At 46.1% G+C, this 137,442-nt stretch overlaps 1 protein-coding gene across 1 annotated transcript; it reads right to left on the bottom strand.

The window, feature by feature from the left end:
- Window positions 1-20,518: 20,518 nt before the first annotated feature.
- MYOM2 (myomesin 2) lies at window positions 20,519-120,307 on the bottom strand. The gene is made up of 37 exons (XM_033177663.1): window positions 120,110-120,307; window positions 114,789-114,907; window positions 113,327-113,482; window positions 108,426-108,564; window positions 108,132-108,289; window positions 106,686-106,778; window positions 96,823-96,911; window positions 96,692-96,742; window positions 93,894-94,058; window positions 92,822-92,983; window positions 89,555-89,696; window positions 86,982-87,181; window positions 86,314-86,364; window positions 80,674-80,801; window positions 76,768-76,951; window positions 74,443-74,617; window positions 72,854-72,975; window positions 70,183-70,370; window positions 67,648-67,774; window positions 65,675-65,853; window positions 63,969-64,083; window positions 60,596-60,752; window positions 60,397-60,503; window positions 58,168-58,212; window positions 57,465-57,601; window positions 50,297-50,441; window positions 50,126-50,185; window positions 47,795-47,862; window positions 42,460-42,573; window positions 42,184-42,271; window positions 41,613-41,651; window positions 36,490-36,595; window positions 25,482-25,645; window positions 25,191-25,227; window positions 23,972-23,994; window positions 22,823-22,878; window positions 20,519-21,314 (listed from the first exon to the last, which is right to left on the bottom strand). The coding sequence occupies exons 2-37, from the start codon at window positions 114,893-114,895 to the stop codon at window positions 20,997-20,999; spliced, it is 4,395 nt and encodes a 1,464-aa protein (XP_033033554.1). The 5' UTR covers window positions 114,896-114,907; window positions 120,110-120,307; the 3' UTR covers window positions 20,519-20,996.
- Window positions 120,308-137,442: the final 17,135 nt, after the last annotated feature.

The following is a 137,442-nucleotide window of genomic DNA, read 5'->3' on the forward strand; positions in this document are numbered from 1 at the left end:
GCCACCACGCTTGGCTAGTTTTTTGTATTTGTAGTAGAGACAGGGTTTCACCGTGTTAGCCAGGATGGTCTCGATCTCCTGACCTCGTGATCCGCCTGCCTCGGCCTCCCAAAGTGCTGGGATTACAGGCGTGAGCCACCGCGCCCAGCCGGCTTTTGGTTTTAAAACGATGATTATCTCGGAGTGCTGAGGCCAAGCAGGGAGTCCCTCATAGGCTGCAGTGTTAGATAACTCGAGTTCTAAAAACATTACTCCCACATTTAGGAGTATTTATAGACTATTGAGTTTCATAAGACACATAAATATAAATGTCATTAGGAAAGAACCCTGACGGGTGTGTTATCTCAGCTGTAACTGGGCAGGACACCTGCTGCGTGCGAGGATCCTTTCTGCCGGTTGCACAATTTCCAGCTAAAGTCGTCAGCCACACCCTTTCCTCTCTTGGTCACTGGCACCTGTTGGCACAAAACGTCCTACACTCAGTAGTTCTTCATTATCCCTCACAACCAGGACCATCACTGTTCTGGAGACAAAGCTCTATCACCCTTGCGTTCTGAGAAACAGACACAACGACAGCACTACCCAAAGGCTCATCTCTCACAACCACTAACATTTTCAAAAAGACAAACATCACCTTCAAAATCAAAAATATTGTTCTAAAGTATTTTTTCTAAGATAGGATCTTGCTATTTTGTTCAGGCAGAGCTTAAACTCCTGAGCTGGAGTGATCCTCCTGCCTCAGCCTCCCAAAGTGCCGGGATTACAGGTGTGAGCCACTGCACCTGGCCTAGGAAAGGACTTTTTGCAGCAGGTAAAGAAGTTGACAAAATTATGCTTAAGGAACTGAATTTAAAAGAAATCAGTATCTGCTCTTGGGGAAAACATTTCTGCCTATTAAAAATAGAATGAAGATGACAGTCCACCAGCAGGGTAAGTCACAATTTCCTAGAAATGTTTGAAGCAGAGTTCAGTCTGAGGATGTAAAACAAAGTACCCATTAAATCTGAAATTGATGAAGTTCGAAAATCTACAACTGGTGAGGTCCATGCCATTCAAAGACCCGGTTGGATAGCCATCAGGTTCCACATCACACCTGCCCCAACTTTCCTCGGTGAAGGTGGGCAAGATAGTTATTTAATCTCATAATCAACCCTGTGGAAGAGCTATTGCCTCAACCTCACAAATAAGTAAGCGAAGTCAGACTGCCAAAGAGCCACTGTCTCACCCTAAGGAAGTGAAGTCAGAGAGAAGCGAGATCATTTTACTTCAGGGCTCTGGCACTGATCACGACACTGCCATGAGTAAATAATCGGCTTAGATCATTTCCATTACTGAAACATATTGTGGTTGGAGCAAACAGGGATTGAATATTTTGTACTAAACTCTCAGTATTTAGAACTTAAATAAAATCAGCCGATTAGAGCAGCAATCAATGAACTTGCATTTATTTCACTCCACCAGCCAATGAGATGTTGATGATATGGAGACAGACAAAAATGTTTTAGGTGATTCTAGAAACAGTCCACTCTACCCAGAAACAAATAAATCCTGCCTACCAAACAGAACAATTGAGGATATTCTCTCTCCACAAGATCACTATATAACAATTTTCCTACCATCCTACTAAAAATGAGATATGAGATGTTCCAGTAACCATTGGAGACAGTAGGGAAGCTACTGGCCCTCTGATTTGGGAAAACAGCAGGTGAATGAATGAATGGTAGGTCAGGGAAACTTTCTGGATAGCATCTGCTTGTTTGCTGAATGAAGCCTTGGGCCAACCATGGAAAAATGAACCAAGTTCTAATGTTCACTTTGCCTCACAAAAGCCAGCCTTTTATTATGTGGGGATAACTGTATCCTTTGTGTAAATTTAAATGCATTTCCTAAATACCAAACCTGTGCCAACATTTCCCCTCTTCTAGTTACCCTTTCCCCTTTTCATGCAAACCATGTCACCGTTCACAGAGCTCATCAAAGTAAATGGCTGGTGGGTCTCCCCTGCCAGCCTGCCTCGAGGTTACCGCCCCCTGCATCCTTGCTTCTGAGGCTCTATTCCGTACCTCTGCTGTGACACCCCTCTTAGTATATTACCTCCTTGATTTTTCACATATCTGCCTCCCAACCAGAGAGAGGGGCTTTGTTATGAGGAATAAATGATAAAATGCCTCAAACAGCAACATGGTGGATAAGGTCAAATGAGACAAATAATTGACGCTATAAACACCTGTTCCAAAGTAGGACACCATGTAAGCCCGTGACTGGAGGAGGAAGAAGAAGAAAGGCTGCAGGTTGTTCCCTGGTTGGGGAGGGGTTGGTGGATTAACCACTCTCAGGAGGTCAGCAAAAGGAAGAGATCACTGGCCTCCCTTTCCCCCCAGCTTCCTGGGCCACTAGAAGGAAAAGGCAAGGGGAAAATAATGGTGAGGAAGTCCCAGCTTCAAGGGAGTTTTGCAAATGTCTGCTTCCTGAAATTTCTGGTGGGGACAATGAAGCTCTGGGCTCAGGAGAGCACTTTTCCCTGAGACTATGGGAGGGAGAGCTCAGAAAACTACATGTGGCTTATCCAGGAACTGGCACTGTCTGCATGCTGTGGGAGGAACTGAGAGCATGTAGTGAATTTCTTTGCAGTTTTGGCTAATTTTGACATAAGCACCTATGTTGGGGTCTGCGTGTTTCCTAAACAAAGGAATGAACACACAAGACAACACAAGACAAGACAAACATGGCGGCCGTCCCAACGACACGCTCCGCTTTATTTTATACAGTCCTTTGTGGAATGTTACCAAGTCACAAGACACATTGTTGTTTTTCTGACCTTTCCCTGACTTTCTGGATTTTCAAGGTGTTTACACATAAACAAGCCCCCAGGGTCTGCTGTTTGCAGCTGGCTTCTATCGGGAACGCCCTGCTTCGTTTGCAAGAGCAGGACTTATCCGGAACGTCTCGTTTGCGAGCACGTAGTCCTCTACACACCTATAGTATCTTCAAGCTGCTGTGCCTGTGTATAGGACAAACCAGACCTCACTCCACTCGCCATGTGTGCTGGACATTCTAATGCTTGTGTTCAGCTCGTGTTTAGCTCGTGTTTTACAGTTTAAGAATTTACTTTTCTCACCTGAAAGGATGTTTGTTTTTAACTCCTCGACCAAATAAGCCCTTGCAAATTGGGTCTCATCAGGTTTCGTGTTAAATAAGATAAAGTAACCTTTCAGAAAGACTGTTATAAACATGAGAGAGATAATTATAAGGTATCAATTGTGAAACTGATTAGGTTAATTGTTCCAGGCAGTATATGGTGTTGCACTGTGTTTTAATTAAACTCATAATCCTAAAATGTTCTGCCAGGTGGGATATGAAGTAACCAGAAGAAAAGATTCTGAAAGCTTTTTAAAATCAAGAACAAAAACACATAAAGTTTCTTGTCCCATAGACGCTTTTACGAATAGTGATGTTTCAGTGCATATAATAAATACCAAATTTATATGGAAAACATACACACACACATTAAATATTTAAAAGAAGAGACAATGATTCAACAAAGAGAGATCTTGCCATGGCCAGGTGATGGTGGATGGCTTTGTGACAGGGCTAGATCCTGAACAGGCAGGTGCAGAAACTCCTCAGAATGCCAAAATATACTGCATCTGCCCATGATTACAGCCAGTTCCCAGGGACAAGGCACTGCATAGCCTTAGAGGTCCTCAATGAGTGTAGGTACTCAGAAAATAACACTTTTTTAACCCCCTGTTCTCAAATAATGTGCAAACGTTTATTAAACTGAAATTGTAGAAACTTGACAAAAAAGTGACCTGTTCAATGGAACTATGAATTGTCATAATTGACATGGAAATAATACCATAACTTTGACAAAGCTCTTTCATGAATATTTTTCTTATTCTAGATACCAAATGCATTGAAGGGAATATAAATAAACTTGCTGAGACTTAGCCCAGATCTCTGCTACCCTGGTGGGATTTTTCTGTCTTTGATTAGATATGATAGTATTTGATGTATTCTTTCATCCCTTTGACCTTGCAAGTAATATTAGGCAACAACCACATCTTTGTCATGCATTGACAATTTTGCTCAAACGTTATTATGTATGTAAATAAGAGTCTAAATCCCTCCTTTCCTTGGAAAGTCCTCATTTTACTTAGATTACTCAAGCAACCATCAAGTTCCACCTCTTGGACATAGCAAACAATCTTGTCAAATTCTGGAGTGGCTAATTTTACCATCCTGCAGATGAGAAAATGAGAGTCATTGGCTCATACCTGACATTGCTGCCGTCTTTGAAACTCAAGATTTTCTGGTTCCAAGATCTCTGGACTTTGTTCTTGCCTTCACATTGGATGGCACCCAAACAACAAAAATATTAAAATATTGCAAAATGTTAATTTATACCACTCCTTAAGCTATTATTATAAGGCAGGTCTAGTGGTGATAAGTTTCCTTAGCTTTTGTTTATCTGAGAAAGTCTTTATCTATCTTTCATTTTTGAATGGCAGAATTGCTGAGCGTACTATTCTTGATCAGAAGGTATTTTTTTCTTTCATCACTTTGACTATATCGTCACACTAACTTCTAGCCTGCAAAGTTTCTCCTTATAGTCTTATGAGAGTTCTTTGTACACAGCAAGTCACTTTTTCCCACTACTTTGAAAATTCTCCCTATTAGCAATTTGATTATAATGTGTGTCAGTGTGGATCTCTTTGTATTCATCTGACTTGCTATTTGACTTCTCAGATTGAGGTTTCTATTTCTTTCTCCATGTCTCAGAAGTGTTCAGCCATTATTTTCATGAATCAGCTTCCTGGCCTGTTCTCTTCTCCTTCTTGAACTCCAGTAATGTGTCCATCCACTTGATGGTGTCCCACAGGTCCCTTAAGCTATCTCCACTCTTATTCCTTATTAATTTTTTCTCCTCAGATTGATTTCCAATGCACTGTCTTCAAGTTTGCTGATTCTCTCTTCTGATTGATATCGTTAGCTATTGAAGCCCTCTATCGAATATATTAGTTCAGTTGTATTTTTAGCTCTATGATTTCTATTTAGCACTTTTCAATATTTTCTCTTTGCTGAAATTCTCACTTTGTGCATGCATTGCCCTCCTGACCCCAGTGAGCATTTTTATCACTGTTATTTCAAATTCCCTATTGGGCAAATCACTTATCTCCATTTCATAAGGGTCAGTTTCTAAAAATGTATCTTGTTATTTTATTTGGAAAATATTTCCCTGTCTCTTTATTTTCCTCAACTCTCCATGTTGGTTTCTGTGCATTGGATAAGACAACTACCTCTCCCATTCTTGTCAGAATGGCCTTCTGTAGAAGATGGACCTCACCAATCAGCCTGATCAGAGATTCTAGGTGCCTTTCAAAACTTTGTGCTTGTCTAGCTGCTCTCTTTGCTCATAATGGCCCTTATGAGATTGGTGTGGGCAACATCTTGTCAGCCCTACAATAGTCAGGAAAGAAGCTGGTCCCTCAAGACACAGCTGGGAAAGCTGGAGTGGTAGATGTGTGCTCCAGTACTTTTGATCCTCAGGGAGAAGCTGAGAGCTGAAGTTTATCTCCCACTTATTCTGCATTAAGCCTAGGAGAGGATCTGTGGCAGATGGCTGCACACTCATTCAGACCACACACTCTAATCCTAGGTGGTGTAGCCACTGGACACGCTTGCACACCTGTTTAAAACTGACACATTTGTTCTCTGTGATCTAGGGAGACTTGTGAATTCCAGGTACCTTTTGCTTCCAAAGCTAGGCAATTTAGGAGGCAGTTCCTCAGGTGGGAGCTGTAAAAGTTGGGATAACCAATCTGTGGAAAAAAAAAAAAAAAGAAAAGAAAACTTCCAGGGAGAATCCGGATTTATTAGTAGAAGGAGCCAGGGAAGAAAATGTAAAAGTTCACCAATTCCTGTTCAGGCTCCTTCACACCCTCTTGTTTATCTGCCCTGTAGACTCTCAGATGCAGGCTAGTGAAAGCCTGACCCTCAGGTATGTGCAGAAAAGCCCCTCCCAGGAAGAAAATGGAAGCCGTGCATTTTAGTCTCTTCTCTGCACTCATTCTGGGGTGTGTTGTCACTGAAAAGTCCTCAAAATGCTCCCTTAAAACCATCTCTTTGCTCTCTGTGGTCTAGGAATGCTCAAAAACGCCCAGTCCCTTTTGCTTTTAGAGCTAGGTGACTTACAAAACAAAGCCTCCAGGAGAACCATAAAAGCTGGAGCACCATATCTGTAGTTGAAGCCTTTCACTCCTCAGGAGTAGTTGGGAGCTGGGGGTTCCTTTTTGATTATATTGCACAGGGCTTGGGGAGGGACGTGTGCCTGGATATGGCTCATCTTTTCCTACATGTTTTGATGCAGATGTTTTCTCAGTGACCCATGGTGTAGGAGTGTCTCAGCCAGTTTCTGAATTCTCTCAGAGGAAATGTTCCACATGTAGATGTTTATTTAGTGCACCCATGGGAGGAGGTAAAGCCAGAAGCCTCATTCTATAACTCTCCTGACACCCTTCCTCCTGCTGCATTTTTCCATCAGTGGAATTAGAGGCCTCTAAGCAGCATTTTTGTCTGTCTGTGTGGTTTGTTGTTGATGCTGTTGTTTGTTTTTGCATTCTTTCTGATAAGACAGGTGGTCCAACACCAGCAAGCATTTAGGCGATGCCTACAGTGTGCCAAGGACTGCACTAAACCCTCATATGCTTCTTTGGCAATAGTATCTCTTTAGTATAGAAAAAGACAAGATTCAGCTGATCTTTTTTTTTTTTTCCTGTTGGGCAAGAAAATATTTAAGGCTTTATCTTCAGCTTACTCTTATCTGGGAAGAGTGTTATCTTAAATCTTTCTTTTCCTGGTTAAAAAAAAAATAGTAGCCATGAAAAAGATTTCCATACCCCTTAGGTTTAATTTGTTCCCAGGTTAGTAATAGGTGTTCTGTTGAGAATCACCTTTACTAGAGTCTACCAAAAGAAACACTATTTATTATTTTCCTTCTATTTCTATGGTCAGTAAATCGGTGTTAAGAGTACCAGGTAAGGAAATATATTTTATTTGCATTAATTTTAAAAAGTTATCCAACCTCGATGAAATGTCTACAATAACCCATTCCTATGGCATGGAAGTGGTTTTGTGGTTAAAGGATATGAGGATATGTGGCCTAATTTTCAGTCCTCACACAAGTGACATGGAGTTGGCTTTGTGTTTGTGTAAAAGGGAGCTAATGGGAGACCGAGCAAGGTGAACCCCAGGCCTGCTCAAGGAAGCACACGCTTCCCCAGAGAGATGCCTGGACACGCAACTGATCCACTTCCAGTTTCTCAGAGTTGGAACGGGAGAACAGGTCCCATCTCATGGAGTCATGAACGCCAACCACAGAGGTGACTTAAGGCTTCCATGGCCAGCCTGTCAGTGGTGCAGCCCCTCCTGGGAGTCCCTCTGCTCTGCTGACCACTGGACATTACCTCCCACGAGCAAGGGAGGTCCTCTCTGGTTGGCCTACCCTTTCCTTCCATTTCTTCCCTTTCTTGCTCCTATTTTCATAAGGAGCAAGTTCAATCACACACCCAGGTAAACTTGTAGTAAGCATCAACCAAATACCCTGAATCTAAAATAAAAGTATAAATATATCTAAATATTTCAGTTCTCAAGTTTCCATTCACTTTTAGCAACTAGTGACTTGTTTCTTCTAACATACAGAATGTCTGATATTCCAATCAGGACAATGATTTAAAAGCAATGTTTATGGGATCCTATCATGTGACATGCCCCGAGTTAAGTATTTCACAAATGCAATCTCATATATTCCTCATGGAAATTGGAGGAAAAGGTGACATCAGCCCCAATGTACAGTAAGGAGCCTGAGGCCAACGAAAGGGGCCTGCAGCCCTGGTCACAAAGCCAACCAGATCAAAGCCAGCCTTGTCAACGTGAATATCCACATGCTTTCATTGAAAAGTTTTGTTTTCTCACAGATCCAACTTCCCTGACTTATATTATTGTTTTGTGCTGGGTACCTAAATCATATTTCTTCTTTGCCAAGGCAAGAGTGAATTTTCACTGAAAATAAAGACAAGCTGACTTGAGTGCAAATCTTGAATCAGGTTAAGGGAAATACCACCTATTATGGTCAAAACCTTAAATATATACAATTTTTACATTTCAGTTATACCTCAACAGAGCTGGAAAAATAAGATTACTACAACCTCAGCATCAATGTTTCTACCCAATTCCAGTGAAGAACACATGATCCTTTGGACAGATAAAAGGGGGGCTAACTTTCTCCCTAATAATGTTCATTTTTCTTCTGTATTTTCCCTTTATCTCAGTTGTCTTGTTTACTTTTACATAATTTTATAATAACAGGAGCTCTTCTTGAAATAAATATATATATGACAGATATGACAGCAACAACTTCTAGGAAGCAACTTGTTGATCAAATGACTATATATTTATAGAATTCTGTTCAGTTAATGCCATTTTGGTGCTTAATGTGTGTCACAGAAATATTTGAGGAAAGATGGCTGAATATCAAGGCATTTCTGTTTTCTAAAGCTCCACAGTAAATAATGAACTCACAAATTAAAGCCACGTAAGGGGAATATTTGAGTCTGAATTGAAGGCAAATGACATGTTGATTGAGAAGCACTTTCAACAAAAATCAACGAGAATAAGAGTGTTCAAGGGAGCAGAAAACTCAATGGATCCCTGGAGGACCACACCCTCCAGTTCCCTTGGAGATGGATCATTTAGCTCAAACTTCTTATTATCAATTACTGAGTAATATCACTGAGATACACTAAGATACAATTTCTGTCTGCTACATTAAGTATTAATGTCCCCACCCAAATCTCATGTCGAATTGTAATCCCTAATGTTGGAAGAGGGGCCTGGTGGGAAGTGACTGAATCACCAGGGTGGATTTTTCCTTGCTGTTCTTGTGATAATGAGTTCTCAGGGCAGCTGGTAGTTTAAAAGTGTGTAGCATCCTCCCCTGCCTTCACTCTCTTCCTCCTGCTCCAGCCATGTAGGACTTGCCTGCTTCCCCTTCGTCTTCCACCATGATTGTAAGTTTCCTGAGGTCTCCCCAGCCATGCTTCCTGTACAGCCTGAGGAACCATAAGCCAATTAAACCTCTTTTCTTTATCAATTACCCAGTTTGGGGCATTTTTTGAGAGCAGTGTGAGAAAGGACTAATACAACACCTTTCATCCACCAGGTCAGCACCATTATCCAGTAGATACTTGGGACCAGCTGATCTAATTCATTTGTGGGATTATCAATGGGCCTTTATTTTCTATCTTCACAAACTATAATAGGATTTAGCCAAGTATTATATGTAACATATATTTATATAATAAATATATTTTATATGATTAATAATATATATTTTTATAAATATATAAAATTATATTTATACAATTTTTAAAATAATAGATGCACTGATTAGAATATATATATACACAAGAGCACTTATTATTTCAAAAATTATGTAAAAGTAAACAAGAAAACAGATAAAGGGAAAACAGGATAGAAGAAAAATGAACAGTACTAGGGAGAAAGTTAGTGCCCCACATATCTAAGGGATCATGTGTTCTTCACATGAATTGGGTAGAAACATTAATGCTGAGGTTATAGTAACCAAATCTTATTTTTCCAGCTTTGTTGAAGTATAATTGTATAATTGAAAAATAAAAATCGTATATATTTAAGGTGAACAACTTTACATTTTATATGCATGTACTCCATGAGGTAATTACCATGCTCAAGCCAATTAACATATCCATCCCCTCACATGGTCACCATGTCCTGGTTTTTAGGGTGAATAATTACATTTTAAATGGCCATTTGTAAAGAAAGCAGTATCTGTGTTAGCATATTGATAGACCTCAATGGAATCCATGATTACAATTTTTGAAAAAAAACCATTTTCTTTATCAGATTAACTTGAGACAACATCATCTTAGAAAAGCTGCTAGATGGCTTGAACATAAAAATCAAAAGGAAGTATGTTCCAGGGAGAAAAAAAAAAAAAAAAGGAGATAGAAGTGAAACCTTAGGAAAATAGATTCAAAACATGGGGGAAAAGCACATGTTATGAAAAACATAAATCTTCCCCAGCCCAAAATGTGGGCAGGACATGAATGAGATAAGTGGGACAGGTAGAGATCGATTTGAATTCTAAGACTTTTCAGCTTCTTCGTGTTGTCCTCTAAATAGGGATCTTTTCAGGCAAGAAACCCAGTAAAGTTTGGCAGACAGCATTCCAAAGACACGTGGTTCTGTGGCAGTTACATGAGGAACCAAAAGTGAGCTGAGAGCCAGGTTCTCCTGGTCTGACTGACCCCTCCCAGGGGCTTTGATCCTGCCACCCTGAGGCACAGAGGATGCTCAGACAGGTCCCCAGAACCTCTCCTGAACTGAGTTGAGGGGAGCGGGGGATAACGTACAAAGTACAGAAAAGATACAGAATGGCAAAAAGAAGTGGGAAGATCACAGAGGTCTGTCTCCTCTGAGGTCTTCCATGCTGCTCCGTCTCATGTCCCCTTAGAAAACGCAGCTCTCCCTTCAGAAATGGCACAGCTTCAGGGAACAGACAACCCTTTGAATGACAGCATTATCAATGTAGAAGGGAAATCCTGAGAGGGAAATTACCTAACAAGTAGAATCCTGTAGTTCAATAACGTACACTTGATAGCTTAAAAAGTAAGCTCCATACAGAAACTGATGCTCATCTTTGGGGAGTGTCTTAGACACATACCAGGGTTAAAGAACACACATGCCAGACATTACTACTAGTAACCATGTCTGCAGCCTAGAAAACAGAATTAACTGGACTGCTGCAAGTACCACGTCACCCATGAAGGAATCTGGACATATGAATCAAGACGCCTCTGCCTGACCCTTCAAACAGCCATTACTTACTGAAAGACACATTCACACAGCCCTTTCCCATAAACATGCCCGATGCTTCCCTTTGAGGAAAACGGCAGACAAGGATAGTGTAGAAAAATTCCTCCTACAAACAGCTAGAAATGCTGTTACTTCAGTGGTTTGGTTTTTGTTTGCTTCTTTTGTAATTCTTGAAAGACCGTGAAGTCCTCAGTCACAGGAGAGAAGGTTGGGGCAGTAAGAGCTGAGAATGTCTGCTGGGCTATGTGGCCGACCGATATGTGCTAACAGATGAGCACAGGATCCTAGGGCCATAAAGGACAGGTCAGCATCACACGCCAATTAGAATGGGGCCAAAGTCCAGACCCTGGCAACCTCCACTGCTGGAGGGGATGTGGAGCAACAGGAGCTCTCACCCACTGCTGTGGGAACGCAAAATGGGGCAGCTGCTGTGGAAGACACTATGGCTTCTTACAAATCTAAAAAACTTATACCATACAATCTGGCAATCAATTGTAATGAGTTGCATAAACCTATACAAAATGATCACTTTTAAAATATATAATTGTCTCAAAATAAATAAAAATAACTAGTCCTATAACCTTTTATGAAAGCAAACCACAAAAGCTCTAGATCACATTACAAGTGATTTCCACCAAACTTTCAAGGAAGACATAATCCATGATCGATACCCAAACCAGAAATGGTAGAACTTTAATTACAGGAAAGATAAATGCAAACATTTCCAATAAAACATTTGCAAATACGTCGGCAACGTTTATTTATACATACGTCGTGAGCTCAATGGTTTAACAATAAAGTATTCATGAATATAATTTAATCATTAACCAGACTAAAAGAGAAAATAGGAAGATAAGTATTACAGTAGCTCTGATAAAATATTGAAGAAATTTAACAACTATTTGTCACTTTTAAATGAACACAAGCAACTCAGCCACTAGGAGCAGGAAGGAACTCAATTATCCTAACAAGTGGAACCACCAAAAGCTTACCAGGAGCCTCACTCTAGCCAAACGTCAGAAACATGCACCAGGTCTGCTTGCTGCAATGCTCTGTCCTCTCGGCTATTGCACTGGACGTTTAACCTGAGAATGTAACACGAAAAATAAAACTCATGAGAATTGTAAAGAAGGAAAGGAAATTGTTATTTACAGGCAAGATGGTCATCGACATAGAAAAGTAAAGCAGATCAAACGTCATTAGCCGTAATGACAGAGTAAAACAATGACAAGGACAACGCTATCCCAGAGTCATCAGCCGAGTGACATGCGTCTGCTGTGTTCAAGAAGGCAGAGACCTTTGTGTGCACACAGAGCGACACAGGAGCCACAGGAGAAACTTCACAGCCTTTCCAGAGAGCAATTTGGCAATCCCTGCTGAAGCTGGTGCATCATTTCTTCCAATCCCTGCTGAAGATGGTGCATCATTTCTTCCAATCCCTGCTGAAGCTGGTGCATCATTTCTTCCAATCCCTGCTGAAGCTGGTGCGTCATTTCTTCCAATCCCTGCTGAAGCTGGTGCATCATTTCTTCCAATCCCTGCTGAAGCTGGTGCGTCATTTCTTCCAATCCCTGCTGAAGCTGGTGCGTCATTTCTTCCACCCAGCAGTTATACGTTTACAAACTCTCATAAATATTCACAAAGACGTATTAATAAAGATGTCTACTGAATTCTACTTACGGTATCAAAATTAGAAACAACCTAATTATTTCTCAGTAGAAAAATATAGAACTACTTAGGCAGATAAATAAAAAGAGGGCTGGGCGTGGTGGCTCACGCCTGTAATCCCAGCACTTTGGGAGGCCGAGGTGGGCAGGTCACCTGAGGTCAGGCGTTCGAGACCAGCCTGGCCAACTTGGCAAAACCCCATCTGTACTAAAAATACAAAAATTAGCAGGGCGTGGTGGCAGGCGCCTGTAATTCCAGCTACTCCGGAGAATGAGGCAGGAGTACCACTTAAACCCAGGAGATGGAGGTTACAGTGAGCCAAAATCTCACCACTGCACTCCAGCCTGGGCAACAGGGCGAGAATCGGAAGGAAGGAAGGAAGGAAGGGAGGGAGGGAGGGAGGGAAAAAAAGAGGCAAGAGAATGTTATGTATCAACTTCAAACAAGACAGTGGTAAACTCTGGAGTGGAAAAGAGGGAAAGGATGGGCGTCCAGATTTAACGACCTCGAATATTTAAGTGTGTGCACATGTGCCTGTGTGTTTCCCTGTCACATATTTTTCTGAAGTGTTCTAAGTGTTTTAAATTTTTAATTATAAAGCTATAAAACTAACATAGATCAATGCATAGCAAACACAGAAGGGAGAGAAGGAGAAATGGAGGGAAGAAAAATAAAGAGAAGAGAGTACCCCAGCAAAAATTTCCAAAATTATCCTTTAAAATTTACAAAGTGGCACAGTTGTTCTTGATTTGGCTATATATACAGGGAGAATAAGCTCATCTGGGTTGATAAATTATAATATATGCAGTCATGTTTGCTTTAATATGTATCAGGGCTGATTCACAGGTTATTTTTAACTAGATATTTTCTCAAATGTCTCTAGTCCTGCCAGGTGGACTAATAAGAACAAATTTAGCAGAGGCTCTGACGTGATTTGCTTTGATTTGTTTACACTTTAGGTAATATTGGTGAAGCACCTGTTGTGGGCCAGGCAGGACTCTCAGAGGAAAGGTGCAGCTGTGAAGAACACAGGTGTGCTGCCCTCATGGCACCATGGCACCTAAATACTAAGGATTCCATGCGTTAATTGCCGCATGTTTGCAATAGTGCTGTAAGTTTACCGGAAAACAGAGTTAGTGAGCGTAAACATTTCTTCTATGACCTTGTTCACATTCACTCTTTTGCTCAGTAAATCTTTTGCTCATGGATAATCCTAAACAAAATTTACGTTGGTGCCAAACTAAGTTATCTCACATTTCACGGTAAAGGGCCCGAAGAAAGTAAGATTGTACCAGCATTGTGCAGATCAGTCAATAACGTGAACTCTTGCTGTGATAAATGCAGTGTCCACCCACTGGCAGACTGCTTGATTCCAACCCCTAGTGAGCAACTATTCTGTGCACTGCCGGCACTAAGAGGCAGCGGAGCCCAGGGCTGGGCGGTCTCAAACGTTCGGGGAATGAGCGATGGAATGAATGAATGGTGTCACTGCTTGGATAGAGGCAGGACGTATTTTCTCAAAACACTGTAAAGCAGGTAGCAATGGTGTAGACATGGAACATTTTTTAAAAGCTTGCTTATGGCCGGGCACAGTGACTAACACCCATAATCCCAGCACCTTGGGAGGTCGAGGCCAGCAGATAGCTTCAGCCCAGGAGAGACCAGCCTGGGCAACATGGTGAAACCCCATCTCTACTAAAAATACGAGAACTAGCCGGGCACAGTGGTGCACGCCTGTCATCCCAGCTACTCTGGAGGCTGAGGCATGAGGATCACTTGCACCTGAGAGGCAGAGGTTGCAGGGAGCCCAGACTGAGCCACGGCACTCCAACCTGGGCGACAGAGGGAGATTCTGTCTCAAAATAAATAAGTAAATATAAAAATAAAAGCCTCCTTGTACTCAGGTAGCCTAGTTGACAGATAAATAGAAGGACTTGGGGTTTTTTGTTTTAATCTTTAAAAGAAAAAACATAGAAATACATACCTGCAAGTTTTCCTCTATTTGGGCAAAAGAACTGAAGCCATACTGAAAACAGCCACTCTGTGACAGCAAATGGCAGCCTGGAGGTGGGGTTGGAAGGTACCCACTTCTGGAGCAGGCTCTGTTGATGCAGGCCCCACCCACCTGGTGGAGCTGACCACGCCCACCTGCTGAAGCATGTCCCTGGGTTCCTGTCCCTCTGGCAGGCTGCAGCCTGCCTGAGGCTACCACAACTAGCGTACAATCCCTTTCCAAGTCAAAGAGCAAGACGGTCGGTGCTGGACCCAGGCTCCCTTCTGTGCCACCAGGGAGCTTTGAGATCGCTGGTGCCAGAGCTCCAGAAGATTTAGTCTTATTTTGCTCCTAGGTCTACACCCTGCTGCTGTCCCCACTGTCCCGACATCCAGTCTGGCACTTCCTCAGCACCTGCCTGGGAGGCACTCTCTGCCTCATTAGCAAGCTCACCTGGGCTGGGTCCTGGGTGCTGCTCCCTTCTGTCTGGGCCTGATTTCTGCCGGTTGCAGGTGAGTCCTGCAATATCAGGATTTACCTGCTCAAATACCACCTGATTCTTAGTTTCTCACTGAGTGGGGGCTTGGAGACCCACCATTCTCATTAGTATGGTGATCTGTTTCTTTAAACGTTGTTAACGGTTTGACTAGCATATGGGAATGAAGAGGAAACAGACAAATGGTGAGGGCTGCTGTTACAGCCGTGTGTCTGAATTGATGGTGCCGCCTCTGCTATCACTGACCCAAGAGAAGATCTCTAATGGACTTGAGATTTCTGCAAGTTGACTTGGACAAGGAGCCATGAGTGGTCAGTGCAGAAGGCCAAGGGCAAGGGTGTGTTTATTCCCAGACACTCACCTGATGGGCACAGCTGCGTTCAGCCCTCAGCACAGCTAAAGGTTAGGAGCAGAGATTTTGAATTTGTTAGTAATCAAAATGAGAAAGACAGAAATTATAATGCCTTAAAATTTTAGATCTGAGAAGTAGCTTAGAAAACCTTTGAACTACATGATTCTACCTGAAAAACAAAGACCCAAGAACCTTTGGGAGAGGATTCTTGTGGGAAAGAGCAACATACAAGACGAAACCCAAGCCTGTGACCAAGGGGTGTGACCAGGGGGTATGACTGGAGAGTGTGACCAAGGGGTGTGACCGGGGGGTGTGACTGGGGAGTGTGACCAAGGGGTGTGACTGGGGGGTGTGACTGGAGAGTGTGACCAAGGGGTGTGACCGGGGGGTGTGACTGGGGAGTGTGACCAAGGGGTGTGACCAGGGGGTATGACTGGAGAGTGTGACCAAGGGGTGTGACCGGGGGTTGTGACTGGGGAGTGTGACCAAGGGGTGTGACTGGGAGGTGTGACTGGAGAGTGTGACCAAGGGGTGTAACCGGGGGGTGTGACTGATGAGTGTGACCAGGGGGTGTGACTGGGAGATGGGGGCCACAGCGGGGGAAAGCAAAGTCCCCTTGGGCACGTGAATGGAGCTCGGTTTGAGAACTGCTGACCCAACTTTTACAGAGAAGAAAACAGGCACAGAAAAAGAAAAGCAATTTGTCCAAGGGTGCGGTATTAGTCTGTTTTCGTACCGCTATGAGGACTGCCTGAGACTGGGTAATTTATAAAGAAAGAGGTTTAACTGCCTCACAGTTCAGCATGTCTTGGGAGGCCTCAGGAAAGTTACAATCATGGCAGAAGGTGAAGGGGAAGCAAGGTGCCTTCTTCACAAGGCGGCAGGAAGGAGAAGTGCCGAGTGAAGGGGGAAGAGCCCCTCGTAAAACCATCAGATCTCGTGAGAACTCACGCTCAGGAGTACAGCATGGGGGAAACCAACCCCGTGATTCAGTCACCTCCACCTGGTCCCTCCCTTGACACGTGGGGACTATGGGCATTCTGGGGTGAGAATTCAAGATGGGATTTGGGTGGGGACACAAAGCTGAACCCTATCAGGTACACAGCCCAGGCTCCAACAGAGCCAGGACCAAAGCTGGATTCTGTGTTCTTCCTGTTGCACTTCAAGTTCACTGTTTTTTGTCAGCAATATATTAAAAGAAGTGATGTTTGTGTTACTGGGAAGTAGACTCACATCTTAGTAACATAAAAGCAGATGTGAATGAATGTGAATGAGGAACCAGAGTGGACACAAGGAATTAAAGCAGCATGGGGGGCGGGGGGCTGGGTGTTTCTTTTGGTGTCATAAAGTTCAATCAGTTTGGGATTGTCTATTTTAATTTTCATTTTAATGTACCTTTCTAATATTCCCTTTTATTATTCCCTTCAATATACCTTTTAAATATGCCTGCTTTGTTTAAAAAAAATGGTCATGATCCCACAGGTAAAATGATGTCTAAGTAGAATATTCATCTATTTTTAAGCCAGTGAAAAATGAGACTATTATATGCAATCTTTCTTTCCATTCATTATTTAACTGCAGCTCAAAAAGGCAATTTAAAAAATAAAGACCACAAGTGTTGACCATGTTTAGCCTCTACAAAACAAAGGATGAGAGAAGTTTCTAATGGCTCCCAGCCACTGCTTTATCCCAAACATGAGAAAGTCTTTTTGAAAATTGAGAGGCAGAACCACCACGGAGAAAATGTTCAAGGGCAGATCAGGACACCGAGGTGAACGCAGTTCCCTGAAGACCCAGAAACTCCTGACTCAGGTCCTGCCTCGCCCTGTGAGAGCTTTGCAGCATCAAGTGCTTAATGCGAAGTATTTCAATGCTGTAATTTACTGCTTTGAAAAATGAGTGAGCCCGCTCCCTTTGACATGCCTCTTTGAAACATGGAATATTTAAAATTCATACCCAAACTTAATGTATAGATAGATCACACATTTTTATGACTTCACTGATATAACAAGAGCCTTGTAATATCTCAAAAGATATGTTTTATCCCTCCTAATGTGTATCATGTGCAGATTAAGAAGCTATATTATTGCCTTCAAAATGACCTGCTATTTCCTGGAAACTGTAATTTGCTGGACCTGTCCTTGTCACTAGGGTAAGTATAATGCCTTTAATAATCTTCCATTCACTAAGTGATGTGTTTGCATCAGAAAGACGGATCTGGCTTGGCGGTGGGGCAGGCGTTCCGTGTCTGTTCTCCCAGTGACATCTAGAGGCTTCACAGGGCCTGGAGCAGAGGGAAGCAGGTTGGAGGACTTTTCTCCAGGTTCACTGAATTTAGTCGTAAGAATGTTTTAAAGGCTGAGAATGACAGCATTTCAGGGCACGATTGCCTCACAGCATGACTCCCAAGGGGCGCAGAGAGAGAAACCGGGTGAGAGGCAGTGTCCACAGGAAGGGGTCTGGGCAAATCGTATGAAGACACAGAGAAGCCACTGAGAGCTCTCCCATAAAACGCCACCCTCAGTTTAGCTCGAAACTCCAAGCCACTGCAAGCTAGCCTTGGAAGGGCTTTGATACAGAGTTCCTTTCCTAACAAGGTGGACATCAAAGGTGATCTAAGCGAAGCAAATGTGTTTTTAAAACACCCTCACACCTGTTTTCCCAGCACTATGGGAGCCCTGGGCAGGTGGATCACCTGAGGTCAGGAGTTCGAGATCAGCCTGGCCAACATGGTGAAACCCTATCTCTACTAAAAATACAAAAAATTAGCCAGGTGTGGGGGCAGGCCCCTGTAATCCCAGCGACTTGGGAAGCTGAGGCAGAAGAATCTCTTGAACCCAGGAGGCAGAGGTTGCAGTGAGCCAAGATCAAACACTCCAGCCTGGGCGACAGAATGAGACTCTGTCAAAAAAGCAAAAAACAAAAAACAAAACAGCAACAACCACCACCAAAAAAAAAAAACCCACCCCAAGTGGCCCATGCTTTCAGCCCGAGAGTCTCAGAAGAAAGCACAGAGGCCCGTGTGATTGGCCAACGTCCAGCCCACCTGCCCCAGGCCACACTGTGCTTGAGAGTGAGCCGGAGCGGCCAGTAGGGGCATCTCAGCACCAGGGCTATCGGCTGCAAGCCGAGGGCTCCACACTGAGTCACCTCCTGTGTGCTGTAGTGCACGTGTGCCCCAATAGACAAAGGTAAACCTGGGTGTCGGTGATTTACTTTATGTGGGAATCACAAATGTCATCTATAGTTTTATCTAGACATTTGTGATGGAGATACATACTTCGACCAGTTGTGTTAATTTAATTATTGCCAGCAATGTATGCAGAAGTCAACTTTCTACTCCTAGGGGTACAAAACAATTTTGAAAGCAATGAAGAACAAGCCCAACTTTCCCACAGCCTCATTTTGAAAAGGATGTGAAGAGGAAGCCTAAGGACAGAACGGATATACCCCTCAACATCGATAAGACCACATACAAGTGGGACAGGAGGAGAGACCCAGACGCCACATAAAAACTTCCATGAAGATAAATGGTAAACAGTGACACAGGAGAGGGAGCCCCAAAACACACCCGCACACGTATGGTTGATGGTTTTTGACAAAGGTGCTGAGAGCACACAATGGAGAAAGGACAGTGTCCTCAATCAACGGTGTTGGGGAAACTGGATCTCCACAGGCACAGGGTGAAATTGGCCGTTATCAGACACCATATGCAAAAATCAACTCAAAATAGATGAAAGACTTCAACGTAAGACCTGAAACTGTGAAGTTCCTAAAAGAAAACAGGGGAAAGCTCCAGGATACTGGTCCAGGCAAAGATGATTTTAGATATGGCCCCAAAAGCACAGGCAACAAAAGCAAAAATAAACAAAAGAGATTGCGTCAAACGGAAAAACTTCTGCACAGCAAAGGAAACAACAGAACAAAGAGGCCGAGGCAGATGGATCACCTGAGGTCAGAAGTTCAAGACCAGCCTGGCTAATATGGTGAAATCCCATCTCTACTAAAAATACAAAATTTAGCCGACTGTGGTGGCAGGTGCCTGTAGTCCCAGCTACTCGGGAGACTGAGGCAGGAGAATCACTTGAACCTGGGAGGTGGAGGCTGCAGTGAGACAAGATCATGCCACTGTACTCCAACCCGTTCGACAGAGTAAGACTCTGTCTCAATAAAAAAAAAAAAAAAAGAAGGAAAAAGAAAAGAAAATATTTGCAAACCATTTATCTGACAAGGGACTATTATCCAAAAATGCATTAGGAACTCAAACACCTCAGTAACAATAAAAGAAATAACTCAATTAAATACTGGGGCAAAGGCTCTGAACAGACATATCTCAAAAGAAGATATCAGAATGGCCAATCTGAATAAAATGCTCAACATCACTAATCATCAGGGAAATGCAAATTAAAACCATAATGCGCTGTCACTCACACACACCTGTTCAGACGCTGTTGTTGAAGAGACGCCACGTGTTGGTGAGGGTGTGCAGAGGAGGAACCCCTTGTGCTTTGTTGGTGGGGATGTAAATTAATACAGCCATCCTGAAGAGCAGTGTGGAAATTCCTCAAAACACTACAAATAGAATTACCATACGACCCAGCAATCCCACTTCTGGCTACGTACCCAGAGGAAATGAAATGAGTGTGTGGGAGAGAACCTGCACCCCCGTGTTCATGGAGCGCTGTTCACGGTACCCCAGACAGAAAATCAACCTCAGTGTCTATCAAAGGATGATAATGAAATATGATAATTCATATTTCCCTTCCTAATTCATTAGCACACTAAAAAAGAACAGAGCCATCTATGCATTTTGTTTTCCCTGTGGTATAATCACTAGGTGACCTTTCTAAGCCTTGCACAAAACGCACACTTCTTAAGACTGGTGCTGTCTTGGGTGCCACTTGGGGCTGGCAGCCCAGCCCCACAGGTCGGAGGGGCTTTGGAGGTGTGATTCATCATGCCCTACCTCTGGAGTGTGAGTGCACTGTCTGCACCCCACCAGCCATGAAAGTGCATGATAACCCATAATTAAACAAGCCAGCAGGGTGAGCAGGTGCAGGTAGGTGTGATTTGGCACAGGAAAACCACAACAAGGTGATTTTTGAAGTTTTATTTGCCTAAAGCAAGAGAAAACAAGCTTAACCAGGTAACACACGCTTCAAAGGCTCCACAGCCAGGATTTCAGAACTGCTAGATCCCGCGGCCCCCAAAGAGCAGCACGGCGGCTTCTCGGTGGCTTCACACAGACCACCCCATGCTCCACACGTCCAGGTGCCGCGCCCATATGCCCACACCCGTGCAAATGCTGGTGTGTCATCTGCCAACCCACTCTCTGTCAGGTGCCTGCCGTCTACCCTCGTGTAAACACGTTGTTCAGTCTTGTGGAAAATATTAGCTTTCTCCCTTAGACGAGTATAATCATCACCAAACGCAAAAATCAAAAGCACAATGTGTGATCAACTACCGGCCCACACAGGACGCCACTCGGACACCGGCTGCTCCTCTGGAACAAGCACACAGCACTCCTGTCTCTGCCAAGCATATTTTCCCATCTCCAGGCCGGGAAAACGCCTTCACTGGCCTGGCGCCGAGGCAGATGCCGGGATGAGCTTGGGTTTGGCTTGCTGGGGTGGGGCCACGTCCGGGATCTTCTCCCCGTGTTTGTACACGCTCACTGTCACATCAATCTTCTCCCCACCATACTTGTTCTTCACGTTGATGCTGTACTTGCCCGAGTCCTCAGAGGTCACGCCTTTGATGGTCATGCTGACGTACTTGGCCTGCTCCACCTTCACCGAGAAGTGCTCGCTGAGCTCGATGTCCTGGTCATTCTTGAACCAAACCACTTCGGGGTCAGGGTTTCCAAACACCGTGCAGGTGAGATTCAAGGTCTTTGGAAGAAAGAGGTTGGTGGAGAAGGAAGAGTTAGGAAAAGGAAAGTCCTATCACTCCCTCAGACGGTGTGCTCCAGGTCACACTCAGTGACACCCCCTCAGACGGTGTGCTCCAGGTCACACTCAGTGACACCCCCTCAGACGGTGTGCTCCAGGTCACACTCAGTGACACCCCCTCAGACGGTGTGCTCCAGGTCACACTCAGTGACACCCCCTCAGACGGTGTGCTCCAGGTCACACTCGGTGACACCCCCTCAGACGGTGTGCTCCAGGTCACACTCGGTGACACCCCCTCAGACGGTGTGCTCCAGGTCACACTCAGTGACACCCCCTCAGACGGTGTGCTCCAGGTCACACTCAGTGACACGTATTGGTCCTTCAATCGTTTGTTTAGCAACAAGGCTTTATGTACCTAAGCACCACTCTAGACAGAGCAGCCAGAGGACATCAGGGAACAGGTTCACTATGTCACGGGGAGCTCATAAAAAAAACAGTGAGCACATGTCCTATTTATTCTCAGCTTTTATCCATAGCCTAAGTCAATTAACTAATTTGAAAGTAATTTAATTAAGCTCTATGTTTTATAGTAGATATATCCAGCCTGCTCCCAAATTCCTTTCTATTTAGACGTATGGGTCCCTCTTACCAGTTCCTCTGGCAGACCCCATGAATATATTGTCTTATAACTGGTAAATTGGAGGCAAAAAAAATGCATTATTGAAGCTTAGTTAAAATACGCTTTCAGCCTAGAATAAAGTGAAACGATTGCTAGTTTCTCCATTACATCCTAAGATGACATCTCAAGAGTTCTATAGGCTTTTCCTTTAACTGCTAAAGAAGAGGTCTATAAACTTTTGTCTTCTGGCCTAATAAAATTCTCTCAAGTATCTCTGTCCCTGTGACATTGAGTCAGACCCGCTGAAGCAACCAGAGAAGTATCAATTAGATATCAGTAATTCTCCTGACAGGCAACAAATTACACTGCAGTAAGTGGCTTCCACGATGTGTTCCACAGTGACCTTGAGAGTGGGAGCAGAGATTTGTTTCTTCCGTGTAGTAAAAGCTGTGTTCTTTCACACGGGAAGAGGGGCCTGCACCTTCATACAGGCAGGCAGGCCACGGCGGGTGTGGCCGCCTCGTCCTGCACTTGCTCCTCTGGGTGAATGGCCACAGGAGCAGGTGGCACCAGCCCCCGGCAGACCCTGAGGGCCTAGAAACACCCACAGCCACAGCACCTGCCTTGAGGTGCCCAAGTGGCACAACGTGTTCCTGTGACCACAGGTTTGTGGATTCAGAATGTTATGCGATTCCTTCCTTGGAGAATACAGGGGTTATCCCAGGCCGTCTAGGAGGGGCAGGAAAGTAGGGGTGACTATGGGTTCCCTGCAGGTTGAGTGAGGACACAGAAGCCCCTCGCTGGGTTCCCTCTGCTCTGCCCCAAAAGGAGGGGCTGCATGCACTGCACCGTGCTGAAGCCCCGCCCCGGCCGAGTTGAGAATCCTCACCTTCCCTTCCATGATGGTCACCACATCAGGCAAGCCGCCAATCAACCTGCCACGATCTGCGATGGGAAAGGAAAAGCACTTCAGTTAGGAAAACATATGTGGGACGTTCCCGCGGAGCAGGGGCCGTGTAAGCAGCAGCGGGTACCAGGGTGAACGTGGGGAGGCGTTTATGCTCAGGAGAGAGAGCACCAAAGAAAAAGATTTATACGTTGACAGTTGAGGGATAAACCAAAGCCAAGGGAAGGTAGGTGAGGAGATAATAGACTCTGTGAAGGCGCGGGGGGTGAAACACTCCAGAGGAAATGTGAGATAGGGGCCGGTCTTGAAGGGTGAACAATTCACCAAGGACTGAAAGCCTGGAGAGCCGCGTGTGTCCGAGTTGGGCAGAAAGTGAAGGGGCCCTGGCCACGCCTGGTGGCTCACACCTGTAATCCCAACATTTTGGGAGGCCGAGGTGGGCAGATCATCTGATGTCAGGAGTTAGAGACCAGCCTGGCCAACATGGTGATACCCTGTCTCTACTAAAACTACAAAACCTAGCCGGGCATGATGGCGGGTGCCTGTAATCCCAGCTACTCGGGAAGCTGAGGCAGGAGAATCGCTTGAACCCAGGAGGCAGAGGTTGCAGTGAGCCGAGATCATGCCACTGCACTCCAGCCTGGGTGACAGAGCAAGGCTCTGTCAAAAAAAAAAAGAAACAGAGAAGAGAAGAGAAAAAGGGACAGGGACAGGGAAGGGAGGGGAAGGGAGGGGAGGGGAGGGGAGGGGAGAGGAGGGGAGGGAAAGGAAGGGGAAGGGAGGGGAGGGAAGGGAAGGGAGGGGGGAGGGGAGGGGAGGGGAGGGAAGGGAAGGGAAAGAAAAGTGAAAGGACCCTGGGTGTCTGGGCTGCAGATTCTGCAAGGGAAGACAGAGGACAGGAGTGAAGGTGGGGGCCCACAGGGTAACGGGGCTAAGGCCAAAAGCAGTGCAGGGACCAGCAGTGCAGGACGTGGGGCTCCAGGACAGGGTGCAGTGTTGGTGGCATTGTTACATCAGGGTGGGGGGTTGCTGGTTATTATTTAATACACAAAGTTGGTACTCTAAAATATAGACCTTTTTGCCCCACCCAAAATAATTTACCATCCTGGTTACAATCTAACAGGTACTTACTTTTCTCTGCAAAAGCAGCAGCTCTAAAAGTTAAAGGGGACAGGGAGGAGAGAATGAAAAAAGAGTATGAGAAAGTGCTTCCAACAAAATGTACAGCTGAGAGACTCACTAGCGATGAGAGCAAAAGAAAGAAGGAAATACGTTGGCATTCTCTCAGAAGAACATGTTCAGATCACAGGATCCCAGCATGGGTATCATCGCTTTTCCTGATGGTTCCCACTGCCCATTTTGAGGTGGAAAATGCCCTATTATCCAGATGCTAAAACCCACAGAAAAGTTTAGCATTCCAGTTCACAGGTTGAAGAGATTTTTTTTTTCCACAAATTCACCAGATTGCACTGGAGACTTGAGATATTTTTGGAACTTGTCAGTTTCTGATCTATCTTGCTCATCCCTGTACCCAATCAACAAATGTTTATTAAATAAGCTAGCACAGGCCAAGGACTGTGGTCAGCTTTGGATGTGCGAAAACTCGATCGTGTATTTGAAAACCCCGAATTTTCCTTAAAAAGTTGCTCTGTGTGATGTGCAGACTGACGATAATTGACAGCAGCAGCATCACCATCTTGGACTAGCATCGCCATTTTAAGTTTTCCTTGATTAGAAACCGCCTAAGTCCAGCTCAAAAACATCAGCTTAAAGGCTAATGTCAGCAGGACCATAAACCACAAATGACACCTCCAACCAGAAACATACCAACCTTGGGATAACCAATCCTCCAATCAAAAACATTCCCACCCTTAGATAACCTCCCCTCCAACCAGAGGCATTCCAACCCCACAATGAAACTCTCCTTCACACAGAAACACTCCTAGCCTGAACCAGAACCTTTAAATACCCTTAGTCTGTAAGAGAAAGTGCTTCTGACCGAAATCTGCCAGAAGACCCACTCAGGTCTATTCTCCAAAATAAACCTGTCTTTGACTGTTAAGCTGCTTTGCGTGTCTCTTTCCTCTTTCTTCAACTCTTACAATAATGATTTTCGAAATTCATCCAGGGTTCCGATGACCCTGGACAGTCCGTTGATAAATGCATTTCTGGTTTAGGAGAATGCCTACCCCTCCACATACTGCATTGCTTAAATTGCCACTTCTGTCCCAGAAATGGCTCTTTCTTTGGGTCACCCAGGCTTCCATACAGATTCCCACATGCAGCCAAATTGACTGGGAGTCAACTGCCCCCAGGATGATATCACAGTAACCAAATACGCAAATCTTACTTGAGTTGCTGGAATTCTGCAAATGCTTCATCAAAAGCTGTAAGGAAATAGTTCTTATGTTAGTAACCATTTCAGTGTTCAGATTTTATTTATTCACTCAAATATTCTACCAGTGAATCTGTTCATGAAAACTGATATACTGGAAGAATGAATAAAGTGATTTTTTCATTTTCTCGAAATGAAAATCATAAATTCATATTGTCTCCTGTATTCATATCGTATTCCCTCCCTTCAGCATCTAAATGGATTTCTAAATAGAGATTGTTAAATGCTAAAGAAGAATTCTCTTACCTTGTCCGGACAGGTCAAGGGAGCGTTGATGGTTATCTTTGCCATCGAAAATCTCAAAAGTGTATTTTCCTTTATCCTTCTCTGTCGGCTCACATATCTGCAGCCAGGCCATCTCTTCACTCCCCCCGATTCTCATATGCTCACTGGATGAGATCTTAGCATCTCTTTAAAATAGCAACAGGAATGTATCCAAGTTAGGGTCTCCATGTCACATGCACAATGTCTATGGGGCCATGTCCTGCTGCTGTGACAGCCTTCTCTAACTTGCTGATGCCAATATCACAATAGATTATTCTGGCTGTTACGAATGTATTGACCACATCAGTAACTCAGATCTGAAAACCTTCAAACATTAAATGATACTTAATTTTCAAAGGTATATTATTATTTACTTGTCACAACATAATGGACTTAACATTATTCTCTACAGTATGGTAGTTCCTCAAAAAATTAAAGCTAGAACTATTATATGATCCACTAATTGCACTTCTCCGTAGATGCCCTGAAGAATTGAATGCAGGGTCTTGGAGAGAGATTGTCACACCCACATCCTTAGTAGCATCGTTCACGACAGCCCTGGTGGGGAAGCAGCCCAAGCGTGCATTGGTGATGAATGGATCAACAGACTGTGGACCATAAATACATGAGGGAAATCCCAATGCCTGCTGCAATGTGGATGAACCCTAAGGACATTTTGCTGAGTAAAATAAGCCTGTCACAAAGAGACAAACATGTACTCCTATGAAGGGCTTAGGTAGTCAGATTCACAGAGACAGGAAGTAGAACTGTGGGTACCAGGGGCTGGGGGAGAGGAACAGGGAGTGAGGGTTTAATGGGAACAGAGTTTCGGTTTGGGAGGATGAAAAGGTCCTGGGTGGTGGTGGTGGTGGCTACACAATGATGTGAATGTACTTAACACCACTGAACAGTACCCTTAAAGATGGTTAAAATGCTAACTTTTACATTATGTGTATTATGCCACAATTTTTTTAAGGTTATATAAAAACAAGGTGCTCATACCATTCCTGCCTTCTAAGATTCCCACATCTGCAACGTATAAGGCCAACCTGTTTACTGCAGACAAATGGGTATAAGTTATTTCCTAACATTACTTCAGTTTAGAGGGAGCCTGAGAGATTTGTGGAAGTCGTAGTCACAGGCACATGAAAACAGGACTGACTCCAGGGCCACACAAGAGCTGGAATGTGGACCTGTTTCTCTCAGGCACCAGCTCCAGAACAGCTGGAGCTCGGGGAAACGGGCTGTGTCAGTTGCACAGAGAGCCAGCTGTGGTGCTTGTGGCATCTTTCATTACCCTTGCCGGCAACCAAGAATGCCTTGAGTTCCATCAGGAAAAAGAATTCTCCAGCCCTCCTCACCATCATAGCCTTTTTCTCTGTTATTCTTTCCTTCAACAAATATATCTTAAGCCTATAATAAATGCACAGCTCAGGCCGGGTGCAGTGGCTCATGCCTATAGCCCCAGCACTTTGGGAGGCCAAGGTGGGAGGATCACATGAGCCCAGGAGTTCGAGACCACCCTGGACAACAAAGCAAGACTGTCTCTACAAAAATACAAAAATTAGCCGGGCATAGTGGCAAGCACCTATAGTCTCAGCTACTCAGGAGACTGAGGCAGGAGGACTGCCTGAGCCAGAGAAAGTCAAGGCTGCAGGGAGCTGTGATCACACCATCGCACTCCAGCCTGGCCAACAGAGTGAGACCCTGTCTCAAAAAGTATATATGTAAAAATAAATGCTTGGCTCTGTGTCCTGGTCTCTGGTGGTGGTGCTGGCAGTGTGTGTCAGAATCGAGTCTGTCCAGATATAAAGTGGGAGCTCCATGAGGGCACAGCGGGATCCTGGTGCACACTAAGCCAGAGAGGACGAAATGGCTGCTCCCAGGGATGGTTTTGTGAGATTGGCTTCAGCCTGAGACTTAGCGTCTCGGATCCTGGACAGAGAAGGGAGGATCTAACGCTGCCCATGTGGGGTTGTTTTAGGAATCCAAGAAGATATGATCAACATCTGTTGAAGCAACTCTGGAACATAATTGATACACATTTGTCTACAATAATCAGGTCGGCCTCCCCTGTTGCCGATGTGGGACGAGCTTGTGCTGCCTTAGAAGGCAGGGCAGTGTGAGCACTTTATTTATATCTAAACTTTTAAAAATGGTGTTAGAATGCACATAATGTAAAAGGGACCCCTTTAGCCCTTCACAATATGTTAATTATCTCCCTTCTCCCATGAGCTGACCCTCCCCGGAAAGAGGCAGGAGAATCGGATCGGGCAATCCTTCAGGACTCTCTCATTCCCACGCCTGGAATTCTGTACGTTGCTGACCCGGGAGCTTCACAAAGGCTGACCCCGCAACAGAGCCCCATGCTCTGCCCAGCTGCTCTCAGTCCACAGTCAGCACGGGCTGCGCGGGGAGCGGGAGAGGGAAGGAGAAGCGATAAGGCCAGGACCCCGGGACCCCAGGATCCCAGCACTCCGGAGCCAGAGAGGGCCAGGCCGATAGTGCCATGTTTGCAAGCTGCAGGCTGGCGTTCACATTCCAGGCGACACGGACTCGCCAGGTTTTCCATCCGTGGTGTGGCCCAGGGCAGGTGAGCATCAGTGGCCACACCAGCCGTCCTGTGAGCTCACAGCAGGTCGCTAGTACTAAAGTGATTGATGGGCCATTCCAGCACTCAGACCTACTTATCCCTGTGTACAAAAGGGAAATTAGACTTTACATGGTGATTCTCAGCTCTGCAGAAAAGAAAAACCTTGCAAGAACATATACCAAGCAGTGGATTAGCCAGTCAATCCCAAACCCTGGCGTGCGAGGAGGAGCAAGAAAGCCCATCTGTGCAGAGACCTGAAGGTAAAGAGACACTGGCACACTGTAGGGACATCACAGCTTGATTAAGAAAGACTTCTTTATCCCCCCCACCCCCCGCCCATATGCACTTACAGCTGAACACTTTACAGACCAATCAGCGGATTGGAAATTACAGATCAGTGGGGAACTGAGCCCGCTGTAATCGTTTACTGACTAAATGTACCCCATCCAAGGAAACGGTTCACCAAGGGTGTGGAACTCTTCTGGTCAGAGTCAGAAAACCTTGTTTTGCCAACACCGATGGGCCTTAGTTATCTTGTCACCTTCTCTTGTTGGAACTGATGAGGGTCAAAGTTCTAACAAATGCGCGCGCACACACACACACAACCAGGCACTGCCAACTTGGCTATATGTGCTTCCTGCACACACAAAGACTCATGGGGCAGGATTCCAGCCTGAGACTCCACACATCAATAAGGCCCTCAGTCCTGCTTGGCCCCACCCTGCTTCCCTGCCCTGCAAAGCCTGGATGCTGCTTGGGGACTTGTGATGAGCTCCCTGCTTGTGGATAAGGGGACGATTTTTGTCATGCCTGGTGTCTTGAATCCTGCACCAAACGCTGTGTTTGTGCTGACGCTGGTCAGTCTCACCGAGAGGACGCAACAATCGCTGCCGCCCTGTGTGAGCTCATCCCCCTGTGTGAGCTCAACCTCCCACACGCCACATGGGTGTTAGGGAGAAGACAACGTTTTCTTGATCTCCATTAACTCAAATATGTCTTCTTCAAAGAGCTAAATTACGCGCCAACACTGTTGCATCCTAGATGTATAGACGAAGATGTTCAAACCTCTGCTCTGTGTATGTGTATGTGTGTTTGTGTGTGTGTGAGAAAGAGAGAGAGACTAGAATTTCTTCCACGGGGTAAAACTGTAAACAGCCCCGAAATCTCACTGTTTAGACTCGGAGCCATGAAGAAAAGCTAGTGAAGTTTCCACCGTATCAGCCACGTTGTACACAGCTTTGTCCAACAGGTGAAATTCACTGGGCCGCTAAGTCACCTTGCAAATGCTTCATGAAGTGGTGGCATTTTAGCCTTTGCAGCGTTTATGTTCTGCTGGACTACGTCCCATCCCAATGGTGATCCGTTCTACTCACACAATTAGCAACTTGCTTATAGACAAAAGAAAGATAATTTTATTTTGATATAGGTGACAAGGGAAAAAGGTACACTTTCACACAAGCATTCATAAAATAGCTGTAAATGTGTCCAACCGGCCTCCTGACTTTGGTGTAACTGGACACACTGGCTTGGCATCAGTGAAGACAAGGGCCCCACTGCAAACAATTGCTTCACTGGCCTCACGTTGATGGCCCTAGGCCTTTGGAGTGACTTATCATTCAAGTTTCACTTTTAAAAAGTGACCCTCTACTTCAATGAGAGATTCTTTACAACAGCCACACAATTTGGGAAAGGAACACTTGAACCCAAATCTCAGCCAGTGACAAAGGGTAAAAACCACTGTAATGAAGGAATGGTGTCCACTGACCACCAGATCACACACTGGCCCACTTGGTGCCCTTCTCGGAACCCACATGCTCCTGGCCCCACCTCCTTCGTCACAGTTGCGGCCTCCGCTGCCACCCCGGGATCTGGGTAAACATGCACGCATGCGAGATGCCCTGAGCCAGGACCCCACAGCCTGCAGCTGGGACACTACCCTTCCCTGAGCTGCAGCTGCAGAAAGGTAGCCATGAGCCTGGGATCAGGAACCTGCTTAAACCCCAATCCCAGCCTCGAGCTGCCCATGTTGGTGTTCTGACCCTGGCTTCTCTTGCATCACACACACTTCTCTTGGACTGGGTTCTAAGTCTGTTCCCTCAATATGACTCAGACAAAGTCACTCACAGAACATGGACAGCCATTAGCAGAGGCTCCTGCTGCCCTGATGTCTGCAACCCTGGCTGCTCACCTTGAGGGCAAATGCTGGTTTCCAGATTCCTACTCCCAGCTTCAGGGTCTCACCCTAGACCCCACGCCCTCTCATTTGGCTTCCCCTGAATGAGCAACTTAAAAGAGGGCCAAACACGTCCTAGTGCTCAAAAATAGCTGTTCATTTCTTTGACTATCTGGTTGCTGAATTATAACTGTTGTCTTACCTAGACAATGACTTAGACATACAGGGATTTTAAAAGTATTATTATTGTTGTTTGAGACATAAATGAGCCAAATATGACAAAACCTCTTCTTCGTATTACTTGATTACAAAACATGACCAAATTCCTTCATTCCAAACTAAAGTGAAAATGGTTTGTATTAATACAAGACAGTGGAGGATAGAAGAAAGCACACGTTTCTGCTCCTTCGTGCAAAAGCAACCAGCAGTTCGGTCGCCTATGACGGGCTAGGTGGGAAGGAGACAAGTAAGGGGCATGGGGGCAGGTGAGCAGGGAGGAGGAGAGAAGGTCTGGGCTCCAGTTCTGTAGCTCAGACTCTTGCAACCACACTGCCTTTCACATTTCCCAAAATAGATGAGGAACATCAGCGTGAAAGCAAGGGGAACCCAAAAGAAAATACGAACAGTAACAAACGAACGTAACTATGTCGCAAATGAATTGCTTATCACCCAGAACACAAAGAAATACAGCAGCTTTGGAAAGCCATATTTTGATTTGATACTGCATGGCTAAAGATGAAAGGAATTAATTGCAGGAAACACTGAACTCTAGTTTGCACATTTCTTTCTCACAGAGATATGAGTTACTAATTCTGAAACTGCTTGATGTAAATACTAGGATTGGAAGGAAAAAAAAAAAAACAATAGATGAGAGCCAGGCTTCTCCCTGGGGAACCGAGTTATAGCTCAGGAAAGGGGCAAGGCTTGAATGAAACCTGTGGAGTTGGACTGGACTGGGATCCTATCAGATTCTAGTACACAGACGGTGAGATGCAGAAGTGGACACAGATGTACAAGTGTGTGCCTCCGCGTGCACCCACATGTCACCCAGTCCTGTCTCCAGAGCGTGTAAGACCTGCGGCTCCCTGAGACATTGACAGTCTCTGATGCCACCCTTGGTCCAGGAGCCAGGGCTTCTGGGATTGTAGAACTGGGGCAGAAAATACAAGACGAGTTGGGAATGTTTTACGGACCCAGAAAATAAGGCACTGCTGCTAAGAAGACACAGGCACGCACGCTGGAGCAAGCAGGTGACAACCGGAAGAAGCTCCCAAAGGCCAGAGCTGGAACAATTTGAGCAAAGTCACAGCTCACAACATAAAATCAGCATCCCTGAGTCCAAACGGATGCAGCCAAGCAGCTGAATGAGGAGGTACACAGAGGAGAGGCCAGCACCTCCCAGCAGAACAAACATAGGAGGAAGAGGGAACTAGAAAATTACCCTCTACCCAGCCCCTCAGAAATCAGTGCTGCAGGCCAGATTCACTGCTGAACCTCAAATCTCAGCACACAGGTCTGTAGAGGGACAAGAGACTTGCCAAGTCCTAAAGTATTTACTAATTACCAAGGGAAAAATAATAACGTTCCCAAGAAGAGACAGGGCAGACATTGCCTTAACCCAGTGATCAGATATCAGCATGGCTTTTGTTGTATTCCAGCTAAAACTGAGTCACCAACCCAATCATGGGAAACACCAGGTAAACCCAGACGGAGGGCATGCTTCAAAGTGACAGACAGACGGCTTCAAGGCACCCAGGCCAAGAGAGACAAGGAGAGCCTGAGGAACTGTCCTAGACAGGGGGAAACCAGGAGCCAGGACACCTGGTTGCAACATGGGACCTGAGATTCAACACGAGAACATGGAAAAGGGCATTCCTGGAAAAACAGGTGCAACCAGAACTGGTCTGTAGCGGAGTTAATAGCATTACATCATCATTCAGCTCCTGGTTTTGATGGTTATAAGGTGGCTAGACAAGACGTTAACCTCAGGGGAAGATGATGGAGGATATAAGGGAACTCCATACTTTCTTCCCAACTTGTTTATGAGTCTAAAATTATTTCACAGTGAATGATTTAGAAATATTATATATTTGTAACTGAATATTATATATAGTAAAATAAATGGTTGGAACTAACACAAGTGCAAAAATCTAAAAACTAAGTCTGAGATCAATAATGGCTGACAGACCAGGCGTGGTTGCTCACGCCTGTAATCCCAGCACTTTGGGAAGCTGAAGTGGGTGGATCACCTGAGGTCAGGAGTTTGAGACCAGCCTGGCCAACATGGTGAAACCCGGTCTCAAATAAAAATACAAAAATTAGCCAGGTGTGGTGTCACGTGCCTGTAATCCCAGCTATTCGGGAGGCTGAGGTGGGAGAATCACTTGAACCCAGGAGGCAGAGGTTGCAGTGAGCCGAGATCACACCACTGCACTCCAACCTGTGTGACAGAGAAAGACTCCGAATGAAAACAATAAAAACGAAAAAATAATAATAATAACGACTGACAGAGGCAGGTAGATGGAAGCACAAGAACAGAGCTGGAGCCTCAGAGGCAGTGCTTCCGTGGAGTCCACTGAAGGTTGTTATTGATGTTAGCCCTGAGGTTTCAACAGCACTGTGGTGTCGGAGCTGGAAAGGCAGACTTTCGCTCTTCTCAGTGCGGTCTGACATTCAAGTGAACTCCACCTAGATCTTGCTCCCCTTCTGAAGGGAAATGTAGATAAAATGGGAAAATTCCCAAAAGCTAGGAAATATTTGCTTCTAGGCTGGAGAAGACAGTATTGAGGAATGCTGACTTCCTTTGGGAAGAGCCTCACAAGACGGGACAGCCTGCGGGGACCTTAACATACCCAGCAGCCTTTTGCTACTGCTAAATAGTGAACATCAGTGTCTAATAGTGTCTAAATAGTGAACATCAGAACACATGCAGAGAACGGGAGATGCCCTGTGCTTTCTGAGAGGGGACTGGACACACCTGGAGCTCCCACCCCTGCAGCTGTCACAGGCCAGGACTGCAAGGCAGCCCACACGTAGGCTGAAGCCACGCCCAGGCCAGAGGGAAGGCCCCATCACCGGCCCAGCCCTTCCCACTGGAGACACGGCCAGCCACGGCCCCTCCCACCCTGTGGACATAAGGACGAAGATGTGCCAGGGAAGGTGTCTGGGGTGTCAGGCAGGCATCTCTCCTCCCAGTTAGTTCAATTTAGTCGAGATTTTAGGAGAGCATTTACAAAGTCAGGCTCTGTGTGTGAAATCTCCTGAATTGAATTAAAATACACATTTGGAGTTTGAAGCATGCTCTTATTTTTATGCCATAAAGACACTGTGGGGCATGCAAGGTGGCTCATGCCTGTAATTCCAGGGTTTTAAGAAGCCAAGGCAGGAGGATTACTTGAGTCCAGGAGTTAGAGACCAGCCTGGAAAATATAGCAAGACCCCGTCTCTACAAAAAATCTAAAAATTAGCCAGGCACGGTGGTGTGCACTTGTGGTCCCAGCTACTCAGGAGGCTGAGGCAGGAGAATCACTTGATCCCAGGAAGTCAAGGCTACCATGAGCTAGAATGGCACCACTGCACTCCAGCCTGGGTGACAGAGCAAGACTCTGTCTCAAAAACAGAGACAGAGAAAGAGAGACTGAAATTTCTTTAGTTTCTGAGATACTTTCAAGACTTCAGTGGTCAATATGTTAAGAATCTGAGATCTAGCCACGTCTAGATGATATATTAATCTCACTTTTGAGTAGGAGGACAAAATCTCTTTTCTGAAGAACATTTTTGCTGAATTCCTCTTTGCCTGCTTCTAACTCATGTTGAATAATTTCCAACCTTCCCTTAAAGTGACATCTTCTATAGCCTCTGATGTATTACTCAGCATTTTTAACTAAAGAACAATTGTCTTTGCTTATGTCTGCATTTCACAAAATTCTCATTGCACTCTATTGATTCCATGTCACCCATTAACACAAAATATTCCAGGACCCACAGCACCAGTCTTTGGCAGCTCCATTCCCTGGCTTCATAGGTTTTGTGAAGTGAATTATTTAGCTTTAAATGGCTAAAGTATATTTCAACAAATTTTCCAACAAATTTTCGTATTATTCTTTTTTTCCAGTTGCTATCTACTAAGAACGCATTTAGTCATCAAGCAGTGAATTACAATCATACATAACGGCTACCTAATATGGTTGCACGTTGTTTAACAGTCAAATAGTAAGAAGTTAAGGTCTTAAAGTTATAGTTTAGTTATAAAGGTGCTAAAGAAATGCCTGTTTTGTTGTATAATGAATTTGTTTGGGGAAGAGAAAACAGAAATAATGTTACTTTTACAAGTCTGTGGAATTTACAATAACACCTCCTTCCCTTTTTGTATCTAGGGATGCTTTCTACTGATCCAGGGTCACTGAAGAATCAGATGCGTGAGCTGTGCCCCGATCTGCCTGCCTGTCCAGGACCCATCTCCTCCAATGGGCTTGGAGCTTCTTGGGAGAGCACTGATTAGAACCAGACCAGCCAGCATTCTAATCCCTGCTCTTTCACTTAGTAGGCTGTGACTGACAAAATGACATGTTTCTCTCCCTGAACCCCAGTTTCCACATCTATAAAATGTGGGTGTAAATACCTAACTTACAGGGCATTTGTGAAGATTAGATAAAATAACGTGTGTTGAATGTGTAACACAAAGTACCTGCTTGCTAACACTAACACGACCTATATCTACACACACATTTCCTGTGTGTTCACACACATACACGGGGCATGTGTTTAATCCTGTGTGTGGACGTGTGTTTAATCTCTGTACCCCCCAGAGCCAGCACAGTGCATGGCCTGTACTATAAACCACACAAGGCTGAAGAGGGGGTTGGCCTCTCCCAGAAGATGAACATGTTTATGACGGATGACAGGACACACATTACAACTGTGTACAACTTACAGCAAGACAATACGCTGTAAATAACAAGGAAGCTCAAAGATGCTGATGATTAATTCTCCTTTTCCAGGGGAAGGTTTGATTCAGCTAGAGACATAGATTTACTCGTTGTCCTACAAAATAAATCCTGATAAACAATTATATCACAAAAACACACCAGAGTTCCAGTCCTGTAAGCTCCTGTTATCACAGTCCTTTTAAAAAAGACGCTGCCTTTAATACACTTTCCTAACAAATCCCTTAACATGGGATCTATAGGGACTTCATTTGAGTTTGAATACCAGACTAGTAAACTTAAAGACGTGCAAGATTCCAAGCACGGATATACTGACTCCATTGTAAGATGAAAGCATAGTATATCAAAATTGAAATAGGAAAAAAAGCTAAGAACATATATGCTTTCAACACTTCAGTTTACTTACAAATACAGTCACCTAAGCAAACCAGTGATACTAGGGGCGTTAATATTTGGGTGCTTTGACACCATCAAATAATTGGCCTGAATACGTTGTCCTTTGGAAAGCAAAGAGATCGATAAAAAGCCACCATCCCTGCTCTGTCTGTCCTTCCCACCCACCTGAAGTCCACTTTTATCTGCGGTGACGTCTAAGGGGTTGGTGACCCTGATGTGAGTCCTGTTTTCGGGGACTCCTCAATTCAGCCAGTGGTTTGCCTGGTTGTTTCAGATGTTGGCTTGTGCTTTGGCTGGGAAGAAACCAGATGCCCGGGGCAGGGCAGCAGGGACCTGCCCAGTGCTATGGATTGCATGAGAAGTCTCTGGTAGTTTTCTCAGTGACCCGTACCAACCCAGAGAAGCATGAAATACAGAAAACCTTGCTGGGTCTTCAGACTTGGTCTTGTTCTCTTCCTTTTTTAATTTTAATGATTGGGCTTGTTTTGGTCCTTTTACTTTTAATCAAATCTAGTGGGAATCCAACAGACTGGAAATTTGGAGTCTGGTTTCTACACATTATTTATTAGTTCTGCCTCAGCTCTCTGTTCGCTTCCAGAGAAAATGTGTTACTAGCAAAGCCACCTTTGGTGACTGAGACATTGGAGAAATTTGTCTGTAACACTGTCAGGAATTTCACCTCTGCCTCCTTCTTCCACGTCCTCCCCACTGCCGTGAGGGATCCTTTCCCTGAGCTAAAAGTTGTCATCATTGCTTAAAATTACAAAATTTTGAGAGGAAATGGCAGTGTCTTGATGTTCCCCAGGGAACGCCTGGTCCCAGCTGTGCGCCCTGGACAGCCCCGTCTACAGCACAGCTTCCATCAGCTGCTGTCACACTTACTTGTGCTGCCAGTTCACTTTCATTTCTTCTGTAAAATACTTCATGAAACACTGAAGTCGTATTCCTTCTGGGGTGCAGAGTATCTTCAGTGGAGAAGCAGATTTCCCTGCAGAAAATAAAACATCCTCAGATCTAAGAAAAGGAGTGCTTGCTGTATGATCACAGACGGCGTCACTGCGGCAAGCCCTCCTGTCCCCACCGGCAATCCTGTTCACACGTGTGTCTCTCATAAAGTTGGCCAGCCACAAATTCTTATACTTTATTCCTATGCTGTATCCATTCATTAAACAAGCTCTTACCATGCTAGAATTATCTGAAAGCTCTTTGTGGAACACTGTGAAAGACACAGAACTGTCTAACAGATTCAGCATCTGCCCCTCAGCAGCTTTGCTTAAGAAAAGGAGGCAAAGTAACAACAGCGCATGGCAAATGCTATGTCAGTTGACCCTACGCTGAAGTATTGTAGAAAATCCGCAAAAGGATTTAGCAGGACTCTTTCAGGTGGCAGTCCAGGAGATGGGAGCACCTGGGTTGGTTCTTCAAGACCAATGAAGCTTGGGTCAGAGGAAGGAAAGCAGAAGAAATCCCAGAGGCCACAAGAAAATGCAAGAAACGAGAACACACATAGTGTGCTTGGAATAAAAATGTAGACTAATTCAATTAAGGTAGGTGATCTATAGGTCAGATGTCAGCAAGGAGAAGATAAGGAAGTAGCATTGATGAACGCAGAAGCTCTGAACTGGGTAGAGATTGTTATCAGATATTCAACCTTTGGAAATTTACATTCACATACAGTTACCTAGAAAACTAGATTTACATAATTAGCACAAATAATGGAAAATAAGATGGTCACCAACTGTTGCGGAGGATATTGTAGCAAACAGCGATTTTAAATAGTATTGTTTCATTTCAGTAAGCAACTTGAAATTTATATTATATTAAAATTATTCTTAGTCTTCTACGTAGTTACTGTGCTTCTAGGAGTTCAAAGAACACATTCCTAAATATTGAAAGAACCTTTTCTTGCCCAAAGATGTGCATTGTACAATTATTTGAAGTAACGAAAACTCATTAATTTCTCAATAGAAAAGAGCTTAAACCATGATATTGTGATTCATGAAACAATAAGTAATTATTTTCAATAGTTAATGTGAATGTCACATCTATATAAAACAAATTATTATAAAATATGTGGAGAAAAAACAAAAAATGAACGCTGTTTCTGACTCCAACTATGCAAAGAAATAAAACCAAAATAAAAACGCTTGTGATAGCGAAGCTCTTTGTTTTCCTTTTATCCTTAAATGCACATGAGGAAAGAAAGCACATCAACCAAAACTAAATAAATAAAGACCCCTTCCGTGACAGAGTTGGGAAAGAATGAAGAGATCGTGCGAGAAGCTCTCTGCAGCTGCGTCACCGCGTCTCGCCAGAGCGCTACCTGCCTGCAGCTGCGTCACCACGTCACGCCAGGGCACTGCCTGCCTGAGGCTGCGTCACCGCGTCACGCCAGGGCACTGCCTGCCTGAGGCTGCGTCACCGCGTCTCACCATAGTACTGCCCCCTGCTGCTACGTCACCGCGTCCCACCATAGTACTGCCCGCCTGCGGCTGCGTCACAGCGTCACACCACGGTACTGCCGCCTGCGGCTGCATCACCGCGTCATGCTGAGGTACTGCCGCCTGCGGCTGCGTCACGGCGTCACGCCGACGTACTGCCTGCCTGCGGCTGCCTCACGGCGTCACACAACAGTACTGCCGCTTGCGGCTGCGTCACCACTTCACGCCGAGGTACTGCTTGCCTTCCGCTGCCTCACAGCGTCACACCACAGTACTGCCGCCTGCGGCTGCGTCACCACGTCATGCCGAGGTACTGCCTGCCTGGACCTCCACACCTCCCTAAACCCCGCTAGTCCACTGCAAGGGAGGAAAGCACCCAGGAACCCAAGGGACAACAGGGGAGGAAATGGCCGACTTTGAGCCCATCCCCAGAGCTTCCGGAGGTGGAGGGAGGGGCATGAGGTCTAGGGAACTGTGCGGGGCTAAGAAAGCCAAGAAGTGCCCAGGGAATGGAGTGAGCCCAGGACTCGGAGGGTCCCTGCATCTGGGCCGGCTGCAGACAAGAGGCTTACTGAAAATCTGTAAGAAGCAGAGATCCCTGACCACCATCTCCCCTCCCCAGTCAGGTGGGACTCTGTTTCCTCTACCAGGAGACAGCAGTTCACCCTTCAAGGAATCACAACTTGAAAAACAGCTTGGGAACTGGGTGAAGTTAACAGACTGCAGAGCCATATTCCCCCACCCGACCCCCTTCTCTCCCCTCAAATTGGCTGACACTGACTCATGAAACCAACACCACCCTAACTAGGCGGAACACGGGAGGGACAGAGCAGCCTGAGAGCAAACCACAGAGACCAGAAGCAGCTCCCCCAGCCTCCATCAGCCTCTCCGAGTGCTCCCCCATCCTCCCACAGTGTTCCTCCAGCCTCTATCAGCCTCTTCCAGTGCTCCCCCAGACTTTTTTAGCCTCCCGCAGTGCTCCCCCAGCCTCCATCAGCCTCTCCCAGTGCTTCCCTAGCCTCTATTAGCCTCCCCCAGGGCTCCCCCAGTCTCCATCAGCCTCTCCCAGTGCTTCTCCAGCCTCTATCAGCCTCCCCCAGTGCTTCCCCAGCCTCTATCAGCCTCCCCCAGTGCTCCCTCAGCCTCCATCAGCCTCTCCCAGTGCTTCCCCAGCCTCTATCAGCCTCCCCCAGTGCTCTCCCAGCCTCCCAGGGCTCCCGTGTATGAGTCTGTATGCATCGGTGTGTGAGAGTCCACATAAGTGTGTGCCCATATGCGTATGTGTGTGTGTGTATGAGTGTGCGGGCATTAGTGTCTGAGAGTTCACGTGTGAGTGCATGTATAAGTGTGTGTGTGTCGGGTGTGGGTATACTGGTTGTGTGTGTGTGTATGAGTATGAGTGGGAAATCGTGTGTGTGAGACTGCTGAGTGTGGGGATGTGTGTGGGTGTGAGTGTGTTGACAACGTGGCTTCCACTTCTTTCATTCTGATATGTCAGGGAGAGACTACGGCCCACGGTGTCCGGTTTCCCATGAGAATAAAGGTTCCCTAGCGATGTGGGAAGTTCTGGGCCTGTCCCCTCTGTCCCTATCCAACTCCCAACATAATGTGTATGTCCTCTCAGTGGCTGCATCTCTGCCTCGAGGTGACGAGCACACAGTGAGGACTCTGCCTTTTACATTTGCCTTATACACACTCACTCTTCAAGACCTTCTGGTCAGTTCTGTTATCCGTGAGTGACCCTTGGGCACATAATGAGATATTTTAACACAAAATAATTTCATGAGTATAAGAGTAAAGCCACATTTTTACTACCCAAAACAATCTAAAGATTGAATGCAATTCTTATCAAAATTTCAATGTTGTTTTTCACAGAAATAGAAAAATAATCCTTGGCCAGGCACAGTGGTTCAAGCATGTAATTGAGTCTGCAGCAGACAGATCACACGGTCAGGAAATGGAGACCATCCTGGCCAGTGTGGTGAAACCCCGTCTCTACTAAAAATACAAAAAAATTAGCTGGGCATGGTGGTGCGTGCCTGTAGTCCCAGCTACTCTGGAGGCTGAGATAGGAAAATTGCTTGAACCTGGGAGATGGAGGTTGTAGTGAGCTGAGATTGACCCACTGCACTACAGCCTGGCAACAGGGAAGGACTCCATCTCAAAAAAAAAAAAAAAGGAAAAATAATCCTAAAAGTCATATGCAATCAGGAAAGCCTCTAATAGTCTAAGCAATCTTGAGGACAAAGAACAAAGCTGGAGGCATCGCACTCCTTGATTTCAAAATATATTATATAGTTACAGAAACCAAAACAGCATGGTACTGACATGAGAACAGACAGATCAGCCAATGGAACAGCATAAAGAGCCCAGAAATAAAACTAAACATTGATGGTCAATTGGTTTTCAACAAAGATGCCAAGAAGATACAATAGGGAAAGACAGTCTCTTTAATAAATGGTGCTGGGAACACTGAATATCCACATACAGAAGAGTGAAATTGGTGCTTTAACTTACGCCACAAGGGAAAATCCACTCAAATTGGATAAAAGACTTAAACGTAAGACCTGAAACTGCGAAGCCGCTGGAAGGAAGCTTGGGGAAGATGCTTCACCCCATTGATCTGGGCAGTGATCGCTTGGATAGGACGCCAAAAATACAGGCAACAAAAGCAAAAGTAAATAAATGTGACTGCACAAAACTAAAAAAGCTTCTGCGCAGCAAAGGAAACAATTGACAGAATGAAGAAAGAACCCATGGACTGGGAGAAAAAATATATTCAAGCTATGCATTAGCTAAGGGTCAAATACTTAAAATCCATAAGGAACTGCACAGGAAGAAAACAAATAACCCGTTAAAAATGGGCAAAGGATCTGAACAGCTATTTCTCAAAAGAAGACAGAAAAATGGCCAACAGATACATGAAAAATACTGAACATCTCTAATCATCAGGGAAATGCAAATTAAAACTGCAGTGAGATATCATCTCACACCTGTTAGAATGGCTATTATCAAAAAGACAAAAGATAAAATACTGGCGAGGAGAGAAGGCTACGCTTGTGCACGGTTGGTGGCATGTAAATTAATACAGCCATTATGGAAAACAGTGTGGAGCTTCCTCCAAAAACAGGCTGAACTGACATGTGATCCAGCAGTCCCACCTCTGGGCATTTATTTGTAAAGATAACATAATGATGTAACGTGTACGACGCAAAGTGAGAGTTTTGAAAATTCATTACGGCTATTCAACACGTGTACAAAGCCGCTCACAGCAATTGTGTAAAAAGCAATCATGCCAGTTAACCTAAGGCAGGATAGAAGAAGTGGCTAATCAGGAAGCCCAGACAGTTTCTTAAAGTAAAATTCAAACTCCAGACAAAACTGTGAGAAGTCCTTGAAGAAGCCTCATGGGCAGCAGATCACCACCCTGCCCTTCAATCCAGGGCCTCACACAGAACACCCACCGCAGCTCCATCGTGCCCTTTTGCAGCAGTGACTGCCCATCTCAGGAAATAGTGATTTCAGCACCCCAAATGACTTGAAAATTAAAAGGCATTTACTTACCACAGACTCTACTCATTGCCAAAATCATGTCATCGTACACTGAAAATGAGAAGGGATACGCACCATTACGACATGTAATTTTAACAGAAAGCCGCATTTTCAATGTTTAATTAAATCGATACAGGAAATTGTGATATTCAGTTGAAAAATGCATCATTAAAATGGCAATCTTTATCCATAAAAGGCTTATGTGTGCAATAAATCCTTCTAACCTCTTCACTTTTAAACAAGGATCCAGAACATTTTACTTAAATCCAACTCTACATTTAACTGAATCACTGCCTCTGTGTTTCTATCATTTTAACTGCATTAGTAATGGGTTACTTGGCTTCTGATGATGGACCAAAATGACATTTCATATAAACCCAAAGTAATATCATACATTATTCTAAAACACTGAAAAAACTCTGAAGGCAACCAAAGAACAAATATATTTTCTTGTACAGTGTTACCGCTAAAGAAACAAGGTGTGCTATAGCTGAGGCTAGAGATAGACCTGCCTTCAGAACACATCGCATCCTGTTGGTGAAAGGAATTTTTTGTTCGCAGAACAAAGAAGGTTTTCTTTTACCTTTGCCAGCTATTTCAAGGATGGACGCATCTTGGCCTCTGTCATCTTTCAAGGTTGCCTTGTATTCACCATGGTCCTTCTTTGACAACTACAAATAAAACACATTCTATATTTATGTAAAATCAATACAGCAATAGAAAGTGTAATAAACTCTAATACATTTTCTTTGCAAACCACTGAAATTCAGGATGCAAATTAGAGGAATACAGAATTTCGAGTTATTTGAAAGTGCCGTTTTTGCTTTGCTTTCGTCTTGTATTACTCAATGCCTGATACCTTTGGGATGAGCAGCTGACAGGTTCCCCTCTCCAGGTCAGGCAATGTCTCCGTTTCATACAGAACGTCATCCTTGAGCCATTTGAAAACGGTTTCTTTCTTGGTGTTTGCAACCTATGAAATAGAAATCTTCAGTTTAGTATGTAAATCATTCCGACTCATGAGAAAAAGTCTATTAGAATTTTAAATCACAGAGTCCCCTCAAAAAACCTTAATTTTTACTATAGACGGTCTCAGACGAAGGCTTATGGAAAAGCTGTCGCTCCTAATAACGTCAAACACATTTCTAAATTCCAGCTTCTAAAGTTATTAAGTCCTCACAGTTGCTCACAGAAGGACAAATGATTCTCGTCATTCTAGTCCATGAAATTAGAGGGCATAAAGATCTTCTGGTCTATATGAAATGTCATTAACAAAGACAAGTCTTAAGCAGTATATATAGGGATTTCTAAATAATATAGAATATTCTGAGGGTCCATAAAGCTGCTTGGCAGCTGCTCTTTTAGCAGCATCACATTTCAGGTACAGGGACACAAAGGAAATGAAACCTTAACATAAAAAATGCCCACTAGAGGTGAGGACCTTCCCTTAACTGAAATTCCTCACAATTCAATCACTGGCTAGAAACTAAGCTTTGCGGACTCCGAAGATAAGTGAGCATTCCAATTCACATGCTCTGGCATTCGTCTGAGGGACAAGGAGGAGTTCGTATTCAGCATGGCAGGCTATACGAATCCCATTGGACTATGCGAGTCTGACAGTTCTACATTCACATCCATGTGGGTTCAAGAAGAGTGAGGGACGAGGAAGAATTCGGATTCAGCATGGCAAAATATACGAATCCCATCAGATTATATGAGTCTGACAATTGTACGTTCACATCCATGTGGATTCAAGAAGAGTGATGTTGATGGCAAATGATTCAACAGTGTGATCAGCTCTGCTGGGGTAACAGTACAACACAGAATTTCCACATGTGCTATGGGAGATGGCATCGTTCTTGACGGCACTGGGACTGAATCTCTGTGAAGCAGGGGTTTCGTCTGTTTCACTAACACTTGTCCCCAAGTGCATGGCTGCCTGCCTGGCACACAGAGGTTGTCACGTCAATGTTTGTGGAATACACAGATGGAAGGTATCCCACTGAGCTCCTAAGTAGGGTCTTCCTTCTAAAGTCAGAACCACTCTTTGATAACAAATCTTAGAATGGACTGAGGCTGAGGCTCCACGACTCTAGCACACGATCCTCTTTACTTTAACATTTCAGGATTTTCTTTGGTGTCTGTTTTCAATACCAATCTAATTGCTTACTGTCTCTTAAATCAATACTGTTTTCCCTTCCTCTCTTCTTCAAAGAAATTTTACATTGCTGGTCCTTTCCAATTTTACATTGCTGGTCCTTTCCAATAAATGCCTTTCCAATGACCTTCAATTTCTGTTTTCTAAAAAAAAAACCGTAATCAATGTATTTGTCCTATAAGTGGGGGAGGCAGTTCTAATTCCCCAAAACAACTCATTTGTTTCTTCTCTGCACTCCCTCAACTTCTCTCTACCATAAACTCTTTAAAATATGGGCACCTAAACTGTACATGAATGTCTAGGAAAGATGATAACATCACTTCTTAGGCTACATATGGCCCATTCCTGACTCACACTTTCTAAGAGTCAGTGCTAATTCTCCACTTCTGCTGTGTAACAAATGTTTAACAGATTTTCTTATGTTTATGATTGCGGTTTCTCTGTGTCTTAAACTTTCAAAAATGGTTTTCTCTGAAGTTATAATGTGAATGTATCCCTGTATAAATTTTTCTCCATGTATTTTTTTAGTAAATAATTTTTAAAATAGCCATCTGCACCACATTATTAAATGAAAAACCGTGTAGACAAAATGGTGCACAGAATCACAGGCTTGACAGGGACACAAGTATGTAAATCAAATGTATTAAATTGCACAAAAACCTCAAATCTCAAGTAATATTAGTTTTCCCAATATCTGTGTTTAAAGATTTATGAATCACTTTAGTCAGGTAACCTAAAATACTTTTAAATATTTATAGACAGTCCTATCCCACTAAGATGATATCAGAGCCCATGGAAAGCAGAACTTGGGGGTCTTGCCACTGGCCTTGGGAGTGCACACCCACCTTTGATGGCACGGTCAGAACAACAACAACAACAACAAAGAATAAACTGACACCATAACCGAGTCACTCTGACTTGCTCTGGGCTTTGAGTTGCTGACTCCCTAAGGAACTGATTTTTGCAGTGCTGATGTCTAAAATTTTGAGGAAATATACCTTTCTGCATAGAGTAAATAATTGGAGAAAGTTGTTTTTCCAGCATAAATGGACTACGTACATAGGCTATCATCAGTCACCTGATGGGTTTCTTCCCTTTAAATATCCATTATGCTTTTCATTTGTTGAGAAAGACTTCTAAAGACCACCTCCCTTGCAGCTTCCTTGCAAGTAACCTTCTTCTCTTCTTTTATCAATGTTTTCATTTCTGAGTCTTCCTTTTAAACATACTAGTGCAAGAAATTCACTACCAAAAATCTAAGTATTTAATAAATTTACCACAACCTTGAGTGTGTTTGATATTAAAGCCTTAGCTCTAGTTATCACACACACACATATATATATATAAACAGGAAATCAAATTGCAAATTAATTACCAATACGGAGGATGATCAAAATAGTAAGAAAGGTTCGTTTCATCACACAAATTTCTACGAGCAACCTGCACCTATCTAGGGTGTGTTCAACACCCACCTAGTTCCAAACCTCCGTGCCCACCCTCCTGCAAATCCCTGTGTCTGGGTCCACTCCCGAGTGCACTGCAGACCTCTTCATGGCAGGTCCCCACCCAACGCTTACGTGCATCAACAAGTTCACACCCCAGTGTCCCCACCAAGGTGGCCCAGTGGAGATCACCAAGGCTTAGCCCTGCCTCCTCTCCATTTGTCCCGCTTGGCCTCACTTTCCTGCTCAACTTAGATAGCTGGTTGACCAACTAACTACAGTTAAGCAAGACCCAAAGTTCCTATTCCATCTTCCCTTCTTGCAACATCCATCCAGCAAGACCCCGATCATGAGTCTATCCCCTGACTCACACCAGGGTCACCGGCCACATCTGGGAACATCAACCCCAGCACCCCTATTTGGGCCACTACGAGCTGTCTCCACATTGGTGCACTCAACAGTGATTTCCATTCTTAATAAGGAGCTCCTGTCATGCCTCCTTCAGTGGCAATCACAGTCCACTCCTGCCACCCACCCCACCATGGGCCACCTTCCTCATCTTCAACACCCTTCAACCTTCACTGGAAAGAGCGTGAAACCAACTGGCTACACTGGTGGATCTGCTGCTTGCTCTGCCCTGGTTTTTGGCATCACCCACACCCCCTCATTGTCTTTCACGGCGAGCTGCCCTGGGGGCCAAGCAGCCCGCTGCACAGCTGTGCTGACCTCCTGGTCTCATCACCCTCCAGGTCAGCACTGCCCCTCCTGCATCCCCATGCCCTCCCTTTCCTTCACCTGTGACTCCTCTTCTACTGACCCCTCTGCCTATAAATAGGATTGAGTGTCCTCATCCAGAAAGAGAGAAAGACAAAGCCACCCTGACTCCCCTCTCTCCCTCACGGCCCGCTGAGCACCTCAGAGGGCAGCGGGCTCCTGCTCACATTCTCCCTTGTCCCTCACCTCCTCAGCCCACCACGTAGAGACCCCGCCTTGCCAATAGCACCCAGGCCATGCTGCCTCCAGCCACCCCTCCTCACCCAGCCACGCAGCACTTCCTCCAGCTGCCCATCTTCACCTGGCCATGCAGCACTTCACTCCAAAGTCCCTCCCTGCCAGCAGCCACCAAGTCATTTGCTTTCCCTCTGAACTCTCTGAGGGTTTCTGCTCAATAATCCCAGAGCTGCTCTTCTCTTCTCCTCTGACAATCTGAATTTTCCAGAATGCCCCGATTGTTTGTGATGTTCCTGTCTCTAAAGGCTGTCCTTTGGCAGCTTGACCCATTTGTGTCATGTCCACAGCCAAGTATTCCCGATATCTCATGAATCCACACCCAATATCTCATGAATCCACGTGCTCCAGTTGACTTTCCCATTGCTGCCAGGTTCACATGTCCCGTTGTGAGCTGGTTATGCCTTATTGCCCATTCCACGGATATAACTAAATCTTTGTGAAATTGAATGTATTCTCAAAACCCTAAAACTTGGCCCTCCCCATACAGTGCTGATCTCAAGTAATATCACACCCACTCGGTCCTTCCCTCTCACCCACACCCAGCTGCTTGCCAACTCCTGCTGGTTTTAACTGCTGGATGTTTATCCTAAATCTCCTTCTCTCTGTGGATATGAAACTGTCCTGCTGGAGTTACCCTTTCTCAGCAGCCTGCTGAAGCATCGTCCTCCAGCCCTGCCACCTTCAGCCTTCCTTGTCAACAAGCAGCCCATGTCACTGCACTAACAGCCCTCAGGTGCTCTGCACCCTCTCAGACCATGGCCAGCCTCTAGGTCCTGCAGGAGAATGCCCCAGTTGCCCATCAGCCTTGGGTTTTTTTTATTTTTATTTTTAAGTGCACAGTTCAGCTTCTCTGTCCCTCCCTGCTTCTCTGTCCCTCCCTGCTTCTCTGTCCCTCCCTGCTGCTGGATCTTCCTGGAACCATCTTTTCCCACTCTCTGGCCTGCATAATTCTTAGTCCCCTTGGCACACGCAGCTCAGGAATCATCTCTTTGTTGAAACTATCTGTTTACTTTTCTCTCTTATCCAGTAGACAATAAGAAACTAGTTTGGGGGTAAAAATAATGTATTATTGATCTTTTCCCCCCATCCCCTCATCCTGAGACAGTCAAATAGTAGGCGGTTATTAAATTGAAGGTTTGCTGCTTAAAAAGCAGATTTTTATATTTAGTAATAAAACATTTCATTACTACATTGTTAAATGAAACTGAAAAAAAGCATCTTGTCTCCAAAGCATGCCTTTTCTTTCCTGATGAACTCGTATGAGCAGCACCTCCAGGTGTATTTCACCAGGGCATGCTTTCTCATAAACTCAATAATAGTTTAAGTAAAATTGTTGCAATCCAACCTTCTATTGCATCCCATAACACTGTAATCTTTTCATGAAGAAGAAAAGACAAGCACTAAAGTCCAAGTAATAAAAACTCCACAGGACCCGAAAGCCACTCTGCCCATCCGCAGTTACACAGACACCACACGTTTCATCACCAGCAGCACAGATTTGGCCACAGCTGCTCCCTGAAAGGCCCATCTGATAGGAACCAGAACGAGACTTAGTGTTTCCCTGTTAGAACCAGGTTTCTCACCTTGCAAACAAGTCGAACTTCACATTCTTCTGTGATGTCCCAGTGCAATTGCTCAGCAAAATGAGGGCCTAAGGAGGAAAAAAAGGAAAAACAACTTTTTAAAAAGGAAGTAAACAAATAAATATATAGCTATTATATATATACCTACACATATACGCATGGTGTGTATATATAATACAAAAGCATATATTATATATATTTACGTAATGCATTTTTGGTGGAAGACAATAGCTGTGCAGAATGAAACAGATAGTTTTCAGGCCTGGGATGTCGACACATGTTAACACTGATTCTCCACTGGAATCTGTGCTTCCTGGTAGGAGCACACCATCTGATGGCTCCTCCTTACTGACATCTCATATCTATTGCTCTTTAGAAAGGAGACTATTGAAATAATTATATTTTGTTTCCCAAAGTATGTCTAACCGAACATTCGACAACACGGTAAATATCTTTAAATAAGAGCATAGACATGAGATGAAGAAATAACAGTTTGACCTAGCAATTGTGTAAAACACATTTTCTTTAGATAGCATTCAAAATCAAAGATGGGTTTATGTATGTTTTTTTAAAATGTTAATCATTTTTATTTAAAATACATGTAGGAATAAGTCATACACTAATACCCTTTTGCCATTCAATGCAAAAATACAAAGCAGATTTGGAAAGTATGTGTTGACTTCTTTCATATACATGAATACATCCTACAAAGTTGGCCAAAAAATGTTCATAATGTAGAAATAAGTAAAATAAAATATTTGTGACTATTAGAAATAAAAACAATGAAAAATAAAAATGAATGTTTTGATTTTATGTTTCATACTTTATATTCTAATTTTTCTCAAGAAGTATAGAAATCCCATATATAAAAATATTATTTGAATAAACTCTTGGGGTATGTTTGAGAATCTAAAATGTATTCATTTTCCTTTGTATCTAGTTAACATGTATTTGTAAAAGCAATCTAGTTAAAATATATTGTTTGTCGTCAGAAAATTTAAAAGCTCCCACAATTTTAAGTAGAATGAACAATTTCCTGTTGATAGGAATAGCCTCTACTGCCTTCTCTACATTTCAAAGCCAAATGATGCCCCTGCCTCCTCCACCTCCATTCTTTATTCTTTTTCATTAAAATTGCTGGATTCTGTCTGGACATTAAAGCTAGAGGCACGCTTTCTTCATCACTCATGGCTATAAAGTGGGTTCCTTTCCCATGCAGTTGGTAAGCCCCATGCATCTACGAGATGCTCAGCCACATAAGAAATGTTAGGAATTCGACAAACAACGGAAGAGCCGGCCTGTCCTCTGAGTGCAGGGTAACATCCAGCCCCTCACAAAGGCTCAGAGCCGGCGAAAGGAACAGCCGGGGCCCCTACAGTCAGGGAAGGCCACAGCGGGAGGCCACAGGGAGATAGGAAGACCCACTTTGGACTTGGGATTGGAAAGACCTCAAGAGAGACAAGACCACAGAGACAGGCATGGACCCCCAAGAAGGGGCAAGGTGAAGAAATCAGTCCGGCCCATCCAGGAAGTTGTCCCCATGGTGGGAAATAAGATCTGGTTAAGCGGTGGGTACAGATTGTGGAAAGCCTGCGTTTATCTGGTGCATGCTTTATGGGGCTCTTAAAGTGTTTTATGCAAAGGGGTGCCTAAAAAAGAAATAAGTGTATCGGAAGAACCACCTCCCAGCAGCGTATAGAAGAGAGTAGTTAGTCAGCAAGTCAGCCACAGATCCTGGTTAGACTGATGGTTTCTTTGACTTAAGATAATAACGGGAAATGTGAACATTAAACAGACGAGTCTGGGGCTTTTAAGGGTAGAAGCATTTTTTAAAATGCAGGCAAAATACATGTAAAGGACAAAGAACAGAAAACTATACACATTTCTAGTGCTAAGAAATGGCAATGGTCTAACTTTTCTTTTTTTTTTTTTTTCTTTTTTTGAGACAAGGTCTCACCTGTTGCCCAGGCTGAAGTGCAGTGGCGTGATCATAGCTCACTCCAGCTTCCACCTTGGGATCAAGCTAGGACTACAGGCATGCGCCAACATGCCCAGCTTCTTTTGATTTTTTTTTTTTTTTTTTTAAGACAGGTTCTGCTTGTGTTGCTCAGGCTGGTTTTGAACTCCCAGGCTCTGGTAATCCTCCCCCCTCAGCCTCCCAAAGTACTGGGATTACGAGCGTAAGCCACCATGCCTGGCCTGGCCTAACCTTTAATCATTTAGAACAGCCTTTAGGGTCACTTGGGATCACGTAGGATCTGCTTCTGACAAATATTCCAATCGTAAGTCTTTGCTTTATGCTGGGGGCAGGGGAGCAGGTCAGTGACTCACCTTGTTTCCTGAGAAATTCTTTCCTTTGAAACTCAGCCTCTTCCAGCACAGTCCTGAATGCTAAATTCAATATTTAAAAAAAAATACATATGAAACATGTTTGCTTCTCTCCAAAAGAATTTCATTTGAATTATCTTTTATGGACATATGGAAATATACGATATAGCATACCATCTCCAATAAGGACTAGAGAAGACTGACTTTTGGCTTTTCCATCATGAATCTGCACAGTGTAGGTCCCCTCATTTTCAATAGTAAATCGATCCATCACCATCTCAATAATGCCAGTAGCTTTGTCACATTTAATTCTGTGTATCTGCAAGCAAAACAAGGGAAATGGAGAATTATACAAGGAAATCTCTCCTAGTTTTCCCTCTCAGCATTTAACAATTACATCAGCCATGAGATCTTAAGGGATTATGACAGGAAGAAACCAAAATGAAATTTTATCAAGGAAACCTCCCGGTGAACAAGGATCAAACTTGTGAGTATGAGCTGTCACTCAGTGACAAAGCCTGGCTGTGTGAGGAGATCTGAGAGTCCAAACCAGGTACCTTCTAGGCAGACTCCACACCTACCCAAGAATGAGTTACTAACGTGAAGCAGATAAAATTCACAGGAGAAAATAAAATGATACGCAATTGATATGAATTATTACGATCACCAGCTGATGACAAAATCCCACATGGATAGTGGCAACAGGCAATCTCCACAGCCACTGTCAGCTTCAGTTCCTGAGACACAGCACCCACAAGCCCCAACCTGCTGCTGTCCATTAGGATGCAGGGGTTTCAGGTGAGGAAAGGATAAATGGACCTCCAACAGGTGTTGACTTTTTTAATCACTTTTGATTTTTTATTTTTTAAATGTTTCATTTTATTCTACAGTACATGCACAGATATATAGGAACACATTTTATTTAGGTAATCCTACAAGTCGAAGAACAAGTGTTTCTCTAACACACAGATGCATTGAGCAAATCTGATCATTTTTTTCCCTCTGATTTTGTGATGTTTATTTATTAAATTTTTAACTTCACTAAAACCGTTTTCCCTACCTTTATTAATGCTTATTTCTCTTTATTTCTCTTTTTTATGTTTTATTTTTATTTTTTATTTTTTTGTTGGTTTCCTTATTTGGGGGTTTGATATTTTTACCTTTTTGTGCTTGATAATTATTAAAATTATTATAAATTAATATTAGTAGTTAAATTTCACTTTTTCACTTAAATAACTCTAATTCTAATGGAACCTTTCAAAACATCAATCAGTCTGTGTAATTTTTAGAACTGTTTCAAACCAATTTCATATGGTGTTGGTCTTTGCCAATATATGTTCTTAATATATTCAACCATCTCTTCTTTGTAATTCTGAAAACAAGTTTTCCTTTGTAACACTATATAAATTTGTCACATCCCTGTGGTCCCAGCTACAGAGGAGGCTGGGGCAGGAGGATGGTTTGGGCGACAGAGAAAGACCCTGTCTCAAAAAAATAAAAAGAAATTTTGTTGGGCTGGGTGCAGTGGCTCACACCTGTAATCCCAGCACTTTGGGAGGCCAAGGCGGGCAGATCACCTGAGGTCAGGAGTTCCAGACCAGCCTGGCCAACATAGTGAAATCCCATCTCTACTAAAAATACAAGAATTAGCCAGGCATGGTGGCGCATGCCTGTAATCCCAGCTACTCAGAAGGCTGAGGCATGAGAATCGCTTGAACTCAGGGGGCAGAGGTTGCAGTGAGCCGAGATCACGCCACTGCACTCCAGCCTGGGCAACAGAGTGAGACTCTGTCTCAGAAAAAGGGGGAAAAAAGAAATTTTGTCATATATAGTGCATACGACCAAACTACAAACATTTGCCCACACAATTCCCCCTTCCTGCCTGCAGTGCAGCTGTCTTATTGCTAAGATGGGAGAAAGATTGGGAGGGGAGGCTGTTGGTTGCTCTGAGAACATTAAACTGCATCGCTTCATGATTTCTAGGTTTTACTGTATGACAGGAACAGTCCACAGAAGCCTGGACTACCTGCCTCTCTGCTGCTTTGGGGATGAATGTAGGGATACATTTCATGCCTTGGAGTTCCCCGAGGGCCATGCCCCACAGTTCTGAGCTCGCAGGCCTCTCTGCAACCGTGCAGCAGCTTCTGCCCATCCTTGCCGTGGCCACCTCACCCGAATGCAGCCCTTGTGACTGGCTCCAAGGGAGACTTCCCTGATGTCTCGGGGTGAGGCTTGGTGTTTTCTGGGGTTTCCACAGCTGTGCCTCCCCTCCCCCAGCAGCACCCTGCCCTCAGGAGCACCCTCCCCGACCTACCTATCCTCCTGCCATCTGTCTCGCTAGACATTGAGCCCCTGAGAGCAGGCATGGCCTTACTCATCCCTGCAGCCTCACGCCGTGCCTAGCATCATGCCTGGCAGTGAGAAACACAAAACACACATCCGTCGAGGTTCTGATGAGAAAGTCAGCTGGAGGGGGCTTAACTCATCCTGCCATCCGTGGTGTTGAGGTGGCTGTGGTATCTGACGCTACTGAGTGACACTGAAAAATTTTAGAAGATAACTATCCTTCTAGGTGAGAGCCCACGGACGTGGTCAGGACCAGAGCGTCCTTCCCAGTGCAGACCCAGGAAGCCTTCTTGATCAACTGAGACCTTCCCCACCAGATCAGTCATTGGCTGAAACTACAAACCTGCCCCAGCCGGTCCTTCCTCCATCCCTGGCTGCACCTGTCACCTCCCTTCCTTCAACAGCTAACCCCCTGCACCACCCTCTTTGACCTCCCTGCCCTGGTGCAGCCACACCTTGGGCACAGATGCCCCAACCCAGGCAGCATCTGGGGTAGAGGCCTCCCAAGGCCATCGCCTGCTCCCAGCTCACCTTCCCCATGCCTCTGCTCGCTCAGCGTTTGGGATGCCCTAAGATACTGAAAGGTTTTATGGCTGCTAGTGGATTGCATTGTACTCCACCTGGATGATACAATGTCTGACATTGAGCAGGGTCTTGACAGTAGAAGGACCACATCCCAGTGTGTGACTCGCCCTAAATGCAGCAGTAATGCAGGGCAGAACGGCGTTCAGGACATCCAATGTCCAACGCGGGACTCGCCCCAGCCATGCCACCGTAGAGTCACGGGAGTCTGGACGCCCGGCCTCAGCGTCCTCGTGCCCAGAGTTAGCAATACGGCAGTCTCAGCTGCTGTCAATATTTTCTGCAGATCTTCATCTACCTTTGGATTGATCCCAGCTGGAATTGGGGCAAAGGCTTTGCAGCCTGAATAATGATCTTACCCAGGATCCAGAGAGGCTCTTGGAGCCTCATGAGCAAAACAAAAAACTAATAGTCCGTGGCGCTCAGCAAATGAGGCAGCAAAGGAGACTCTGTCAGCCCTCAGAACCACACTCCTCTTACAACCCTTGCCATAGCAGCAATACTAGAGAATTTCTATCTGCAGGTGACAACGTAAGTTTAGCCAGAAAATCAGCAACCTCCTTCTGACAAATCACATGCATTTATTTTCACAATGTTCTTTCTGAGTTTACATTTCTGTTTTGATATTGCAAATGCCAGTGCCACCAGAGAGGCTTTAGAAGAGGAATATTAGGAAACTAGCCACTTGGTTCAGTTTCTCTCTCTGTTCATTTTCTTCAGCATTGTTTCTAACTTCTTCTGCCTGACATTCAAAGCCTGTATCTTCTGACCCATTCCATTCCCAACAATATTTCCTAAGATCACTCAGGCAAACAGCCCCCTCCGTTGAGCCCACCCCTCCACTTCCCTGTGTCCCTCCCCTGATCATTCCTGGCTCTCTGTGCACTTGAGCGGCTTGGAATGTCTCATTCTCTCCCTCCCATCCCCAACCCCCACCCCTCGACCCCCGATTTCTACCTCCTTGACACCCATTTCAATAACCCTCTACCCTTGAAATCCTTCCTGACTACTTCAGCCTCTTCAACTCTCTGCCTTCTCTGAATCCTGAGAGTGTTTACTGCACTGTTTTAATAGAACCTGGGTTCTATCTTTCTTCTCTGTCCTCCTCTCCTTGAAGGTGTATTTCTTTGACCCATGACAGTCTCTGTAAGGGCAGCTTCACATCTGACTGTTCTGTCCCTGCTGGTGCATTGGCCAAGCGGATATTCACCAGGTGACGTACAGGATAGGTGCTGCCATCCACTGGGAAAGGAAGAGGACCGCCCAGGCTCCCAACAGCTCCTGGGGATGCTGCAATTGTTGCTTCATTGAATCTGACTTTCAGGGTTTACATGAATAAAGTCTGCTCCACTCCTACCCCAGGTTTTGATTTCCCATAAACACAAAAATCACCTTCACAATTAGAAATTCCAATATTATATCAGAGATGTAGACCACACAATGTATACTGTGTAAGATCATTGCGAGTTTTTCTAAACAGAAAACTGGCACAGGAAATTGGTACATCTAAAATGATAGAAAGAGACAGAAATGGATGGGAAGGCATGACCTCAGACTGTTTTTGAGGGAGGGAGATTATTTTAAGAAATGGCGGCCGGGCGCGGTGGCTCAAGCCTGTAATCCCAGCACTTTGGGAGGCCGAGACAGGTGGATCACTAGGTCAGGAGATCGAGACCATCCTGGCTAACACGGTGAAACCCCGTCTCTACTAAAAAAATACAAAAAAAAACTAGCCGGGCGCGGTGGCGGGCGCCTGTAGTCCCAGCTACTCGGGAGGCTGAGGCAGGAGAATGGCGTGAATCCCGGGAGGCGGAGCTTACAGTGAGTGGATATTGCGCCACTGCACTCCAGCACTCCAGCCTGGGTGACAGTGTGAGACTCTGTCTCAAAAAAAAAAAAAAAAAGAAATGGCTCAGCTGGGGGCGGTGGCTCATGCCTGTAATCCCAGCACTTTGGGAGGCTGAGACGGGTGGATCACGAGGTCAGGAGATTGAGACCATCCTGGCTAACACGGTGAAACCCCGTCTCTACTAAAAATACATTAAAAAAAAAATTAGCCCGGCGCGGTGGCGGGCGCCTGTAGTCTCAGCTACTCGGGAGGCAGGAGAATGGCGTGAACCCAGGAAGCGGAGCTTGCAGTGAGTGGAGATCGCACCACTGCACTGCAGCCTGGGTGACAGAGCAAGACTCCGTCTCAAAAAAAAAAAAAAAAATGGCTCAATTGCAGGAAGCACAACAACTTTGCCGCCATCCCTGGAGACTGACGTCACTCTTGGAGGTGCCATAAGCAGGAGAGGGACCTGTGATTACAGTGGACACACTGTCCCATGGACCTCGGGTTTCTTTACAGTGTGGAGTATTTACTTTCAAATATCAAAAGTAAACTTCAGGTTGATCAGACAAATGCACTGTCCTTATTTGTATGACATTATCCTCACTTCGAACATCTATGAGTAGAGATTTAATGATAGGAACTTACTCTAACTGGCTCTGAGTAAGAAAAAGGTATGATTCTCATCAACTAGATTCTTAGCAATATAGCAGCTTTTTCCATTTTCTTAGCTGCTGTGCTGCAATGTCTTGGTAGGTTTTAGAAAATAATTAGGCTTCTTGCTAATGCCATTACGCAGCAAGATGAAGTTCAATGATTTTACGAGTGTCATAAATACAGGCTTTCATATGGCTTCCACAAAATAGCATCAATCTTCAAATGTAAAAGGCACCTGTGGATTGTTAATTGAAGAAGTAAAATATATTCCAAAAGATTAGCCATGGAGCCAGGGCACCCATCCTGAAAGGAAGCTCTATACAGCAGATAGGAAATGTTCATCAAAAGATATCCCACAAATAAAGTGCACTTCCCCTAAATTCCATTTCATTTCATAGCATGGTCTCTGCTCAAAGAAGATTTCTCCAATTACCTGGATCAGAAACTAAGTCTCCCATAGGAAATAGTTATATCATTGGCTTTTTTGCAGCCCAAAAGAAACTAGATGTTTTCTACTTTCTAGCCGACTCTCCCATGTAGGAGTGAGTCTTAAAGTGTGTCATGATTCTCATGGAAAAGATTGACTGAAGAAGAAAATTCTATGATCCTTGTCCATGCAAGACTTCTGTCTGATCAACATTCATCTAACTGAGTCCTGCTAAATGCCCATCAGACACAAAGGCTGGACTACAATGAGGGGTCCAGCTTAGAAATATAGTAGGTGGGCTGCCTGGGAGAGTGAGAGGCTCCTGCATCCCACGGTTCCCCTAAAACTTGTGTAATGAACAAACCAATCAACACTGAGGACTTAGTAGGCATCTAAGGTTGCCAAACACACTCTACACTGGGCACTAAGGGAAAAAGGCAGAAGCAGTAAAGATGGGGCCTCTGAGAGAGCCCCAAGTCACCACTGAACAATAAAGTCCCCAAGAAATAGGGCAGTCCTTTAACTGGGTCCCAGGCATGCTGTACTTAGAAAAGAGGACATTTATCGAAACACAACCAATGGCTTCTCAAATATTCTTGGGACAAATAAGGAGTACCTATCATAATTGTTAAGATTCATTTTATACAACCAAAAGCAGAACCCAGGTGGTGTCTGGACCATGACATAACATGTGCCTTTTGTTGTTGTTGTTTTTGAGACAGAGCCTTGCTGTCACCCAGGCTAGAGTGCAGTAGTTCAATCATAACTCACTGTGGCTCGGACCTCCCAGGCTTCAGTGATCCTCCCACATCAGCCTCCTAAGTAGCTGGGACTACAGGCAAGCATCACCATGCCCAACTAATTTCTTAATTTTTTTGTAGAGATAGGATCTCTTTATGTTGCCCAGGCTGGTCTTGAATTCCTGGGATCAAGCAATCCTCCCACCTTGGCCTCCCAAAGTGCCGAGATTACAAGTGAGAGCCGCCGTGCCTGGCCAGAACATCGCTCTCGACAGCCACACTGTCAGATCAGTCTGCCACACCAAGATTACTGCCCAAAACAAGTAGGGAAGCTGCAGAAACTTATTCCCCAGGGATGCCTTCCATGGGAAGCTGTTGGCGGGGGTAGAATGCAAGGAGGCCTCTCTCACAATGGAGCAAAAAATAGATACCTTCAAAACCACTATCAAGAATAAGTGAACTGATTCATCAAGGATATTTTCCCCACCTAACCTGAACCTTTTTCACAAAAACAAGCTCAAAGTCATTTTTAATTCCAACGGGCTCAGATTTTAAAGACTCCTGATGTCTCCTGTAACCCAGACCAAACCTTTGAACATTGTAAGAATCAACCATCTCCATTCATCTTGTCAACCTCCCACGCCCCAACCTTTAAGGCTCAAAAAGGGATGGAAACAGAGTGTTGACACTCAGTAACTGACCTACCACAACAAAGGCAGGCTCCCTGCAAAGACAGAGATCACTCACACAGGAACTCACCTCGCTGTCAGAGACTTCTCTGTCGTTAATAATAAATCGGTAGCTGGCGTCTGGTGATAAGTGCTCAGCCTGGAGCCAGAAGCGAACCTGCCCCTTATCAAAAATCTCATAAGCTAATTCTGATTTCAGAGGAATTGCTACAGGAAGAAAAGAAATCGCAAGTCAATAATGCATGAATCCTTGTGAGGAAGAATAGCTGAAAATTGTAGGGAAATATCAATCCTAGTTATTAAATTTTTTGAGAATGTGAAACCCTGGAGTATTCGATTATGGAAGCCAAAAATAAAACATAAAACTTGAGTTAGCCTGTTGTTGCCTCTAAAGCCTCATACCACGTGAGTTCTCAGTTAGCTTTCCGGACGTGTTCGATGAGTAAAGATGCCTGGATTATTTCTATATTTAATGCAATTCAATAACAGAAGATTTCACTTGATAGGAGATGAAATCTTGGATTTCACTTGGATTAGGAACAGCTATACTAAACCCAAAATTCAAATCACTCTGTACGCAATGCCAAGTTTCAACAAGCTATAATATAAGCTAATATTTGTTTTAAATCAATAGGTTTCAATCTTGTAAGCTGGGATCAGGAAATGAGGCCATCCTTTCCCCAAAGCTGTTCCTCCAAGAGCTCATGCATTAATGAACACGGCTCTCCAGCCAGCGGCTATAAGCAGAGGTGTAGGGCTGGAGGCTTACTTACTGGGGTTCTTTATTTCATTGCTCAATGCCATCAAACGTTCGAGCTCTAAAACAAAGAAAAAGTATTTCAATTGATTTGGACCTGCACATTGAGAGGTTTGTAGACATCAGCCAGGCTACACACGAGCAAGATTGGAAACCCCCAGCATTTAATTGAGGACATGAAAGAAATTTAAACTACAAGTCTGAGGGACGTAGAGGATAGCTTTACCAAAACTTCACCATTTTAAGAACCCACCTAGTACAGGGGCAGGTGAGGACAAGGCAGGGTACAGTCATGGGGATGAAGGAATTGGGGGCAGGGGCAGGTCTATCCCTGGAATATAGGAAGACTTGGAAGACAAAAGGTTAAAGGGAGCCTTTTCCAGTTGCTTGCACTTAATGTGAGCTCTTTCCCAAAATTGATTGGACCAGCTGAGAACATGCTTGTGGCCTGTGACTTTCCTTCCCCTCTCAAGATTTCCTTCTTCAATCTCATTGAAGAAAAGTATACATACCACTCATTTCATCACTATAGTTTATTACCGTGAATTTAAAAAAAGGAAGGAAGGAAGAAATAAACCAAAAAAATAAAAAGTAAATAAACAAAATACACTGCATTCCTGACAAAGTCCCAAGAGCAAGGTAAGAAAATCTGAGGCTCTAAGCCACTTCATGTTTTCTCCTTCCTTCCTAAAATTAGAATCAGAAACAAGATGGTGGTCTCCAAGGCCTTCAAGAACATGTCTTTTCAAAATAGAAAAATGAAGTCAGATTTTTCTGACCAAAAGTAAATTTACACTGGCAGCAGGTTTGACAGGGAGGACAGGCTTTCCCAGTTAAATCTTCTGGTAGGAATTTCCATACATGGAATGAGCTAAATCTTCAACTGCAAAGTTTTGCCTCAAATATATTTGAAGTCTATACACGATATAAGAGAGGTGGAAATTTTATCTTTTGCAAATATTTAAAATATTTAAAATTAAGATGGAAACTTTGAAATGGTACAGAGGAATGCATAGCTTTTCAGAATTCCTTCAGGATGTCTTGAAGGTACAGAACTGTGCTGACCCTGGAGGCAGGGCCAGCAGAGGCTGCTTTAAAAGCATGCAAGTAGATTTCGGGTCCTTCCCCACCCTGTCTGTGAGCGGTGAACTGAGGACCCCAGAAAGGCAAGACAATGTGGCCTCCTCATTTGTCCGGCTGTGTCGTGTTAAATGTGCATGAGTTTTCCCGAATTTAACCAACATTGAGCCAGACCTGCACACTCGAGAAGCTGGGAGTGTGATTCTGGCTGCGCCCTCCATGGGTCCCTGCCCATCCTCCTGCCCAGCCCACAGCACCCATCCTGGGTCAGATGTTCTCAGATCACAGCCTCTGCATGATATCAACCAGGACAGTGATTACTAACTAAAGGATCTGCTTGTCAATCGTAGGGCATCCCTGGAGATCATTTATGCCATCCGTGGAGACCATTTTAATAGAAAACTTTTGGAAACTCACATGCCTTAAAGATCCAAAGAAACCCAGAGATCTGAGGATACCATCCAGCCCTACAAGGTCACGCTGCATCACTGCCCCTTCATTTTAAAATGTCTAAGGCTGACGCTGCCCTGTGAGTGGGGTAGATGAGGGGCCACACAAATACACGTGATACCAGACAGTTAAAAAAAATCAGCCCTGCCTGCCTGAGACTGTGTGCCTGGTGAACTCAGATCTGTGAACCTACCTAAGAAAACTGTTATTTTTCCCCTTGATTACTAAACAGACTTTTCTCATTTCTCTCTGCTGTCTTCCATTTGTAAGAGAACAGCAGGTTTTCACTATGGCAGTTAAAAATTATTTCACACGCATAAAAAAATTTTTCTTTGATCATCCAGATTTCTCAGTGTTGGAAGGAAGGGAAGACTCTTCCATCAGTAGGTCTCATTAATTTCATGGATTTCTTAGCTAATATGTTACCCTCTGCATACCAAACTATTAAAATGTGGCTAAGATTCAACTTTAAAAGTACAAGTTGAAGGCTGTACAAGCAATATATCAGGACCAGAGACTATTGGTGGAAACAGTATAAATTTTAGAGTTTGTTTAATTTCTAAAGTAAGTTTTGGCTTACATACATAGCCCCCACTGCCAGCCTCCTGCAAACACACATCTTTTTTCTAAGCAAGTAAGTCTTTTCTATGTTGGCATCAATCTTTAAAAGTGTGATAAAACCAAAACAGGCAAGGTTCTGCCATATAAATATTACCTTCTGGGTCCAGAACAAAACTGGAGGACACTCCATCTGTATCACTTACAGACACAGAGTAAGTCCCTAAATCCTCCTTATCCGGATTCTTTAAATACAGCTTGGAGCTAAAAAGGAAGAAGAGTAGGTGAATGTCGATCATTTCTGTTGGCAGGAACTTCTAAAAGTTTCCAATATCCAACTTCCAGGCCTGACTTACTGATCCCCCACGGTTTCGATTTTAAACCTCTCATCATCTGCAATCTCCTCGTAGGATTTACACCAGGTGAACTGAGATGCGTCTGTCATTTCCTGGCAGTCGAAGGCCAGGTAGATGTTGCCTTGCTCGTCAACACCAGCACTGATTTCCTTGGTGCCTGCGTAAGAAGAGCATGAGGTGAGCGGCTCAAGGACACAGTGTTCTTTCAACTCTTTTTTGGGAGAGGGTGATATGGTTTGGCTCTGTGTCCACACCCAAATCTCATCTCGAATTGGAATCCCCAAGTGTCAAGGGAGTGAGGTGATTGGATCATGGGGGTGGTTCCCCCATGCTGTCCTCATGATAGTGAGTGAGTCTCACAAGATCTGACGGTTTTAGAAGCACCTGGCATTTCCCCTGCTGGCACTCACTCCGTCCTCCCGCAATGTGAAGAGGTATCTTCTGCCATGACTGTAAGCTTCCTGAGGCCTCCCCAGCCATGAGGAACTGTGAGTCAATTAAACCTCTTTTCTTTATAAAGCACCCAGTCTCCAATATTTCTTCATAGCAGCGTAAGAATGGACTAATACACAGAGGTTAGCCAAAGCAGAGACCTCATCTCACACCAAATCATCCGTTGCATTTAATGACCCAGGGCTGATCAGAGAGTCATAAGACAGAAAACACTTTAGGGAGGACCTGGAGGGGCTTGGTTGTTTTGTTGTTGCTGATTTTTTTAATTTATCACATTTCTGCCCACTTCCTTCTCTGCATCTCATACTACTGCAGAAAACCTATCAGGGCTGCCTCTCCAGGCCCTGAAGATCCTGTTCTCTCTGGAATCTCCTCCTCTGACCCTCAGGAGAAGCCCAGCAGCCATGTGCCCAGCACGGAGCTCCCCCTTCACACAGCTCTGCCTTCTGCAAGGGGCCTTGCCTTGTCTTGTTTGGGAGTGGGGATTGTTTGTGGTTTATTTGCTTCTTTTTGACCCAGGTGAACACCTAGCCATGTGCAAGGCAGAATCTACCTCTTAGGAAGTAGGAATTGGACAAGACACATCTCAGCCTCTGCTGGTGAGTGGAACTGAGGCCATGAAGTGTCAATGCTCTCGGGTTATGAAGAAGACACAGATGCAAGGAAAGCCAGGTGGCAGGGTGAGATGAAGCAAGGAGAGGCACCACAGCCAGCCATCAGGATCTTCACAGTCTGAGGCTGCACTGCTTCCGGACACTCAGGTCACACTCTTGGCTGTGGTTTGGATGTGCTTTATCCCCTCAAAACTCATGTTGAAATGTAAAAGCCAGTGCAATGGTGTTGGGAGGTGGGGCCTTTAAGAGGTGACTAATGACTGGGGGCAACAGCTCATGCCTGTAATCCCAGCAGTTTGGGAGGCTGAGGTCAGTGGATCGCTTGAGCTCAGGAGTTCAAGACCAGCCTGGGCAACATAGTGAGACCCTGTCTCTATAAAAAATAGAAGGCTGGGCGCTGTGGCTCACGCCTGTAATCCCAGCACTTTGGGAGGCCGAGGCGGGCAGATCACGAGGTCATGAGATCAAGACCATTCTGGTTAACACGGTGAAACCCTGTCTCTGCTAAAAATACAAAAAATTAGCCGGGCGTGGTGGCGGGCACCTGTAGTCCCAGCTACTCGGGAGGCTGAGACAGGAGAATGGTGTGAACCCAGGAGGCGGAGCTTGCAGTGAGCTGAGATCCGGCCACTGCACTCCAGCCTGGGCGACAGTGCGAGACCCTGTCTCAAAAAATCAATCAATCAATCAATCAATAATAGAATAATAAAAATCTTTCTAAAAGAGGTGATGAGGTTGTTGAGATAGACTCATGTCTTTCTGGAAAGACTGGGTAGATTCTTGCTAATAACTACAGATGTTGGTTAGTTAAACTGGAGTGGACTAGTTCCAATGAGAGTAAATGTTATAAAGCAAGGCTGGCTCCCGTGCTGGGTCCATTTCCACACACACCCAGTTCTCTGCCATGTTGTGGGGCAGCGGGAGGCCCTCACCGGAGCCGCTGGAGCCACCACCACAGATCCTGGCGCTGTGCTTCTTAGACTTCCTGCCTCCAGAATCATGAGCCAAATAAACTTTTAAAAACAAATTACCCAGCCTCAGTGTTCTGTTACAGCAACACAAAATACACTGTGTATCCTGTGAATATGTGTCCTGCCTTCAGAAGTATTCACCCTTTTAAGGTTGACTCCAGGGAAGTTTTATTCATTGAAACCAAGAAAATTACCAACAGCTTTAAAATTTTCTGATAAAAATCCAGCAGTAATATTTTTTAAATGCCTTCCTTCCTGCACATGGTTTGATCATTCCAAGAACAACCGCTGCCAACCATGAAGATGACCCAGTGTGCTCTCCTTCTAATCCAGGCCATTAATGCACAGGCAGAGATTGAAGTGCATACTTCATTTGCCCATCCAAATCTTTTTAAAATAACGACAAGACATCCATTCATTTATCCGTACACCCGTCCATACATGCACACATAACATATGCATACTCTCCCATCTATCCATATACCCATCCATACATACACATGTACACATAATACATGCACACTCTCCCATTCATTTATCCATATATCCCTCCATACATACACATGTACATATAACGCATGCATACTCTCCCACTTATTTATCCATATACCATACATACATACACATGTATACATAACACATGCATACTCTCCCATTCATTTATCCATATACCCATCCATACATACACATGTACACATAATACATGCACACTTTCCCACTCATTTATCCATATACCCCTCCATACATACACATGTACATATAACACATGCATACTCTCCCACTTATTTATCCATATACCTATCCGTATATACACATAATATATGCACACTCTCCCATTCATTTATCTATACACCCATCCATACACGTATACATAATACATGCACTCTCCCATAAATTTATCCACATACCCATCCCATTCATGCATGCATAATACATGTACACTCTCCCATTAATTTATCTACACATCCATACATAAACACATAATATATGCACACTCTTCCATTCATTTATCCACACATCCATACATACATACACACACAGTACATGCACACTCTCTCTCATTTATGCATATACCCATCCACACATCCACACATAATACGTGCATACTCTCCCACTCATTTATTCATACACCCATACAAAAACATATAATCCATGCACATCTCCCATATATTTATCCACACACCCATACATATATGCACACATAATACATGCACACTCTCCCACTCATTTATCCACACACCCATCCATACATCCATAATACATGCACACTGTCCCCCCACATCATTGCTGTTCTGTAATTTTTGTTGTTTTGAATGACTGACAGCAAAGCCTTACCTGGTCTCGCCTCTACCAGCACGGGCTCTGACATGTCCGAGGGCTTTCCCACGCCGTTTGCATTGACTGCCCGGACCCTGAAGACATAAGTCTTACCTTGCTGCAGGTCACAGACCTTGAAACAACAGAGGAAACACCAGATGTGTGGAGGTAAAATAAAGATGACTTTGGAGTTTTTCAGATTGTATTATGAATAGACCTTTTCAAAAATAGCTTATTTTTCCAGTTGGAAAACGATACTTAACGAGCTAGAAAAGGAGGGAAGAGGAGATTCACAGTGGTGCAGAATTTGACTTTGGAGGAATAAACACATTTGCTACCAATCTGATAGAACCTCTTTCATTTTTTTATCTCTGCATATTTTAAAGCAGAAGTAAAATCATACTGACTAGTTTATAATCTGGTGTTTATGTTTAACATAATTCTATGCAACTAATACAATTTTAAGTGTGACATTTAACTGTGTAAAATCATCATTGGGACATCCAAATTAAATCCATCTCTACTTGTACATACCTGGGTTATTCCTATTAAAACCTGCTTGGAGAAACATCAATATATATTTACTAAGCTTCTAGTTGATTTACGTAGCTGATTCCTAGAAGCTGATTCATTCATTCTAAAGAAACTGGCTGTTTCCTGTCGTCAAAGGGTTTCCAGAAGGTGTCACCCGTGGAAGGCCCTCTTGGCCTGTGCTCGAGCACCGGACCCAGACGTGACTGTGCTTTAGGGAAGGACGCAGGCCCGCCCCACCACAGGGCCCAGCACCCAGAGAAGAAAACCTCTGGGTTAAGGCAGTTGGCAACTCAGCTGGAGCATGTAGGCCTCCTAGGGCTCAGTCCTTACACCTGACCCAGTTACTGAGGAACCACAAGGGCTGAAAACCGAAACATTTGGAGAAAGAGAGGCTGGCGGAAGTGCCACATTATAGTTTTGCTCCATGTATGAAAACTGTGTGTTTATCTGTGTGTGATGTTTATCAAATGGACTTCAGCGATCACATGAATTAAGTAAATTCAGGGCAGGGCACGAAGTGGAAGGACATAATACAAAATGCATCATCACTGTGGAAAGCACACAGACGTAGCCCATGAACAGACAATTAACAGCTATTAGACTGCAATGTGGAAGAACACAGGCATGTCTGCGCAGCTCCCCAGGAGCGAACAGCATGTTGGTGTGAATGGAAGGAGGGCTCTGCGTCCTCGGGGCACTTCTCCCCATCTGCTGGGACCCACGATGCGCATGGCGGCTGCACCCTCTGCAGCCACGCCCCTGTCCTCGGAACAAGTTCACCATGGGGCTCCGTGCTGGCTTGCACAGAGATCGACAGCACTTTCACACACAGGGAAACTCCAAGACAAAAGACTTACCTTTATTTTTTGTTGTTTGTTTTGTTTTGTTTTTGAGACACAGTCTCGTTCTGTCATCTAGGCTGGAGTGCAGAGGCTCAATCTCAGCTCACTTCAACCTCTGCCTCCCAGGTTCAAGCGTTTCTCCTGCCTCAGCTCCCCGAGTAGCTGGGATTACAGACGCCTGCCATGGTGCCATGCCTGGCTAATTTTTTTTGTATTTTTAGTAGAGACGGGGCTTCTCTATGTTGGCCAGGCTGGTTTTGAACTCCTGACCTCAAGTGACTGGCCTGCCTCTGCCTCCCAAAGTGCTGGGATTGCAGGCATGAGCCACCACAGCCGGCCAAGACTCACCTTTAAATAACGGTTGGCTGTTGTCGTCTGATTGACAGTGATCCACTCTCCAGCATCCACCTCCCTGAAGTCCACAAAATATCCAGAAACAGGGCTGCTGCCAGAGTACACAGGGGCCTTCCACAGCATGACCAAGGACGTATCCCTGACCTCACAGAACGTCAAGTCATAGGCAGGACCTGCAAAGTCAGATGCCACCTTGTTTCTGTGCGCATAGCCAGCCCAGCACACCCACCGCCCGACCCAGCCCCGGGGACCTATTGCTCCTCTGGGACGCCCCCCACCAGGACCATCCGTATCTGTTCCCCATCTGATGTTTATCAGCCTCTCTTGGAGAGCGGGTTAAGGAGGGTGCTCAGCATGATATTGGGGGTCGGGGAGGAGGGCCCAGCCTAATGCTCCTGCTACCCCCTCTTTGGGCATTGGGGCCATTGTGGATCTACGTAGAATCATTCAGAAGTCCATGCTGCATTGTCGGGACCAGCAGATGCTATCACAGAGAGGAACGGTGTGCAGAAAAGGACGGGTTCTCAAGTTACCCTCCAAGGGACTGGACGCCTGTCAGTCAGAGTCACTTAGGGAGCCTGCCCACCTGGCCAGAAGCACATCGCTGCAGCCCTGTCCTCTACGAACACCCACGGCAACTCTGAGGGCGTGTGGTGCAGAGGCCCAGGTCCAGGCAAGCACCAAGTGGTGCAGGGGAACGGAGAGGCAGCCCCGCCCCATCCTCAGTCAGTCTCACTGCGGCCTTGAGCCTTGAGAGGCCATCTCCTATCAACCCTCAAAAAAGGCTCGGGAAACTAGAACAGCTTTTTCTTCTGCTCGTTTTCTAAGGTCCAAAATTTAATTTCATTAAAACAAGAAAGGCAGGAAGGCAGGAAAGAAGGTGGGAGGGAGGGAGGGAAGGAGGAAGGGAAGGAAAGAAGGAAGGAGGGAAGGAGGGAGGAGGGAAGGAGGGAAGGAGGAAGGAGGGAAGGAAGGAAGGAAGGAAGGAAGAAGGAAGGAAGGAAGGAAGGAAGGAAGGAAGGAAGGAAGGAAGGAAGGAAGGAATTTTCTAATTGACTTATTTATCTGGATTCTTAGCAGCTGATCTGCTAAGTCAAAAGACGCTGACTGAAAGGAAAAAGGCAGTATACTCCGGCCATAACATCGGAAAACATTCTGAACTTTGATCTTTCTCAGCTTCAACTTTCAGGATTTACTTTGTCAAAGTATGAGCATATTATCCATTGCATTTGATTCCTGATAGGTTAGAGACAAAGAAATCAACATCTGGTACTTGAGAACTTGTGAAAACAGAGAGAAAACGTTAGCGGGGCACGGTGACGTGAACCTGTGATCCAGGCTATTCATGAGGCTGAGGTAGGAAGATGGCTTGAGGCCAGGAGTTCAAGACCAGCCTGGGCAACATAGAGACCTCATCTCAGAACAAAAAATCAGTAGAGTACTAGCTAAATAAATGCAGATCTGCAACAATTGGCCTTTTAGAACTGGAAGCCCTGAGATCCCCAAATGGCGTGACGGGACAGCAGGAGCTAACCCACGAATTAGAACCCTGTTGTGCCTCCCAGCTGGGGCCCGGGCTCGCACCTTCCCCTCCACCTGTGATCCTCTCTGCCTGCTCCTTTGGGGTAGGTGACCTGGGTCAAATCCTTATCATAGGTCAGGGATGCATGGGAAGCTGTCCCTCCCCCACAGTCTGGATCCTCCTGTGTGCCCTCCCACCTCACCCTCAGGGCCTCCTACTCTGCCCTCACCACTGGCCTGTGGACCATGCACAGCCCAAACTAGATGCTGGGTCTGCCTGATTCACAGCCCTGCACTGCACCTGGCACACGGCGGCTCTGCGGCTGCGGGTGTCAGAGGAACAGACGTGCCGTGAAGGCTGGCGAGGCCTGAGCCACAGCCACAGAGGCCCCTTCCCAGCCAGCCTGTGTGCTAGAAGGCAGGTGTCCTGGGGGGCAGCGACTCACCGGGCTCTGGCATGGTCCAGGCCTCACACTTGAAGTGCTCACTGGGGTCCGAGGGCTCCCCAATGCCAGCCAGGTTGATGGCAGCAATTTTGAACTCGTAGAGTGAGCCTTCCGTCAAGCCGTCCACCTATTCGGATTTTGTTTAAATTAATACATGAGATAAAGGATGCATTACAGTCCACTGAGGGGGAAGATTTGTTATAACTGGTTTGTGAAATAAAATATGAGAGGAAGGAAACATGTCGGGAAATTGGACAAAATATTTCAGGAAGGCCCTTGATGGAGCCCGACAAGCAGCAGCCGCGTGAAACCTTACGTGTCCCTCACTCGTCCCTCACTCAATCCCCACAGGCTCCTACGGGGGTCGGGGACAGGTGATACCCCAGCGGCAGGTAAGGAAACTGAGGCACAGAGAGGCAACAGTCTCCCAGGGCCAATGCAAGGGCAGAGGCCTGGAGGAGACAGGCACTCAGGCCACGTACTGTCCCCTGAGCAGGCCCTGCCCTGGACCCAAGGGGGGTCACCCTGGAGACAGAGCCCACCATGTCCCCCGCACTCAGACTCTACAGGAAAAGAGCCCCTGGGCTGCCCAGGTCCCTGGGGTGCTGCAGTCCAGGGCCACCCACCAGGCCCTCGGGGACACTGTCTGGCTAGGGGACAAAGCACGAGGGAGGCCTTTGGCCAACACTACGAGCCTCGACTCCACAGGGCTAGTGGGACAAAAACACTATCTGGGTAAACACTGTCTCGAAAAATAGCTTCCAAAGTAAGATATCTGAGGATAAACGGCTTCGGTCCATGGTGACGGCCTTCATCCTCCTCACTGGAAGAGCTGTGAAGCACTCAGAAAGTAAGCAGGTGCTTTTCTCGGGAATCTCGTACCGAGTAAAGAACTGTTGTGCTGAGCGAGATGACCCCAGGACAAAAGGAGAGACACTGTGCGATCGCGCTCAGATGCGGAATCTGAAACAGCAGCACTCACAAAGACAGAGAGCTGAAGGGCAGGTGCCGGCTGCGGGGGCTGCTGGACAGAGGGACAAAGTTCCAGCAGGAACAGGAGGGGCGAGTCCTGGTGCTTCCTGCACAGCTTGGGGATGATTTAGCCAATAATAATGTGTTGTAGACACATTTCAAAAAATTTTTTAAATAGATTTTAGGCTGGGCATGGTGGCTCATGCCTGTAATCCCTGCACTTTGGGAGGCCAAGGCGGGCAGATCACCTGAGGTCAGGAGTTCCAGACCAACCTGGGCAACATGGTGAAACCCTGTCTCTACTAAAATAATACAAAAATTAGCCGGACGTGGTGGCACGCGCCTATAATCCCAGCTACTCGGGAGGCCGAGGCAGGAGAATTGCTGGAACCCGGGAGGTGAAGGTTATAGTGAGCCAAGATCATGCCACTGCATTCCAGCCTGGGTGACAGAGTGAGATTCTGTCTCAAAAAATAAATAAATGCATAAATAAATAGATTTTAAATGTTCTCACCACAAAAAAATTATAAGTACTGGGAGGCAATGGAGAAGTTAATAGCTTTATTTAATCATTCCATAATGTAAACATATATTAAAATATCACATTGTACCCCATTTATACATACAATTATTATTTGTCAATTGAAAATAAAACAATTTTTAAGTTGAGAACATTTAGACATTGTAAGGGGTCAGAACAGAGGTTGAACGTGGGCAAAATATCAGTCATGTCACAACAAACTGGGAAGTTGCCTACATATCATAATATGTGTATAAAATATTGAAAATATAAAGAGATATATTTATAAGGCAGAATTTTCTAGTAGACAAAGATTAGATCTTCTAAGGCCTTACCCCTTCCACAAAGGAAAGCCCTCCTGTTGGAGTGTAAGTGACTCCCCAGGGGTCTGTGGCTCCCCAGGGTCAGGATGGGAGCTGCCGTGTGAGATGAGGGCCGTTCATCCATGCTCAGATGAGAGGTCAAGGGCCAGACAGGGAAACAGGACAATGGCTGCCAAGGGTGTGTCTGGATCTGACCCCAGATCTCTGAGCTCCGAGTTGATGTCCTTGCCACACTCTGCACCTGAGCACCACGGGCACCACGGCAAGGGACTCTCTTGGAGGCTTGACATACAAGAATGTCTCAGGGAAGCGGTGGGTGACAAGCAGAGAGCCAGCATCACTCTTCCTAAACAGACATCCAGCACGACTCTCCCCTCAGACTCACACATGAGACTCCATCCCTGCCCTCAAGGCCTCAGAGTCTGGGGCAAGGAACGTTACCACGGTACTGGGACCAGATGCTGGTCACACCAGAGGTCATGGACTCATTGTCAGACCCACTCCACCACTGAGCTCCCTTCTTCACTGCTTCTCAAAAAGAAAAAGAATATGATTCCTAGGATCTTTTTAGCTCCAAAACTTCATGATCTCATGATACTATTTTTTAATCCATTTTTGTGTCTATCCAATTATCTAATGTCATCAAACGCGGAAACATTGCCCAAAAACTGTAAAGAACCACCCAGGCAAAAATAAACAAAGAAATAAAAACCAACCGACCGTTAGGATTGTCTGTTTGCTGGGTGAGGAATTGACCTCGTGCCAGTTTTTATGGTGAACTTCACGCTTGTCCAGGTAGTAGCCCAGGATGGGCGAGCCACCGCTGAATTTCGGGACCTTCCAGCCGAGGGTCATGGAGTGGCCGTCACAGTTGAGGAGTGTGATCCCATAAGGATGGGACGGGACGGCTGCAAGGAAGCACAGCCAGGGAGTTACTGAGGACCTCAGCTGGGGATTTTGTCCCGGGGCAGCCAGCTCTAGTGTGGCGGAGGGAGGAGGAAGCAACGTGGAGAACGGCCTGAACACTGTGCCCTCTGATCCTTCTTAACCCACATTCAACCACCTTGGTCTTTACACCCTTTTAAAGGGGATGAGTATAAAAATAAATCAAAAGTTTATCTCCTGTATATGTATTGCTATTTCTAAGTGTATCTACTAAGGTTTCCATAGGACAAGGGTGATGAACGGTTTGAATCTGGTGTGAACATTTGACACAGCAGAAGATGGCCTGTCCTCCCTGCCCCGTGAAAGAAGCTTGGAGAAGGAGCTTTCACCTTTACAACCATAAGGAATAACCACTCAGCATCTGTGGCCGGAGATGACAGATACGATTCCAGTTTGTTTTAATTTCCTACACAGTTACAGGACCTTCACGTTCCTTCAAATGAGTGTGAATTTGTGTTTCCCTGTTTGAGCAGGGCATTCGAAACAGACCGGGCCTGAGTCTGCTTTGCCCAGCTCTGAGTCACCTCGATGTGGCCATCCTCTCTCACCCAAGACACAGGTGACTAGAGTTAAGTGATTCTTATTGTAGAATAAAAACAGGTCGGGTGCGGTGGCTCATGCCTGTAGTCCCAGCACTTTGGGAGGCTGAGGCAGGAGGACTGCTTGAGCTCCTGAGTTTGAGATCAGCCTGGGCAACATGGTAAAACTCCATCTCTACAAAAAATCAAAAAATTAGCTGGGCTTGGTGGTGCGTCCCTGTGGTCCTAGCCCATCAGGAGGCTGAGGCATGAGGATTGCTGGAGCCCAAAAGCTTAAGGCTGCAGGGAGCTGTGATCGCACCACTGCACTCCAGCCTGAGCAACAGAGCGAGACTCTAAGTCTAAAAAAAAATTACGGGTTTTCCTTTAGTAGGAATGACTTTAAAAAGAAAATGGGGGCCGGGCGCGGTGGCTCAAGCCTGTAATCCCAGCACTTTGGGAGGCCGAGACGGGCGGATCACGAGGTCAGGAGATCGAGACCATCCTGGCTAACATGGTGAAACCCCGTCTCTACTAAAAAAAAAAAAAAATACAAAAAACTAGCCGGGCGACATGGCGGGCGCCTGTAGTCCCAGCTGCTTGGGAGGCTGAGGCAGGAGAATGGCGTAAACCCAGGAGGCGGAGCTTGCAGTGAGCTGAGACCCGGCCACTGCACTCCAGCCTGGGCGGCAGAGCGAGACTCCGTCTCAAAAAAAAAAAAAAAAAAAAAGAAAATGGGAATGTTTGAAAGTCCCTCATGGAAAAAATTGAGAGATTAATCTTAAAACAAAAGAGTCAGCGCTATTGTACCTAGCTAAGTGTTATCAGATTTGACATTCCTTGGAAATCCAACAGCAATCTCATTAGAAGATAAATTTTAATTTCTGAAAACGTTGCAAATTTAGTCAGAGATGAAAAATCATCAATGAGCAACACAGTTCCCTCTGAAGTGGGAAGATAATACTGTGAATCCAAGTGTGTCGTGTGTGGCATTTGTGTTTCAAAATGTTTCTGAGTATGTGCACTTACTTGGCGTGGTGCATTTCATGAGAAAGCAAAGCCACGAGGCTGCAGCACAGCTTGACACAGCCAGCTGTTCTAGGGAGGGTCCCTGAGATTTAGGATCCCAATTGTCTCGTTGCATTAAAATAATAAAAACTGTCAAACACCACTATTTACCAACAAAGTCACAAAGTTACATAAACATGACATTCTCTGAAGTGATTAAAGTTCCTTAAACTGAGAACAGCTAAAAAGGCCATTGATGTCACTGTATTTTACCACATATTTTGAAAAGAGAAATGTATCCCCTACAGCACACATATACATATATATATATATATATTTTTTTTTTTTTTTTTTTTGAGACAGAGTCTTGCTCTGTCACCCAGGCTGGAATACAATGGTGCGATCTTGGCTTACTGCAACCTCCTCCTTCCGGGTTCAAGTGATTCTCCTGCCTCAGCCTCCCCAGTAGCTGAGACCACAGGCACGCACCACCACGCCTGGCTAATTTTTCTATTTTTAGTAGGGACAGGGTTTCACCATGTTGGCCAGGGTGGTCTCGATCTCTTGACCTCATGATCCAGCCACCTCAGCCTCCCAAAGTGCTGGGATTACAGGCATGAGCCACCGCGCCCAGCCTACAGCATACATTTTCACACGAGTACAGGTATTTGGCAACACATGTGACCTCTAATAATGTTTTCTATTTTTAATTTGCGTTTTATTAGCATATTATCATTTCTCCCTCATTTCCAAGACGAGCAGTCAACCGAGAGGCTTCAAAGAAATGCATGTTCTCTGTTCAACAATCGAGTCCCCTTTTTCCCTCCAATAAATTTCCGAATGGCATCATAAATGTTTATTCATGCAGAAATGACACTGTACGGGAGCCATCGGCCCAGAACAGCCTGTGAGTGACTTACTGAGTGCAGCCTGCACTTTTATGACATCCGATTCCTGGGAATTTTCACTCATCCCCACGGCATTGACCGCCTTGACTCGGAAGATGTACTGCTCTCCCGTGGTTAAGCCGTGTACCACGAACCTGAGAAACACAGGGATCAGGGTCAGAACTGCCAGGCTCCACTTTTTCTCTACTGCAGCAGAAGGGAAAATCATCCTGAATGCTCCATAAAAACTTTTTATGGACAACATACATCCTTCATTTTCAATTCCAGTTAATTAGCTCAACATTTAGAGTCTAAAAGTAAGGTCACAGCACCCAATTATAGCCGGAGCTGACTACACGTGGCGTCAAAGCCACTTGTTCTGTAAGTTCACCTTTGCTTTTGCACTTTCTAGGCCTCGTCTGGATCAAAGGTCTATTATCCAACAGTATGCCATTCCTTATCTAAAAGAACCTATGTATGTAAAACTTAGTGAGCGGTAATCACACTGCAGTGGTTAGAGGCCAAGATTTGGAAGTCAGATGGACTAGACTCGAATACTGGCTTTGACACCTCACAGATCCTCACAGATTTTATGGCCTTCATCAAGCTCCTTAACCCCTGTAAGACTTCGTTTTTCTATCTGTAAGATGGGGATAATTCCTACCCCACAGCATTGTTGCAGGCACTACATGGAAAACTCTCGGTGAAGAACTTAGCACAGGTGCCTTGTGCATGGAAGGTACTCAGTCTGTGTAAGCAATTATTACATATCATATATAGTCAATAAATATTCACTAACCATTTCCCTGTACTGGAATCATGTTTTAAGTTTCTTATTCTGATCGATATTTCTGCATTTGGTGTGGGCTGTGAAGAACATCTAATTGTTATTCTTTTCGATGACATCTCTTTCTGTTAGCCACCGCTTTTTACAGTGTATTTTTTTCAGATTGTAAAAGGAGAAATGGCTGAGCCATAATTGATCATTCATCCACAAGGGTGGTTCTGACAGCTGCCGACATTTTCCTAAGACGTGTATCGCAGAGAAGCCTAATACCTCAGACATCCCTGCACACTCAGCAGACAGCAAGAGGAAGGATCTCCAAAGGCAGGGTCACTGGCTTTCCCCTGCAAAGCAGCCAGCATCCCCCCAAGCTGCCCCCACTTCCCAACAAGTGAAGAGTTGGCACCTGGTGGGGTCTCCATCAGGCGCTAGAGAATAGAACTACCAGGCACGTGATCAAAGCAACTTTCAAGTCAAAAAAATCAATATGAAAAAATAAAACGACTTTCACATTGTAGTCGCTATTTTTAACTCTGTTATTCAAAGAAAAGGCCTAAGTGCTAATTATGTCGGAAAAAAAAAAAAAAAACAGGTTCTGGAACTCTCCTTTCATCCATAAATAAATCGTTTCGGTCAAGATGAGCGAGTGCAGTAACTAGCTCATCCAAGTGGTCAAACTGTAAAATTATACAGTCCTCGTGCGTGGCTAAGACAGACTCATTTATGCGAAGCCTTGTGGCCGTGGTACTCCCTATGCCAGGGCCACAGGGGCCTCAACAATCTTGCTTCTCATGCTTTATTTCAGGGCTGACTGCAGGGCTGGGGAAGGAGGCCGCACCTGTTGTATCCGATGGGCTTGTGGTTGCAGGGCTCCCAGTGGTTGGTTCCGGCCACGCAGCAGTCCACGTAGTAGCCCAGCAGGTCCTCCTCATGCTTGGGTCGGTCCCACTGCACCACCACTGACGTCTTGGTGTTTCGGGAAGCAAGAACCCGACCCGGAGCAGAAGGGACAACTTTTTGTAGGAAACAAAGGGAGTGGTGAGATGGCATCAGAGCTTTGGAAGCTGCACCAGAGATCTTCCAGCCCTTTCCACAGGGAACTGGACAGCCAGGTTGGGGGCTTTGGAAGAAATTCAGACGAGGGGTCTGGGAGCAGGAGAGGAGCCCGGGGCCGACCACCCAAGAGCCGTTGGGAGGTGCTGATCTCTCCTATCTCTTCCCAAGCTCCACACAACTCCTAAAGACACAGGATGACATCTATCCTGAAGCCTCCTGTCCCCCACCAAAGCAGTTAAAAAGATCCTCTGTTGGCACTGGGGATGAGGATACCTGGGTAATAACTTTTTTGGACTGGAAATTAACCAATTTTAAGAAGGTTAAGACTCAATTTTATCAGATCTGTTGGAATCTCCCAGGGGCACTCAACATTCAATCATGACCTGACCATTAGATCCTCTCATCTCGTGCCAGGCCCCACTAGTGGACTGTGAACTGGGGTCCGGTAAGGCCTTGGGGCCACCTGTGTCCTCCGTGCCGGCCACCTGGGCCACACCCCACAGTGTTTCTCAATGATGGACACTGTCATTTTTCACATGTGTCATAAAGCACAAGAAGGCTGGGCCCTGCTGAGAGACAGCTGGTCTCGTCAAGCCTGTGGTTCTGGGTATGAGTTCTAAGAGCTTTGATTAAAACCAGAGCCAGATAGAAACTTGAGGATGCCCTGGAGGCAGCTGGCCTCGTGACCTTGTTCATTTCCATATCTGGCTTTCTCAGGAAACAGGACACAGAGAGAGAAGGAGGAGGGCACCCGGGCACTCAGAACTGTGTTCCTGACACCAATGTGCCTCCCACGAAGGCTTCTGGGGATTTCCAGGGTGCCTCTGCTTACATGCTAGTTAATTGCCATCCATGAAGGAGTTATGACTCCAGGGACTGCAATTCAGAATTTCTGTAATTTGTATTTGAAACCTTCCAAGAGGGACCATCAAGCCAGATGGACAAGAAACTCTAGTGCCTGGCTGGGCACACTGGCTCACGCTGGCATCCCAACATTTTGAGAGGCCAGGGTGGGAGGATCCCTTGAGTTCAGGAGTTCGAGAGACTGGCCTGGGCAATATGGTGAAACTCTGTCTCTACAAAACAATTTTTAAAAAAAAACTAATTAAAAAAAAAAAAAAAACCCTAGTGTACTTAAAATTTGAATTACTTTAAAAGTGACCATTGCAGAGAATAGGGAACACTTATACACAGTTGGTGGGAATGTAAATTCATTCAACTATTGTGGAAAGCCATGTCATGATTCCACAAAGAGCTGAAAAAAAAAAAAAAAAAAAAAGAACTATCATTCTATGCAGCAATCCCAGGACTGGGTACACACCCAGAGGAACATAAATCATTCTACCATAAAAGACATGTGGATGCAAATGTTCATGGCAGCACTGTTCACGATAGCAAAGACATGGAATCAACCCAAATGCCTATCAATGACAGATCAGATAAAGAAAATGTGGTACGCATATACTGTGGAATACTATGCAGCCATAAAAAAGAACAAGACCATGTCCTTTGCAGGAACATGAATGAAGCTGGAGGCCATTACCCTTAGCAAACTAATGCAGGAACAGAAAAACAAATACCAAATGTTCTCACTCATAAGTGGGAGCTAAATGATGAGAACACGTGGACACATAGAGGGGAACAGCACATACTGGGGACTATCAGAGGGTCTAGGGTGGGAGGAGGGAGAGGAGCAGGAAAAGTCACTAATGGCTACTAGGCTTGGTACCTGGGTGACAAAATAATCTTTACAGTAAATCCCCAGGACACAAGTTTAACTATGTAACAAACCTACACATGGACCCCTGAACCTAAAATAAAAGTTAAAAAAAAGTTTAAATAAAACAATGAAAGTAACCATTTCCTAACCATATTTTTCAACTCACTTACTGGTTTCATGAAAAGAAGATGGAGCTTTGGAGAAATGTCAAGAACCAAACAAAACATGACAGAGAGCTCTTAATCTCTTGTAAAGTTGAGTTTTAAGTCCACTTGAACTTCAACTCGTTTATAACATTAATGTCTTTATTCACATAATTTCAGGCTATTTGGCGTCACCCCACTCTTAGCCCGTCCTGACTTGGGGCCACCCAGGGTGACAGCTCACCGGTCACGTCCTGGGCCTCAATGGGGGACGTTATCTCCGACGGCTCGCTCAGGCCGTGCCGGTTGGCTGACAGCACTCGGAACACGTATGACTTCCCCTCCATGAGGTCAAACACAGCATATCTCGGGGACCTCACGGCCGTCTGGGCGTTGACTCTCTGCCAGCTGCCGCTCCCCACCACGGACTACAAAGGGAAACAAGAGTGGCGGTGAAAACCAAGAGGTTCCCAGAGGCGTGTGGAGGAGGAAGAAATGCTCTGTTCTCGCTAACCCAGGTCCACCAGGTGAGCCCACCGTGTCTCGCACACAGAGGATGGCCATGCATCTTCTCTGAGTTTTATAAAACATGATGCCAATTTGGAGAAGGAAGTCACAAATTACCCAAAGTTGATCATATTTACTAATAAATATTTTTCCATTAAAGTAAATAATTAAACCATAGAAAACATAAGAGAATCAACACGTAGGTGGTAGTTTTAGCAAAACAGAATTAACCTGCAAATAATAAAAGATAATTTAGAAGTATATTTGCAAAATTCCACCATAACTCAGTGGTTCACATTTCAATTTAAAGTTATTACCATATTGTAGCTACTTGCAGTAGTGATAAATGACAGCAATCAAAATGGCTGTCAATACAGTAAGACACATGATGATATGTTCATAGATTAAAAACCACACAGCCAGTTAAATTACTGTAAAAAGATATTTAGTCTGATAAGAAGAATTATATTATTTTGTGAAATGTAACACAGAATGCAAATTGTATGATATAACAAGTACATTAAAATCTATGGAGAAGAAGACTATAAATATATGTACCACACTTTAATACGGCTATTTTATATGATGGAATTATTGCTGATTTTAATTGCACTCCATGTAACTTCTCTGTCTTTCCCAAATTTTATATACTGCTTATTTATTTATAATTACTTTAAAAACCTTGATTACATTTTATTTTTTCACACAGAGATAAAACTCCTTTTTTGAAAGTAGTTTTGTGGTAGTAAAAGTTGGATATACACTGACCCTGGTAAGTCTGCTGAAAATTTCAGATAGCAACTCAGACTTCTAGAAATCAGACTCATATTTGAAGGGGTTTTCTGTCATTTTGGTGGAAGTGAAAAGTCGCTATTTTGCATCTGCCCCAGGCGTTCGCAGTGGCAGCCTCCAGGGCATCATGGGCCTGAGGCCCTGGCGACCCCAAGCCACCGCAGTCCAAGTGTCTATAGGAGAGCTTCCTCTCCTACCTCAGAATGTGGGTCCACAAAGGGAAGGCTTATCTACTGCTGGGGGAATGTCAGTTAGCTCAGTCACTGTGGAAAGCAGTTTAGAGACTTCTCAAAGAACCTAAAGCAGAACTACCATTCCATCCAGCAATCCCATTACTGGGTATGTGCCCAAAGGAAAATAAATCATTCATCCAGAAGATGCATGCGCTTGTATGTTCATCGCAGCACTGTCCATAGCAGCAAAGACATGGACTCAACCCCGGGGCCCATCAACGGTGGACTGCAAGGAGAAAACGTGGTGCCTCCACACCATGGAATACTAGGCAGCCATAAAGAGGAACAAAATCATGTCCTGTGCAGCCACATGGGTGCAGCTGGAGGCTGTTATCCTAAGTGAATTAACACAGGCACAGAAAACCAAATACTGCATGTTCTCACTTATAAGTGGGAGCTAAACACTGGGTACGCATGGACACAAATATGGCAACAATAGACACCGAGATCTACCAGACAGGGCAAGGGCTGAAAAACCACCTATGGGGTGCAATGCTCACTACCTGGGTGATGAGATCAATTGTACCTCGAAATCAGTATCACGCAATATACCCTTGTCAGAACTTGCACAGCTACCCCCGAAGCTAAAATAAAAGTTGAAATTACATTTTCTTAAAAATGTGTTTACTGCAAAGGCATAAGAATGACACAATGGACTTTGGGGACTGGGGAAAAGAGTGGGAGGGCGGGTAAGGGATAAAGGACAACAAATACGGTGCAGTGTACACTGCTCAGGTGATGGGTGCACCCACATCTCACAAATCACCACTAAAGAACTTACTCGTGTAACCAAACACCTCCTGTACCCCAATAACTAATGGAAAAATAAAATAATAAAAATTACCAAAAACTGTGTCTGCCATGTCATCAATAATGACCGCAGGTGGTTCTGCCCACACACTGGTTCGACGGTACAGTCCACTTTCTAAAACCGTGTTTGCGGGACAGGTGTTGTGGCTCACCTGGCCTGTGAACACATTGAAGTGCCTGTAATCCCAGCACTTTGGGAGGCTGAGGCAGGAAGATTGCTTGTGCCAAGAATTTGAGACCAGCCTGGGCAACATGGCGAGACCTCCTCTCTACATAAAAAATTAAAAATCAGCTGGGTGTGGTGGCGCACACCTGTGGTCCCCGCTACTCTGGGGGTTAGAGGGCTGGGGAAGAAGGACTGTTTGAGCCCAGGAGGTGGAGACTGCAGTTAGCCATGACTGTGCCACTGCACTCTAGCCTGAGTGACAAAATGAGACCTGGTCTCAAAAGTAAAAATAAAAGTGTGTTTGCAAACTTGGTGTTTCTGGTATTGGTGGAAGGTGAGGGGAATGAGGGGCCTGAGAAAATACCCTCCACCCTAGGAGGGCCCCACAGAGGGACTGACCACTTGTATTTTCGTAACACAAATAATTACATTTTGTCATCCAGAATTAATAATGTAATGTTTACTCTGAAATAATTCCAGTTTCTACCCCCTAGATAGCACACACTGCAAATAAGCAGAGAAGCCCAGAGGGTCCTCCTCCATTCTGGAGTCTGAAATACGGTTCATTTCCATTTCTGTTTCCGCCATGCTGCATTGAATGGTGCTGTAGATGATTATTGTATTAGGTGGCATAAGCTTATATATGTTATATTCTCTGTCACGTGCATACTATCTATTGTATTACATATTATAATATAAATTTTGTATCACAAAACCATAGTTACAGCCTTTGTAGGACTTTGGAGGCTTATCCAACTGTGGTCTACAACCCAATAGAGGGTCACCAAGTCAGATCAGTGGGTCACAATCTGTGTTTTTAATGTCACAGGACAGGCTAAAAAGAGAATGTGTGCTGGGTGAGGTGATCATTTGTGAAATTCTGTAGGTTACCTACATACACGTGTGTGTGATTGCAGAACTGCAATATACAATGTATTTTGTATTTCTTTGCATGCATTCAGGGAAAAAAAAAAAAAAGCCTTCTATTGGATGATCTGGCAATTCTAACGCTGCTCCGTCTTGTGTGAATTTCCTCTACACGACTGCCACCCAATGGCCATATGGCTTGTGCACAAGCACGGCCAGCGAGGAATCTGGAATCACCAGCATGTAGGTGCCTGGAATGCTGCAGCAGGAAGGAGATGGTGGAACCCTCTCCACAGGGCAGTGGAGAACACGGGCAACCAGAGAGGGAAGCGACTACCTGCTCACACCAAGGTGCAACGCCAGGCTAGGACGCAGCCCAGCCCCTGGTGCCAATTTCCGCCCTGCCGTGGTGTCATCTCATGTTCCCCAGCAACGGTGCCGGGTCTGGACCCACTGATGGACCATCTTTAAAACACAGCAAACACGACAGTGTGGGGCCATGCTGAGATCTCAACAGTGGGGCCATGCAGAGATCACGACACTGTGGGCCACACAGAGATCACAACAGTGGGGGCCACACAGAGATCACAACAGTGGGGGCCACACAGAGATCACAACAGTGGGGGGCCACGCAGAGATCACAACAGTGGGGCCACACAGAGATCACGTCAGTGGGGCCACACAGAGATCACAACAGTGGGGGGCCACGCAGAGATCACCACAGTGGGGGGCCATGCAGAGATCTGCTTTTCCAGGACACAGACCGAGAGTTTACCTTCTCGATGAAGTACGTGAGCGGGTCCTTGCCGCGGGGAGTGGGTGGCTCCCAGCTGAGGACGACATAGTTTCTGCTGATCTCAGAGGCGTGCACGTTGGTGGGAGGCCCTGGAACCTGGACGTCACCTGGAGGAATAATAAACTCGGTGAGTGCTGGAGGACCCCCATCAGCCTCGCTGTGGCCCACCTCGGGGCACTGGAGGACGCTACCACATGGGTATTGCACTTTGCCCACCTTGGGGCACTGGAGGACGCTACCACATGGGTATTGCACTTTGTCTTGTTTCTATTTGGGGGAAGCAAACAAACCCCAAAGATCTGCTTCTTCGGAACCAGAGGATAAGGCACCATTAGATCATTTTTGCTTCCGATACAGATATAAGCCAGTTCGTAAGAAAGGAATCTCATCCGAAAGTCTTCCAAGATTCTGCTGGAAGAGGGGGAAGGATTTACCAGAAGAAACCAGGCATTGCATCCGAAATGGAGCCCTGACTGCATTGGGAATCTGTGCAGGGAACGTATTCGCAGTCTGTGTTCTGCAATACGAAGCACCGCAGGACAAGGCGGCCTAACCTCTAAGGATCCCCTCTAGGTTCTTTCTTTATACCATGTGCCCTCAGAGCACTTAAATTATGCATCCACTTCTAAAGCACCTTGCCTGCTCCTCCCTCAGAAGGTCAGTACCATATTCACAGGCACTGTATTCCATGTCTGTATGTTTGAATTCTGGAGTGATGTTAATAAGCCTTCTGCAAATAACTTATGCTAGAATATTTGCAGTCAGATGCTCCATATGCCTCTCATCTGACATACATCTTTTTAAAATATACTATGAAGTGCGGGGATTTCTATCTCAATTTATAGGAGATTCTCATAAGGAGTGGAGGTGGAGGTTTTTCCAGACCCACAGTTCTTGAAATTGTGATACAAAATGTTATGAACCTCCAATTAGATTAGCACATGATTAAAATGGTCTGAAACCTCCCTGGGACATCTCTGAGCCCTTCTCAAAATCCAGTTGCTCCCTCAGGACTCTGTGGCAGGCCAGGAATTGAACACGGAAATAGCACAAAGCAAGACTGGACTTCGTTTCCTGAGCCCTACTGCACAGTGCATTGCGTGTCAGAGACAACACAGGCTGAGCTGGGGTCATTCTGGTAAGGTGCTGAAATTCACACAAGGGGTCAGCGTGTCTCCAGAAAGTGCAGAGGGTAACCGGGGCGGGGGACATGCCACAGGCCTGCTGTCCACCCACGCTCCGTGTCCACACCTCGAGACCCACAGAAAAAAGCATTCCAGAGAGAAGACGCGGAAAACTCATCTTCCTGTAACACACACCGAAATTCCAAAATGGAATCCTGGTTTATTTCAGAGGTGCTGACGAAGGAAGCAAACCAAGGGGACAGAAAGAACAAGGCAACGAACAGAAGCAGCGAATGGATGTGAGCCGCTGACTGCAGAATCTCGTTCACGCTTTTGGAACTGTCTTGCTGCCTTTGCCCCTGCGTGTAGCAAAAGACCAGAGAAAGTGGAGTGAGAGACAGTGCCTTTGATGACAAGGTGGGACGAAAGAACACAGCTTTGTCAGCAGGGGATCCCTGGCTGGGGCAAGACACTTGAGTCATTCTTCACATCGTCATCACCTCGGACAATGTGATCACAGGAGCCTTGCGGATTTGCAGATGCTCCCACCATGCAGAGAGGAGAAAAGGGTTCAAAAGGGTCCCACAAGCCAGGGAGAGGGAAGCACGGGGGTGGGCATGAGCTATGACCCTGCAGCTGAGAGGGGAGCCGAGGGAAAGCAAATGAACGTTAAGCACACATGAGACACTGCGAGGTACATGTGAGATACCTCTAAGCACACGAGAGATACCACTAAGCACACGTGAGACACCACTAGGCACATGCAGGATGCTGCTAAGTGCATGTGAGATGCCGCTAGTCACACGCGAGATGCCACTAAGCACACGTGAGATGCCACTAGGCGTTATGTGAGATGCCGCTAAGCACACACAAGACACTGCTAAGCACACGTGACACACTGCTAAGCACACACGAGATACCACTAAGCACACATGAGATGCCACTAGGCACAAGCGAGATGCCGCTAAGCACAGGTTAGATGCCACTAAGCACACAAAAGACACCACTAAGCACACGTGAGACACTGATAAGCACACATGAGACACCACTAAGCACACATAAGACACTGCTAAGCACACCGGAGATGCCGCTAAGCACAGGCGAGACTCTGGCCAACAGTTCTACCCCCGGGGCACTGACACTGCCCTCACCTCTGCTTCAGCCCTGAAGGCTCCCGAGCCCTGTTCCAATGGGCCAAGTCAATACTAAATGAAAACAGTGAGAGACAAACACACACATACTTCTTGTATTATTATATGTTATATACATTATTAATATGTAATATATATTATGGTTGTAAAATGCTTTCACATCCAATATCTTATTCTGGGTTCTGTTCATGTATGGAGGAAGAGACTATTGGTTTCCTCCACTTAAAAATCCAGAAACTGAACTCATAAAAACATAACATTTTCCTGAGATCGCACAGCTACTGGGTGGCTGAATTGGGGTCCAGACTTAGGTCTTCTGGTTCCAACTTCTGCATTTTGTTCCCTTATCCACCTAAGGAAACCACAACCTCCCCAGGAGATTTTTCTCTAAGTAAATGAAACGCCGAGTTTATTTTAGATTTGATAGAATTCTAGGGTCCTGCAGAGCACAGAGCAAGTGACTGAGCACGTGGGCTGCAGATGACTCAGCCCAGGACAGCACAGCCAATGCTTGCATGCATAATTAGGAGAGAATAACAAGGGAAAACAGTAGAGTAAAAACGCTCTCATTAAATTCTACGAGAGTCTATTCTGGCCTTTGCAAGAATACGGTGTCCATTTTTCAATGAAGCAATTCAAGAAATACTGGGCAAGCTGGGTTTATGTTAAGGGAAGAGCATGGATAGCCGTTTAAATGTTTGAAGGAAGACATTGCCCAAGATTAAAATGATACGGAAAACTTAGCAAAAAGTCAAAAATAGCAGGCGAGCCATTTTTAGCCAACAACAGAACTGAGTTTCTGTTTCAGTAAAACAAGTGGCATTTACCAAGTGTTTTCTAGCTAAAGCAACGGTAAAAGAAAAAAAAATCAGCTGAAGAAAAAAGACACAGGTAGAAAAGGAAACTTCCTAAGAGCAAATTCTTGAACCCTGAAATGGTTCGCTTAGAAACATTATAAATCTCTTTCTTCGGATAAAGACTTTTTAAGTTAGAGGAGTTACTCCTTATTTAAAATGGCTGAGGTGAACAGATGAACTTTCCAAACCCCCATATCAACATAGCAGAATTTCAATTTCATACCCAGTTTGTTTCTGACCGTGGAAATTGCCTGTTCACTGTACACAAGGCATCACGTCAGAGAACCGAAGCCCGGGAGGCTGAGCCTCAGGCAGTGTCCACGTACCAAGTCAAGCAATTTTCCATCTAAGAGTCTCACCCTCAGCCTCCCATGACCCACCACATAAACACAGCCTTGGAAAAGTCCCCTGAGGATGAATAAATCCTGCCGCATTCACAACCGCCTCCAACAGAGGAGGGCACAGGCCCAACCAGCCAGAAACCTGCCTTGATGAAAGCAAGGAAAACAAGAGACCATGGAAAATAGCATCTGTGTCTTTACTCCAGTGGGAAATGAGAGCTACTGTTTCTGGACACCAGACTTCCATTTTATCAACTGGCAAACCAAGCCTCAGGACACCTGCTCTTCCTTCTTTTGACACGTCATGAACAGCGGGCTACGTCTATCCCACCACAATCGTGTGTCACTAGAAAGCTAGACTGTCTCTCCAAAAAGGCAGGGCTTCTGCCTGGGGAAGCTTCATTCCATTACATGATTTCCCTTCCCCAGTGCTCCTCACAATGGCCTTGACAGAAGGCAAATTTCATCACAGATATGTGACGTTTATAAAGCAAGTTACACCTTCTCACCGCGGCTCATTTTTGCCAGGCTGGAATCCCACACATCCACTCAGCATGGTCCAGGCTGCCCGTCGACTCCCTGAATCTGTCTGCCCGTGAGGAGTGAGAAGGGGGACAGCCTGTTCCTCCCACAGGCCAGAACCAAACCTCATTCCACAGAGCCTGGGCTGCCTGTTCCTCCCACAGGCCAGAGCCAGACCTCATTCCACAGAGCCTGGGCTGCCTGTTCCTCCCACAGGCCAGAACCAGACCTCATTCTACACAGCCTGGGCTGCCTGTTCCTCCCGCAGGCCAGAACCAGACCTCATTCCACAGAGCCTGGGCTGCCTGTTCCTCCCACAGGCCAGAACCAGACCTCATTCTACACAGCCTGGGCTGCCTGTTCCTCCCGCAGGCAACCAGACCTCATTCTACACAGCCTGGGCTGCCTGTTCCTCCCGCAGGCCAGAACCAAACCTCATTCTACACAGTTTGGTCAGCCTCAAGCATGCCTTCTCTTCCAAAAGAATTTGGAGCCATTTTTCAGTCATTCAAATATCTATGTTCTAATCATCCAAAAAATGGAGAGGGTTTACCATGCATGAGACAGAATACTAGGCTGAGTCAAAAAACCAGATGCCCAGGAAGCTGCAAGAAGTTGCCCTCCCCAAAGCCCTCACTTTCATTCCTTACGTATTGAGTTCCGTCCTGAGTTCTAGGTCCTTCTGGAGCCAGAGGGTTTGACTAAGGCTTAAAGGTTACCTTGGCTGGACCAGAACTCTTAACGGTCTTCTTTTGGGAGTTTATGTCCCTCATGGGACACATTGGGACATATGTTTGTTTTGAGATCCTAGAGAAAAATCTTCATGTGGCAGAAAATGCAATGTGTGGATACTAGATGGGGACCTATCTGCTTCAGAAAATTAATCCAGTAAACGTTTTTAAGACTGCAGCTCTAGGAGAGAGAACACAGCTGTGATTTTAAAGAGCAGCTCAAAATCACCGCTCCTTAGCCAGTGGATCCAAACTAATTCAAAATCTTTCTTTTTAAGTTTTCACCCATGGTACTCTATGAATTCTAGTTATAAGTCCAATTAAAATCTTTTGATTTATGGTTAATAATGTTGGATTCTCCTTAACACATCATTCTTTCTAAAGCTCTTTAAAAGGAATATCAGGGAGAAGAAATATCCACAAAATCAAATATAAATAAAGACCAAGAACATCCTTTGGCAGGAATGGCAGGAAAGACTCAATCCATTTCAGTTAAAATGTCAGGAATAAAATTTTTGCTTAGAAAATTAAAATAAATCGATTTCACAATGCAATCTATGAGAAAGGATCTTACGTCATCCAGGAACCAAGTCGTAGCTTTAGTTGGGTTTCTTCTCTACGAATCCCCGAAAGAATGCCTTTGTAAACCCCAAATGAAAGGTGAGTCTAAGACTCACTACTCCTTCACCTTTCTCCCACCCTTTCACTCTGTCTTGTTTTTTTCTTTTTTTAACTTCTACGGACACTGGGCTTGCAGGCCTGACCTTCAGTTTTCATTTTTCCATGCAGAGGCTGTGCCCAGTAGGGGGCGTTCTCTGTCCATCTCTCCCATCTCTAATTACAACTCCAAATCCCCAGGGGATGAGCAGCTGGAGTGATGAGGAGCTACTTACCTTCAAGGTCATCCTGATAAATGACAATCTCCTCTCCTTCCAGATGAACGGCTGCAGAGAGAAAGGTTGACACTTGATTTGACATGCGAAGGTTGCCCAAAAATCCCGTCTTCCCTAATTCTGTGCCAGCTCTGCATCTCCTCTGCATTAGGACTACAACCTGTGAGTCCTCTGCGGGCATCAGAGCTGATTCTGGAAGTGTCCTGGTAACAGCACCTCTCCGCTCTTGGTGGTGGATGCAAAGGACCATGTGGGTATGGAAAATACAGTGGCTCGCCTAGAACCATAACGAAGGGCCCAGTCCCGTTGAGGAATCTGTGTCATGCAAAATTAAAACTCAGAAATAGGATGGCCTTCTAAGTGTCATTATGTGTTGAAATTATATCACCAATGGAATTTTAAAAAAGGTCTAATTCTGAGCCAATTTAACTGGATTCCAGCAAAGAGCTTTCTGGAGGTGAGGCACAATCATTTTAGAGTGTACATGTCAGCTTGTTCCCATTCCTGCTGTGATGTTGGCAGAGATGTTGGAGAACAGTGAAACAGCCTGTGCTACACTCTGCACACAGGGCGGTCTCTCGGCTCACATCGAGTTGGGAGGGAAAGAGAGAACAGATCACACACAAAGCTTCCTGGGCACAGTGGATACTGAGGCATGAGCGGCTTACCTTGTAACCTTCTCAGGTCCAAGGGGTCAAGTGCGGCCACCGCATCAGAGACCCTGGAGGGGCGGCTGATGCCCGCACTGTTCACCGCCCTCACTCGGAATATGTAAGACCTTCCTTCAAAAAGCCCCGTGACCGGGTATTTGCAGATTTTCACTGGTGCATCATTGCACTGAACCCAGTTGTTCGTTCCTACTTCACATCTTCAAGTTAATAAAAGAAAAACAACAGAGAATAACAAATGTGGCAACCTACTAAATATATATAGGTATATACATTTATGCACACACCGATTATAACAGGAAAATATCTCATGCCAGTAAAATCTATGCTGCTAAAATATTGTCTTGTATAGATAAACTTTAAAAGACAGAGCTATTTAGAAAATTCAATATATATATTATATGTATTATGTATTATATGAGTAATATATACCCATGAAACTTAATAATTTATAGTTGAAGATCAATTCCTGTCATCAAACACATTTAGGCAAAAATCTCCTCAAAAAGTTATTTTAGACATATCCTGAACAGTTCTTTTTCCGAATTATGTGACGTAGTCAAGGCACCGCTAAGCTGCGGCATGACCTGTCTGAGGCCCAGGCTGGGGAAACAGGCTCAGCCCCCTCTGCCTCCAGCTCCCGTCCCACTCTGTGGGACCAAGGGCCCGGGTCCTCAGGAAAGCTGGCTTACAGTCTCCTGGAATAACATTACGGCATTTCTTTCTAGAATGCTTCTCATGTGGAATTTAGAAGTCTTTTGAAAATATTAATTCCTGACCAGAAACCTGGAAATATAGGAAAGATTAACCTCCATTTTTCACAGGTTGAAAAATGTAAGAAAAAAACCTTCATGTTAAATCCCCAGGAGAAAAGAACCAGTTCAGAAAATCAGTTTTCGGAGGGAGCACTTCAACCCCAGAGTGGTGCCTTCATCTGGGAAAGAACCGGCTCTCCCACTAAGGATCTAGCACTTTTAATGAAAGCTCTCTGATCCACAAGTCATGGGCTGTTTTAGCCAAAGAGAACAAGGTCAAAACCAAAAGTCTGGTGGGAAAACCTTCAACTTCAGGCAACAGCTGGCAAGTTGTAAGCCTGAAGGAAGGACAGAGGAGTAGCTGCACCCCCCACTTCCAAATGCACCCCCATTCCCAAAACGTTCAGTTGCTTTGATGTTCATGTTTGCTCTTTTTGTAATGAGGGGAGGAGTGCGGATTTTTAACTGAGACAGTGCAGGAAACGGTTTGTGTCAACATGGCCAGAAAAGTCATCAGCTGTCCCAGGAGAAAAGAAGATCACTTTGAGGGTTTGTTTTTCTTGTTGTTGTTACTTAATTCAAGGTAAGCCCTGAACAGCAGTCCCTGCAGAACTGTCTCTAGCGCATCAAAATATTACTTGGATGGGGAATGTTTAAGCCAAACAAGTAGCTTTGTTGGAACAGAATTTAATCAGCGTAAAAAAAAATTAAGCCAATTCCCTCTTTTTTTCCTGAGATAATCACCTTATTTTTCTGTTTAATATATATATAAAATTTTGCATTTCTAGCAGGAACCATCCTCTTTTTTTTTTGAGAAGGAGTCTCACTCTGTCGCCAGGCTAGAGTACAGTGGCGCAATCTCAGCTCACTGCAACCTCCGCCTCCCCAGCTCAAGAGATTCTCCTGCCTCAGCCTCCTAAGTAGCTGGGATTACAAGCACACACCACCACACCCAGCTAATTTTTGTATTTTTAGTAGAGACAGGGTTTCACCATATTGGCCAAGATGGTCTTGATCTCCTGAACTCGTGATCCACCTGCCTTGGCCTCCCAAAGTGCTGGGATTACAGGTGTGAGCCAATGTACCTGGCTAGAACCATCCTCTTATACTCTCTAATTTCTAAATTCATTTTCTTCAACTAGAATTTACTCCAATAACCGGAATTTGTATTTATGGCATAAATTGCATATCCAGTAAACCCATTGGCTCTGCTCAGTATACTTCCCAGCCTCTGAGTGCTGTCCCCAATACAGGAAGTCAAAGAGTTCAAACTCCACTGGCTCCAGTGATGACCTAAACGTAAGTTATCAACTAAAACACAAACTCCAATATTTCAAAGCTCAAGATTTCTCCCTTGAAAACAAGAAGAACACATATTCCTCAGAAGAGAAAAGGAAAGGACTTCGGTAGAAATGAGCTGGCATTCTTCACACCACTTTGTCTCTCAGGAGGGAAGGACAGTTCCAAACCTGAACTCTGCTAAAGCCAGGGCCCTCTCCAGTATGAGGCATAGCCTGTACCTCAACAGAAGCACAGCACGAGGCTCAGAGCAAGCCTGAAGACATTGGTGGGATTGGTTACTGGCAATTGGTTACTGTGCAACAGGCAAATGAGGCCCCACTTTCAACAAAAAGAAACCCAGTGTGGTTATGCTGGGCTCAGCCTACTTGGCCATATTTACCAATTGCCTAAACAGGACCTTATACGACCAATTAGCCATGGACCTAGAGTCAATCAAAACATTGGAACGTCAACCTGTGTTGAGAAAGATTTCTCAATATATCATCCATGGTAAGATTCCAAGCAGAAGACACTCACCGGTCCACAAAATAGCCCATGACGGGGCTCTCAGTGGTGGTGTTGGGCGGCTTCCAGGTCACGATGACGTAGTCTCGGTTGGCGTCGTGGCATTGCAAGTCCATGGGTGCGCCGGGGGCCCCTGTGACCAGCGGGTCAGCATCTTGGGGCAGGGAGAGAAAGGGCACACACCTGTCATTTAAAGGCTGGGGTCACTGCAAAGCCTGTTTACAGCTCCTCCAAGCTCCAATTCTATCCCCTTGATTTGATCCACTGTTTAATCCTCATGTTCCAAGTACTAGAATATTTCTTACTCTGGTGGAAATTGGTGACAAGAAATATAAAATTATTTATGAATTAAAAAGTTTCAAAACATAGAATCCTCGATAAAACACTTAAGTCTACAAATTTTTGTCATTAGATCCCGAATTCAGTTCATCTTCTCTTGGTGCTGCTGTGTTGTATAACGGCACGTGGCCAAAAAGGTGCCGACGAAACAGTGACAACAATTCAGCATTTCTAACACCTGAGAAATATCACCTGAGATACTCTTCTATTTCAAAATCCTTAGGAAATTGGGTGATTTACTCTTTGGGTCAATTTTGAGCCAATGTTTGGGACAATATTGTATCATTCATGTCTCAGTCTATTGATGACCATATTGCAATTAGGTTTAATTACAGCTGCATGAAAACCAACAGAGCAACTTAGAAAGTTAATACACAGAATGTTAACCCTCTTATCTGAACTATGTATTTATTCAGTAGCCATGGCTGTCCTGTGACGCATCCTTAGCAGTGTAAGCACTATCCAGTTTCCTGCTCACATATCCTCAGGGTATTAAAAGCTGAGAATTTCCTGACATTGAGCCAAGTAGTTTCCTCTCGCATTCAAAAGCCTCAGAAAGCAATTGAAAATGGTTAAAACTCCCCACCCTCGCCTTAATTTCTTCCTGTTGTTGGTGCTGAGTAAGCAAGGCAATTTGAGCCGTGTTGCATTTATTGCCTTTTTATGGGGTGGAGCGTCATACCAGCAGGCACATGCAGAGGATGGAAGGGACGTTTAACGCCCACCTAATAATAGCAGTGAAACGTGGCGGAAGTGTCTAACCTCACAAACTTGCAAGCTTAGGCTATCGTGTGGGAAGTGAGGAGGGTGAGATACGTTTGGTCGACATTTCTTCTATTTCTTTTCAGATGAAATATTCTTTAATGATACAGTCCTTCCTTTAAGTTCTGATCTAATGGATGCAATGGAAAAAATAATCATGACGATGTACAGATGCATCCTGCACCCCGCTGGAGCTGGAGGCAGGTGGGAAGGTGAGAACCTGGGCAGCAGGTAGGGACACCCGGCTGATCAGGATGGAGCCAGGAGCCTGGGGACCCGGAGAGGAGCAGCAGCCACATGGCGCAGGAGCGCTCCGACGCCTTCCTTGTAGGCCAGCTGTGCCTCAGCAAGGAGGCTGCCCCTAAACCCAGAGGCTGCCAAGATGCCGCCCAGGGCAGAAGCGGGAGGGGAGTGAAACAGACACTGATAAAAACATAGGTGAGGCCAGGTATGGTGGTTTCACGCCTGTCATCCCAACGCTTGGGAGGCTGAGAGGGGGGCCGATCACTTATGGTCAAGAGTTCGAGACCAGCCTGACCAACATGGTGAAATCCCGTCTCTACTAAAAACACAAAAATTAGCCAGGCATGGTGGTACACACCTGTAGTCCCAGCTGTTCGGGAGGCTGAGACAGGAGAATCACTTGAACCCAGGAAGTGGAGGTTTCAGTGAGCCGAGATAGCGCCACTGTACGCCAGCCTGGGCAACAAAGACTCCGTCTCAAAAAATAAATAAATAAATAATAAATATACAAAAAATTATCCGGGCACGGTGGCGGGCGCCTGTAGTCCCAGCTGTTCAGGAGGCTGAGGCAGGAGAATCGCTTGAACCCAGGAGGCGGAGTTTGCAGTGAGCTGAGATCATACCACTGCACTCCAGCCCGGGCGACAGAGTAAGAATCCGTCTCAAAAGCAAAACAAAATAAAAAAAAGGGTTGGGGGGTAGGTGGCCCCTCCTTCTCAGTCACATGATGCCAAAAACATTACAACTGTATAGCAGGAGCTCAGGCTCCAGCAAAATTTAAATCCCAGCTTCTCCACCCTAGAGACATTTCTCCTGCCTCTGAGCCTCAACGGATTCATCTGGAAAACTGAGAACAGTATTTCCTTTAGCTGTTATTGTAAGAATTCTAGCTTATGTATACACGGATGTTTATGTAAGTATAGACACATACATGCACACCTATAGGATGTATACAATAGGCATTTTATAAATATATATATGTATATCACAAATTTTGTCTTTCTTTTCATAAAATGGAATGAGTGAAGCCTCCATAGTGAGTCTGTCGTGAAGACTAAATCTGTGTAGGACCCCAGCACACTGCCTGACATAAAGCCTCCAGTGGTGATGGTGGTTGTGGCCACCAACGTCTTTTTTTTTTTTTTTTTTTTTTTGAGACAGAGTCTCGTCCTGTGGCCCAGGCTGGAGTGCAGTGGCCAGATCTCAGCTCACTGCAAGCTCTGCCTCCTGGGTTCCTGCCATTCTCCTGCCTCAGCCTCCTGAGTAGCAGGGACTACAGGCACCCACCCCCATGCCCAGCTAGTGTTTTGTATTTTTAGTAGAGACAGGGTTTCACCGTGTTAGCCAGGATGGTCTTGATCTCCTCACCTCGTGATCTGCCCTTCTTGCCCTCCCAAAGTGCTGGGATTACAGGCGTGAGCCACTGCGCCCAGCCACAAACATCTTAAGCACAAGTTTCATTAACTTGTGCTTAAGTTAATGGAGCTTAAGGAGGTCACAGCACTGGCTGTCATCCTCACATCTGTTTCTCTTAAGCCAAAGTCCAGAGGCAGTGAGTCGCTGGCAGGAGAGTAAGGAAGCTCTTCCCTGGGACTCCAACACTGTGCCCCTCTTTGTCCTCGGGCTACCTTCCCTGAGAATCAGTAAATCGGGTGCACTCACTCTTGGGAACTATTTATCAAATGCTCCTGAGTATATAAACGAATGACGATTCTGGTCTATTCCGGATTGTGTCCTGATTCTTCTGTCTGCTCATCGGCAGGAAGCGCGTGGTGCGCCCGTGCACCAAGGGAAAATCGATGCCGCATGGGGGTCTCCAAGGATCACAGTGGTCTCACACCCTCCTGACTCCTTTTCCCAGTGCCTCCCTCCTCCCAGGGCCGCCTCCCCTTCCCGGGCACACACAAGGTCTACACCCTGACAACCCTGCCACACCTCTGACAAACAGGAAGGCGCTGTGGTCGCTGACGCCGCCCCGAGACACGATGCGCAGGGTGTACAGGCCCTCGTCGTCCTTGTGCAGGTGGCTGAAGGACAGGGAGGCCTGGCCTTCTCCAAAGAACATCTTCGTCCACTTAGACTCTTTCACCAGCACGTCTGAAAGAAAGAGCATTTACACGGAAGGTTTGCATCCGAAATCACCCCGGCAGGCAAAGAAAGCCTGAGGACACCAGCGCCGTCTCAGAGCAGGACAGGATGGTGGAGCTGCACACCATGGAAGGCAGAGCCTCAACCTGGTAAAATCCCAACAGCTGCACTTTGTGGAATCACATGCATGAACGGAGCACCCACTGCCCAGAGCACGGGCTGCCACCCCACTGCCCAGAGCACGGGCTGCCACCCCAACTGCCCAGAGCACGGGCTGCCACCCCACTGCCCAGAGCACGGGCTGCCACTTGAGTGGGTAAAGGTGGGACGTGCTGCGAGCGGCCGCCAGCTTTGTCCTCAGGTAAGCTGGGTTCACCTGGGGGCTCCCTGCTTATCTACTGGGTGCCACTGCCCCAACCAGCTTCCTCTGCCCGTAGGGAATCACAGGGGCGTGCGTCTGAAGGGGCTACGGTCACATCTCCAAAGAACCCAGCATAGACCCTCCGCATCATCAAACTCTAAAAACAAACTGACTGGACTGGAAGGAAGAAAAGAATCACAATAGGAATAAGGTAGCATTTCTGTCTAGAGATACTACACAAGCTGCTAACCAGCCCCTTCCATGCAGTAATGTGCATTAAACTCAATCTCAATAGCACGAGATCATTCTGTCTGTCGTTGTACAAGCGATCAGTCTCTAAGTGGCTGCTCTAGATTTGGGGTCTGTCTCCAGGATTCTCCTGGATGAAGTTCAAAGTCAACGGTGGGCCGCCAAGTTCTCCACAGTCCCTCAGTTTGTTCGGCTGTCTGGAGCTGACCCAGTGGTAGAGACAAAAGCCACACTGACACCCACATTTAAAGGACATTTCGACCCAAATCCTCCTGGCATGTGCCTGGGTCTGGGCTGTGTCCTACTCACCATCACGGTACCACTCGGCTCGCGGCTGCACCCGCTTCAGGTCCGGCGTCACCAGCATGGTGCACTTGAGAGTGACCGTCTCGCCTTCCCTCCTGAAGGTGACCCCAAACTTCTCCAAAAACTGGATGTCGAAGTGTGTGTACGGAATCACTGATGACAGGGGCACTGCACAGAAACGATGGAGGCTTTCAGGGCCGAAGGGCAGAGAGCATCTTTGAAGGCAGACACACTCGGGCTGTCACCGCAAAAGCATGTCTTTGTCACCGCCCCACAGCATGGAACACCCCTAGCCAGGTCTGTGCTCCAGACGGAATATCTGTGTCCCAAATTCTAGGGTTGAATCCCTGACCCTCAGTGGGATGGTGTGAGGAAGTGGGGCCTTTAGAAGGCGATGAGGGTGGGATGAGATCATGAGAGCTGGGCCCCAGGGCGGGATGAGCGCCCTTGGAAGAGGAGGAAGAGGCCAGACCTTACTCCCTTCCCCATGAGGATGCTGTGGGCAGGTGCCGTCAGCAACCCAGGAGGAGGGTTCTCACCAGAAGCTACGCCTGCTGAGTGTCAGGCTTCTGCCTCCAGAACAGAGAGGATAAGTGCTTATTGTTCGTAAACTGCCCCAACCATGGCATGTTGTTCCAGCAGCCAGAGCTGAGACAAGCCACTGCTGAAGAATTAAAGGTCACAAAGTCGACCTTGTGGTGTCGTTAGAGGCAGGGCTGAGAACCTGATCGTGTGTGAAGACTAAAGGTTTAAGTCCAACCTCAGCCCCAGACTGTGGCTTCTGGCAAGTCACATGGACTTGGAGGCCATGGCTGCCTCCTCTTCAAAACAAACGGTGGTATTTGCATCCATAAATGTTAGAGTTCACTCAGATGAAGTAACTAGATCCAGAAGTGTCAGCCTGGTTAAATTTCAAAAATATGTGTGGTAGGGGGAGTACATACGTGTCAGGAAAAAATCTATACTGAATTTTTAAAACCAAAAAAACTGTATGATTTACAGATATATGCACGTAAGGAAGTTTAAACAACAGCTGCCGGCCGGGTATGGTGGCTCATGCCTATAATCCCAGCAGTTTGGGAGGCCAAGGCGGGAGGATCACTTGAGCCCAGGAGTTTAAGACCAACATGGGCAACATGGTGAAACTGCACCTCTACAAAATACAAAAAAAAAAATGAGCCAGGTTTGGTGACACAAGCCTATAGTCCCAGTTACTTGGGAGGTTGATTCCTTGAGCCAGGGAGATCAAGGCTGCAGTGAGCCAAGATCGCACCACTGCATTCCAGCCTGGGCGACGGAGTGATACCCTGTCTCAGAAATAAATAAATAAATAAAAATAAAAAATTTAAAAAGCCACTGCAAATGCCAGGACCGTGTGGGAGACGGACAGGAGCAGCATTGGGTGCTTTCATCATCTCTGTGATTGTTTCAGCTTTTGGAAAACAATTGAAGCTACCCTGAATGGTACAGTGTACAATGGCTAATGTTGTGTTATGTAAATTGGACTTTGATGAAAAACAACTGAAGCAAAAATAGCAAGATATTTCCCCCTGTCAAACACGGGTGGTGAACACACGAGCATTCTTACATGGTGATCTATGCTGTAACTGCACCATGGTTCTTGTTTAGGAAGATAAAATGTTCATAGGTAGGAGAAACCCCGGGATGGGTTTTCAAAACCAGGTGACCGCCAGGACCTGCCCAGCTCATCAGTGCCTGGGGCACCTCTCCACACAGACTCTGTGCTGTCGTTAGGGCCAGAACTGCACACAGATGCCCAGATCTCCCAGCCTCCCCAGGCTCACCTTGGCCTGGTCCCTGCCTGCCCTTTGGTGGTCTTGGAGGCTCACCGAGTGTTGGGTGTAGCCCAGCAATAAAAGTCACACAGAAATAGCAAGCGGAGGCCACGCCCACAGTGTCCAACAGCTGCCAGGAGGCTCCGCCCTCCATCGTCACTTTGGTCAACTCTGCCCTCCCAGCACGTGGCCCAGAGCGTCTAAGCTTTGCATTACAGTAAAATCAGTGCTTCCATCGGAATGTACAGTTCCTTCCTGGGAAGTTCAGGCCAATTCTAAAACTCACTCCCAAGCCATAAACAAGCTGCGTTGAAAGTGCATCCATCATGTCCCAGTTCTCAGATGCCCTCATGAGGACCTCCTCACCTCACCCAGCATGGGTCACCCAGCACCATGGGACTGCTAGGGTGAAGCCAGCCCAGGGCCAGAGACAGCTTCGCCTCTTTACAGGGCCACGGCAGGTCCCAGGCCTGGGGTGGGTTTCTGGGCCAAAGCCTGCTGCACTGCCCTCATTTTGACCTGAAGTTATTTGTTACAAGGACCAAGAGACTTTTGGAGGGAAAAAAAAACAAAAAACAAAAAACACCACATCTCCTTAAACATGAAACAGCAACATGATGCATTCAGGTCAAGAATTTGAATGTGTCTCTTTTTTTTCCAATTCAAAAATGTAGTCTCTCCAAGTGATGTTTTCACCTGTTTAAAAATACCACCTAGCCATAGAATGACACGGGAACAAATTGTCAGCACGCTAACACTGGTCAGGAGAAACTTCTCTGAAATATGATTTTTGTAAAAAAGAGTTGGCCCTTAGGTGTGAGCCCGGGAGGCGGGGCTTGCCGTGAGCCAAGATGGCGCCACTGCACTCCGGCCTGGGTGACAGAGCGAGACTCCATCCCAAAAAAAAAAGAAAAAAGATTTGGCCCTTAGGAAACCATGTTTTCAAATTGTCTGCTGGGTCACTAAACATTTCACCACACAGAAAGGAGATGAAAACCCACTTACATCCTATCGGGAGTCCCACCGAATGGAGCGGTTCCTCGTCTCCCCGGAACCCTGCAAGACAGTGAAGTGAGTGCAGCAAGAAAGAGAAAAGCAGGAGGAAGGTGCTCCGTGAAAGCCCACCCGACACTCACTTCTCACCACCACTGCCGCGTTGGTGGACACCTGTCCGTGGGCGTTGGTGGCCACTGCTGAGTACGTCGCGGTGTCGTCAAAGTCTGCCCTTGGAGAGAAAAAGCAAGAGAAAGTCTGCGGGACCGTTCTGTAAAAGTCAGTGACCCAGATTGCACAAAAGCATTCCTCGAAAGCAAATCACATGGCGTGGGTTATTTGTTCATGAGTGATTTGTACAAGAACAATGCCAGCTCTGTCCTTGGAAAGGTGAGGCAGCACTCGGTATTAATTATAGACACAGACAAAGGCCTGATCCCAGACGATGGTGCAGCTTTGGCCTTAAGAATAAAATGGTACTCCTGAAAATCCTTTGTTCATTCTCAAGGAGAAGTCTCTGTTCCATTCTGGTCCTATTTTTTCTACCTCTATAGAATATGAGGCTTCATCTTATCCATGGACAGCCTCCCGTGACCTCAAGCTCCAGCAGAACCGCTCGTGACGGGGTGATACAGAGCCTTCAGGGAGGCCCTGAACCATGGTGGGGGGTCCATTCCATGAGGGAGTTGTTCCCATGCAGGGAGTTGTTCCCATGTGGGCAATCCATCCCATGACAGTTCTAAGGTAGTCCAGGAGCTTGAGTTTTGCTCCACTCTCCCAGGTGATCCTGGTGCACAGGGGCACTGAGGGGCCGCCCCCGGAATGCTCTCTGCCTGGTGCACACGGGCATTGAAGAGCTGCCCCTGGGATGCTGTGCGTCTCCACCTGGTGCACACGGGCATTGAAGAACTGCGCCCGGGATGCTCCCCACCTGTGCATGCAGGCATTGAGAAGCTGCACCTGGGATGCTCCCCACCCTTTAATGCCCCGGGATGAGAATCCCGGAACGAAGCCACTGAGAACCCACCAAAGCCCTCAACACAGCTTGTGCGTGGCACACACGAAGGGTTCCAAGGTGCAAACAGAGGCTGATTAACTCCTAAGTGACAAGCTCCCTGTTCCAAAAGCCGATTCTACAGCCCGACCTGGATCCCCAGCAGGATTCCTGTGCTAATAAGAGGCTATGTCCAGAATCCCAAAGTAATATGATCCCCAGATACGAACCACCCACTCAAGGGTGTATTGAAATGTCTGAGTTGGACTCCACCTGAGACACTGACGTAGGTTTACCCCTGGGGAAAAAACAAACAAACAAACAAACAAAAATGACTTAGGAATAGCCAGAGACCCCAGGCTCACCAACCCCAAGTCCCTGTGGGGGTGGGTCTTCTGCTTCCCCATATCCATGGTACTAAAGCTAAAACTTCTTCTCTTGGCTGTGAACTGTCTTCCCACCAGCTTCCCCAGGAAACAGAGACAAGAGGGGGTAAGGAAGAGGCGCTGAGATCAGCTGAGCTTTTACTCAACACCAAGCCCTCTTCATGTCATGTTACATCACGTTACGTCAGCATTTCCATGTTCATCCTCAAGTAGCCTCGAAAATAGGCGTCATTATCCTGCTAGGATGGTGAGCAATCAACATGGCAGGCTAAGAAGCTAGGTAAACACGGTCCACGTGACTCCAAAATTGCATTCTTTCTGGTAGCTCCTTTCCAAGCCATGGACACCTGAGCAGAATCTTAATCTGGGAAAAGAAACAAAACCAAAAGTCTCCACTTTTGAGAAAAGCAAGAGTTACTCAAGTCTGACTTTTCAAATGCATCAAGAAACCAGTGCCACCAGAGACAAAATCCATTCCTGCGAAGTCATTAGTAATTTTATTTTCTTCTCTGTTCCACTAGGAGCTGAAAATATTTTCTTAGACCAAAAATTTCTATTTCTCCAACAAAAGGGAAAGAACGTGTCTGAGACCCGTGCTATCTACCAAGAATTCTTTCCCCTCCTCCTGAAGTTCAAATCTAGTCTCAATAGGTCAGAGAAAGCCATCCAGTCCCCCTAGCTGCCACTGCTCAAGGGACAGATGACACCCCAGAGCCCAGTCCGGGTAGATCTTCAAACCAAGAGCATTATCTTCTAGTTCACCTTGGAGGAATACAAGCCGAACTACAAAGCCATCAGGAAAGCTACAATTCCAGCCTGAACTCATTAGAAGCTACACTGCTATGCAATTTCCAGACTCACCACAAGTACAGCCATGTCTTCAGGGGCAAAGTAACAGTGTGTGTAAAACACATAAAAATCCCATAAGTAGAGGCTTTCTCCAATGCTAAGCGTTAACAACCTGTGCTGATCTACCCATATAATTCACACATAACACTCGCATACACATTCCCACAGAGAGCGCAACCTGCCACTGCCTCTCGGAATATGCCTGGGACTGGGGTCGGGGTGGAAGGAGGAGCTGCTTCTCTGCAGGACCCATGGGCATTTCTCCATTTTGTTTGTTTGTTTGTTTTGTGCTTGTGTTACTTCTTCTAAATAATAAAACCATTATGTTTTCATAAATGCATTCTCCAAACCCAAAGATAATCTTTTGGGATTCGCCCTAACCCTTCCTCTCCAACAATCCCGCCCCCACTAGCAATAACACAACAGATGAGAGAAACAAGGGTGACAGCCTCCCACAGACACTGCTGGAAGGATTCGAATGCCAGCGTGTGTGGAAGTGAGCAAGGCGGTCTATAAAAATCTGCTTGATCGGAATCTGCTGACCTGGAGCCTGTCCTGTGAATGCACAATCCAGGTGGACTCGGACTCTCAAGGAGGGAGCCATAAACCAGAGAAGCACAGAGCAGGTGCACGGGCAGTTCCCATGCAGGAAACGCCGGATGTGACCCTGCTGGACCAGGGCAGGACTCACGGGACGTGACCTGGCTGGACAAGGGCACAGGCTGTCCTCAAGCCCAGGAGGTCACCATCATGACCAGTTCCTGAGTGAGGAGGGGTGAATGTCTTGACTCACCCTTGTCCTCGAGGAGCCAGAATGTGGGCTGCATGGACAGGGCTCCAGCCAGTCCCCTCAAAAACTCTGCTGCTGCCTGTTATGTAACATCGACGGCATTCACACTGCGCCCCACGGCTCTCAACTCAAAACTCCCTGGTGTGCTGCACGTTCCTTCTTTCGTGTGTTTTAGCCGTTTTTAAACTGTGGTGTCAGTGTAGACTCAGCACATCACACACCAGTCAGGTGTTGAAGCCCAACTCAAACCTCACGCAGCCACTTAACTCACGGGTACCAGGGCCTCAGACAGAGCTTCTCCTACCACCTCTGTGTAATTGGATAACATTCTGAGATGTCAAGGTAAAAATGTTTTCACTTGCAACTACTTGTCTGGGATTCAGGATTTTTTCAATATGGGGCAAGGAGAAGAATAGAGATAAGAAGAAACATTGGGCAATAAGAAGAAATAAGAAAACTCAGGGCACAAATAGTTACCGACGCTCTTTTTTCGAGACAGAGTCTCACTCTGTCGCCAGGGCTGAAGCGCAGTGGTGCGATCTTGGCTCACTTCATTCTCCGCTTCCCAGGTTCAAGCAATTCTCCTGCCTCAGCCTCCCGAGTAGCTGGGATTACAGGTGTGTGCCACCACACCCAGCTAATTTTTTGTATTTTTAGTACAGACGGGGTTTCACCATGTTGGCCAGGCTGGTCTCAAACTCCTGACCTCGTGATTCACCTGCCTCGACCTCCCAAAGCGCTGGGATTACAGACATGAGCCACCGTGCCCAGCCTGCCAAGGTTCTTACACACCAGCATCTGCCAGCCTCAAATTCTCCTTCCAAATCAGTGCCTTCATGAGACCAGCCCAATCATTCTTATCTACTGACTTTCCAAGAAACACACCGAGGGTGTTTTAGACTTCTGGAGTACATGTGCTGAGCACCCACACCTTACTAGGGTGACTTTGGTGATTAAATAAAACAATGTATTTGCAAACACTTTGTAGTTTTATCATGTAATGTTCATCTTACGTATCAGTAATGAAGAGATATTAGCTGAATTCCTGATCCAAAAGTTCAAAGATGATTCCTTCTGGCCTCTCGTCCACGGAAATCCCTCCTTGCCCTTATAGTCCTATACAGCAACACAATTTCCAAGTCTTTTGAGAACGGCCACGAATTACTGTTTCACAGCTCCTTGGCAGGGGATAGCTGGGAGGGGCCCAGGAAGGGGATAAAGCTTGTCTTAGAATGAAGGAAATAGGATCACTGGTGCCAGGAGAGGAGAAGGAGGAGGGGGATGTGTTTCCCAGGCCACCAGCCTCTCCCAAAGGGCAGGGAGCTTGTTTTTCAATTGACTTAAGGTATTAAGATCCCAGGGGAGTACAGCCTCACGCATTAGCACTGATTAGCTCGTCAAATCACCAATTAGCGCTTGGTGCTCAGAGGCAGGAGCCACTGGGGAAGAAGCCCTCCATCCACTGCACCTTCCGCAGCGACTGACTGCAAAACGCTTGGGCTCCTGAGCATTGATTCCGAAGAGAATTGATTCTGAAGAGAGCGCTCTCCTTCCTTCTGTAAAGAAACCCATCCCCCAAGCAAAGATCCCGACCCACTGATGATGGCGGTGGCCCCAGTCCAGCCAGGGTGTGCCCCGCTAAGGAACTTGCGGTCACCCCCAGGGTAGGCACGGGTAAGTTAGGCCTTCTGTTTATGGTCCCCGCTATCTCACTCTTTTCTATTTCTCTTTCGTCCTTGTTTCATGCTGTATGATGTGTGTTGGAACACAGGTCCCTGTGTAGATTATAAACAAACGCACAGACCTGCCCTGGGAAGGAGGTAAGGGTGAAACGGGGTTTGGCGGGTTTGCCCCCTGCCTGCCCGAGACCGGGAAACAGGGGGCCTGGGCAGAGGACGGAGCAGACCCAGGAGGAAGGTCAGCCACTCTTGCGTGAAGGCTTCCTCAGCTTAGCCTTCGTCCACTCGGGATTTGGAGGCAAATCACAGCTTTGGTCCATGGGCAGTTCCCAAAGGACCCCGGTCTTCCTTCCCTTCCCAAGGCCCCACACAAGCACTCAGCTCACCCTCAGTCTAATTCCAGCCTTTGCTTCATGCTGTGAGAACTTGCAAGCAAGTGAGGGAGAGGCAAGGGTTTTATTTCCTGTTCGGACAGGTTCCCAGAATAGACGGAGAGAGTCTTCTCTGGTCTCAATTTATACAAACATCCACGGGGCCCTTTGCCACCCCAGAGTCTCTGTTTAAAGGCCCCCAAAACAACCCCTGGGAGAAGCTGGTCCTGTCCTGTCTTGAAGAGGAGCAGACATGAGGTTAAGTGCCATATCTATGGCACTTAACCTCATGTTCTCACATGTAAGCGGTGATGACACTGGATTTATAATTTAATTAAATCAAAATTTAAATAGCAAACTCTACAAATAAAGTACAAGAAATGTTTCACCCTAAAATAATTCAGCAAGGAGTGAGGGGGCGCGAGCCTGTTACTTATAGAAAACCAGATAGATTGTTCTATTATAAATATTTTTACAAAAATATGAGAACATCCTATTCTTTGAAGAATGAGGGCTCACATCCTGAGTCCCATGAGAAAATCTTACAAGCATATAAAACAGTGTCAACCACAAATTTAAAATCAAATAGTACCAAGGGGGAGCTTCTTTTTCGGCACTTGAAGAATTCAGCTCACAGCGGCCAAAGAATATTCATAGGAATAAATGTCACTCATATCACAGATGGAAAAGCTCATTCCCGAGCCAACAAAGACATGGGTGCCAACACATTCCACCCCTGAAAATGGCCACAGATCCAATGACCAGCGGCTCAGCAGTTTGGAATGAACAGCTGAGACAAGCTGTAATTTGTGGGCTTATCTCATTGCTCTTTTCCTGAAGAATATTAACATTTCATTTGCTTGGAGCTTCCCAGGACCAAGAAGAATACTGAGAGAAAAGTTGGTCTTGGAAATTTCCTTTTCCCAAGTTTCCCAAATATTTGCATAATCAGGCAAAATCCAAGTCCACCAGGGAAGACCTATATTTGGGGATCATGGAGTCGTGGTGTTCCAGGGGCAGATTAAACAACTTTATCTCACAAAGGAGTCCATTCTGTTCACAGCCCATACGGTCCCCAAGGTAAAGTTTGAATGATGACAACACCAGTGTCAATGTGACGTTTTTCATTCTTGAGAAAGGAATATCGTTATTTTCTTTTTAAAACAATTATCAGAACACAGCTTGGGAACAAGCTGCTCTGGAACTCAGAGCCACCTACTTACCCCTAAACAGTCACAGCACACACAGGGTAGAAAGCAGACAGCCCCACACATCCACGAGCTGTCCAAAATGAAGGCAGATGGTCTCTTGCCAGACATGACGGCCTATGGCCCATTAAAACTTCCCCAACTTTCAGAAATCCAAGGAGAGAAAGTTTCTCCCTGAAAAACCTGGCGAGGTCCCCGGGTGAGGCATCCCGTGCAGCCTGTGCCTGACTCCCCTGCCCACGCCAGGGCTCACCCCGCTGTGACGGCCACAGCTCTGAGAATACTTGGACCCCTCTCTTCACTAATGTCCAGTCGAGCCCAGCAGCAAATCCTGCCGGCTCTGCCCTCAAAATCTGCCCAGAGCACCCACTTATTCCCGCTCCCCTGTGCCCTCCTGCTCCTAGGCCCGTGGTCCTTCCTGGATTCTGGCAAGGGCTCCCCACCAGGCCTGCCAGGCCCTGCAGCCTGTCTGCAGTCAGAGTGATCCTCTCGAGGTGAAGGTCACATCCTTCCTTCTCCCCTCCGCCCTCTGGGGTCTCCCTGCCTCCCTCCACCAAAACCAATGTCCTTACAATGGCCCACGGGGTCCCCTGATCTGCAGGGCCACTGGCTATGCCTGTGACAGCTTGTCCCCTGCCAACCCTCTAGCCCGGGACCCCTGATGCACCTCTCAGAGCCTCTATGCAAGGGACCCACCCACTCCACAGCTCTGGGTCCTCTACTGGCCTTCAAGCCTTGCTCACGTGACATCTCCACGAAGGTCCACCTGGCGTCTATTTCACACCACCACGGGCCACAGCCCCTCCCCGTGCCCAGCACTGCTGCTGTGGCTGGCTCTGTCCTTCACTCACAATTGCCTCCTGATGCCAGAGAGTGGGACCTGGAAGGTGGTATCCAGGTCCTGACCCCTGAATCCTCCTGAGCCTCCAGGACAGCACCAGGCACAGAGCAGGCTCTCCGTGAGCAGGGCCGAGGAGCCTGTCAGAAGGAGAGCTTTCGAGAAACTCGGATTTATCTGGGGAAACAAGGTAGGATGCCCTGCAAATTTCAATCTTAACTATCGCCTTTCAACAACCAACGCTAGTGAATCTCCAGAGGGTGGACAGTTCCAGCAGGAGAAAGGCCGCAGGCTTCATGCAGGCTCCTTGGAAGAGGAGGCAGGAGGGAGTCTCACCCAGAGGAGCTGGTGGACCCCCGACTCAGGGAGGGGCACCACCAGGCAGATGCCATGCTCAGGCCACCAGGGCGAGCATCAGGAAGAACTGGCTCAAGCCACAGCCCCAGGCACAATCAGAAACAGGAGGAAGGGAAGGCAGGAAGAGGAAGAGTTGGTGAAGATACTGGGCGAGGGCACAAGGCAGGAGCCAGGCAGAAGGAGAGAAGCCAGGCAGAGCCTGACTTTCCACCAGGCTGGAGGAGACAAAGACTAGTCTCTTACTAAACGCCAGGCTGGAGGGGACAGAGACACCCTCCCTCACTAAACACCGGGCTGGACGGGGACAGAGACGCCCTCCCTCACTAAATACCAGGCTGGATGGGGACAGAGACGCCCTCCCTCACTAAACACCAGGCTGGATGGGACAGAGATGCCCTCCCTCACTAAACACCGGGCTGGATGGGACAGAGACACCTTCCCTCACTAAACACCGGGCTGGATGGGGACAGAGACACCTTCCCTCACTAAACACTGGGCTGGATGGGGACAGAGACGCCCTCCCTCACTAAACACTGAGCTGGATGGGGACAGAGACGCCCTCCCTCACTAAACACCAGGCTGGAGGGGGACAGAGACACCCTCCCTCACTAAACCGGAGACAACTCATTGGAACCCTCTTCTCAACCAGGCCCCATGCTCGGTGGGCCCTCAAGAGTAAGAATCCCACCAGCTCAGCTGACCTTAAGCCCCTCCCTTGACAGCAGATGGGCTCCTCTCCCCTCCATCCCCAGGGATGTCTGATGGCCCCAGCCTGCCTTCAGCCAGAACCCTGCTGGGGAGGCTCGGCGTGAACCCCGTCACCCCCGTCTCTCCTGAGTAATTTCCCATCCACCCTACCCTGCTCCTTGGTCTCACTCCCACTTTCCTGCTGTCCTCAGAGCTGAGCCCGGTTTCTCTCCCCCAGGGCAAGAATCCCTCCCTGTGGTCCTGGAAAGAAGTCTCTTAATGTCCTTAACAAGTGTCAAGATAACTTTTTAACAGGATCCAACGTATAAAAGCTTTAAAAAACAAAAAACAAACAAAAAAACCAAGACTTTCATTCTAAGCAGGCTTCTGGGGAAAAGAGGCAGGGATGATCAACGTTTGCGTTCACCCTTCTGAGCTTCTCCCAGCTCCCTCTGGGAATTAGTGGGCACCTTCTCCTCTGAAGAATCAAGGCCTAACAATGACACACTCACTGCTTTACAGTTTAGTCAGAATAAAATCAATCAAACAGTATATTCCAATGTCTCACTTACTTTTTATCTTATTAATATTAACATCCCTCATGTTTTCCTAGAAGGGATTTGATATAACTGACCACACACACAAGCACACACACCCCAAACATCCATTATACATATAAACATATATATATATATATAAACATATATAAACACAAAGTGCAGCTTCTTGCAGTAACTCTGTGAGTCCTATAGCGAAGATGAAATTGTTACTGTCTCTTGATCATTGTTTTCAGGAGGCGTTAATGGCTTATCCAAAGTCACACGGCCAATGTGGCCTTCTGGCTCCTGGACGAGGGTGTGCTCCTTAAGTTCTATAACAGGCTGTCAGGTTCACTGGAAAAATTAGCATTAGAGCCATGGGAAGGTGCCATGATATACTACTGGTGAAAAAAGCTGACTTGTGTAATGTCAGGGTCTTTTGTGAAAAGTAAAAACCGTGTATACAGAGAAACAGAAAAAGAACAGCAGGGTCTCCCTTTTATTTAAAAAATGAAATGTGTGGGCCAGGGGCAGTGGCTCAAGCCTGTAATCCCAGCATTTTGGGAGGCCGAGGCAGGCAGATCACCTGAGGTCGGGAGTTCGAGACCAGCCTGACCAACATGGAGAAACCACATCTCCACTAAAAATACAAAATTAGCTGGGCATGGTGGCCCATGCCTGTCATCCCCACTACTCGGGAGGCTGAGGCAGGAGAATCGCTTGAACCTGGGAGGTGGAGGTTGTGGCGAGCTGAGACCGTGCCACTGCACTCCAGCCTGGGCAAGAAGAGTGAAACTCTGTCTCAGAAAAAAAAAAAGAAGTGTGTGTGTCACGTGAGAAAAGAAGAAATGCCAGCTATACAGCAACATACTGGGTGCTGGATGTATAGATGATTGTTTTTCTTTTATTTGTCTACATTTCATATACTTTTTTGATTTGTTATAAGAAAATCAAGGTTATCATTTTTTGAAGAGTCTGAACTTAGGGTGTGTTACTCGAACCTGGCAGCAGGTGTCAATGAAACCTTCTTGCACTGCATGGCAGCTTTCCACCCAGATGCCATTACCTTTCCCTAAACTATCTACTGTCTCTATTCCCAGAGTTTGCATTCTTCTGGCCAGACACTAAGGAAAAACAAAGGGAAGCTTCCAGCACCGGTACCATTCACTCATAAATGCTATTTAAAGTCACCCGGGGTGCAAACAGCCAGATGTGACTTGACCTCCAGTTACCCATCTGACTTCTTATTTGGGGTCTGCAATGCTGATTACTGGACACCAGTGTCCAGAGCCCCCACCGTGGCCATACCTGTTGATCTGCAACGTGTGCACGCCATAGTTGCTCTCAATTCTGTACTTTCCCGGTTCAGCCGCCTGGCAAATCAGACTGCCATCTTTGTACCTAAATGAGGAAAACACGTTTTAGTTTAAAGGCAGAGTTGTATTCTGTGTGTGTGCAATTCTGCCCCAGCTCCCCCGCGCCCCTCGGACGTGCTGCTGGCCACTTCTGCGTGTTTCCCTTAGAGCCTCAGGTAGAAGGAGGACACAGCCCTGAGGGCGAGGCCCAGAGCTCGCACTGGTTTTGATTTCTAAGGTGAGAGCAGCACTTGCCTCATTCAGACTCTCAGGGGATTCCCCACCTGGCAGATCCAACACCTGCTTGACTTTTGTTGGGAATTCAGGACTTGTCATTCCATGAGGAAAACTGGGGCGCTGGGTCCCAGACCCACCTACTTAAGCTGCAGTGGAGCTAGTGTCTCAGGGAGTTCTGCGGGACCTAACGCACTGACTCTGGGGAAGGGAAGCTGGCTTTATGGCTCCATCCAGAAGGCAGGACCACATCCACCCCAGCATCTCCACATCATGAGCAGGCGAGCCTCATCCTCCCAAGCCTGCCTTCCAGAGAACCTCAGCATCCAGCCATCAGCCACAATGCGCCTGGTCTGTGGCTCAGAGTCCCAATCCCGCGTATAAATGCACATAGATATAGGTATAACTTTAGCAATACATGTTGATACAAAAAGGGTCTCGAGGGCTTAAAGATGTAATTCTTCAATTATCACAGCTTGATTAACTGCAGCCCTGCAGTCCCAAAGCTTCAGAGTTTACGCTTCCCACTTATGAATTTTCCATATTGAAAAGCAGACTCTCCAGCTTTGTGTACCTTCAGCAATCATGCATGTGCTCTTGCAAACAGGACAACAGCCATGCTAATTTCAGGGTAGTGACTTTTAAATAAAACCCTCTGGCCAGGCATATGGCTCATGCCTGTCATCCCAGCACTTTGGGAGGCCAAGGCAGGTAGATAACTTGAGGTCAGGAGTTCAAGATCAGCCTGGCCAACATGATGAAAGCCCATCTCTACTAAAACTACAAAAATTAGCCAGGCGTGGTGGTGTACACCTATGGCCCCAGCTACTTAGGAGGCTGAGGCAGGAGAATCGCTCGAACCAGGGAAGTGGAGGTTGCAATGAGCTGAGATTGCACCATCTTACTCCAGCCTGGGCAACAGAGCAAGACTCCATCTCAAAAAAAAAAAAAAGCCCTTGAAAAATTTGTTGACTCAATGTCATGAAAAATGTTTGCATATTAGTTAAAGTGGACGTTCAGAGTTTCTAGAAACATATTTCTGCATAGAGTTTCAACACAAGCAGCCTCCAGCACAGGCTCAATGGCATTTGTCTCCTTAACTGGGGTCTTTCTTAACAAAAACACAGAACAGACTTCTTAACCCCCTAGGAACAGAACCCCTCACCACTGCACCACGGGTGTGGGAAATCCTTGCACGGTAAAGCAGAGCTTCACAGACATCCTCTCCCAGACGGTATGGGATCGCAGCCGCACCAGGATCTCAGGAGCCCTGCTTATCCGCTCTTCAAATGTGTGTCTCTCCCAGGCCAGCTTGTCCTCCATCTGCCCCAAGAAGCAAGGATGGTCAGGTACCCAGGCAGTGAGCCACGCTCCGCCCTCGGCCCTTCGAGCACCATGCAGACAAGCTAAGATCTAGTCCACGCATCCCAGAGACCCAGCCGCCCTGAGACCCTCCTACCATCTGCTGAATGGCGTATTTGTCCAGCTTGTCGCGGGCCTGGGAGCGTGCCAGGTGGACGTTCTCCTCCATGTGGGCCAGCTCGCTGAGGAAGCGCTGTCGCTTGGCCTCGCCATAGGCGGCCACCAGGGATTGGTACCTGCAGGAGCCAAGAAGTGGCCTCCGTTTCAGGAGTCGCAGAGAAAACCACGGGGCCCCTGAAGGCTAGAAAGAGCAGGCCGTTCTCTCCCCTGGGGTTTCCTTAAGTGCATTCAAGAAGAGAACAGGAGAAATGCTACTTCTGCTCATCTGTATCTATCGTCAAGAGTATATTTTGGTGTGTGAATGCCATGCATGATGAAGTTGTAAAGAAGAACATGTATGTGATTTATTAATAAAAAAAGAAATACAGGAGGTGCTGGCCCCAACTTTCTTTCACCACCGAGAGTGCACAATTGCAACCGCTTGGAGGCCCTCAGAGATGCTTTGGAGAATTGCTGTGAGCCACAAAAGACAACAGGCACCCACTCAGAGTCGGGAAGTTAATCTGCTCTCTTAAAAACAGAGACATTGTTCCTCATCTTCGTGTGCCCAGAAACTCGCATGCCGCAGATGCTCGGTAAAGACAGGGCACCTCGGGAAATCAGGGAAGCTTTGTGGATTTATCAGACAAAGGGCTTGATGCTTTCCCAGGTCTGAGATTCAAAACTGTTAGTTAGGTGCTGCTGGGCTAGGGGTGCTTCTGAAGTCAGTTCCATGATTTGAAAATTTAGGAAAATGGTGATCTCCCTTTGTGTGAGTTTTCCTCTGCAGGGCAGCAAATAAAAGCTATGTGTTTTCCTGGGAAGGATGCAGTTTCTGAGGGATTTTAAGACTGAATTAAAGTATTTTGAGTTCAAAAAAAATACAGATAAGAAAAGTCTGAATGCTAAAAATAAGAATAAATAAAGGATTCAGCATCTTCAATCCGTAGGGACTGAGAAATGTCCACATCCTCACGGCTTACGTGCCATCTTGTGAACCCCACAAATCGCACCCCAACACTGCCAGGCCCGGGCTGCCTCCATGCTCTGAGATGCTCCGGAAACCCTGTGGCAGCTCTTTCAGCCTCATCTCCCTCCCTCACCATCCATCGTGTTCCCAAGGCCTCCCCGAAATTAGGACGCTCGCTATTCTGCTGCCGTCTGGGGATTCTGTCCCACTCGCGAGAAAAGCCTCACTGCCATCCCTTTCAATCAAAACTCTATCCTTCCTTCAACGCCCATCTCAAATGCCATCTCTCCTGTGGAGCCATTCCTAATTCTCCCCGCCCTGCCTTAAACGCCAGATCTCTTTTTATTTCTCTTAGGGCCTTTATGATTGTAATTTGCATACATTTTATCCTTCCCAGGAGAAAGGATTGACTACTTTTCACCTCTGTATTCCCCAGATTAAGTACACAGAAGATGACTCATAAATACTTAGTAGTCGAAGTTAGGCTGGGGGAGGTTGGTTCCCAAGTGGCAGGGACGCGAAGCTGCACAGACTGCCTGGGAAGGAGGTGGTGGAGGGAAACGTGGTGGAGCCGGAGCGCTGCCTGCGGTACTGTGTGAGCCACCAAGAGGCTGTTCAGCCAGGGCCACACCGCACAGAAAGTCCCAGTGTCGAAGCTGGAGCGGACCACAGGGTCACGGCTGTCCAGAGACGTGGGGAGAGCTGTCTGAGACCTACTGCAGGTTGGCGGTAAGGGCTGTCGGAGGCCCAGGGTGCAGGGCCTCTGTCTGAGGTGCTTCCACACCCCACACAGCTCCCATGGACCAGCACTTCCCCTGCAGCGAATAAGACTAAGGCCTGGTGTGAGGCATTTGGGACGTTCGCAATCAGAATTGCAGAAAAGTCTGCAGCCTCTTCGTACAGAAACAGGGTGGGAGGAACACTAAAATCTAACCATAAAAGGAATGTGGATTTACCTCCTTAGGAATCTGGGATCTCACCTCCCACCTGCCTGTCCCCGCTCAGATCAGACACACCACCTTTCCCTCCAACGTTTAGGGAACAGTCTCTTTGGGCCTCAGCTGTTCTGCATGCCCTTTGCCTGGGGCAGATTCTTCCCAACCCCTAACGGGCTGGCTTCTGCTCCTCCTGCTTTCAGCACGAAAGTCTCTCCCTCAGAGATTCTCCCCTGGGGCCACCCTCAAATCACAGCCCTGCTGGTCTCTTTCATACGTCCTCATCTTCCTCCTGCACAGCACTTGCCACTGCTGTCAGCACATGCATGTGCGTGTTGAATGACACCAGCCCTGTACTGTGACTCTGAATCCCAACCAAGCGGGAAAATGCCCACTTTGTTCCCCCAGTATCCAGGTACCAGATGCCAGGAGGAATTCTAGGAATATGTGTTCAAGAAATGAGCTGTGGCGTCAGACATCCTGCAGGGAACAAGCCTTCTTATGGGGAGTGAATCCCACTGAATTGCAGGGATCGAGAAGACAAAGTCTGGTCTGTGCCACGCAGCGCTGTAAACGTCTTCTCTTGATGCTGTTTACATTTCTATGGGCTCTTTATGTTTGAGTTACAAGAGCCTCAGCTTATCCTTAAGTCAACAGCACCACTATCCTCTAACTCTCTATGATTCAGAATAACTAATTGGTCTGGAATTCCTCCCACACCCAACCCCAAGTCAGGTCATTGAGGAAATATTTCTGCCGGTTGATGATCAGTTGACCGTGACTTCAGCCCATGTGTGCAGAGTAACGTCATTTGTCATGTACTGATTGCAAATGACAAGCCCTGGGACAGGTTGCTTGCAAGATTAGGGGAGGCCCATTTTTCACTGGAACTGAAGGAAGATGACAGAGGGACATTTCCAATGGGCCATATCTTCCAGAAGGATGTGTTGAGTGCCTTCAGAGTGCGGGGGCCATATCTTCCAGAAGGATGCGTTGAGTGCCTTCAGAGCGCCGGGGCCGTATCTTCCAGAAGGATGCGTTGAGTGCCTTCAGAGCACTGACGTCTCTTCAGTATTTATTTTACACAGGGACATCAGCAGTAACTCACATCAGTGAGCCCACAATTTCATCTTTTGCAAAGGACCCACTTGTCCAGTGCATTAAACTAATATCCACCTTGGGAGGTCGAGGATAAATACATACTTGCAATGATGCTTGCAGCCCATGAGAGTGGTGAATTCTAATAAGGGCTGGAATCCACGGAGCTGCTCACATCGCTCAGCACGGGGCTCACTCATCCCTCCTGGGCCCTTCTACATGACAGTAATAGAAGAGGCTTCACAATAAATCTCAATTAGTGCTTGCCCAACTCACCGAGATCCCCACGACTTATGTTTACCTTTAAAGGAGGAAAGAATTGATTTCAAAACCACCTTTCCCGTGGAAGACATGCACATGGGTTAGGAGAATACAACACTGGGGGACTGCTGAAGAAAATCTCATGGAGAGCGTGAGCCGTGGGCTCCACACAAAGCTGGGACAGCCCCTCGGCTTCATCCCCTGTCTCTACTATGTACAAGAGGGACTGGCATTTAACGTGAGCATCAGAGGTGCAGTGAGAACATAACCCATCACCAGCCATTCAAATCCCTTCTTTGAGTCAGATTTGGTATTGCAAGAGCATAGCCCAATGTGTTTTAGGACAATTTCCAACAGCCAAGGCTGTCATGAAAGTCCTTGCTGCCGAAACCATATGAATCACAGTAAGCCACTCACTGTTACCATTTTACCAGCGGGGAAATTGAGCGATAGGAAGTTTATGCAATATGTTCAAGGCCACATCAATGTTTAAATGATAAAAAATAAAATGATAAGCTCGAGTATTCTATTGTGGCCCCCAAAACCTAAATATAGGTAGAAGAATCCTATAATCCAATCCGTAAAAATCTGGATGGTGTTAACGTCTATATTTCAAACAGATTCTTTCACAAAAGACATCTTCACGTTAGAATTCATTTACATGGCAAAATTATCCTATGATATTTTTAAAAATTCAAATTTTTTAAAATAAAGGTTAACCTCCTTGGCTATACATTGTTTATATTCAACAGATGGCTTCATCATTCTGAAACTTCCAAAGTGAAAGATGTTTACTCGAATCTCATTTTTCCTTCAGGTTTTAAGTGCTTTGAAGCTATAGATAAAATTCCCAGAAGTAGCAGGGGGAAATGAGGGAAAAAATATAGCAGGTATAAAACAAGGCATCCGTGAACATTTAACTGTTCATTTCGTCCTTACAAGATCAAAGCAATATCACCACCTGTTTCTCCGTCATCTGGAAATAATTTTAAGACTGGCATTTTTATTAATCCATCCCGTTCCTATGACATTTAGCCCCATGAGCTGCCTCTGTTGAAATGTAAAGCATGACAATTTATAGAATCCCTTCCCAACTCTTTAGTTTCCACACAACAACTGTTTAAAACCCTGGCTCCCACTTAGGAAGATGACCTTGCTTGAATCTGCAACCCTCCACGGCTGTTCCTGCATAGCTGCAGAGGTTGCAAGTGGAAATTCAGAATTAATCTCACACTGCTATGTCTTGATATTTTCAAGCATGCTTATCCTGCTCTGTGTGGAGAGGGGCTGAGCTTGGCTTAGAAGCCACAGACCCTGGAGCTCTAAGCCCGGCTGGGACATGCGTGAGACATGGAACCCTGAATAGTGGCATGAGCGCTCTGGACAGCAACGCCCTCTTCTGCAAAACGGTGGGAAGCTTGTGCCCAGTGGTTTTCTTGTTCGGATTAATTGAGATAATGATGGTAAAGAGAAGCAGGTGATTGGGAAACAGCAGGGTTCTCCCTCGCCCCAGGTATGGCCTGTGTTCCTCGGTCTTCCCTCTCAGCTAAGGTCGCTCTTCCCTTCCCTCCTCACTGTCCCTCCATTGCAACACCACGCAGGGTACAGGCAGAGTCAGGGAAGCCATGCGCTCACCTGCTTCTGTTCTCCTGCTCCTCCTCTTCCTGCGTGCTCACCCGCTTCGCACAGACTCTGCAGGTGGTTCCTCCCAGGGACGTCTGGCTGGAGGCTCTCTGCGAAGATGACCGTTGACTCAGGGACTTCTGGGAAGATGCCTGGGTGGAGGCTCGCCTTCAGGAACATGGACACAATTAAGAGATGCACGCGCAGGCACAGTAAAGAAATTTATCCTGACACACATCACTTTCTCTCTACACACCCCAAACCACTCATATATGCAGAGCACACACAAGCACACACATGCACAGGCATATGAGAGGCATGCACCTAAACACATATATGCACACATGCACATGCCCACACACACGTGTGCAGCCACACATGCACGCATATGCACATACAATATACACATACACACGTGTATGCAAATAAATGCATAAATGCAAGGACATCCCTTCCCACAAGCACATGCACACGCATACACACACTCGTGTGCACACATAAACACACCTACACAAGTGCACACACGCACACAGGCAAACCAAGCCTGTGTCCCTGTGTGCCCACACCCACACCCACACACACCCGCCCTGGGGTGCTTTCTCCCTGAGCTCACTGTGGCTGGTGCCACCTCCCCTCAGAGCCAGCCAGTGCCGGCCACGGTCCTTCTGGCTCCATGCCAGGATTATATATATCTTGAGGGATTTGAGACACCCCAAGGCTGCTGGGAGGGGCTGCAACTGTTTGGCTTTGTTTAGTACAAGGGATGGCAACTAAATAAAAGTACCCTAAGCGTTTCTAAATATAGGGTGTGGGTGACATGAGGCAGGCACCTGGGCCGCAGAACGCCTGCCCATGGTCCCTCCCTTTCTTCACTACAGCCTTCCAATCAGCCCATTAAGATTGCAGATTTGCTGCTAGACAAACAGTGTCCATGGGGGCGTGAGCTGCCATCCTGGATGAGGCAATCTCCAAGAAGCTTCTGGAAGGTGCGGCTGCACACCGGCCCCAGAGGCAGGGATTCTTGATTTTGGCACATCCATGATCAATGTAGCAAAATCACTAATATTGCCTCCCATTCCATCTTTACTTTGCCACCCATTAATTTCTCTCCTACCGACAGCCTTTCCCACTAGTTTCGACCTCATTTATCTTTATTTTGGGTGGCTTTTTAGATCCTAGTTCTGGAAGGCATGCGATGAGCAGTAAAATCAGTGAACTCATACAAAGCACTTCCTGCCTCCCCACCTCAACCAGGAGCTCAGAGCCCGGCCAGCAGGACCTGCCAGGACATGGCGCCAGCTCCACACAATGCGGCTCCGTGGCAGGACCTGGGCACGGGAGAGGCTGCCATCCCTGCTCTCTGACTCCCTGCAAACCCATGCCTTTGCAGTGCTGACAGGACTGGAAAAGCCGTTAAAAATCAGACCCCCCATAATCAAAGCTCTGGGCGTCTCATCAGCCAATGTCAGCTTACTTTTTTGACGCATATTCATCCAGCAGGTACCGAGTTTGAATATTACGGTAGGACTGGTCAAAGTGCCTGTGTCTCTTCTGGTAGAAGGGGACGGCCACAAGGGACATCTTGGCGTCCTCCTACAAAGAGAGTCACACACAACACTGAGCTCCCTCACAGGCATCATGAGGCCTCTGTAATTTCTGCATCATTCCCAAGGGGAAAATGAACTCCAGTTAATAAAACCCCCTTGGGAAGGGAAAAAACGGAAGATTACATAGCCAGAAATCACCTTAGACCAGCAGTCAGGAAGCCTATTAACTTCCCAGGGATCCAACTTTATTTTTTGTTTTCTTCCATAACAGTTGGAAGATTGGGCTGGTGTTTCATTTAACTGTGAACTCAACAAGTATTCCTAGAACCCCTGGCATGTTCAGGGCAAAGTTCAAAGCAATGTGAGTGGGAAGGACAAAAAGAATTAAAGCAGATTAGAGAAGTAAACAAACACTTACAATACAAGAGAACATGCGATAACAACCAAGAGCCTGGGGGAGACAGAAGGTGTCCTGGGAATGGCAGGAGCCGAGGACGGCCAAGTGGCCCACAAGGCAGGTGATATTTGAGAGGAGGAGCCTTGGTGGACAGGCAGGACTCCAGGCGGAGGTAGGAAAGGAGGGCAGCCCGTGAGCAAAGGTCGGGGCAGGAGAATCCAAGATCATGGGAGATTTGCAGGGGTGTGACCAGAAATCACTCTGGAAAGATACAGCCACAAGCAGAGGTGGCTGGTGTCTGGCTGGGGAGCCGGGAGTTGTTCCACCACGTAAAGGGGGATGTGGAAGAAGGGACTGGCTGGAGACGCCCCCTGGAATCGGCCGTCTGAAGTCTCGCTGGTTATAGTAGACGGGTGTGGCAGGAGGTGAGCAGGAAAGTGAGGACAGAGCCTGGCATCAAAGCCTTAGGGGTGTGGGGAAATTCGAGAGCATGGATGAAATTCTCCCCAAACAAGAAATCATCGAGTTCCATTCTTTTCTCTGGGAACTTGCAACATTACAGGTATTAGACATGGCAATCTGTTGTACATGTTCACCCAAAATACGTAAAATGCCAACATGCTGAGTGACTCGATCATCGCTACAAAGTGATGCAGGGACCGTATTGCTAAATCTCTACAGTCATTAGTTTCCCAAACAAGGTGCAGAAGGACTCACAACCTGAGCTCCATTTTTGACTCTTCTGTTTAAACGAGGAGAATCTGTCCTTATTTAAAGACAGAACTCCTCGGTAAGGCCCCATGGCACAGCCCCAGGGATGCCACCCACATCCCGGCCCATGGGAATGAGACTCGAGTGGAAAATGCCAAGGGCTGCTGGGAGATGAATGTGTCGTTGTTCGGATCTCCAGGGTACATGCTAGAAAACCTACCACAACACATAAATTGCCCCAAGGACACTCCTTATGATCTGTTTCCTTTGAACTCTGTGATCTCCGAGAATGACAGTATTGTAGAACTTGGAAAGATCACTAGGGATTATCCAAACTCCTGTTCTACAGGGCAGAAAACAGGACACACAGGCCAGAAAGAAGAAATTCTTCCTCAAAAGCATGTAGAAGAGGCTGCCCCTGCCCCAAGGCCATCCTTATTCTGGGCCTTTATTACTCTGCCACACTAACTCTCTCAATATTCAACTAGTCAACCACCACCCCACCCTGGGAGGGCCGAGCCGTGTTTCAGAGTGCGCCAGCATGCATTCTACTTCAGGGATATAACAGAACGTGGCACCTGACGGAACACAGTAAAAGCATATCTCCTCCGCCCGCCCCAATACTGAAGGCGGCATCATAGCGCAGAGGTCAAGCGCCCAGGTTTTGACGTCTGGTAGACCTGGGATCGAATTCTGACTCCAGCATTCAGATGAGGCCTGGGTAGCTTCTAGCTCCTCTAGCTCTGGTGTTCCATATTCAATCTGCACCACACCTGGCACTGGCCCTGGTACCGAGATCGGTAGCTGTCTCTGTTACACTGCGACTGTTATCGTGGTTTAAGAATTCTGCAGACAGGAAAAGGTATCTGAGCAAATCTATGTATTGCTTTACTATTTGAAATCTCCCCAGATGCAGCTCACTGGGATTTTCCAATGAGTTAATCAAGGTGGATCTTCAAGAAACGCTTCCTGCTCGGAAGCCCATTTACACTCTCTGGAGTTTACCAGCAGGGTGCTGGGAAGAGCTCTCTGAACTGAAGCTGGAGCAAGGTTGGGGAAGATGTTTCAGCTTCCATCCAGTTTCCTATCCAAGGTTCTTCTGGGATTGGCCTGACGAATACCAGGCAGTTCCACTCCAGCAGACACGTGAACCATCCCCAGTACCTGCTATTGCAGCACAGGCTCATGTGTCATCACAGCATTTACTTACATTTATGTTGAGTTACACCTCAGATGTGTTTGTATTTCTTGGCAAAGGGAAGAGTAAAAATACGACCTATTAGGTCAAAGGAGAAAAAAGAGGAGAATCACGCTGGATGGAAATCGTCCTCCTTAGACCTAAGACCTGGAACAGTGTGAAACGGCTCAGGCCTTGAGAGCTCACAGACTAGCTATCCTTCAACTAGTCTGGAACGTCCTGTCCATTGTGTGTGCAGAACCAGCAGCCCACGTATCACTGACTTGACACGCAGTCCTCTGGGCCTGGAAGTCTTCAAACACTTCATGTGTGAGGGGCTACACTTTGTAGTGCTTAGCAAGGCAGAACTGGGATCAAGTGCGCACACTTCCTGCACTCCTCACTCCGATGGTACCTGACTGTGGGAGTCTCCCTGGGCATCTTTGGATGGGGGTAATAGGCACTTTGCTGCCTTTATCCCCACGTGTATTCCCTGCTCACTTCATGCTCAGGACCACCAAAATCAGGAGGCTTTGCAGACTCTATCAGCCTCAGTTCATTCCACAAGAATGGCAATTGCCATGTGCCAGCCAAGCCTGAATCAGAACCCTTGGATTTCAACAATGAAAACATCTTAGAGCTCCTGGCTCAGAGGAGTAGCAGGTTCAAGTCTTCTGTGCATTTGACTCCCAGTGCCAATGTGCCCTCCATTCCACCTTTATCAATCTCATGCCCCTCCCAGAAAACCAGCAGGACTGCACGTCCAGCCTCACCCACCCTGAACGTGTGTCCCCGTTGCCATCTCTTCACTCCTCGGGGGACTTCCCACGTTAGAACCTCCCCAGCGTCCCTCACCCAGCCTGGGCCACCACCTCCTGGCCGGGTGTGATGACCCTCCTGAGTCAGTGGGGAAGCAAATTCCCACAGACTCATCACGTGCTGGGTGCCTGCAGCCCTGGCAGCACAGGGTCCTTCTGTGTGCAGGGAACCCTGGAGAGGACTTGCCAAATGCTCCCTGCAGATCCAGCATCCCTTATCCAGAATGCTCGGACCAGAAGTGTTTCCAATTTCTGATTTGTTTTTCAAACTTTGATATATTTGCATTTATACTTACTGGTTGAGCAACTCAAATCCAAAAATCAGAAACCTGAGATGCTCACACAAGCATTTCCTTTGAGAGTCACGCCAGCGCTCAGAAAGTTTCAGAATTTAGAGCATTTTGGATTTCTGATCTTCAGATTTGGAATGATCAACCTGTACTATTTATGACACTATAAAGAAAATGGCAGGACCTAGGCCGATCAGCACCCCAATGTCCCTCCACTGCCTACGCAGAAAGCTATTTTCCTTTTTAAGGAACTATCTCAGACGTGTTAAATACCCCCTACACACACCAAAAAAAAAAAAAGAGAGAGAGAGAGAGAACAAACAGCCTTTCCTCGCAGGGCAGTTTTTGGTGTGAGTCCCTGGGGCTCAGGGGCATTGGGAGGCTGCGACTCCAGTGGGGACCTGCTGACCTTGAGCTCAGGGGCCTCCACCTGCTCTGCTATAAAACCAGGGGGCTGAGCAAGGTGGCAGCTAACAGTCCCACAGCTCGGACAGTGTGTGTGTAGGTAATCCTGGAGCCACGCTGCGCTGTTAGCACGGACCGTCCCCAGAGAAATATGACTCGCCCGGGTCACCGGCAGGGCCACGGCCGAACCCAGGCGCCAGCTGAGTCTCCTGACAGCGTCCAGCCCACTTTCCACCACAGCCTGGCTCCCCGGCCACTCCCGGAATGCTCCTGACACGTTTAGGAATCATGACACCAGGATGAAACGTGAGCCTGTCCTCCAGTGCAGAGCACTGTGTGTCTGATATCCCCATCCTAATCCTCCTGTGAACAGTATGTGGAGCCCATTCCTCATGTCACCAGAAGTGTTTTAATTTGCAAAAAAATGTTTGAAGTACAAAACATTGACTTCCACTTAATGAAGGAAATTGTTGTTTGTACAGTTAAAAATGTCAAAGTCAATAAATACACCAAATTAAAGCATTTCTAGAGGGGAAAGGCACTCCCAGACACACAGCGTTGGCCTGTGCCCCAAGTGGCTAAGCCCTTGGCTCCCAAGACAAGTTTTAGCTCAGGACTTGTTTTATTAAATAACGCCTTAAATTATCTTTGTTCCTCACTTTCTTTGAGTCCTGTTTTACTTCTACTTAGAAAGGAATGTGAAATGGAGAATTAGAAAAAGCCAGGTGTTCCCAGCGATGGCAAAACCCCTTCCTTCCATGTCACCTCTGGTGCCTTCCACATGCAACCACCCAGCCCCACTGTCTTTCTCCAGCAGGTTTCATCAAGAGTGCACCCTGAGAAGGCACAGCCTCTATCAGCAGAATGGAGCTGTGGAAGTCTGTAGGTTCACAGCACACCCAATGGCACCAAGAAGAAAACAGGCATGAGAACGCTGTCATTTTTGGGCAAGGATTATTCTCTTTCCCATACCCTGGATAATATAGACTAGGTCTAAGCTGAATGACTCTCCACTCTTTTTTCCCTTAAGAAAATGTCCAGTTTTATTATTTCACACTTTTATAAGCCAGCCCTCTCCTCTGGGGAGGCTTTCATTTCAGAGAATCTCATGAAAATTGCAGACATCAGTCCCCTGACTGGGGAGCCCGTGGGGCCATGCGGAGACCAGGGTTAAAATCCAAAGCACACGTTGCAAGGTGCTGGACGGCACTTAGCAAAGACCACGGCTGTGGGAAATAAAATGTTAGCTGAGCATAAAGTCTCGTCAAAGAAATACAGAGCCCAGAACTAATTGCTCTGTTTTCCACGGTAAAGGGTGCCTGCGAGGGGGTGCACTGGCTCTCTCTTCTTGACCCTGAAGAAGAGCTACTTAGAAAATGTGAGTGCAGAAGTTACCAGTCCTCCCCTTAAAGCCACAGATTAGAAAAGGAGAGAAGAGAAAGACACTCACCCAGACAGAAAGGAAAATTGCAAGGAGGAGAGAGAAGCCCTGGCCACCGGCTCACCAAGCCACCCACACTCCAGCCGAGGAAGGCAGAGCTGACTCCTGCAAAGCGCCTGTGCCTCCCTCCAGTTTAAGGTCTGAGGAGCTGCTATATATAGACGCCGGGGCCTGCCTCTTCCCACATCCATGCCCGCATCATAAATCACCAGCCTGACCTCAGGAGGAAAAGCTTCTTATACAAATTGAGGGCGGTGGAAATCACGATTCAAAACTGGAACGTGTCCCTTCTGAGTCCCAAAGTGCACTTTTCCCAGGAAACCGGGTGTGACACTTCAGCCTCTGACCCAGAAAGACAGGGCAGGGTGCTGACTTCCCACGCTCCCTCCTCAACTCTACTCCACGAGTTCTAATCCTTAGGTGTGAATCCTCAGACATATCTTCAACCCTTTCAAGCTACAGGTTCCCTGGCACATAAACTAATACCCCCGAAGGAATCTTTGATAATGACGGGGATTTCAGTGAGCATGTGGGCCATTCACAGGCCTGGACTCCGGAGTTGGGGTCAGCTGTGGCGGAAGCAGGTGTGCAAGCCCACGGGTTTGTGTGCGTGTGTGTGCGCGCGCGCGTGTGTGTTTTTGTGTGTTTGTTCGTTTTTTCATTTCAAGAACGACTCAGGTCTTCACTCGATTGTATCTTAGGGCTATTTTGGCAAGAACTGCCGACCCAGAGGAGGAGCGGTGCCTACTCGGCAAGTCGGGGCTTATTTATAGCCATTACCGCAGATGTACAGGGCGTCTACACCACACGGATAACTGCAGGGTGCCCGTCGTTTCGCACAGCGTGTGTCCAAATATAAATAACACACACCTGGCACGGTCCTGGGCTGCAGTCTGGCCAAGAGCCGGGGCCTCAAGGGGACGCCCCCATCTGAGAACCCAGACAATCACACTCCAGCTGCACCTCACCACAGGGACTGAGGACCGCGGCCAGCTGCTCCCCCCACCGGGGCTCTGCTCCCCAGCTCCAAAATGCATGTAATAACAACTTTCCTGTAAGTTTGTTGTGACGATTAGAGAAAATATGATATGAGAATTGCCTAGGAGCCTTAAGAAACTCCACGTTCTCACACTGGGGCATCAGGGGCACAGCCAAGAACCAGGGAGCAGGTGGATGGAGGCGAAGATCAGATATGAGAAAGATGTGAGCACAGCCTCTTGCTGGGCCCCAGTGCATCCTGGACGCTGGATCAGGAGGCGAGTGTTTCTGTCTTCTTCTCCTTGGTATTCCGATGGCCTAGCATTTAATTTAATTAGTGTTTGTTGAGTGGCTTTTTAGTCTATTCAGGCTGTTTTAACAAAACACCATAGTCCGTGTAGCTTATAAAACACTGGAGCTTCTTTCCCACAGTTCTGGGGGCTAGAAGTCCAAGATCTAGGTACCAGCAGACACTGTCTAGTGACAGCCTTCTGGTTACGGAATGGCGCGGTCCCTGAGTCCTCACTGCGTCCAGGGGCGAGGCCGCTCTTGGGGCCTCTGTGTGAGGACACTGATCCCACTCGGGAGGTTCTACCTCCATCACCTTGTCACCTCCCTAAGGCTCCACCTCCTCATACTATCATTTTGGGAGTTAGGGTTTTAACCCACATATTTTTTAGGGGGGTGCAAACAGCAAAACCAGAGCAAGCAATGTTTCTTTCCCATTTATCAGCATCTCCTTCCCTACGAAATCCAGTTCTGAGGGACCTGGGGGACTTCCCTCCAGCCCCTCTGCCTTCCTGCCGCTGAGTGTGGCCGACACAGGAGGGGCAGTAATGGGGCCCTGTCCCCTCAGGCGGCATCTCAGTCCTCTGGGTCCCAGTCCTAGTATCTCAGGAGGGGACAATCTGTCCCCGGAGAGGGGCCTCTCCTGAGAGAAGGAAAAGCCAGCACACGCCTCCTCCTTATCCGACATTTCACGGCTGCTGTGCCCTCCTCCTGTGATATAGAAATTGAGTTTCCTACAGTGCCACGTCTAAGAAAGCCTGGATCTTTCAGCCTCACCACCCAGAGAGCAGAGTGTGACCCGGGACACAGACAGGCTCCTGATGGAGACAGAGCTTTGCCTTCTGCCGGGGATAGGAGACCATTTCCCACCCTCCTCGTAGGCCCCCATCTCCCTGAGCCATGTCTGCCCCTGCCCTCCCGGGACTAGCTGCCAAAACTCCCTGGGTGAGGTGTACCTGCAGGAAGCCTGGAGCCAAGAAGGGACAAAGGACAGAGGAAGGTGGTGGGACCAGGCATGGGCCCTGTGTTCTCTACCAGACACACCAGCTCTGGGGCAGACAGGCTCCTTCTTGTCGAAGCTCCTTGGGCTGGCTTTCTATCATCTGCCATCAAGAGAATCCTAAGACAAAGGAAGAGTCCAGCAATCTCATTTCCAAAGCTCAAATTGGCAGCCTGTGAATGGAAAACAGTTGACCTCACTGAGGATGTCCCATGACATAGAAAAGAAGATCAAAATGCAAAGAGTGACATTTTAAAACCACATGCCTTCAATCCTGTGGAATCCCAGGCCAGATCGTTCATGGGTGAAGTTACATTCTATAAAGCAACAGTCCCCAACTTTTTTGGCACCAGGGTTCGGTTTTGACAATTTTTCCAAGAACAGTGGGGAGGGGGGATAATTTCAGGATGAAACCGTTCTACCTCAGATCATCAGGCATTAGATTCTCATAAGAAGTGTCCAGCCTAGATCCCTCACATGCGCAGGTCACAGTAGGGTTTGTACTCCTGTGAGAATCTAAGGCCGCAGCTCTTACAGGAGCTGGAGCTCACGCGAGAATACTCACCAGCTGCTGTTCACCCTGCCATTCAGCTCCTCACAGGCCACGGACCCCGAGGCTGGGGTTCGGGACCCCTGTTACGTTGCACAGAGCTGAAACTGACATTCGATTCAGGAAAATCAGTTTGGATATTTTAAAGAAATAAAATTATTCTTAAGATATTTTGTTCACTTCCATGCATTCTGTCTCAGAAAACAAAAAGTACTCCTGTGTATTTTAGAAATTATCCATTCAACAGGCCAAACATTCAGTTTTGTGATTCAAAGGAGGACGGCTCACCGGAAAGAGGCTTCGCAGTTGCAGCCACAGCACAGAGGGGAAGGGGCAGGGGGTCACCCTCCACACTCTCCCAAACCGGGGGCGATGAGGCCAACAACCAAGGCATCTGGTCCCCACAGAGCACGTGTGCACAGGCCACAGAAGGGAGACTGGAAAATCTGGAGGCAGAAAACTCCCTTGAGGGCATCAGCCCCCATCAGCACTGCCTCTCATTCCCAAACCCTGAAAACCTGAATCTCAGAAAACAGGCCCACTTTAAAGAAAAGTGTTTTTGTTTTTTGTCTTTTGTTTTTTGTTTTTAATTGATAGATTGATTGATTGAGATGGAGTCTGGCTCTGTTGCCCAGGCTGGAGTGCAGTGGTAACCTCCGACTCCTGGGTTCAAGTGATTCTCCCACCTCAGCCTCCCGAGTAGCTGGGATTACAAGTGTGTGCCACCATACCCAGTCTTTTTTTTTTTTTTTGGTATTTTTAGTAGAGACAAGGCTTCACTATATTGGTTAACAGGCTGGTCTTGAACTCCTGTCCTCAAGTGACCCACCCATCTCGGCCTCCCAAAGTGTTGGGATTATAAGCATGAGCCACCATACCCAGCCTTGTTCCTTTTTTCTGTCTTTAGAATGTCTTTCTTCCTATCTATGCTTGTGCAGTTCTTATTTAGAATTCAACCCTCAAGAAAATCACATCCACTTAGATGAGTTAAATGCAAAGTTTAAATGTGAGCCTTCTGAAAATATTGATTGTAAGGGTAACCTTGTTTAGAGAAATGCAACTGTCACCTTCTTAATTTCCAAGAGGTTCAATAGATGTCTCTTTGAGGCCATGCGTAATCCACTAATTGACAAAATAGGTTGCTAACATTCAGAGGAAGCACCTTCCTTCTAACATTTCACTAAGTCAGTTAAACACGTGTCCACAGAAAGCAGCAGCTCAGTAATGAGGAACCCTCTACCGACGTGAATCAGTACAGATTCCCAATGTTTCCACCATTTCTGAACTATTTTCCAGGAAAGTAGGAAAAGAAATGCTTAGGTTTCCTTAGCTTGTTTTTTCTTTTCTGTATAATTTTGACTTTCTTTTATACTCCCTAGTAAGTTTACCTGCTACCTCTTTTGAAGCCAACATTAATGTAACTACACATCAATTTCTGAGTGAAGATTTCCCCAACTGCACCATCTTACTCCTCCCCAGACACTCTCGCCATAGCAGCCACCAAAGTGTTGGCTTCTTCTCCCCAAACATAGCACATTCTCTGTGCTTAATAAAGGAGTTCTGAATTAACTACCTGATGAATGGATTCGAGAGACATGAAGAACTTACTATTATTAAGTATAATAGTTAATAGTGGCTCACAACTGAACAGAAACATACAGCATTGACAAAGCTAGGCTATATTTAGTAATTCTTTACCTCAGCTTAAAATTATATATGGTAGACAGACAGATGGATAGATAGATATTGATATACATAGATATAGACACTTTAAATATATGTATACTTTTAAATACATTTAAATTAATATTTATGGAGGGTTTACTATGTCTCAGAGTACCTGCATGCCTTAATACTCTATGTAGTGGGTCATATATAAGACATGCGATGTCTGAAGTAGACTTTCACTTTTATCTGTGATAAAGTTGCTTCTAGTAGGACAACATTCTTACCCAGAACAAGTAACAATCCAGATAAACTACAGAGAGTGAGAGATGGAGAAAGAGTAACGAAAGAAAGAGAGAAACACAGATGAGTGAAAGGCCACATGAGCTGATGGGCAGATGAATAGACAGATGATGATGATGATGATAGGTTAGATTGACTGATTGATAAAGAGATTGATGATATATAAGCTACATGATAGATAATAGGTGATAGAGTGATAGAAGGAAAGATATTCACCTTTAACAGATACATTCATATCTATTAATATTAAGAGAAAAAACACTGAATGAATAAAAAATAAAAACACCTTTATTTTCTATTTTTGAGTTCTAGGATTATCTTGGATATCTTCACTCTTTTCTTCTGCAGTAACATGCTATCAATCTCACCAGTGCATTAAAAAGTTCTCAGGCATTATATTGATTGATATAGATGTAAATAGATAATATATGATAAAGTGATAGAGTGATGATAGAGACGACAGAGAGAGATGAATGATGGAAATACATCGATAGATAGATAGATAGATAGATAGATAGATAGATAGACAGGATACAAAGACAGACAGATGATACACAAGAGAGCCATGAGAGCAGCCAGTGGTTCGAGGCCCAGTCCTAGTGAGAATTGTGCCTCCTGAAGTGGGCACTCTCTCTGCACATCACTTTCTATCTCTGAGCACTTTGCTGATTTGTGGCTGGGTTGAAGGTAAGGAAGAGGAAAGAGTGCTGCTGTTGAGAAGCAGAGGAAACAGCAGAGCTTCCCGCAATACTGTGAGGCTGGGGAGAGAAGAATTGGAGTCTGGGCCTGACAATGCATCCAGGATTTGAGAAGCCAAGATCCTGAAGAGAGGGAAGGCTCAAAGATCAGAGCCCAAATCTCAGCACCAGGTTTCACCTCAAAGCACTCCATGAACATAAGGAGGCAAGCAAAAAGTGGTGAGAAACCAAAGCAGAGTTGCTGTTGGTTTTCCAGTGCTCTTGAGTCAGGGTTTAGGACCCCCAAGAAAGGTGGGGCCATGTTAAACGAGGCAGACTCTCCATTTGCCAATGGTGTATATTCTTTGGTGAGTTGTCTGTCCAGACCTTTTGCCCATTTTTCCATTGGGTTGTTTCTTTTCTTATTGTTGAGATTTAAGAGTTCTTTGGGCAGTGGTGCTTTAATGTATGCATATTTGCAAGTATTTTCTTCCAGTCTGTGGCTTGCCTTCCCATTCTGTTGATCATGTCTTTTGTAGAGCAGACATATTTAATGTTATTGATGTCTGGCTTATCAATTACTTTTTTCATCGATTGTGTCTTTTGTGTTATTTCTAAAAAGTCATTGCCATACACAAAGTCATCTAGATGTTCTCCTAGAATGTGTTTCTGAAAACATTAAAACACAAATGGAAATTCTAGAACTGAAAAATACAACTAATGAAGTTAAGAACTTGACAGTTTTCATAACACTTACTGTCTCTCCTTTTTCCCTAAGGCCAATTATGACCCCCATGCTGTGGGTCACATTCCCTCACGTGGAATAATCCCAGCTCACACAGTGTCTGAAACACTTTGTGTGACCATTAGCTGGAAAGGAAAACCTCAGAATTCATGGAACATCTGAAAAATACTCAAAAGGGCATGGACTCAGTAGTGGATCAAAACCAGCCCTGTCTTAAAGGCTGATCTCATGTCAACTAAAACACTTAAAAGCAAGCTTTGAAATAATCAAACTGTTTGGGGAAAAAAAAAAAAACCTTCACTGTATTAGAGCAAAGCTCAAAAATATTTCTAGAATACAAAAATATCCAGCAACCAAGAAGTTAAAGTTCACAATATCTGATATTCAATTAAACATACCAGAAAAATGCAACATACAATGAGGAGAAAAATAATAGTAACATGTCCATAAAATTGGTAAACAAAGACATTAAAACAGTTGTAACTATGTCCCATGCACTCAAGAAGACGGAGAATAGATTGAACATATTAAATAAAGACACAGAAGATATTAAAAAGATCCAAATCAAACTTTTTGAGATGAGAAATATAATGCCTGAGAATTTTTTAATGCACTGGTGGGATTGATAACATGTTACTGCAGAAGAAAACAGTGAAGATATCCAAGATAACCCTAGAACTCAAAAATAGAAAATAAAGGTGTCTTTATTTTTTACTCATTCAGTGTTTTTTCTATTAATATTTTATTTTAATAACTAATGAAAATAAATCAAAAATAAAATAGTAAGAGAAAAAAGCACTGAATGAATGAAAAGAGCATTGAGGAAAGCTTGAAGCAGACAAATACACATGCAGTGTCCCCAAAGAAAGAACTCAGACAAAAGAAAATAGTTGAAAAAATAATGTCCACATTTTTTCTAAATTTTCTGAAAAATATGACTGTGCAGGCACAAGAGGCTCAACAAACATCAAGCTCAAAACACATAAACCAAACTACACCAAGTCACATCATAATCAAATTGCTTAAAGCCAGTGATTAAAAGGAAACCTTAAAACAGGGCAAGAAAAAGAAACACAGTGTATGTATAGAGAAGTGAAGATAAGAATGACAGCAGACTTCCCATCAGAAATGATGCAAACAGGAAGACAGTGACATAGTATCTTTAAAGCGCTCGAAGAAAAGACCGTCAACCTAGAATCCTATACCCAACAACAAAAAAAAAGGTTCTTTCAAAAACGAAAGTGACGCAGCCCAGGTGGTGTCAATGGACACTTAGTGGGGAACCCAGCAGAAAGAAGGTGTCCCTGCCACACACACCTCTGATCAGGGAATCTGGACTTGTAGCCCACCTGATCATGCTCCTGCAGTAATAAGACAGCACCTCTTTCCTCTGCCAGTATGGTGCCTGCTAAAATACAACAATATATATAAGACCCAGAGTCTCTTAACATAATACCCAAAATGTCTAGGTTTCAATCAAAAATCACTCACTCTTACTTTATGCAAATAACTTCTTCTCCTAATCCACAAAGTCATCTGGAGCCAAACATAGGAGATCCGTCAACTTCCCATTATAACAACTACCTTCTCTCCCTGAGGCCAGCATCCCTGAGCTGTAGACCCCACTCCCTCATGGTGCTTAGGATGGGGATGCAATCAGTCCCTCACACCTATGTCCTCCACGACTGCATCTCTGTTGCTCAATTGGGTTCTTTCCCATCATTATTGGAACATTTTTCAGGTCTCTCCTAAACTTAAAAACAACAAACAGTAAAAATCCTTTCTCTGACCCACTTTCTCCTCCAGCTGCTGCTCTCTCCTTCACAAGCAGTGTTCTTGAAAGAGTTGTGTATAGTCACATTTTTTCCATTTCTTCACTTTCCACTAACCCTATTCCAACCTCCCTTCCACTCATATCACATCACTAACCAAAATAGCTCTAAGCCACCAATGACCTCTGTGTCACCAAATCCACAGGACATTGTCAGCTCTCAGGTTACCTGATCTCTCCCAATTAGTTGGTCCACTTGACCCCCACCCCTTCCTGAAGCACAGTTTCCTTAACCTCCATCGTGCCACACTCATCCCGTTTTCTTTCTGTACTTGTTTTCTTCTTCCCCCTTGGCTGGCTCTATCTTCTTCAGCCCACCATTAAGTATGGAAGTTGCTCCCACGCACTTCTCAAATCACTCTTCCTGTCTAATCCCCTGCTCCTTCCTAGACAACCCCAAACACATGCTGTGTAGGAATGGCTTTAATTACTCTCACCTCCCCAATGGCTTCCAGAGGGAGGCTGGGCTCATGTTGAGTTGTCCCTCACACCTCCTTTTGAATGATAAAATGGAACCTTAAACTTAACAGGTCAACGACCAAACTCAGGAGCCCACCTGATCTCTTTGTCCAGTATTTTATACCCATGAATGGCTCCTGCCAGAAACCTTTGAAGCCTCCCTGGGCCCACACAGCTTTAAAAATTTCCCTGCTAATTACCCCACACATCCATGCACTCCACTCCAGCTCCATTGCCACCCAACTCATCCACATTTGATGGTGTCTCACCTAGATCCTGCAACAGTCTACACTCCCCACACTCCCACTTATCCCTTAGGATAAGGCTGAGGCCCTGCACCCCAACACCCACACTCATCTTCCAGGCTGAGGCTGAGGCCCTGCACCCTCACACCCACACTTATCCTCCAGGCTAAGGTTGAGGCCCTGCACCCTCACACCCACACTCACCCTCCAGGCTGAGGCTGAGGCCCTGTACCCCGACACCCACACTCATCTTCCAGGCTGAGGCCCTGCACCCTCACACCCACACTCATCCTCCAGGCTAAGGCTGAGGCCCTGCATCCCCACACCCACACTGATCCGTAGGCTAAGGCTGAGGTCCTGCACCCCCACACCCACACTCATCTGTAGGCTAAGGCTGAGGTCCTGTGCTCCCTACACCCATGCTTATCCCCCAGGCTAAGGCCCAGATGAATATCTCAGAGTGCAGATCAGAGCAGCTCACCCACACACCCCTGAAAGTCACTCGTGTTTTAACAAGCAGCAGACGTACTGTGTGAAGCCCTGCATGGTCTGGCCCCCACCCCACTCTTCACAACGCTCTGCATGTCAGTGGAGCTAAGCTCCTTGCTCCGCCAGTCCCCCAACCTGCACAGGCTCTTTCCCACCCTTTGGATTCCGCACACATGGTCCTGCTCCCCATACAAACTTCAGCAGAAGCCCCGATATTTCAGATGCCTTTTCTGACCCCAGTCAAGGTAAGGCTCCCTTGTGGTGGATTCGCTAAGAGCTGGGTTTCTCTCCTGCAGAGCCCTCCTTGATGTCTGCAGCATGGCTCATGGCAGGGATGTCTGGCCAGCCTGTGTTGCCCACTGAGCACTGGGGGTTCCTCTGACAGGGGAGGTCCCAGGACCCCACTCAAAGTCCAGCACACAAAATACACTCAACAAATACTTGCTTACTAGACAAACCAACCAAATAAACTAGCTAACCTGCCTCCTGTAATCGCAGCAAGACATTTAGCAGTGATAAAACCGATATTCTTCCCAAACAGCAAGGCAATTAGATTGCTTGGAGTTGGGCATTACTCAGCATCTCTGTAATATGGTGCAAAGTTTTCCATATTGTGTTAATCAAAACATATCCTAGGAGACCTGGCAGCAGGCCATGGCTATGTGCCTGGCAGATATCATACGAGCATCTGCTTGCATGACCCTCCTTATATCCATCCACGGGGGTGTAGAGGGTGCCGTGACTACACACTGGGGCCTAAGGAACACAAAGTCCAGCTCAGGGTGGTCAGAAGTTTCCTCTCCAACCAGCAACGTTCATCTGGACATGGTAGGGATGGAAATGTTCTCAGTGGACAGGAAAGCCATTGAGTCCACAGACCTAATGCACACAAGGAGAGGAAAGTATGAGATTTCGGCCATTGATCATGTGTCTAGGCAACCACAATTTCCAGATCTTGATAAAAGTCAGGGTTATAATGTCATTCTTAATGCAATACCCCTGGCTGTGTTCTAAAGCTGTGAAAACTGCCGGTCTGCTGCGTTAGCACTGTAAGACAGGAGGCCTTTCTCCTAAAGTGTCTGGCCCAGACGACCAAAAATTTGTGCAGAGATGCCGACTGTCCTAGATTTGCACATTCACTCTGACTGAAACAGTGCCTTGCACGTTGTAGAAGCTCAATAAATACATGTGCGTTCACGGGGAAGGCATGGCTTTCGTCCTGTGGCGACTGTTGACGGGTTTCTATCTTCAGAGGTGGTGGCATGTGGCCTCCAGCTATTGGGGAGTTTATCTCCAAATGGCATTCTGTAATCACACCAAGGCTGGGCCAGGCTCTGTCTGGCCACATTGCCCTGAGCCCACTGTCAAGGGCACTGGCGCTGGGCCTAGTCTTCTGTTTGCTAATCTGTTGTTAAAGTTTCGTGCCCTATGGAAAATCTCTTCACCAACCCGCGGCCCTGGCTTCCTCATCTGTAAGGTGAGCGTGGGATTAGATGATCCTCTCTAAGCTCCAATACGCTATCGTTTCAATCCTGAATGATTGTGCTGGGGAAGGGAGCCTTAACGCGCATGAACAGGGCGACCAGCTGCCCGGCTCAGAACGGGATCCAGGAAACAGGACCCAGAATGCAGCCAGCTGTGCCCAGGGAGGATTCCGTTCTGAAAGTGCTTGAAGGCTTAGCAATCACAAACAATGCAATCAAGCCATGTGTTCATAAGAAGAGTGCTTGTAATAAAACAAACATAGATGTCAGGCGTAAGAGCCATTCACTGTCAGGGGCCACCCGGTCCTGTGAGGAGCAGAAGGTGAGTCGCATGCTCCAGGGCTCCAGAGGGGGCCGGGAGGGCAGAGACCAGGATAGGGTGGATGCCAGCCCCGCAGACATCCCAGACCTGGGTAGAGCAGAGGAGAACATCGCCCCCAACCCCTCACTTCACCCTGTAAATGTAGAAATGGAGGCCCAGACAGGTTTAAAAACCAAAAACAAAAGGCAGGGGTCACATTGCTGTGCATTTAAAGGGTATGGACTAAAATTCAAATATCTCAATGTCTAGGCTTTGTGATATTGCCTTCAGGAGAGGAAGGAGATGCAGAAAGCCAGGTGCAGGCCCAGGTGAGGCCAGAGTCCAGGTGCAGGCCCAGGTGAGGCCAGAGTCCAGGTGTGGGCCCAGGTGAGGCCAGAGTCCAGGTGTGGGCCCAGGTGAGGCCAGAGTCCAGGTGTGGGCCCAGGTGAGGCCAGAGTCCAGGTGTAGGCCCAGGTGGGGGCTCAGGTGGGGCCAGAGTCCAGGTGGAGGCCCAGGTGGAGGCCCAGGTGGGGCCAGAGTCCAGTTCTGCATGTGACATGAGCCAGACCTCCCCTCAGGTAGCTGACACTCCCGACTTCTGCACTGCCAGTCAGGCTCAGTGTGAGGCTGGTGGAGATTCATCCAAAACCAGTTTCTCAGGTCAAAAGTGTTTTAAACACATGGAAGTCAGAAATGGTCACGAGCATCCAGTGTCCTGTCATTAATATTTCTCTTCACCGTTGTGTCCTGGAGGCCTCGTTCCTGGGTAAACATGGACTGGAATGGGAGGATCCTGGGACTGGAGGGAGACAGTATCTGCCCGTAGCTGGGAGCTCAGCTAGGGAAAGGCTGTAAACACCAGCAGTGGCAGCAGCAGCAATGGTTTCCCCAGGAGGCCGAATTCTGTGGTACTGGAGGTCAAGAGCGTGCATAGAGTTCACCCATGGCTGGTCCTAATGTGAGTGAACCTTCAGATTCGGCCGTGTTGGCAGCCTCACCTGCCCCATATGGACCTCGCACAGCAGGGTCCTGGCTGACTCAGCCAGCGGGAGGACGCAGGCGAAGGAAGCTTTCTTCTCAGGGCTCAGCGCGGGTCAGGGCTAACACTCACTGCCTTCCTCCTGCAGCGAAGCTTTTGGACTCCCTTCAGGTTTAGAAGGAGAGCCATCAGCACCGAGGAGCCGGTCCTTCCTCGGGGTCCGCACTCAGCCCGCAGCCCCTTCAGCTCTGGTTGGTGCCACGCAGTTGCCACGGCCAAGCCTGCGTCCTCGCCAGCCACTCACTAGCTCTGTGACACTGGACAAGGCACCAAATAAATGAAAGGGGGTGAAAATGAAGGAGTTAGACAACGGCGTCTCTGAGGCCTGTCTCTTCCCCAAATCCCATGATCCTGCTATAATTAGGAACAATACAACTTGTCACCCACACTGGGACCACGTAAGAGTGAAATGATTAATAAACACTGCAGGACAGCAGGCATGCACCTACGGCCACCCGAACTATTAATATAATCAGCAGGATCGACACAACTAACGCCTAGCTGTGGAAGTATTTGACATTGTACATTTTGCAGAACTATGTGCATTTAGGAGATATTCCATACAAAAGGAAATACTGAAAGGCAGTTGCTCCCTCTGATAATATTTTTTTCTCCAAAAGTCCATTATGCTTCCTTCTAGATTGGTTAACAGCTGAGTAAAGATTCAGGTTTTCCATGTTTTCCCCAACAGCGCTGTACTTGATTATTTTCTTCTGTAGACATGTGGTGTTTTCACAGACTCGCCTCACTAGCCACGGGCTTCTCATTGCCATTCTCCTTTCAATATTCCCCATCAGAGACTTTGCTACTGGTAAAGGACCCCGGGAAAAAATGCATGGATAATACATCAGTGGTTAAAATATCCTAAATTAATAGAGAAGTTTTTTACATAAAATTTTAATATTTTGCTCAGTTACATATATAATGCACAAGCTTGTGCTTATGGCCTAAAAGTACTCAATTATTCATAAATTAAAAGATGACGTTCTTGAGTTAAATTAAAGGATGATTTCAGAAAACTGAGCAAAGCGTTTTCAAAAGCATAAATACATGAGAGTTGATTTCTACCCCTGGAGAGGCAGAAACTGTCTCATTCCTTTTTTATTGTTAAAAACTGTTCCTGGGAACTGACAGATAATATACACTCAATAAATATTTCTTTTTCTTTTTTCTTTTCTTTTTTTTTTTTTTTTTGAGACAGGGTCTCCCTCTGTCACCCAGGCTGGAATGCAGTGGTGCAATCTCGGCTCACTGCACCCTCTGCCTCCCAGGTTCAAGCAAGTCTTCAGCTTCACCCTCCCAAGTAACTGGGATTATAGGCATGCACCACCACGCCCAGCTAATTTTTTTTTTTTTTTTTTTTTTCTTTTTGGAGATGGAGTCTTGCTCTGTCACTCAGGCTGGAGTACAGTGGTGCAATCTTGGCTCACTGCAACCTCCACCTCCTGGGTTCAAGCGATTCTCCTGCTTCAGCTGGGATTACAGGCATGCACCACCAAGCTCAGCTAATTTTTGTAATTTTAGTAGAGACGGCGTTTCACCATGTTGGTCAGGCTGGTCTCGAACTCCTGACCTTGTGATCCGCCTGCCTCGGCCTCCCAAATGCTGGGATTACAGTGCCCGGCCAATTTTCCTATTTTTAATAGAGAGGGGGTTTCGCTATATTGGCCAGGCTGGTCTGGAACTCCTGACCTCAAGCGATCTGCCTGTCTTGGTCTCTCAAAGTGCTGGGATTACTGGCATGCCCACTCAATATTTCTATATGTGGACATTACAAAGAAAATTAAAAAACTGAGTTAAGAGATGAGGGTGAAGTCAGCAATGAAACCTGTGTTACTACTGTAAAAAGTAGAGGTAAGCATCAACTATTACCTTTTTGAATGTACAAAGTGATGTTAATTTATTGAAAATCAACAATATATAGGCATGTATAATCATATGACTTAAATCATCCTGTTTTTTAATTCACTGTTACACATTATTATCATTTGCACTTGGTCAAATACTATTCCTTTAGATTAAAGCTCAGACTTTTGGTCTCAGGATCCCTATGCACCCTAAAAAATTCTTAATATACTTTTTTAAACTTGTATTTAGGTAGACTATATCTACTTATATTGACCACATTCGAGAGTTTATATTTTTATAATATTTAGTTATTAATTCATTTTGAAATAATAATAATGATTTCATTGTCGGTTAACACCAAGAACTTTTTAAAGAAACTATTTTTTGAAAGAAAAATAAGCAGAGTGAAAGTCTTTTATATTTTTTGCAAATTTCTTTAATGTTTGGCTTCAGAAAAGACAGCTGGATAGGTACTTTTGCATTTAATCTGCTGTGATTCCATTTTGGATCCAAATATATGAAGAAAACTTGTGTCAAGTAGCTGTGTAGTTGAAGAAGAGAGAATAATTTTAGTAGTCTTTTTAGATATTTGTGAATGGCCTTTTTCGCTACACTAAAAATCTAATTTCTTAAAGATTCATTGCAACGTGGAATCTGAGATTGCCTTAGTGAACTTTTCACACTGTTACATTAAAATATTTTCATCCCTCTTGCATTTCGAAGGGATCTTTTACCATTTGTGATTTTGTAACATCACGCATCGATCATTTGGAAAACAGTCGTTTGGAGTCATGCAGATATTCCAAATTTCATTATACCGCTGTGGACTACACACACATTGCTAATACAGCCACGGTCTCATCCGTATGATCAAAACAGTTTTCGCCTCCTGGATTGCATACGAGGGTGTTAGAGATGCTCGGGCATCTCCGGGACAAATCCCGCCTTGGGAAGCCTCGCCGGTGAGCTAGCGACCCTCAGCCACTAGAGGGAGCGCCACACCGTCAGAACGGTCTTCATCCTTCTATGGGAAAACTCAGCAATAGCTGTTCCTTTAAGAAGAAATTCAGAGGCATTTTACAGAAGAGAGAACATTTAAAATGTAAATAATGCCATACCAATAATCTTTCGCAATGTTGAACAAAAAGTTATATTAATCCGAATTCGGCTCTAGCTAGTCTTAGTAATGGTATCCAACCAACAACATATGCATAGGTAATGGCAAGCTAGTTATTTACAGCAATGGTTATGTTGAAAATAAGTTTTGAAAACCTGAAAAGAGGGGGATGAAAAGAGAGAAGACTATAAATGTATTTATTACTACTGAACTGTACGCTTAAAATGGTAAAGATGATAAATTATGTAAATATATTTCATCTCAATAAAAATATTAAAAGATACAGATGGAGACAGAGATACCTGTCTATAGATATCTCTATCTACCTCCACATAATATATTATATATATCTGCACATCGTGATGGTTAATTTTTATGTGTCAGCTTGGTTAGGCCACTGTACCCAAATCTTTGATCATGATTATTCTTGACATTGCCATGAAGGCATTTTTAGGTGTGATTAGCATTTTCATCCATGGGCTTTGGGTCAAGCAAATTGCCCTCCACAGCGTGGATGGCCTCGCACACTCAGCTGAAGGCCTTCAGACAAAAAGCCTGATCTCCCGGGATTCTGCCAGGAACCGGCCTGAAGACTCAAAGGCAACTCTTCCCTGGGCCTCCAGCCCACCCAGCACCTCCAGAATTACATGAGCCATTCCTTAAGATAAATCTCCTTTTATGTTGGGTTTTGTGTTTTACATCCTGTTGGTCCTGTTTCTCTGGAGAATCCTGATTTGCACACAAACATTCATGCATGCACGCACGAATACATAACACACACACAAACATGCATGTTTGCACACATGAGTACACAACACACACAAACATGCATGCATGCACACACAAATACACAGCACACAAACTTGAATGCATGCACACACAAATACACAACACACAAACTTGAACGCATGCGCTCACAAATACACAACATGCATACACATGCATGCATGGACACATGAATACACAATACACACAAACTTGCATGCAGGCACACACAAATACACAACACACACACAAACATGCATGCACACACACATGAATATACAACACACATGCATGCATGCATGCACACATGCATAAACAACACAGACATGCATGCACACACGAATACACAACACACACAAATACAACACACACACACGCACACACAAGCATGGAAGACTATCACCTGGGAAAAGAAGGAAATAAGAAAATCCCACAAAGTGAATATGAAAACAGTCTTCTTCTTGACAGTCTCTGTCACAAAAAATATTTTCAAGTGACAGCCTGACTTGGGAGTCAGAAATAAAACCTGGCTGAAAGAAGGGGAGGAATCGAGTCAGTGAGCTCCCCAGGGACCCCAAAGAGGCATTCCCTGAAGGCGAGGATGCAGCTGGGTGCAAAGCTCAAGCCTCCATGCAACCCTCAGCATTCCCAGGAGAACCCCAAGCCCTGAGCGGCTTATGGGAGGCCCAGGCTGATGCTTCCTCACCACATTGGATGCCTGCGGAGGTCATTGTAAATATAACCTGGAAAAGCTCCCTTATCGAAGAGGAAAAGTTATTCCTACAAGTTAATTTTGATGATTTATTTTGTTTGTCCCAATATATCCAAAAGATTACCATTTCAACCACTTCACACATAAAATTACGAATAAAATCTTACTTTTGTCATGCTAAGTCTATGAACTTGGTGTGTATTTTACACTCACAGCACATGTTGAATCTGACCAGCCTCATTTCAAATGCTGCAAGTCTCCCTGTGCTCAGCCAGTGGCTCAGCCCAGGAACTGAACCTGGAGGGCTCCTTTCTAAGGCAGAACCTGACCCCAAACTGCAACTCCTGGGAGTGGGATTAAGCCTGAGCGAGACAGGATTAGCAGAGCCAGAAAAAAAGACAATGACCAGATCGACATGGGGGAAGGGAGCAGGCCAGGAAGCCTCAGGGAGTGAGACATCCTCTTTTAAAACACGGATCAAAAACAAGAGCAGAGAACGGTCTGTGAAATTATAAAAACTTCATGTCCCCACCCTCCTCCTAGAGGTTCAGGAAAGTTAAATTCTTAATCTTATAAGCACTTTTATACGCATGAGCAACAGAAACATCAAGGTTACATCCCACAAACGGTCCTATATGGAGGAACGAGGAATAAAGTAACTCTACAGGTGGAATTGAAAACGGGACAAATTCAATTCCAGTGACGATAAGAATTGCGAGGAATCAGCCAGATGTGGATAAAAGCACGCGTTCATCGAATGGGTTACCTTCTGAGAGGGATGGGAAACCGACTTCTTATACTAAAAACTGGGTAAATAAAAAGGAAAGAATCAAGTTCTTTTTTCCA

Source organism: Trachypithecus francoisi, unplaced genomic scaffold (genome assembly GCF_009764315.1).
Source record: "Trachypithecus francoisi isolate TF-2019V2 unplaced genomic scaffold, Tfra_2.0 Contig01558, whole genome shotgun sequence".
NCBI classification, from domain to species: domain Eukaryota; kingdom Metazoa; phylum Chordata; class Mammalia; order Primates; family Cercopithecidae; genus Trachypithecus; species Trachypithecus francoisi.

Bases quoted from the DNA above. Each gene is read 5' to 3' on its own strand.
- MYOM2 (XM_033177663.1), bottom strand. From the start codon at position 114,895: ATGTCCCTTGTGGCCGTCCCCTTCTACCAGAAGAGACACAGGCACTTT. The intron at 108,290-108,425 runs GTAGGAGGGTCT...TTCTTGGGGCAG, and splicing joins AATACGCCATTCAGCAGATG to ATGGAGGACAAGCTGGCCTG. The intron at 42,272-42,459 runs GTATCAGGCATT...TTTTATTTGTAG, and splicing joins GTCAGCTGCTCATCCCAAAG to TTGTCAAAGAAGGACCATGG.